This window comes from Onychostoma macrolepis, chromosome 21 (assembly GCF_012432095.1).
Source record: "Onychostoma macrolepis isolate SWU-2019 chromosome 21, ASM1243209v1, whole genome shotgun sequence".
Lineage (NCBI taxonomy): Eukaryota > Metazoa > Chordata > Actinopteri > Cypriniformes > Cyprinidae > Onychostoma > Onychostoma macrolepis.
This window is the reverse complement of record NC_081175.1, coordinates 24370170-24514348: the sequence shown is the minus strand read 5'-3', so window position 1 is coordinate 24514348 and position 144179 is coordinate 24370170. Positions and strand designations below refer to the sequence as shown.

General features: G+C 39.2%; 9 protein-coding genes, 2 long non-coding RNA genes and 2 pseudogenes across 20 annotated transcripts; 3 read left to right on the top strand and 10 right to left on the bottom strand.

The window, feature by feature from the left end:
* Nucleotides 1–15607: 15607 nt before the first annotated feature.
* s100z (S100 calcium binding protein Z) lies at nt 15608–33949 on the bottom strand. 5 transcript variants are annotated; one of them, XM_058759316.1, is made up of 6 exons: nt 27181–27320; nt 26505–26636; nt 26258–26390; nt 21670–21751; nt 21160–21316; nt 15608–16107 (listed from the first exon to the last, which is right to left on the bottom strand). In XM_058759316.1, the coding sequence occupies exons 3-6, from the start codon at nt 26388–26390 to the stop codon at nt 15931–15933; spliced, it is 549 nt and encodes a 182-aa protein (XP_058615299.1). In that variant the 5' UTR covers nt 26505–26636; nt 27181–27320; the 3' UTR covers nt 15608–15930. The 5 variants fall into 5 exon arrangements, with proteins under 5 accessions (XP_058615299.1, XP_058615300.1, XP_058615298.1 ...); XM_058759317.1 differs by lacking the exons at nt 26505–26636; nt 27181–27320 and adding an exon at nt 33780–33949; XM_058759315.1 differs by lacking the exons at nt 26505–26636; nt 27181–27320 and adding an exon at nt 32514–32529.
* Nucleotides 27398–31482, top strand: ch25hl2 (cholesterol 25-hydroxylase like 2). Of its 3 annotated transcripts, none has more exons than XM_058759312.1 (2): nt 27398–27538; nt 29840–31482. In XM_058759312.1, the coding sequence occupies exon 2, from the start codon at nt 30189–30191 to the stop codon at nt 31059–31061; it is 873 nt and encodes a 290-aa protein (XP_058615295.1). In that variant the 5' UTR covers nt 27398–27538; nt 29840–30188; the 3' UTR covers nt 31062–31482. The 3 variants fall into 3 exon arrangements, with proteins under 3 accessions (XP_058615295.1, XP_058615294.1, XP_058615297.1); XM_058759311.1 differs by having other exon boundaries at nt 27398–27625; XM_058759314.1 differs by lacking the exon at nt 27398–27538 and adding an exon at nt 27668–27912.
* A 5052-nt stretch (nt 33950–39001) lies between the features above and the next one.
* Nucleotides 39002–41700, bottom strand: f2rl1.2 (coagulation factor II (thrombin) receptor-like 1, tandem duplicate 2). Its single transcript, XM_058759310.1, has 2 exons — nt 41383–41700; nt 39002–41257 (listed from the first exon to the last, which is right to left on the bottom strand). Exons 1-2 carry the CDS (start codon nt 41456–41458, stop codon nt 40152–40154), a joined length of 1182 nt encoding a protein of 393 aa, XP_058615293.1. The 5' UTR covers nt 41459–41700; the 3' UTR covers nt 39002–40151.
* A 710-nt stretch (nt 41701–42410) lies between these two features.
* f2rl1.1 (coagulation factor II (thrombin) receptor-like 1, tandem duplicate 1) lies at nt 42411–48479 on the bottom strand. The gene is made up of 2 exons (XM_058759309.1): nt 48324–48479; nt 42411–44380 (listed from the first exon to the last, which is right to left on the bottom strand). Exons 1-2 carry the CDS (start codon nt 48448–48450, stop codon nt 43314–43316), a joined length of 1194 nt encoding a protein of 397 aa, XP_058615292.1. The 5' UTR covers nt 48451–48479; the 3' UTR covers nt 42411–43313.
* A 2598-nt stretch (nt 48480–51077) lies between these two features.
* On the bottom strand, nt 51078–55396 carry LOC131528382 (proteinase-activated receptor 1-like). The gene is made up of 3 exons (XM_058757470.1): nt 55198–55396; nt 54039–54824; nt 51078–51774 (listed from the first exon to the last, which is right to left on the bottom strand). Exons 1-3 carry the CDS (start codon nt 55394–55396, stop codon nt 51449–51451), a joined length of 1311 nt encoding a protein of 436 aa, XP_058613453.1. The 3' UTR covers nt 51078–51448.
* Nucleotides 55397–58072: 2676 nt separating this feature from the next.
* Nucleotides 58073–67642, bottom strand: LOC131528381 (proteinase-activated receptor 1-like; annotated as a pseudogene).
* Nucleotides 67643–74343: 6701 nt separating this feature from the next.
* LOC131528380 (proteinase-activated receptor 1-like) lies at nt 74344–76012 on the bottom strand. Its single transcript, XM_058757469.1, has 3 exons — nt 76003–76012; nt 74717–75046; nt 74344–74681 (listed from the first exon to the last, which is right to left on the bottom strand). The coding sequence occupies exons 1-3, from the start codon at nt 76010–76012 to the stop codon at nt 74344–74346; spliced, it is 678 nt and encodes a 225-aa protein (XP_058613452.1).
* Nucleotides 76013–76939: 927 nt separating this feature from the next.
* LOC131529511 (proteinase-activated receptor 1-like) lies at nt 76940–88637 on the bottom strand. 2 transcript variants are annotated; one of them, XM_058759303.1, is made up of 4 exons: nt 88511–88637; nt 85854–85952; nt 79542–79721; nt 76940–78460 (listed from the first exon to the last, which is right to left on the bottom strand). In XM_058759303.1, exons 1-4 carry the CDS (start codon nt 88572–88574, stop codon nt 77397–77399), a joined length of 1407 nt encoding a protein of 468 aa, XP_058615286.1. In that variant the 5' UTR covers nt 88575–88637; the 3' UTR covers nt 76940–77396. The 2 variants fall into 2 exon arrangements, with proteins under 2 accessions (XP_058615286.1, XP_058615287.1); XM_058759304.1 differs by having other exon boundaries at nt 85860–85952.
* Nucleotides 77749–80275, top strand: LOC131529521 (uncharacterized). The gene is made up of 4 exons (XR_009268117.1): nt 77749–77861; nt 78022–78227; nt 79685–79754; nt 80140–80275. It is a non-coding gene; the product is annotated as an uncharacterized LOC131529521 (long non-coding RNA).
* Nucleotides 88638–89365: 728 nt separating the features above from the next.
* LOC131529512 (proteinase-activated receptor 1-like) lies at nt 89366–121549 on the bottom strand. 3 transcript variants are annotated; one of them, XM_058759306.1, is made up of 6 exons: nt 121424–121549; nt 116803–116834; nt 116503–116637; nt 107145–107228; nt 93621–93695; nt 89366–93306 (listed from the first exon to the last, which is right to left on the bottom strand). In XM_058759306.1, the coding sequence occupies exons 3-6, from the start codon at nt 116510–116512 to the stop codon at nt 92228–92230; spliced, it is 1248 nt and encodes a 415-aa protein (XP_058615289.1). In that variant the 5' UTR covers nt 116513–116637; nt 116803–116834; nt 121424–121549; the 3' UTR covers nt 89366–92227. The 3 variants fall into 3 exon arrangements, with proteins under 3 accessions (XP_058615289.1, XP_058615290.1, XP_058615288.1); XM_058759307.1 differs by lacking the exon at nt 121424–121549 and adding an exon at nt 121064–121122; XM_058759305.1 differs by lacking the exons at nt 116503–116637; nt 116803–116834 and having other exon boundaries at nt 121424–121544.
* Nucleotides 121550–123479: 1930 nt separating this feature from the next.
* Nucleotides 123480–125823, bottom strand: LOC131528378 (proteinase-activated receptor 1-like; annotated as a pseudogene).
* Nucleotides 125824–129757: 3934 nt separating this feature from the next.
* On the top strand, nt 129758–137121 carry LOC131529520 (uncharacterized). Its single transcript, XR_009268116.1, has 4 exons — nt 129758–129851; nt 133565–133624; nt 133921–134089; nt 136559–137121. It is a non-coding gene; the product is annotated as an uncharacterized LOC131529520 (long non-coding RNA).
* Nucleotides 137122–138404: 1283 nt separating this feature from the next.
* LOC131528377 (proteinase-activated receptor 1-like) lies at nt 138405–141779 on the bottom strand. The gene is made up of 3 exons (XM_058757468.1): nt 141684–141779; nt 139594–139708; nt 138405–139282 (listed from the first exon to the last, which is right to left on the bottom strand). Exons 1-3 carry the CDS (start codon nt 141777–141779, stop codon nt 138405–138407), a joined length of 1089 nt encoding a protein of 362 aa, XP_058613451.1.
* Between the last annotated feature and the right edge of the window lie 2400 nt (nt 141780–144179).

Below are 144179 nucleotides of genomic sequence, written 5' to 3'. Positions count from 1 at the left end.
GTCATTTCTTTCATTCCATACTCCATAATTATAATCATCAGCCGATTTCTGTCTCAGGTACATTGTTCGTGTGCATTCTGATGACGTTTATATGGAGGCTCGTCTGCTCTTCAAATAGCATGTAAGTGAATAATCCTCATTATTTTCGGCTATAAATACCATTTCTCTCACAGCGTAATGACCCATCTGTGCAGTGTAGTGTGCGCGACAAGCCGCCGAGTGAGTTTTACCGGGCCTGCTCTTCTTTAGATAGAGCAGCGGGCCGTAACTCAGGTCTAAAACAGATTACAGATGTCCGGAAGGATGGGCGTGGGCAAGATGGATGAAACCGCCCAGCTCTCCGACATATCACTCACTTCTAATGAAGAGTCGGTGGATGGTGGGAGTGACGCAATGCCTGACGGAGGTGTGGAGGGAGTGTGTGAGGAGAGATAAGGAGGTAGTGAGGTGTCTGAAAGTCTCTTAGATAAGGCCGAATGAGGGGTGGTGATTGTGATTATCCCGCGGGAACACGCCGGAAATGGATCTCGGAGTTGAGTTTTAATAGGGCTGTGCACACACTTTTTCATGCGCCTCTCTTTTTTCCCCGTTCAAGCACACCGCGACTTCTACTCCTCCTCTTCTTTGACCCTTGTGTCTGTGGAGAACGGTGATAAATGGCAGGTTCGGTGGGAAAGAGAGCGAGAGGGGGCGTAATCGCTTCCGCTGCTCGTCCTTGTTTCGTCTAGTTTTCTCTTATCGTTGTCACTGGTAAACAGACGGAGCTTCATGGGGCTGGATTTGTCTTTGTGAAGGCCGCTGTTGACGCGAGCATCTCTCTTCTGCAGACGGCTGGAGACCGATGCAGCAGAGCAGAGGCCTAATCTCAGACACCATCACCCAGAACTCATTCGCTGATAGCGGCCTCGATGAGCAGACTGAAACAGCAACAAAACCAGTGGGATTACACCCAGAGCGAGGTGGAAGAAATAACACTTCTTTGCAGCACCGTGGGTGAAATTGAGAACCCTTTTTATCAAAACCCATATTTTGCTGTATAAAAAGAACCACAGAATTCAAATAGGTTCTTCTTTGGTTCTTCAAAGGCATAATTCATAGCTTCACACAGTATGGGACCCATAATATCCATCTGTGGTTCTTTAATGGCATTATATAGAACGTTGACCTTGTATGTTCTACCACTCTTGGTTTGTGACATTATAACTTAGAAACCACAGAAGAAAATTTTTATGACATCACAAGAACTGAAAGGGGTTGTTCATATGGAACCTAAAATGTTCTTTTATGTTAGTTTTATGATGGCACATGGATCTTGATATTCTCCTGTGGCATCCTACTTACTGAAAAAGCTTTCTCCGTGGTCCTTTAAGGGATATGGCACTTAAAAATGAGTGAAACTCAAATGTGTCCTTCATTAACATAATAGACCAATTTCGGTGTTTGCAAACCGTGATGGATTTTAATTTTTTTTGTGGGCGTCTTGCACTTCCAAGATTAGCCTATATCTCACAATTCTGATAAGAAAAATAAACTCATCATTCTCTCTTTTCTCCTCGGTTCAGAATTATGAGTTTATATCCCACACTTCTGGCTCTTTTCCTCAGAATTGACAAACTCGCAACTGTTGAGTTAAATCTCGTTATAAAGTCCGAACTAGGAGATAGAAACTAGAAAAAAGTCAGAATTGTGAGATAAAATATTATGTAGGGCTAATGCAAAATGTCCCCTATGAGCTGCATATGTGAATATTATGTGTAGACCTATTATTTAAATCAAATTTATGCTTTAAAAGTAGAGTAATCATAGCAGGTTTTATCCATAGTCTGTCCACTTAAACGTCTGCGTTTAGCTTCAAATGGCATCTTTGACGACAATATTCTAAAAAATGATTTGCATTCCATTTCTGACATCCAAAGGCACAACAATACATTTTTTCTCTTATTCCACTTGTTACCAGTATTTTTCTGCCACCACAATGCGTTCGCAGTTGCAGTTGATGTAACTGTGACGTCTATTCCAAATATGGAACCCATAATATTTATCTATGGTTCTTTAATATCATCGTATACAACTGAAAATGGTTCTTTTATGGCATTGTATGAAACTTATAAGGAACTGAAATGTTCTTCTATTACATGATAGGAACAGAAAAGGGCTCTTCTACATCACATGGAATTAAATGTTCTTTTATGACTTTATGGCATTTTTTGAAAGGTTCTTCTGTGATTCATTTATGGCATATCGAATTTAAAAACAGGAACAATTATTTTCTAGCATCATATGGAACCCATAATAATAACGATCTGACCTACAGTTGTTTTGAGTTGTTTTATGTCATTATATGTTATAAGGAACTGAAAAGTGTTCTTTACATGAAGCCTAAAATGTTCTTTTATGGTTCTTTTATCTGTGAGATCATATAGAATTGGTTGAAAACAACCCGACATGTGTTCTGTCCAATATTTACCCAGCACTGGGTTATATTTAACCCAGCATTTTTTAGAGTGTATGGAACTTATTAATGTTCTTCTGTGGCATCACAGGAATGACATTTCTATATGGTTCTACCATGACAATATCAGGTGGTTTGAAGAGTGCATCTCATAAAATACAAATTTATGTCGTTGTGCTGTTTCTCACTTTACAATTCAGCCTGCAGATTAACCAGGCCTGTGGTTTGAGAAAGCAAATGTTTTGGTAATGATTATGTTGCTGGGTTTTTGGATAAAGCTTACGTCTGTACATTTTGAACAGAACATATTAATAAACACACCTCGACGACCCCGTGTGAAATGAACTGATGGAAGAGGCTTTCTATGCATAATAGAGAATTTATATTACTATCTAAACACCAACATTAAGGCATTAACGTGCCATTTACTCAGCGAGACCTTTCACTCAGGTGTAATGGAAGATGATACAAATGGAAGGGGGATAAAAACAAGAGGCAATGATGAATTGCCAAAGAGAAAGAGACAAATAGAATTAGAGGCCATTAAGAGACAACAGATAATTATCACATCTTTGCCATCACTGTCAATCACGACTGATTTATCCACAGCAAAAGCAACCAGAGAGAGACAGAGAGAAGGTGCGCTCGTGGAGCATTTATTTATTTATTTATGGTCTGAAACGTCTCAGGTAACAGCGATCGTCCGGCTCCTGAAGGACGTTTCATAAATAGCAGCATTCTGGCAGTTTATCACAATGAAGCGCGATATTACGGGTTGTGTCTCCGCGCTCAGGTTTGCAGTCACGCTCCTCTGCCGAGATCTTCATTTGTCCTTTATAAAAATACCCGGGTTGATCGACAGCCCCTGGAAATGAGGTCGTGTATCATTCTTACATCACAAAGCATCATCGCCGACATCACAAGCTCTCCCGAGTGTGAAACATCAACTGTCCGTTAGAAGACACCTGAAGTCCACTCCAGTCAAAGAGGACGGAGGACAAACGCGCATCAAACGCAGACACTTTAACCTTCATAGCCTTTATTTGACCGAGGTGAGATCCACAAACAAGCCTCTTTTACAGGATTGTCATTATTGCAATACCAAATGCAGAGACAGTGACTTATAATGTAAATAATAGTAGCCAAAAATAAATAAGTAATAATAATAATAAAAAAAATCTGATCTTTTCTAACAACAACATAAACGTTCAGATCAAATATGGTTACAATAAATTATAATAACTAAATTATTTATTATTAATTAATAAAAATACATTTTGTTTGTAATTTTATTATTCTATAAATATTATTTTAGCATTTGTAAGGCTATGAAGTGGACATGCATTTAAGTATTTAACAAATATTTAAAAAACATTTGGGCCTATTGCTGATCTAAACAATAATAATATCTGTTTTTCATGAATAATAAAAATTTAAATAAAAACTACTAAATAACTAAATACATTTATATATAATTAATACAAAATGTATTATTTTGCATTCTATAAATAATAAAATCAATTAAAAACAAGAAAAATGGAAATATTTATTATTAAACAAAACAAATAATAAATGAAAATATTTGTTATTTTATGATTCTATAAATATTATTGTATTACTCTATTTACTTTATTATTCTAGTTTATTATTTATAAGGCTATAAACTGGGCATGCATTTAAATATTTTAAATGGAACTTAATACATGAAAAATATTATTTTAGTATTCAAAGGCTATAGAATGGAGAATGGACACACACACAGACACACACATATACATATACATATATATATATATACACATACACAGGTGCTGGTCATATAATTAGAATATCATCAAAAAGTTGATTTATTTCACTAACTCCATTCAAAAAGTGAAACTTGTATATTAAATTCATTCATTACACACAGACTGATATATTTCAAATGTTGATTTCTTTTAATTTTGATGATTATAACTGACAACTAAGGAAAATCCCAAATTCAGTATCTCAGAAAATTAGAATATTGTGAAAAGGTTCAATATTGAAGACACCTGGTGCCACACTCTAATCAGCTAATTAACTCAAAACACCTGCAAAGGCCTTTAAATGGTCTCTCAGTCTAGTTCTGTAGGCTACACAATCATGGGGAAAACTGCTGACTTGACAGTTGTCCAAAAGACGACCATTGACACGTTGCACAAGGAGGGCAAGACACAAAAGGTCATTGCAAAAGAGGCTGGCTGTTCACAGAGCTCTGTGTCCAAGCACATTAATAGAGAGGCGAAGGGAAGGAAAAGATGTGGTAGAAAAAAGTGTACAAGCAATAGGGATAACCGCACCCTGGAGAGGATTGTGAAACAAAAGCCATTCAAAAATGTGGGGGAGATTCACAAAGAGTGGACTGCAGCTGGAGTCAGTGCTTTAAGAACCACTACGCACAGACGTATACAAGACATGGGTTTCACCTGTCGCATTCCTTGTGTCAAGCCACTCTTGAACAATAGACAGCGTCAGAAGCGTCTCGCCTGGGCTAAAGACAAAAAGGACTGGACTGCTGCTGAGTGGTCCAAAGTTATGTTCTCTGATATAAGTAATTTTGCATTTCCTTTGGAAATCAGGGTCCCAGGGTCTAGAGGAAGAGAGGAGAGCCACACAATCCACGTTGCTTGAGGTCCAGTGTAAAGTTTCCACAGTCAATCAAGAGTCACCACGCTCAGACATCTTCAGGAAAAGGGCTACCAAGCCACTTCTGAAGCAGAGACAAAGTCAGAAGCGTCTTACCTGGGCTGTGGAGAAAAATAACTGGACTGTTGCCCAGTGGTCCAAAGTCCTCTTTTCAGATGAAAGTAAATTTTGCATTCATTTGGAAATCAAGGTCCCAGAGTCTGGAGGAAGAGTGGAGAGGCACAGAATCCATGTTACTTGAAGTCCAGTGTGAAGTTTCCACAGTCAGTGATGGTTTGGGGTGCCATGTCATCTGCTGGTGTTGGTCCACTGTGTTTTCTGAGGTCCAAGGTCAACGCAGCCGTATACCAGGAAGTTTTAGAGCACTTCATGCTTCCTGCTGCTGACCAACTTTATGGAGATGCAGATTTCATTTTCCAACAGGACTTGGCACATGCACACAGTGCCAAAGCAACCAGTATCTGGTTTAAGGACCATGGTATCCCTGTTCTTAATTGGCCAGCAAACTCGCCTGACCTTAACCCCATAGAAAATCTATGGAGTATTGTGAAGAGGAAGATGCGATATGCCAGACCCAACAATGCAGAAGGACACTATCAGAGCAACCTGGGCTCTCATAACACCTGAGCAGTGCCACAGACTGATCGACTCTATGCCACGCCGCATTTCTGCAGTAATTCAGGCAAAAGGAGCCCCAACTAAGTATTGAGTGCTGTACATGCTCATACTTTTCATGTTCATACTTTTCAGTTGGCCAAGATTTCTAAAAATCCTTTCTTTGTATTGGTCTTAAGTAATATTCTAATTTTCTGAGATACTGAATTTGGGATTTTCCTTAGTTGTCAGTTATAATCATCAAAATTAAAAGAAATAAACATTTGAAATATATCAGTCTGTGTGTAATGAATGAATATAACATACAAGTTTCACTTTTTGAATGGAATTAGTGAAATAAATCAACTTTTTGATGATATTCTAATTATATGACCAACACCTGTATATATACACACATATACATATATACATATACATACACATATATATATATACACACACACACACATATATATACACACACACACACACACACACACACACACACACACACACACACACATATATACACACACACACATACAGTGAGGAAAATAAGTATTTGAACACCCTGCTATTTTGCAAGTTCTCCCACTTAGAACTCATGGAGGGGTCTGAAATTGTCATCGTAGGTGCATGTCCACTGTGAGAGACAATCTAAAAAAAAAAAATCCAGAAATCACAATGTATGATTTTTTAACTATTTATTTGTATGATACAGCTGCAAATAAGTATTTGAACACCTGTCTATCAGCTAGAATTCTGACCCTCAAAGACCTGTTAGTCTGCCTTTAAAATGTCCACCTCCACTCCATTTATTATCCTAAATTAGATGCACCTGTTTGAGGTCGTTAGCTGCATAAAGACACCTGTCCACCCCATACAATCAGTAAGAATCCAACTACTAACATGGCCAAGATCAAAAAGCTGTTCAACGACACTAGAGACAAAATTGTACACCTCCACAAGGCTAGAAAGGGCTACGGGGAAATTGCCAAGCAGCTTGGTGAAAAAAGGTCCACTGTCGGAGCAATCATTAGAAAATGGAAGAAGCTAAACATGACTGTCAATCTCCCTCGGACTGGGGCTCCATGCAAGATCTCACCTCGTGGGGTCTCAATGATCCTAAGAAAGGTGAGAAATCAGCCCAGAACTACACGGGAGGAGCTGGTCAATGACCTGAAAAGAGCTGGGACCACCGTTTCCAAGGTTACTGTTGGTAATACACTAAGACGTGGTTTGAAATCATGCATGGCACGGAAGGTTCCCCTGCTTAAACCAGCACATGTCCAGGCCCGACTTAAGTTTGCCAATGACCATTTGGATGGTCCAGAGGAGTCATGGGAGAAAGTCATGTGGTCAGATGAGACCAAAATAGAACTTTTTGGTCATAATTCCACTAAACGTGTTTGGAGGAAGAAGAATGATGAGTACCATCCCAAGAACACCATCCCTACTATGAAGCATGGGGGTGGTAGCATCATGCTTTGGGGGTGTTTTTCTGCACATGGGACAGGGCGACTGCACTGTATTAAGGAGAGGATGACCGGGGCCATGTATTGCGAGATTTTGGGGAACAACCTCCTTCCCTCAGTTAGAGCATTGAAGATGGGTCGAGGCTGGGTCTTCCAACATGACAATGACCCGAAGCACACAGCCAGGATAACCAAGGAGTGGCTCTGTAAGAAGCATATCAAGGTTCTGGCGTGGCCTAGCCAGTCTCCAGACCTAAACCCAATCGAGAATCTTTGGAGGGAGCTCAAACTCCGTGTTTCTCAGCGACAGGCCAGAAACCTGACTGATCTAGAGAAGATCTGTGTTGAGGAGGGCCAAAATCCTCCTGCAGTGTGCAAACCTGGTGAAAACTACAGGAAACGTTTGACCTCTGTAATTGCAAACAAAGGCTACTGTACCAAATATTAACATTGATTTTCTCAGGTGTTCAAATACTTATTTGCAGCTGTATCATACAAATAAATAGTTAAAAATCATACATTGTGATTTCTGGATTTTTTTTTTAGATTATGTCTCTCACAGTGGACATGCACCTACGATGACAATTTCAGACCCTCCATGATTTCTAAGTGGGAGAACTTGCAAAATAGCAGGGTGTTCAAATACTTATTTTCCTCACTGTATATATATACACACACACACACACACACATTGTTGGCCTTCTGGAAAGTATGTTCATTTACTGTATATGTACTCAATACTTGGTAGGGGCTCCTTTTGCTTTAATTACTGCCTCAATTCGGCGTGGCATGGAGGTGATCAGTTTGTGGCACTGCTGAGGTTGTATGGAAGCCCAGGTTTCTTTGACAGTGGCCTTCAGCTCATCTGCATTGTTGGGTCTGGTGTCTCTCATCTTCCTTTCTATATGGGGTTCAGGTCTGGTGAGTTTGCTGGCCAGTCAAGCACACCAACACCATGGTCATTGAACCAGCTTTTGGTACCTTTGGCAGTGTGGGCAGGTGCCAAGTCCTGCTGGAAAATGAAATCAGCATCTCCACAAAGCTTGTCAGCAGAAGGAAGCATGAAGTGCTCTAAAGTTTCCTGGTAGATGGCTGTGTTGGCTGTGGACTTCAGAAAACACAGTGGACCAACACCAGCAGATGACATGGCAGCCCAAATCATCACTGACTGTGGAAACTTCACACTGGACTTCAAGCAACATGGATTCTGTGCCTCTCCACTCTTCCTCCAGACTCTGGGACCTTGATTTCCAAATGAATGCAAAATTTACTTTCATCTGAAAAGAGGACTTTGGACCACTGGGCAACAGTCCAGTTATTTTTCTCCACAGCCCAGGTAAGACGCTTCTGACTTTGTCTCTGCTTCAGAAGTGGCTTGGTAGCCCTTTTCCTGAAGATGTCTGAGCGTGGTGACTCTTGATGCACTGACTCCAGCTTCAGTTCACTCCTTGTGAAACTCTCACAAGTGTTTGAATCAGCTTTGCTTGACAGTGTTCTCAAGCTTGCAGTCATCCCTGTTGCTTGTGCACATTTTCCTACCCAAATTATTCCTTCCAGTCAACTTTGCATTTAATATGCTTTGATACAGCACTCTGTAAACAGCCAGACCTTTTAGTAATGACCCTCTGTGACTTACCCTCTTGTGGAGGGCGTCAGTGTTCATCTTCTGGATCATTGCCAAGTCAGCAGTCTTCTCCATTATTGTGGTTTCAAAGAACAAGAGATACTCTATTTATACTGTAGGGATGGTCATTTATTGACACTCAAATGTAAATATTATAATATTTTGAGATACTGATTTTTGACTTTCATGAGCTGTAAGCTCTAATCATCAAAATTAAAACAAAAAAACTTTTGAAATGTTTTACTTTACATGCAATGAATCTAAAATATATGAAAGTTTCACTTTTTGAAATAAGAAAAAATGAACTTTTTCACGACATTCTAATTTATTGAGATGCACCTGTATATATATATATATATATATATATATATATATATATACATATATATATATAACAAACACGCATATATATTAGTGGTGGGCCGTTATCGGCGTTAACGTGCTGCGTTAACGTGAGACTCTTATCGGGCGATAAAAAAAATATCGCCGTTAATCTATTCTCAAAGTTGGGTTGGGAGCTGGGTCTATACTATGCAAGCTATGATGACTTTCACCTTGATATTTTAGCGCGGATGTATACCTAGCCGAATAGCACTGTAGGGGGCGAGAACGAGTCTTCAAACCTGTGTGTATGCGTGCTAACATGGATGCAGCTATGAAGCCGCCGGGTTTGCTTCAGGGAAAATTTATTTTTAAGAAGCTTCCCAATGGAAATCGGCAAGTCATTTCTATCTCTACGTTACATGGTCACGCTCTCTGTATCGCGCGCACAGCGGAGTTCCGCCCCGGTTCGCACACACACAAACAAACGTAAGCGCACACACAAGTGAGCACACTCCCACTCCTATTTGTAAATATTAAGCCGCAAAACGTCTATTTAAATATGACTTCTGTGTGTCTCTGTGTTAATGTATGGCGCAGACGCACGGGGTGTTCACTACTCATACAGAAGACCACGTGATGCTTGCGGCGATATTAACGTCTGTCGTCTCACTAAATGAGGACATAAATACATGAACAACATCTCCAGAACTGCTCTGAGAGTCACTTCATTAGCATTCGAGCGTTTCATTTGAGAAAAACTATCCTCACGGCAACCTGTCAAAATAAAAGTTTGGTTTCACTTGAAGACATTGGGCAGAACGTAATAGGCTACTACTACTAAAACTATTAAAACCTTATCTTTAAGGAATAATCATACAATGTCTTCAATGTTATTATCAATATTAAATTCTTGATGACTGCTAGTTGTTTACTTATCTACTTGGCAGAATTCAAATGAGCCATTTTAATCTAGATTAATCTAGATTAATTCCAAGATTACAGTGAGATTAATCTAGATTAAAAAATTTATCTATGCCCACCACTAATATATATATATATATATATATATATATATATATATATATATATATATATATATATATATATATATATATACACATACACACACACACACACACATACATATATATATATATATATATATATATATATATATATATATATATACATATTTATATACATACAGTGGGGCAAAAAGTATTTAGTCAGCCACCAATTGTGCAAGTTCTCCCACTTAAAAAGATGAGAGAGGCCTGTAATTTTCATCATAGGTATACCTCAACTATGAGAGACAATGAGAAAAAAATCCAGAAAATTACATTGCAGGATTTTTAAAGAATTTATTTGCAAATTATGGTGGAAAATAAGTATTTGGTCAATAACAAAATTTCATCTCAATACTTTGTTATATACCCTTTGTTGGCAATGACAGAGGTCAAATGTTTTCTGTAAGTCTTCACACACTGTTGCTGGTATTTTGGCCCATTCCTCCATGCAGATCTCCTCTAGAGCAGTAATGTTTTGGGGCTGTCGCTGGGCAACACGGACTTTCAACTCCCTCCAAAGATTTTCCATGGGGTTGAGATCTGGAGATTGGCTAGGCCACTCCAGGACCTTGAAATGCTTCACGAAGCCACTCCTTCGTTGCCGGGCGGTGTGTTTGGGATCATTGTCATGCTGAAAGACCCAGCCACGTTTCATCTTCAATGCCCTTGCTGATGGAAGGAGGTTTTCACTCAAAATCTCACGATACATGGCTCCATTCATTCTTTCGCTTACACGGATCAGTCGTCCTGGTCCCTTTGCAGAAAACAGCCCCAAAGCATGATGTTTCCACCCCATGCTTCACAGTAGGTATGGTGTTCTTTGGATGCAACTCAGCATTCTTTGAGTTTTTACCAAAAGTTCTATTTTGGTTTCATCTGACCATATGACATTCTCCCAATCCTCTTCTGGATCATCCAAATGCTCTCTAGCAAACTTCAGACGGCCCGGACATGTACTGGCTTAAGCAGGGGGACACGTCTGGCACTGCAGGGTTTGAGTCCCTGGCGGCGCAGTGTGTTACTGATGGTAGCCTTTGTTACTTTGGTCCCAGCTCTCTGCAGGTCATTCACTAGGTCCCCCCGTGTGGTTCTGGGATTTTTGCTCACAGTTCTTGTGATCATTTTGACCCCACGGGTGAGATCTCATGTGAGCCCCAGATCGAGGGAGATTATCAGTGGTCTTGTATGTCTTCCATTTTCTAATAATTGCAGATGCCATTAATACAGGTAACGAGTGGAGGACAGAGGAGCCTCTTAAAGAAGAAGTTACAGGTCTGTGAGAGCCAGAAATCTTGCTTGTTTGTAGGTGACCAAATACTTATTTTACCGAGGAATTTACCAATTAATTCTTTAAAAATCCTACAATGTGATTTTCTGGATTTTTTCCCCTCATTTTGTCTCTCATAGTTGAGGTATACCTATGATGAAAATTACAGGCCTCTCTCATCTTTTTAAGTGGGAGAACTTGCACAATTGGTGGCTGACTAAATACTTTTTTGCCCCACTGTACATACACACACACACACACACACACACATATATATATATATATATATATATATATATATATATATATATATATATATACACACACACACACATATATATATATATATATATATATATATATATATACACACACACACATATATACATATACACACACACACACACACACACACATACATACATACATATATATATATATTATGGCATGCCATTCAGGAAAATTTGAGTATATGGAATGGAATGAAACTTGAATATATGGAATGAAACTTGAATATATGGAATGAAAATATGAATATATGGAATGAAACTTGAATATATGGAATGAAAGTTTGAATATATGGAATGAAAGTTTGAATATATGGAATGAAACTTGAATATATGGAATGAAAATATGAATATATGGAATGAAACTTGAATATATGGAATGAAAGTTTGAATATATGGAATGAAACTTGAATATATTGAATGAAAGTATGAATATATGGAATGAAACTTGAATATATGGAATGAAATTTGAATATATGAAATGAAAATCTGAATATATAGAATAAAAGTTTGAATATATGGGACAAAACTTGAATTGGGTGGATGATTGACATTAAAGAGTATGTATTTTGAAACAAGTGAATGGTATCTTACAGGTTATTAAAAAAAAAAAAAAAAAAAAGGAACACTTGCTTGTGTGAACAGTACATTTGTGTAGTTCTGTAGTAATCTGCATCGATGCTATTTTTGTCGACAAATAAAAATGAGACAAAAATTCCCAGTCAGAACTGACATCCCGTGTGATAGATGTACACTTATGAATTGTAACGTTCTGATCTAACCGCGGGAAAACTCTGCGCTGTTGCATGTTCTACAGGCTCGAACAACAGTGCTTCAAACTGATTCAGAGCGGTTTGCAATAAATTAATAGCACACATTTATGACAGGCAACTGCTTATGAACTAATGCTTATTAATTATAGCGATGTTTACTTTACAATGTTTATATGGTAATGTGTTTTAGACGGTTGTAAGAATGCATATTTTATCTCCCTCATGAACTTGAATGAACAGCCTGCGAATAAGAATTCCGGTGTATTTCGGTCTTGTTTCGGGGATTCCAGTCACAGGAAGGAAAGACTAAGGACATTATTTGACATATTATTCAATATGTTTTACTATCAGGATTATTATAGTTAACTAAAGCCATGAAAAGTATGCGTTAGGCCCTGATGAGCACAGAATTTAGCTCTATTTTGTCTTTTTGCACTTGAATTGTCCAAAAACACACACAATTATGTCAAACTGTCAGTTTAGTCATGTATTCAAGTAAGAGTTGTGTGATACTTACAGTAAATGCTTAATTAATGCATTACAGTTTAACCAAACTCAGTAGATTTTAGTCTAACAAATCTACTGTATTTTTAGTCGACTAAAACTAGACTAAAACTAAAACAATTAAAATGACTAAAATATGACTAAAACTATATGGCATTTTAGTCAAAAGACTAAAACTAAATCAAAATACTGTCTGTGTGAAATGTCTGAGATGATGGGATATCAAGATGATGGGATGTACACTCCAAACTGTTTGTATTGTTTGTTTGGAATATGATCAGCTGTTGCCAAAATATTTAGTTCAACAAAGTATTGGAAAATTTGAAGAAATTATATTTTTAAAGTATTATTCATTAAATACTGTCAAATTTGCATTTTAATTCCATACACTGCAAATTTCATTCTATATATTCAGACTTTCATTCCATATATTCAAACTTCCATTCAATATATTCAAGTTTCATTCCATATATTTATACTTTCATTTAATATATTCAAGTTTCATTCAATATATTCAATCTTCCATTCAATATATTCAAGTTTCATTCCATATATTTATACTTTCATTCAATATATTCAATCTTCATATTATAAATACCATAATTTCCTGAACGGCATGCCATACACACACACACATATATATATATATATATATATATATATATATGACCCTCTAACTCTAGTACTCTCTATTCTAGTTCTATTTTATCTATCTGTCTTCTTTTTATTTAAAACAACAACAGCAAAAAAACACACACACTTGACCCTCTATCAGTTGCATATTTATTCTCTAACTGCTAGCTGTTCTTGAAAAACTAACACTAGGTTGCTTTTTTTCTATATTCTATCTACTCGTTTTCTTTATAAAAAAATAAAAATAAAAAACCTTGCTACGTGTACTACGTTAGGCTAAACGAGACTTGTCATAGCACTTGCATAGTATAGCTTTTTTGTTGGTTTTGATTGCTTTTATTGTCCTCATTTGTAAGTCGCTTTGGATAAAAGCGTCTGCTAAATGACTAAATGTATATATCAGTATATGCATTATTAAATAAATGAATACATTTATATATAAACAATACAAACTTTTTTTTATTTCATTATTCAAATAGATTGGACATATTTCTGAACTATAATACTGTCATTTTTTTTTCATTTCTGAAGTACACCATATATACCTATGCAGTGTGTGTGTGTGTGTATATATATATATATATATATATACACACACACACACACACATACAGTATAAACTTTTAGGACCACACTAGCTTATAGATTATGCTTCAAAACTACCAGACATTGACTAAAAGACATCACATTACATCCAGTCTGAACTGGTCACTGAACTGAAAAACCGAGTATATGCACCTCAGTTGGAAATGTGCACTCATAAAAATCATTGGATAACTCTTATCCAATAATGTCATAATGCAATTACAGTATGGTGCCTGTTAATTAAAATTACATTTTACACAGTGAGCTTCATTATTAGCACACTACATTTATCACTGATACCAGGACAGAAACAGTAGATGCTCAGGAGAAAGTGCGTCATACAGTGAGCCGAGCTCTGGAGAGAATATCAAGTGCTCTATAGAGAGAAGATGAAGCGCAGTGCTGAGGGACAGACAACGGAAATGAAATGTTTCTGAAGTCGTTACTGAAGCACAGCAGTGTTTGGAGGGAAACAAGACTTCTGGTAAATAACCTGCCTTTTGTCTGATGTATTTCCCAACACAGACACTTCAGATGGACTATAAAGCACAAGAACACATGGTCATCCAGTGCATGGTTTCACTTTATAGTGCTGATAGCAGAGTGATAAAGTATTATGTGTTCCTGGATCAACATAGTCTAAATTGACAAAATTCCTGTCAAACCTCATAACTGTAAAAGTGATAGTTTAACCAAAATTGAAAATTCCGCCATAATTTACGCACACTCACGTCATTCAAAACCTGTGTGACTTTTTTCTGTGGACAACAAAAGATACATTTGGTGAAAATGAACAACAGCGCATCAACACACAAGTCATGTATCCCACAAAGCAATGCTCTTAAATTAACCTTCTATTTATAGTGTTATGAATTAAACCGATATTATTTCAGCTGTGATTTTTAACTTGTTATATGGAGTCAGTTTTTATTTGGACTCATAGAAATGAGTGTTTTGTTAAATACGTTAAAATAATAACTAGATACCAGTGCTATTTTATTATTTTATGTTATTTATTAATACTTATATATATTATTTTTTTGTTATGGGCTTTTGTTATTTTTATTAGTTTTTCACACTTCATTTTTTTTTTCAATTATATAAATAGTAATTAAAATATTACCATTTAGGTTTAAATGGTAATAATGGTAGTTTTGGTTTTAGTTCAGATTTTATTCATTCCCATTTAGTAATTTAGTGCTTCAACAAACATTTTTTCAGTTAGTTGCCAAGGAAATATTTCAAATCTATTTAGTTTTAAGTATATAATATTAGATGCCATTTTTAAAAACAGTAAGCAGTATTCAGTGCATACTGAACACTGCACTTGTGAAATGAGAGAAACATGATTCAGCTTAGGTTTTATGATTTAATGAATGAAAAAAACATATAAGGAACATAGAAGCAGACGATATAGACATCTATCAGATCCACTGTATTCTACAGATATATGATAATAAAGTCCAGCTTTCAGTTTATAAGTACATCCTTTCATTTCAGAAAAAAAACATTTGAAACAAATGAAATTCATACATCATTGTTATTTAATGGTCAGTTTTCTTTCGATACAAACCAAGGATTGACAGTAAACGGCTAACATAAGGACATGTGGTCTGGTTCATAAACGGTTTAACGCATCATAGAGCATTACACGTGCAGGTACTTTCATGCATCCGTTTCATTTGCCTTTCTTTTCATCTTTGCCTTTCTTCTTCTGTTGTTCCTGGAAGAAGTCATTGCATGCAACCGTCAGCGCCGCCACCAGCACCACAAACTCGTTAAAGTCGACCTCATTATCCTTGTTGGAGTCCAGATCATTCATGATCTTTTCCACTAGATGGGGGTCCTTCTGAGACTAAAAGGCAGAACAAACACAACAAATCAGCACAGTTTGAAACATATGAATGCCATATTGTGCATTTACACACAAATGATTCTGGTACTGGATGCTGATTGGTCAAAATTATATATATATATATATATATATGCACATTTGGCCCCATAATCATAACGCCATCATAACATTCTCCTTTTTTCTTTTTTTTTTTAATATTATTGGGCAGCACACATGAATATATTCTTTTGGTGGAATGATGACCCATCAGAAGGAACTGGTGAACAACCTGAATGGCTTAGAATTGAACAAGCCCTTTGCTCTAACTCTTCACTGCAGGCATGATGCAACAGTTCAGGAAAGGTTAGTAAGCTTATTTATAATAATAATTTTGTTATAGGTCAGTCTTTAAAAATTTGGAAACAAAATAAAATATATTAAAGCTCCTAATGTATATCTTGATAGCCCCATTTGTATGAATCACTCCTTCATTCCCGCTCTTAATGATAAAGGTTTTTCGCTTTGGAAACAGAAGGGAATACGGTGCGTTGGCTCACTTTATATGAATGGGCATTTCTTGTCTTTTAAAGAGCTCCAATCAAATTTTGGGTTTCCTTTTGGACCTTTGTTTTTTTTTTTTGCATTTAATAATTCATTTAAATAAAAACTAAGTATACAGGCATTACAACAAAAATTAACAAAATGTTCTATACAAATAGTGTGAATATTATATATATATGTACACACTTTCTTATAGATATACTTTCATATAGAAATTGCTTAATGTTGGGTATGTTTGTTTTTATATGAGCACTAACACTATGTCATTGTGTCACGATCTCTAGCTGGAGTGCCCGTGAGCTTCACTAGAGGGCACTCCACCCTAGACTTCTACAACTCCAAAAACTGAATTTCCCATAATCCTTTGCATGGCACTCACTGTTTGCACCTGTGTCTCATTTACCCTGTCTGCTCACCCTAAATAAGTCTGGTTCAGTTTTGGCACTTTTCCACTGCATGGTACGGCACGGTACGGTTCAGTACGGCTCACTTTTGGGGGGTTTTCCACTGGGTACAGTACCTGGTACTTTTTTTAATACCACCTCAGCCGAGGTTCCAAGCGAACCATACCGTTACCAAAACGTGACGTGTAAACTCTGCTGATCACTGATTGGCCGGAGAAAATCGTCACTGCCTTGACGAACTTGCAGCACGAGACACAACAGACCCGCTAGATAAAAAAACAAACAAAAAAAAAACAGACCCGCTAGATTTAAATCAGCACAGCCAGCGAAGGACCGAACGTGACTGTTTTGAATGAGCACACCTTTCTTTTAACAACCAAAAAATGGCTGTTCCTTTGTCTGTTGTGGAAGTACAGACTGTCCTCTCATTGATAGCCGAGGAGCAGATCCAGCGAGAGCATAATGGAGCGACGCAGAATTAAAAAGTTTTTCAGGAGTCACGGCAGTAGAGGTGGGACGACTAAGGACACGTGAATAATCCCGCCCACTCTAAAGCGGTACTAAACTGCAGTGGAAACGCGAACCGAGCTGAACTGAGCCATGTCGTGCCGTTCTGAACCGTGCCAAGCCGAGTCGTACCACGCAGTGGAAAAGCGCCATGTGCCATTCTTTGCGAAGTCTTGTGTGTCATTGCTGCAATTCTAAGCCTTGTTCCATGTTTCTTCTGTGTCCTGTCACTCTGCCTGTCTTTTGGATTAACCCTTTGTCTGTTTTTGCCCTGTTGTTATTGTTTGGACCGTGTGTGCCTCACATGTCCTGAAAACTGAAGCTGCAGGCTCTTTGATCGCCCTCCTGGTGGCTGGCTGCAGTACAGGTCATAAACCCCGCCCACTCCATGTAAACGAATGGGAAAATAAAATAATGTATAAATTTATTTATAAATAAATCAAAATAAAAAATAAATTACATTTCCAATACAATTTTCCGAAATATGGTTTTGGTCATTTAAGGTAGTTGTTATCACACTGATATATGTTCAATTGTTCATTTTTGTGATAAGTTTCATTTTAGCTAGTAATTTGATGCTATAAAAATGGGGCGTGTTGTTATGGTTGATTGGATCTGCTGAAGCTGGTTGCCTTAATTTTAAGTTGGCTCAACTTTTTTTTTTTTTTTTTTCTTTTTTTTTTTTTTTTACACAGTGTGCACAGACTCGGGCTCCAAATGACAATTTTCTCAAGATGGCAACGGCCACATTGAGATCCTTTGGCTTCACTTTTCTATAGTGGAAGGAAGCGGAGACACGCCGTCCATCTTTTTTTCATACAGTCTATGGTTTGGACTGATCACCTGTGTATGACCTTTGCCTGTTTGTGGATTACCCTTCATTAAATACACTGCATTTGGATCTTCTACCTTTGTCTTGGAGCAGTTCATGACACATTGATACTGTTGTAACAGTCTGTTTCCAGATCATTCAAAAAGATCATCAGATCCATCTCATAGATGTTCATCCGTCTATCCTGACATTCATTCCATGTGAGCAGTATTGGCAAAACCCAGTGGCCGTTTGTCCCAGTGGTGATGCTGGTAACTGATGAACTGTGACTTTAGAACCATCAGAGTCCATCAGCCTGTGGCTACACTGTATGATTGACTATCTGTGTGTGTGTGTGTGTGTGTGGTTAACACATGAAGCCACCAGACACAGTTTAACATCTCACTCATTACTCTTTCTGCCTCCTAACGTTACAGTACACACTCCCTGGAGAGTGTGTGTTGTGGCAAGGGAGAGGTGCGAGTCTATATCGGGCTGTGTTCCAGCCAGTAATTGATGATGCGTAAGCAACAGCCTCCTTCTGATGATGCGTACACAGCTGAGACCCACATCTCATGAAAACACGGCCATCTCATATTTCATCCCAAAAATTAAATGAAGAAAATGAGAAATTGTGTTACGTAACGTAAAAAAAGCCTGTTTTTTGAACCATTAAAATTTTGTTGCATTGAAACGTTATTTGCATGACAATTAAGCACATTTGTCCTCGTAATGCTAATGCAATCAAAACATTTTACTTTGCAGTTTTCTTTTCTTTTTTTTCCCAGTTGCATTTAACTGTATCATTAGTATAAATTAGCATAATGTCATTTAAAACAGTATGAACACATTACAACAAAAACGAACCTGTCAATATGTTCTATTCACACACGTACTTATATATATATATATATATATATATATATATATACACACACACATACACACACATATATACATTAATGATTTTTAGAATGTATTCTATCTATCTGTATTTGTCTGTATAAATTTATAGCTTTATGCCAAATGCTCTAAATTATTTATTATTAAATGTATTAAATTATTTTAAAATATAATATATATAATTTTATTCATTTATTTATTATTTTTGCATTAAAATCATGAGAACGTGAATTTTTCCATCACAATAATTAATATATAATGCAAGACTCATAATAGTCCTAAAATAGGCTTTTTCTGCAGCAATTAATTTTTAATTACTAAAAATAGTACACATTTAAAAGAAATAATAATAATTACAATAATAAAGTAAAATAAAACCATTTATTTTAATTTTGGTATGAATATCATCTAGGTGTGTTCTTTACAGGTTTATAAGATTCACTTAAAGAGGGAGGAGAGGCAACTTATTTTCCTCTCGACACACACACGCGCACACACAGCTCAAATCCCCAAAGATCTGCATGGATTCGTCAGAGAGACACACCAGGATGCTGTTTGACCCAAGCGCTGTTTTCCTGAACTTTTGTCTCATTGAGATTCAGATAAAGTTTCCTAATCATGAATGGGGTCAGTTTTATGGAACGATATTGTATCTGATGGGAAATAAATAATTAATTTAATGCATTTCCTCAGATTTCCAGCCAGCTCACCAAGTGGCCCGTCCCAGTGTGTGAGCTGAAATTACACGCCTGTACACACAGGAAATGAATTCAACGCAAACAAACACAGTAAACAACATGAAAAGTTTATTGCGAAATTAACCAAATCATTATCACTAATCAACACGCCGGAGCCAAAAACTCACTCAGATGCCCACATATTAATGCATGCAGTAAGAGCAGGGTATGTGCTGCATGTCAAGATGAGATCTCAAATCTCAATAGATGGCATTAAAGCATTATGTATGGTTGACTAAGCAGTCAGTGAGGTGATGTTATGGGCTGCTTCCTTGAAGGAAAGAGAACGCTTTGAACTCCACGGTAAGTTTCCCTCTCACTCTGGGTGTGTGTTCATATAACAGCTCTCATGTGATATGAGGTCAAAAGATTACACATGATTACACATTTAAATTCATTTCCTGATGAGAAAACCAAAATAAACCTCCATCATTTCCATAAATGCTTGCAACAAACAGGTTGCAAATGCATTCATAAATATCCATAGCGTAATGCATTTGATTTCTATACACACTGCAGAAATCCAAAATAAATCTGGATTGTAAAAAAATATTTTTCTCTTTGTCAGGTAACTTATTGCAGTAGCTTATTTTATTCATTTAAAAATGTACATTAACAAAAGTCATTTTTAAGTGTCAGGTCATATATTATATCACGTGTGTGTATTTATTTATTCATTTTTATTAATTGTTCTGTATATATAGTGTACATTATTTTTCATTAATAAATATACAAATGAATATTAATAAGAATATCTTTTAATTTAGTAAAATATTTATATATTATGTAAATTAATGAATAACAATTATTATTATTTTGTATACATTCTATTTATCAATTAAATAATTAAAAAACTAAATATATAGTATACATTATTCTTTATAAATTTATTAAAATGTATATATATTTCATAAAATAATAATAATAATAATAATAATAATAATAATGCATATATTTAATTCCATTTTATTGTATATTTTTGTAAATATACATACTTAAATGTTTTTGTATGTCTCTTTGCTTTTCCAGTTTGGATTAAGATTAGTTGTATTCATCTTACAATCAGGCCCATAACAAATGAACTCTGCTAAAAGCCAGATTCTATTTAAATGAAGCTGTGAAATTTGTTGAGAAAGTTCTGATTGCTAACCGTGAGGAAGTCGGTGAGTTCGCTGTTGAGAAGTTCCTTCAGCTCTCCTTTACTGAGTTTGTATTTGTCTCCCTCGCTCCCTGAGTAGTTGTGAAAGACGGTGATGAGCGCATCCATGGCTCCCTCCAGTTTACTGGGCATTACTGCTGCAGAGCACCTGTGGAGCAGACAGGAGACACATTCATTTCAGACCAACCCGCTGCTGGTCATGCATAACTATTTTGTGGCCATATTTTTTAACAAACACTGCAAAAGTGTCATAGCATTTATTTATTTTTTGGACATGGCAGAATGTCAGTACTAGGGCACACAATATAATAATCATTCAGTACCGTGATGTACATCAAAGTACAATAACTCTCCAATGGTACTCCCACAGCCAAATGACCAGTCTTGCGAGGTTAAAAACCATTTTAAAAGTACAAACTTCTTCATTTTAACAAATTATTGGACATCTTTGCAATATTAACTGAGGTCTAAAGTTTCCTGGCAAAGAGAAAAATGTCTTACCTCGTTGAGAGCTGAGAAGTGAAGTTCTGTGTGTTGGTGAACAAACTGTTTTCAGGAGTGGATGAAGTTGTTTTTGAATAACCTGTGCAGGAAAGACCCTCCTTTGTTGTCGTGACGATGTTTGATAGCTCAGGTGTTGTACCATAGTAACCCAGTGATCTCAATTCGCACCCTGACACACACCTGCACTGAAAACACACTCCAAATAAAAGAGCAACGGCCTCCTGAGAGCCACACACACAGCATATACAAAACTAACTTCACTTTTAGGAGCCATTTTTGCTCATTGTCTTTTAATCTACTGATGTTTTTGTTATTTTAGATGGATGTTTGAAGTCAGATGTACAAGCGTTCATCACATTAACTGAACAATGATCCATTAAAGCATTACAAACACAGTTTCCAAATATTTTTTATTTATTGTTCTTCATTCAGCGTTTTTGGAATTTTGAAACATATAACATTTGAAAGGTGCCATTTTTCTTTAAATTAAATGACCATAATCTGTTAATAATATAATTTAATGACATCTATACACTACCATTCAGAAGTTTGAAAATCATTAATAAAGAATGCACTAAATTCATCAAAAGTAACAGTAAAGACATTTAGAATGTTACAAAACATGATTATTTCAAATAAATGCTGTTCTTTTGAACTGTTCTTTCCTGAAAAAAATGATCACTGTTTCCACAAAAATATGAAGCAGCACAACTGTTTTCAACATTGATAAGAAATTTTCTCGAGCATCAAATCAGCATATTAGAATGATTTCTGAAGGATCACGTGACACTGAAGACTAGAGTAATGATGCTGAAAAATCAGTTTTGTTCACAGGAATAATGCATTTTAAAATATATTCAAATAGAAAATAGTAATAATATCTCACAATTTTGCCATTTTTGTACAGTATTTCTGATCAAATAAATGCTGCATTGCTGATCAAACCAAACTCAATCAAAACCATTAAAAGATGTTACTGATCCTAAACGTTTACTAGGCTGATTAACTAGTTTTTAGAAACTTTTGGTCAACCTGCTTCATCAGAAAGATCAACCAAACCATCTATAGCAAACAAACCATTTTTAATTCATGCTTTTAAGAGTGAACTAAAGTAAATCAGAAGCTAAAAAAAGCAAAACATTAAAAAAGAAAGGAACAAGACAATGTGATTTTAAAAAGAACTTATTTATAGGAAATGCCTTTGTGATTATGTTGATGGAGATGGCATGACATTTTGGCAACTAGAAACGGCAGAGGCCTCCTGGAGGCATCCCTGGGGCCCCACATGTGGCCTCTGTAAACTGCCTGCCCCGAGTCAAAAGGGCCCACCCCTCTGTGTCAATACAGATGGAGCCGTGGAATCTGACATCTCACATGATTTGATTTCATTCATGTCCACAGCACAAATGGTACAGGTTTAATTAAATATGATTAGGGGGAAGCTTTCCTTATCAAGTCCCTCTAAAAGCGTTTCATCAGCATCTCTGTCGTAGATGCATAAAAGAGCTCTAATTCTGGTCATTAAGTCATTGCAACTGATCAAATAACAAGGCCTATTACCTCTGCCTGGGGAATGAGAGAGTGAGCGACAGAGAAGATAAGAGACTATTATTAAGATTCTGTACTTGGCTTATCACTTGACTGGAGCTCGTTTATTTAATCATGTGATTATTAATGATTCATAGTACTAGAAGACCACACTGTAAAAAAAAAAAAGTTGGCTCAACTTTTTTTAACAGTGCAGTACTATAATCTGAATCCAGATGGAGAGAGAGATTGAGAAGGATATGCTTTAAGGTTGTTTTCTGGTTGCGTTTTCAGTTGTGATATACATAGGGTTAAATTTACACTGTAAAACATCTCTCTCTCCATCTGGATTCAGATTATAGTACTGCACTGTTAAAAAAAAAAAAAAAAAAGTTGAGCCAACTTAAAATTTTAAGCCAACAAACTTCAGCAGATTTTTGAGTTCTCAACTTCTTGTTTTAAGTTTATACAACAAAAATGAGAATCTCCTACAAAAACAAGTTGAGCAAACTCAAAAATCTGCTGAAGCTGGTAAAAAATGTTTTTTTAAGTTCGCTCAACTTTTTTTTTTTTTTTTTTTTTTAGTGTAGGATAATTGGGCCTTTTTCCCCCTCAATGGCAAAAAGCATCTCGATTTACCTGAATTCTCCCTATATGGTTGGGCATATGTGGCTTAATTCTTAAGGCCCGTTTAAACAAAGAACAATAGCTATAATCATAACTATATTAACGTCAACAGGAAGGCACGATAGCATCGCGTTTATTATACACTGTAAAAAGTGATAAGTTGACAACTTAAAATTGAGGAAACCCGTTGCCTTAAAACTTTTAAGTAATTGATAATTAGTAAAATAAGTTAACTGAATTGTGAAGTTCACAACTTTTTTTTAAAATTATTATGTACTTAATTTTAAGGCAACAGGTTTCCTCAATTTTTTAAAGTTAAGTCAACTTTCACTTTTTACAGTGAAGTATGTGCCTCAGTTTTATCATCTGCTGCTTAAAAAGTGTATTTTTGTGACTTTGAAGCCCCCTACAGTTAAGCGAGTGGAATTATATAAGTGGTTGTAAATATATCAAGTTATAATTACAGTGGATAGCTGTACACACGCATTTGTTGCGGCCGTAAAGCAATCCGCACTTTTCGGGGAACTTCGTACCTGTTCAACATTCGCCCAAAACAACTGTTTGGGAAGAGCACTGGAAATAAATAAAGTTATTTGCCATATTAGTTAGTGTACTATTCTGAAACTGCATAAAATTACTTTAGATGCTTGAGCTCTTTAAATTCTGAAGTTCTTAAATTCTTTAGATTCTGATTGGCTGCCAATGTATTTATCATTCATCAGCCGGAAAAATCGTTCTAAAAGTGATTCCAACTGTCCCTTGTGAAAATTAACATGGTTTTATTAGGCCTATAAGGAAAGTGTAGTAACCATATTTTTTTTTGGCATATGAATCACCATTTGTACAACCACAGTTTTACTTTGGTTAAACTATGGCTAGTGTAGCAAAGCTGTGGTTAATTTGTGATTACCATGGTTTAACTATGGTAACCATGTTTTATTTGTAGTAAAACTATGATTACTTTTCGTAAGGGGTGGCTATACCGTTATTATTATGTGGACTTCCCTATTGGTTATTAAAAATTTGAAAGGCCTAGGTATAGTTAACAGTGTGAACAGGATAGTTGTTATTCACAGTCAGTGTGAACGGACCGTTTTTGCTCTGTTCTTTCTGCATGATTGTCTGGTTCAGTTTGTTCAGAAAGCTTCAGTGCTTCGATTGGAAAATCCAGCAACATCCTCCAAGCAAAGGCGTTTACGTCACGACTATTATTGCTCAGAGGAACAGGACTTGATGACGTACGCAGCGTTCTTGTTTTCCTAAAACTAAGCTACTAATCCCAAGGAGTTACTCTTAGGTCTAAGAGAACTTCAAACCTAAGACTATTATTTATTCATTTATTTAATATTGCGTTCAGGACAGTTTTTCCCCCTAAAAGATAATAGTGTTTCGAGATATCTCTTTCTCTCCAAGGACGAAAAGGAGTCTATTTTTTACTCCTGATCTCACCTGAGGGAGAGCAGGGGGAGGGGGAGGGGTCAGGGGGAGGCTCAGGTGTGTTTCACCCCCATCCCTGCAAGCTAAAAGTGTTTTCCGTTCATTAAGATGATGAAACGTTTCCCTTCTAAGTACTGTGTGAATTAGAGTGAGAGAAATCTATTGAATTCACTGTGCTGGAGGGCAATGACCAATATAGTCACACACAAATCCTTAATTTTTTAATATAATGTCTCAGTGTTCATGCATTCACTGCAGTTGTCTAAACACCATTACAGTAAACAGCACAACATGGTAGTTTCTTCACATCTTGAGACGACAGGCAGCTCTTTGTGAACTGCTGTTTTAATGGCAATGTGTTTCTGACCTCTAGTGGCGTAGCTGTGGTAGTACTAGTGTTAGTTTAGTATCCTTGAGATACTCTGGAAGTTTTTATTAAAATTTTGAATTGGAAACAACTGACACTACCATTAAAAGTTTGTGGTCCGTGAGATTAAAAAAAAAAAAAAAAGTTTTTAAAAGAAGTCTCTTACACTCACCAAGGCTGCATTTATTTGATCAAATATACAAACAGTAATATTGTGAAATATAATTAGAATGTAAAATAACTGATTTCTATTTGAATATTTTGTAAAATGTAATATAGTCCTGTGATGCAAAGCTGAATTTTCAGCATAATTACTCCAGTCTTCAGTGTCACATGATCTTTCAGAAATCATTCTGATATGCTGCTTAAGAAACAAACCAGTTATCAAATGCATAAAGGCTGTTCATCTACAGAGACACTCTATTTTGTCACGTAAGAGAATTTGCTCCCATAACTAACCCATAATTCTAATTTAACAACCTAATTCTCGCAAAAGTAATCTGCACAGGTAAATAAATATTGCGACAGGTCTGCTGCAGTGTAAATACCTAAACAGCAAATGTAAAATGTCTGTATCATGCTGCATGTTATGTAAGAGCTGCAGGCTAGAATTTATCGACAACTCACTGCAACCAGATGACGATGAGCAACTTGAGCAGCTACAGAACCGGACAGCTAATCCCGGTGTTCCTGAAGGCTCTTCCCAGCAATTCAGCCAAGCTGAAACCTCCGTCAAGCTGTAGTGGCTTTGACTGTGCATCTGTGATGAGAAACAATGCCAGTTCAAGTCTCACCAGAACACAAAATACTGAAAACTTCACATTTATGCAAAAGGAATAGTTCCAAATACGACATTTGCTGACTATGTACTCACCCTCAGGTCATCCAAGATATACAAGAGTTTTTTTCTTCATTGGAACAGATTTGGAGAATTTGCATTCCATCACTTGCTCACCAATGGATCCTCTGCAGTGAATGGGTGCCGGCAGAATGAGAGTCCAAACAGCTGATAAAAACATCACAATAATCCACACCACTCCTGTCAATCAATTAAATCTTTTGAAGTGAAATGCTGCATGTTTTCAAGAAACAAATTCATCAAGACATTTTAAACTTTAAACTAAATCCTCTGTCCATCACTGATTTCTCCAGTGAAAAAGTTGTCTTGTCTGAACCAGGAGAGAAATATGCACAGATCAAGCACTGTTTACAAATGAACACATTAGTGGATTTTGATATGATTGAGGATAACAGTGGACGGCCTTTTTCACTGGGGGAAACAATTTATGGATTATAGACTCACTATTTTGGCCAGGAATGACAGTTTAGAGTTAAAAATGCCTTAAATACAGTCTTTAACAAGATGTTAATTGATGGACTGGAGCGGTGTTGTCATGGAAGTAGACTCAGGACCGATGTTAGAATTGCAATGCAAAAATCTTTATTCAACAGAATGAGTTGGAGAACAAACTGAGTGAACGGCAGGTAGGATGACCTTCTAAAATGGACTTGCAGATGAATGGAGAATTAATGGAATGGTCTTTGCTTACAGATACTTGGAATACGCTGGAGAACAGACACCTCAGTGATGGCTGTACAGGGGATGACGATGGCAGAGACAGACATGGGGGAGGCGAACAAGAGGTAAGTACAAGGAAGCTTCTCATAGATCCAGAACTTAGGAAAGCCAGGAGAGTCCACTACATTGAGACAAGACCAGACGATAAGTAAGACTGAGGTGTGTGCTTAAGTGGCTGTGGTGATTGGGATCAGGTGCAGGTGATTATTATTCAGGTGAGGGTGCTCTTTGTAATGACGTGGTGAGGAAAGACAGACAGATCTGTGACAGGTGTGGATTATTTGTGTTTTTATCAGCCGTTTGGACTCTCATTCTGACGGCATCCATTGGTGAGCAAGTTACATAATGCTCAATTTCTCTGAATCTGTTCCGATAAAGAAACAAACGCATCTATATCTTGGATGGCCTGAGGATAAGTAAATTTTCATTTTTGTGTAAACTATTCCTTTAATGCAAAAACATTGTTATGCATTATAAAGGAACAGCTGACATGGAAATTAAATGTACTCATTTCAAACATTCATACACTTTATTTTATAAAACATTAAATATATTTTATACTTTAATATGTTTTTGCTTGAATACAGTCAATGCAAATTAATCACCATAATTTATATGCACTGATATGAATAGCTTACATCATGTCAGTTAAAAGCAGTTCACCTTTAAGCATTAATGCACTGCATCTCATGTCAATCAGCCGGTAAGTGACTCATAAATGATTCATATTTTTATTCAGTGTTTGTATCCAGCCTTTCACACAGATTTCTGTGATTTTATTCATGCATCCTGTACTAATAATTAGTTTATAGATATATACACTGACAACAAATCAAACAATGCTGTTGTCCCTATCATGGAGGATGTTTTTTTTGCGTGAGAAGTGGATTGTTAATGACTCCATAGAGAGCAGCTCAATGGCTGTCTGCCCTGTCCTGCTCTCAGCTTCTTTCTGTTCGAACAAACCAACTTTATTCTGTAGAGAGATTTATGCATGACCACAGTGACACCCAACTGCAACTTCCTGGTCTGAAAAACGTCAAAATATAAACAAGGGCTTTTCATCTCCGTGAAGGCCTGACAAAAAAGCTATGATTAATGAGAGACAGAAAGAGAAAAAGCGAGAGAAACTAGGCTGCACAGGCCTACTCATCCTTGCACAGAGATTGGTTGTTGTTTATGATGCATTTACTCAAGTCTAGCCAGACAAACATAAGAATATTAATGGAAATGTTGTGTAATGTCAGTTTATGTTAATGTCATGCTAATTAATTTATATTAATAGAAGGTTTTAGAAGGAAATGAGATGATGTGGAGAAACTCCTGAAATGCTGTAATGTTGAAGTCCGTTGCTATATACGTTTCAACATCCACCCGTGACACAAATACTACTTAAAGCAGTTAAAGGAACAGTTAACCTAAAATCAAAATTGTCAATTTTCCTCACAAAATGTGAATATAACGTATAATGCATGAACAAATCTATTTTTTTTTTTTTTTTTTTCAATGACTCGTTTGATCAAGTTCACAATAAGTTCTGAATTGTTATTTAATTAAACGTTATCCTAGCTCTCATTGGTGCATTCATGACAGAAGTAAACTTTTTTTTTTTTTTGCATGTTTCTCATGCAAAACTATTGTATGCCTTTAGCTAGGACTTGAAATACGTTGCAAGTTGTATGGACCAGTTTTAGAATACATTTGTGGTGCTTCTGCATTTTAAAAAATTTTTTTTTTTTTTTATATGCTTAAACTGATTTCATTGTCTCGATTCATTGAGAATGCATAAAACAAGCAAACCCTACCTTAATAGGGACATCGCCTATTAAGGAATTCACCTTTTCCTTTTCAAAGAAGAAAGTTATATAGGTTTAAAGGAGAAAATCATTTTAAAGTGTGCTATAAGTGAACATCTCAAGATTTAATTCCAAAACAATTCATGACTCAAGTCATTTTTTACTGTTATTTTAGTATTATTATTGTATTTATTCATATTTTGAACAAGCTTTTATTTTTATTAAATTAACATTTAAATATGGTATTTATATTAAAATTATATTAAATAAATAACATTAAATTTTAAATAAAAAGTTTAACTTAAGTTTTAAATTTGTTTTTTAAATATTTTTATATAGCTTTAGTGTATTTTTCCTTAGTAATTTTAGTATTCCAACTTAAACCTATTTATTTTATAAGTATATAATTTTCATTTACATTTTCACATCTAAATTTTTTAATTATTTTTACAGCTTTATTTCAGTTAATGAAAACAAGTTTTAATCACTTTACAAATATTCTAAGGACCTATGCTGTGCAATAGATGTTTAGCAAAGTGACTCACTGCGAAATGCATAAAACCTGAAAAAACAACAACAAATTTGTTATTGTGTACATTCAAATGCATGCTACATGTCTCTTGATTGCGGTTCTTGCATAAATGCATTCACACTTCAGAACTAGTAATAACATTTAAAATCGAATTATGAAATATTGTGCATCGTTTGAACTGCAATGCATCAATGAATCAATCGCTGTCTATGGTTATTAAAACATGCAGTGCAGATGATTCAAATCAAATAGATACTTCACAGATCATTGAGACATCTCTGTTTCTTTCTTCCCATTTCTAGGTCAGAAATGAGTGGTGAAGGAGCATTTCAGCTGGTCAAATGTTGGATCATCCTCGAACTACCAATGAAAAGAGCGTTCAGACACAGACACACCATACCAAGAGAAGAGGAGCGTGGGGGGGTGAGAGAAAGAGAGAGAGAGAGAAACGCTACAGATGCAGGAGGTGGTGCTTGGACACATTTTAGAGGCGTAAAGGCCTGCCTCATTTGGCGCATATCAGATCTTTTACAAAAAGCCACATCCAGCACTCAAAACAAGAGAAAGTCGCCACCGGCCGCTGCCAGCATCCTCACCCCTCCGCAGGAGTAACAGCAGCCTGGCTGTTGCATTGACAACACGTAGCTGGACATGAATCCTGGCAGTCTGCGTGACGTGCTGGATGTCAGCAACACAACCTGGGCTCTGTCGGAGCGCTCCGTGCTGCAGCCCATGTGGGACTACCTTCAGCAGAACCACGAGAGCACCTTGCGCTCGCCGCTGTTTCCCGTCATCCTCTCGGTGTCAATGTACCTGGTTCTGGTGTTCTTCTACACCGTGCTGGACCTGCTGGCTCCCACCTGGCCCTCCATCCGACGCTACCAGATCCATCAGGACCGCACTGTCACCTGGTCCAACATCGGCGTCACTTTGGCGCTCACCACGTACAACCATCTGCTCTACATCTTCCCCGCCGCCGTAGCCCAGTGGCTCTGGCGGCCGCCTGTGCCGCTGCCCCGCGAGGCGCCCACGCTCACCGCCTTCCTGCTGGGAATCGTGGGCTGCACGGTGGTGTTCGACTTCCAGTACTACTTGTGGCACCTGCTGCATCACCGCGTCGGCTGGCTCTACCGCACCTTCCATGCGCTGCACCACCAGTATCGCCAAACCTTCAGCCTGGTTACGCAATATCTATCAGCTTGGGAGCTCTTCAGCGTGGGCTTCTGGACCACCGTGGATCCTTTGCTCCTGCAGTGCCACTGTCTCACCGCCTGGGCGTTCATGCTCTTCAACATCTGGGTGTCCACTGAGGACCACTGCGGGTACGACTTCCCTTGGGCGATGCATCGTCTAGTTCCCTTCGGCCTTTGGGGTGGAGCGCTGCGGCACGACGCTCACCATCAGCAGCCGGGCACCAACTTTGCGCCTTTCTTCGCCCACTGGGACTGGCTGGGGGGAACCGCGACCATGCCGGCTCCTGTGAAGACAAAAACGCAGAAAGAAAGGGACGAAAAGGAAGCCTGAGGCTCTGCTTTCCCTTTCACACCCTCGCTCTCATCTCTCTCTTCACTCCATCTGTCCCGCCCTGTCTCGCACGTTCCCCGTCGCTATTCATCTTCTCCCTGAACTGCAGATCAAGTGTCTTACTAACAAACCAGTAGAGAAGCAAGCAGCACATTCCCGACGAAAGCGTCCTGCTCCTTGAATGTATAAAGTGTCTTTTCTTGCAAATCTATCTATTTTTCTAAATGATAATAAAAAAAAAAACTCTTTAGCATTTGATGGCCAATTTGTGGAGTTTTGTGGCATATCTCAGGTTTGTAGTTTTGGCCTAATGTCTTTCAAAAAGATTGTGTGTTCAAAATGGCTTGTATTCCAATGCTTATTGTATTTTGACACTTTTTACTAAACTAGAGTCAATAAAATGCTGTGTTTGATAAGTTTACCTTCAGCTGTGTTGATATGCATTCAAGGATGCTTTGCAACCTTTGGATTGCTCCAAAAAAAAAAAAACGGCACACTGACCGTTATAATCGTTAGAGAAGAGGAGCATATGAAGTAACTGTGTGGCATGTTGGCTAACACAGTTGGCTCACTGTGATTGCTAGAAAGGTCTAAGACTACTTGCATCATCATCCCTGCTGCTGTTTGTGTTTGCTAATATAAATTCAAAATGTTCAAAATACAGGCAACACCAGTAATTTTGAGCATGATAATTGGGTTGACAGTCATTGTAAAGTTTAAAGGCACAATGTCACCTAATGTCATTCCAACTTTGTATTACTGTCTTTCTTTCTTGAAACACAAAATGAGATCTTTACCAGAATGTCCAAGCTGCTCTTCTAGCAAAAGTGGATAGTGATTTAGTTGTAAAAACAAGACAAAAAGCACTACATTCCATGCTTTCTTCCAAGCCATATGATGTGTGTGACAAACAGACCAAAATCTAAGCCACCAAAGCTCTGAAGATTGTATTTATTTTAAAAATGATGCAACATACCTGGTTGTTCATCATTGAGGCTATACTATCAGTTCTTGAACGTCACATGACGGATCAAATTTTTCATTTTACTGTATATAACATTTGAGAAATGCATAAGGTTTAAAGGAGCAGTTAATGCAAAAATTAGTAACATGTCATTTTACTCACTTATTCCAAATCTTTGTTCAATGAAACACAATCTGATGTTTGAGCTGCTCGTACAGCGAAAATAGATGGTGTTTTACACTGCCAAGGTAGACAAAAACTTCCATAAAATGTGAGTTCTGCACTATATTTCAAGTCTTTTAAAGCCACAAGATAGATTTGTGTGAGAAACAGACCTTTTGTTCATTTCACTTTTTGATATATCATGCCAAGTGGAATATAAGGCTGAACGATATTGGCTGACACTTGAGAACTGCATTATGCTTAAAGAGACCTAAAAATTTGATAGACCCAAAAGAGAGACAAAACTTTGATCATAATTTACTCACCTTCATGTCATTCCAACTCCATATCCTTCTTTCTTCCATGAAACACAACATGAGACATTCGGCAGAATGTCTGAGCTGTTCTTCCACTGAAACTACATGGTGATTTATACTGCCAGGCTTAAAAAAAAACAAAAAAACCCAATATAAATTGATAGTTGTGCACCATATTAAAAGACTTTCCGAAGCCATACCATAGATTTGTGTCCAAAAGAGAGCTTTTGCAATTATGGTAAATATAAAAAAAAAAGCACTTTTTGACATATTGGATGCCAATCCTATCGTTTCTTATATATCACCTGACAAATAGTTTTAAAAAAAAGTTTAAAAAAAAAGTGATGTTAAATTAAATGACATTTAATTAAAGAGACAGTTTAAAAAAAGTTTAAAAAGCCTGCATAAGGCTTAAAACTTTTGCTATTTTTCAATAAATAATATATTTTAAAGAATGCCAGGGTCCAAAACAATTGACTTATCTAATTGACTTTAAATGCAGAGACAAAAACAGACAAAACACTGTTCAAAATATTTTCTTAGAGTTTTGCAGAAGAGAGTCAGGTTTGGAACAACATGAGGGTAAGTAAATTCATTTTTATTTTTACATTTGGTCAGTTCTTCACACTAAGGTATCAAATGGCTTCAGAAGATTTGGAATATAGAGTATGAGTCGTATGGACTTCTTTTATGGGTTGAAATGACAATGAGGGAGCATAAATGAAGACAAAATTAGAAAGAAATGTGAATGTGTAAATGTGTTTACACTTTAGGATATGGATGTCCAACCGGCCTGAACATACGCCACAGCATGCATTGTTTGTTTTCAGCCATCGTTCTGTTCCATGCCACACTATGTTATTCGACAGTTTTACATAAGAGAAGCCCGTAGAGAATCTGGGCAGAGATCAGTCTACAGCCAAAGCGGAGAGGCAATGCTAATTAATCATCTTCTCTTTCAGCCTCCTACTGATCCCTCTGGCACATGGAGAATAGCTCTCCATGCTTTAAAAGAGAGTGAGAGAGAGGAGAGAGAAAGAGAAATTCAGATCAAGTTGGCTTATGACACCAGGAACTGAACAATTTCTGATAGGATTCAGATTTTTTTTTCAGTTTAAGATACCAGCGTGCAATGTCATATAACACGGATGACCTTTTGCATAGGGGGCGGTGGTGCTCTCTGCAACCTTTGACTCGCTCGGAGGAGGCCAAACAAACAAAAAAACATGAAAATCGGAGCTTCGTTGTGTTTGTGCATGCAAGGCTGAGCGGTACCTGGCTCTTATCCAGCAGCTCAGTATCTCTGAAGACCTCAGGCTGAGCTCTCTGAACAAGTAAGTTGTTATCTGCAGCTCAGCACAGGAAACACTGGAACATTTCCCATCAGGCACTGTTGTGGACGCCTCCCCCTCTGGCACTGCAACAGAGGGGTCCTTGAGGAATGTGGAAACTGGAGAAAATGTGGACTGTGTTTTAAGCAAGTAGTTATGCAGGAGAGATAAGATAATGCTTAGACAAATCAACAAGCTGTCTGTGAACATCTGAGAGCTCACAATAGAAATTATTGCAAATTCACATTTACACTGAATAAGATACATCAACAACAGTTGACAAGGACTAAACTTGCTTCTTTACTCTAAATAATATATCATAGAATAATCATCACAGCTCACCATGCTACTTGTATTATTTCTGCATTATATATATATATATATATATATATATATATATATGTATATTTTGCACAGTATGCATATTATATGTATGCAACACTGATTACATTTGCAATATACAGCCGCACAAACTATACCATATCCCACAATGTAATGCATTAGACTTGACCTTCCAATTCCGTTGTGTAGAACGAAGTAGAAGCAATATTAGTCCTCATCTCCTGCCAAATGTCATTAAAAGGCATTTTTACCCCAAATTGTATTAAAAATGCAAAATAACTTTAGAACTTAAGTTAAACACACAAAATTAATTGTGCAACAGACATGCTCAAATCTGCAGCAGACTACCTTTTGAAACTTTTATAGTTCAATATTGCATTCTATTTCACACATTACATAAAAATAGTAGGTAGTACATAGTATATACTGTGCAGTAAACAGTACACTAATACTTCATTCTGAATAGCCACTGAATAGGCTACGTGTGTGCTGCACTTACTATATCTGTACAGTAGATGCCGCTGTGTTCCATACTCTTACATCAACATTACTACTAGACTAATACAATTGTGATGATTCATAGTAAAATATACAATTGAGAAATTGAGTACAAAGCATTGTCATTCTATTTTTAACTGAAATGAATGTAAATTATTCCACATTATATTAAGGTTATAAGGCCATCTACAATGTATTTTACACAAAAAAGCAAATTAAAATTTTATTTTTATTTTTAATTTACATTTCAAATTAGTAAGTTCTTGAAAATGTCTAAAATAAATAATGACATAAGTCATGCTACAAGACTTGTTCATGAATTTTGCAGCATTGACACTGTTATTGAACTATACAGACAGACAGAGTGAGTGAGTGAGTGAGTGAGTGAGTGAGTGAGTGAGAGAGAGAGAGAGAGAGAGAGAGAGAGAAATGTGAATGCTTTGAGTGGGACAACCACTAACAAACCTGCTTCAACTAGTTTTACCAGTCATTGTATTTCTGCTAAACACAGACACAAAGAGCTTTACAGACTGGTCTTATTTTTAAAATGTAGGCCAACACACATCTGTCAAAGACTTAAGACCCCGACAGATACAGCAGTGAACAATAAATAATTGTGTCTTGAGAACTGATCCTGAATCTTAAACTGCAGGTGGCAGTGCATGGGCACATGTGTTAGAACAGACGGACGAGAGATAAGAAGACTGAGGTGTATTGTTTGCAAAAATCCACTTATATATATATAGGCTATCTGCTCAGGAAGCAATCCAAAATGTCAACACTTACTTCCTACAGTCAAACCTGACTCAATAACACTCATCTCACAGGTTATCACGTACACCTGTTACAGTATCATGTTTCTCCTACTCTGCTTTATGCATCTCTGAGGTTTGTTTATGCTTGGAAAAAAACGTAAAGCTAAAGAACAGGTTCTCAAACACATGGGGGGAGGAAAGGGGGAGTGAATAGACAAAGAAAGAGAGCAGAGGGAGGGATAGATGATAGAAAGAGAAGTAACATCTTCCTCTCTGTGCTGTCAGCGTTATGCAATAGGAGCATTTCTCCCTTTTTAACATTGCTGGTCTCTCATAAACAGAAAAGGCCAAAGTTCACAATCTTTCTATCTTTTAACAGCTAGTTGTTCGCTTCTTACCTTAAAATATCTGTACTGGAAAACTTAAAAGTGGTGTTTGCTAGGCAAGTGCCACTATTACTCATACCTCAGGTTAGAGATTTAAACAAACATCCAAGTATTAAACTTTTATGCTGTACCCCCTTTAAGCCACAGACATCAATTGTACCTTTAAATATGTTGCTTTTCAAGGAAACATCTGCTATTATATTTTCCTAACATATCTGAATTACAGATGATGAAATGGGCTAATCAATCTATTTGCACTGAAGGAGGGACTGCATTTAAAGAATATCAAAAGAAAGTGTTATTTTGAGTAGGCCTAAGTAACCACTTAGCAACATGCTAGAAGTAGCCTACCTAACAAGAACATAGTGGCAAGTTCTGCATTGCCAACTTTCTTCACAAAACGTAAAAATCTAAATTTATTTGAATTAAGGCGAGGTCACATTAACCGATGTTCAGCACAATTTTGCGAAAATCTGGCAAAATCCAGTCATTCACATAGGAATCTGCAGAGCAGGGTTGACACTGTTGCCAGAGTTTGTGGTTTTCCTGCGCAATTGGGCTACTTTAAAGGAGTCATTGGATGCCCATTTTCCACAAGTTGATATAATTCTTTAGGGTATTAATGAAAAGTCTATAACATACTTTGGTTAAAATTTCTCAATGGTAGTGTAAAACAACACCCTTTTTACCTTGTTAAAATCAGCTCTGCAGAAATCAACCCGTTTTGTTGCATGTTGCTTTAGATGCAAATGAGCTCTGCTCACCCCACCCCTCTCTTCCATGGGGTGACCAGCCGTGCTCTGAGAGACTGTTTACTTTAGCCGCAAAACTTGCTAACTAGCACATTATTAGGAAAGGCGATTGCAAAGATTGATGCAATCATTGATGAATGATTGATGAAACCCTTATACTCACTTCTTCTGGAAGTGAAGCTGGATAACGAATGATTCGCACGAACACAGACGCATTTAGGTAGATTGGGAGGTGCATTCCCTTCACAAACAAAAGTAATCCACTGTGTCTTCAGCAGCTCAGATGTCGGGAGTAAATGACGACTACTATGTTCATTATTACATCCAACAACAAAACACCGACCTCAATCACTTCTAAGGTAAGACGGCAGTGTCAATCAACTATCCTTGGAGCCGCCTGGGTCACCGACAAGAAGCTGAGAATGGCCTCATTTGAAAAAGGGGATATTATTTTTAGGGATTAAATAAAAACCACTGGTTGGATTTTTATCATTATGTGATGTGTACACTGCCAACACACATTTATGTTCAAACAACATGTAAAAGTGAATTTTGTATCCAATGACCCCTTTAACAATTGCAGCAAGTTGAAGCGAACCCAATAACGTGATATTTAGCCCCTGGAGGGCGCATTTTACCAGGGGAACCCCGTCAAAATGTATTTTACCCCTGAACGCGATTGGGTTAGGTTAGTTTTGTGTAGCAATTGGGCGGAAACCCATTTGCCAACTCAACGAAACAAAACTAGACTCAATAGCCCAGTCATGTTTTTCACTCCATTGGGGGTCTAAAATAGTATTTAAAATCGCATACCTGTAACTAAAACTAACTAAAAAGTAACCCACGGAAACAGTGTAAAAGTAGCTTAATTCCATGGATTTGGCAACATAGATCTGGAGTTTTTCATGAGGACGAAATTTCACAATGCAAATTTGGGTCGTGTTTAGGACAGGCGAATTGCCGTGCTGACCAGCAGAAAGTGCCTTGTGCTTCATACATCTCTACACTACTGATGGTGGACAATATGCATGTTTTTACACGCAAAATTTCACTAATGTCACATAACTACTTGACAATGTCACTGAGTTTACCTTCACCCACAACGTATGCTGCAAAAACCCACTTGTCAAATGCATCCTCTTATCACACAACTAATAATTATTCCAATGCCTGTGAGAAATTGCAACCTAAATGCAACTAACAAGACCAGTGCGGTATCCATAGCAACGTCAAAAGGCAAACACATAGAGAAATGGTCAGGAAGCTGTGAAGTCAAGGATAGAGAATCTGCGTGTGTGAATCATCGGAGAGTGAGACGGCGTGAGAAAAAGAGGGAGGGGGAGACAGAGAGTTTGTGTGTCTTATTTGAGACTTTGGATGGTCGCAGCCCAGCCTGGAGGCTACATATATCTGACCCCACACAATAAAGTCACCTGAGATGAGGGAAATGTAAATGAGCGGGATGAATGGACACTTTCAGATACTGATGCTACCTGAGGGGCTGGAAGATATGGAAGCCTGTTTCCACCTATGGGTAATAATAAAAGGGTGATTGTGAGATATGATTAAATACATACAGTCACGTTGGAATATATAAAGTCACAAATAGAAAAACAAAATCACATTGCAAGATATACAGTATTAAATTGTTTGGGGTCAGTAAGCATTTTTAATAAAGAAATTAATATTTTTATTCAGAAAAGACACATTAAAGTGAAAGCAGCACAGCTGTTTTCAATATTGTTAATAAGGAAATGTTTCTTGAGCAGCAAATCAGCTTATTGGAATAATTTCTGAGCAATCGTGCGACACTGAGAACAGGAGCAATGATGCTGAAAATTCAGCTTTGCATGCATCACAGGAATAAATTACATTTTAAAATATACTCATCATAATATACTAATCTTACCAACCCAAAACTTTTAAACAGTTTTTCTTTTTTCTAAGGCAGAAACAGATTTATATAAGTAGAAGTAAATTCAGGCAAGTTACTCTATTTTATTATCAGTAGCTGACATATTGCTCATAGTTAGATGTTTTCTATACATAATATTTTTTAAGTGCTGTAGAAATTAATAATTCAACTCACGTAGTTTTTTGAGCAAAAAAGTGTGCCATACTTTTCTAAGTAAATCTCACTTTGCCCTCTTCAGTAAAAAAACAAAAACAAATCTGGTGTTCAAACCTGAAGAGACTCAAAGAATCAAAGGTCTAAGCTAGTTAAACAGGTTTAGAAGGTTTCTATAGACACAGACGGTATTGTGAGTGGTACGCTAAACATTTGCTAAACTAGGGAGTGGACAGAGTCACACTCACTGATCAATAGAGAACAGTGTGAATTCACTAGAGCAGCCGTTTCAATGATAAAATCAGACAAGCCAACACAGCGAGATATTTCGATATGAAACAAGCTCTAGTAATCAAAGCAGGATAGACATTTCAAAGTGCTCTATTCATTAAAACAAAAGCAGAATCAATTTTTGTAAATCATTGTAAACGGTTTTGCATTTACATTTAGCAGATTCTTTTTTACATCCAAAGCAATTTAATCTTACACAAATTCACTCTGCTCAATTGCTCGTTTCATAATGAGGCACATTTTGTCCCCACAAATGTTCCTAAAAATGTTCAACCAAAGGAATGTTAACATTTTACAGCTGAAAGATAACATCATGAAGTGTTACGTCACAAGGTTAAGTTTCATGGTTTGTGTTGATGACTCGGTTTGTCATAGTTTCTACAAACAACATATGACTCGCTTATACAAAATGTACTGTACTCCACGTGATCCAATGAACTCAATTATTAATTAAACTAACAATTCAGCAGAAAAACAAACTTTCAAAGTAAATAAAACATTTATTCATAAGGTATTGTGCCTTTAGGGGTAAAGTGGGCTACTTGTGTTAACAGCTGCATTTCCTTGTAACAAGGCGGGAATGAAGATTCAGACACACGCTGAACTGACTGGGAATTCTCTAGATTGCCACTTTTGAGATAATGAAGTTACAGTTGAATAAAGTTACAGTTGAACTTAGAAAACAAATCTGCATGAATTTAGAAAAATATCATTCCAACACGTGCATGAAAAACAAGAATAGTGACCTAATTATGGCTATATAATACAGTGAGGTATAAAAATAAGTCATTGTGATAAACTAGCAAAAAAAAAAAAGGGGTTGCTAATCAGGTTTGATACAAAAGAAAAAAAAAATGAAAATATTAAAAACAGAACAAATTCTGGCTAAAAGATGAAGTTAAAACTTTTTACCCATTACAGGCTGGCAAATTCACATTAAATATTTCACAAAGCCCATCTGAACAATATTAAATGTAACAACAGAACGATGAGACTGCTTTGGCTTCACGACCCTGAGTTTTAGAGAAACAGACTGTTCTGTTCAAACTCTTTGTGGCACCTTCTTCAGCTTTGGGGTTTTCGAAGGTGTCTAAAGCAAAATATCTTCACTTCAATCTGCTCTCGGACAGTTTCAGTATCAACCAATGGAGAACACCGAGAATGAATATGAAGTAAAATCCACAGATAAATACATAAACTCGTGTCCATCATGTCCATCTGCTCTCAGCAGTTGCTGCTTTCCGTGTTGCCTGTGCTGGAAGTATATGTTTTGGTCCTTTGAGAGTACTTCATTGAGCTGAACGAGACCCTCATCCTCTCCACCGTACGACTGCTACGGCACAGAAACGTGTTCTTGACGTGCTCCCTGAACTCGTCTGAGACGTAATAGTAGATGAAAGGGTCCAAGCAGCTGTTGAGACTGGCCAGGCACAGTGTCGTGATGTAGAAACCGTAGCCGTTATTAGCCCAGCCGTTTCGCAGGAGAGCGTAATGCACGACCAGCATCACGTTACTTGGGATGAAGCAGACTAAGAACGTTATGAGCACCGTTACGATGAGAACCACGGCTCGTTGGCGGCTTTTTCCAGCGTTGCCCTCGATTGTGGATTTCCCAAGTGAGCGAAGGAGAAGAAGATAAGCTGCAATTATGACCAACATTGGAATGAAGAAGACAAGACCTGCCATCACCATAAAATAATAATAAGGCAGCTGAACATCCAGGAACACATTGCCCGATTTAAAGTTCTCCATGCTGACAAGATTGACGTCGTGGCAGGTGGTGATGTTGAGGTCCGAGACTTCAACGGTTTGCTGGTACAGGTACAAAGGTGTAGTACTGACCCAAATGAAGATCCAGATACACACAGATACGATGATAGCAAACTTGTTGTTTTTTCTTTGCTGGGTGAGTGGGTGAGCGCAGACCCAGTACCGCTGGATGCTCAGACAAGTGATGAAGAGGATGGAGCCGTACATGTTGCCGTAGAAGAAACCTACCAAAACTTTGCACATCCCTTCACCAAAAGTCCAGTTATTTCCTTTCAAATGGTAAGCGATCTTGAGAGGCGTCCAGATGACAAACATCAGGTCAGCCAGCGCTAGGTTGCCCATGTAAATGGCAGCAGGGTGAATTTTCTTTGATCTAAACAGCAAGACATATATAGCCATCGCGTTGGTTGGCAACCCCACAGCCAAAACAATGAAATAAATAATTGGCAGGAAGATAGTTGTGAGACCGCTCTGTAGTGTATCTGCAGTGATAGGATCAATGAAGAATTTGCCTGACTCTTCATCCTGCACGACCAGAAAACCTCGTGATTTGGCTCTAGCTGAAACAAAACAAATCGTTTGTGAATTCTAAATGACTGAATTACAAACAACAGTACATTAGAAAAACAAACAGCCAAAGCTACAAAATTGGTTAGAAAAATACAGACGAATTAAAGCTACTCACTTGGCTCCACCGATGCAAAAATCAGGCCTACACACGCGAAAAATAACAAGATCCCATAACTTGCAGGGACAGCCATAATTCGTGTTGTTCAAACTTATCGGTATTTCCCAAAGTGCAAGAAGTCCGGCTCTTGGAGCGTCGTATGAGCTCTGCTGTTCCTGTCACTGAAGTGTTGTTGGTCGATCTAAAGAAAGGAAGGACACACCTCACAGAGAGCGCGCGGTGTCTCCTTACCTGCATGACGTCACTCGCTCGACGCATTCCGGCTGGATCCTGCTGCTGCGCGTGAGTTTCGAGCCCTGACCGAAATCAACCTCGTGAGCTGAGCGTGGGAGGAGAGACCGAGATTGTATATTGATACCATTAACATTACAGTTAACAACAATAGCTACTGCTATTTAAAGAGTAGCCTTTTCATCAAGTCTTAACATGTTGCCAAATGTAGTTACTCTTTCTTTTGATTTGTCATCTTTATTTCATCAAAATGACATTACATTATCACTTCTCTGTTCTCAGACCACAACACGCAGTGTTATTGTTAACTACTTGTACTAAAACTAAAATTATTAAAAACCGCTAAAATATAACCTGATATTAAAATAAAAACCTAAAGTTGAAGTAAAATTAGACATGCTGCCTTGGCAACTAGAATGTTTAAGAATCCTAAAATTGCTTAAAATAAAAATAAAGCCTTTTGGAAATATTAAAACTTAAACTAAAATTAATAACAGCTGAAAATATAAAAACAAATCAAATCAAAATATGACTACTCCCTAATATTGTCTGAATTTTTTAATCAAAAATAATTCATTGCTACACAAACTTTTATTTTTGACCTACGTAGTCTGTCTTTTCAGTGAAGAGTCATTTAAAAAAAAGACAATGAACTGTAAATGGTGGGTGGGTGTGTGTGTGTTTCAAACAACTGCAAATCAATTTTATGACTTGGCTAGTTAAATAAAACTTGCCTTTTGGACTTTGGTCATGTTCTACTCACTGTCCGTCTCATTTAGAAAACAAGGCCACATATACACAGCAAATCATAGGCAGACATGGACGAGAGACAAATTTATTAAATTTCAGATAATTCTTAAAAAACAAAACAAAACAAAACAAATACGAAATAGACCACAGATAAAACAACATTAAAACCTACACATGTGCTTTGAAACCAAGTGAGGCATGGGAGTGCAAAAAGAAACCAGCATTTACAAGACTATGCATAAAAATGAGACTACCAATCCAGCATTTAGTGTTTGCTGGTTATACATTCACACATCTAAAATTGGTCACTGGTGTGATTCACATAACATTTCACATTCTTTTAGAGATACGTGTACATGCATTTATGTAAACCGGAATAAATGCAAAATGGTTTCTGTAACAGGTGCTTAAAATATATTACAGCATTAGTTATTCAGTCAACGTTTAGTCTACTTCCACAGAACTGGATTAAAGGTCATTTGAAAGGGGATTGAGAAATGCCACTGAACCAAACAGACCAAACAATTTTCAGGTCTTTAAACCTAAAATGAGGCAACCTGTAACTAGTGACGTAATGGCAACAACAATAACTCTTCAACATTTCCATGATTTCAAACAGGAGGCCAATTTGTAGTTCCAAGAAGTGAGAACCCTTGGATGTCCTTTTAAGGTCTTAAGTTCTTCAAATATGGATGTGATTCCCATATTTACCAAGATAAATAAAAAAGCATTTATGTGAGATTATGGAAAAAAAAAAAAAAAAAAAAAAGTGTTTAATCGTTGACTGAATTACATGTTAAATGTTGACAATAACTCAGTGCATGTTTCAGAAACTTGTTTAATAATTTAATTATTTAACTTGTTCAACATTTAATAATGAAATAACAAGAGCTTATATAGTTTTCAAGAGGTATTGTAGAGCATAGCACAGATTTGTAAAACAGTTCTTAGTAGGAACTGCTCTGCGTGTTTCCAGAGTCTGATGTGTAGGTACTGCTTTTCTTCGAATACTTCAGTGCACTGAAAGAAACCCGCATCCTCTGCGCGGTGCGTTCGCTGCGGCAACGAAACGTGTTTCTTACATGTTCTCTGAACTCATCTGAAACAAAATAATATAGGAATGGGTCGACGCAGCTGTTGAGGCTGGCCAGGCATAGCGTTGTAACATAGAAGCCATAACCACTGTCCCGTAATCCCATTGAGAGCAGGGAGTAATGCACCATAACCATGATGTTACTCGGGGTGAAACACAATAGGAACATCACCAGCACCGTAACGATGAGGATAACAGCCTTCCTTCGCTTCTGAACGATGTCAGCGTCTGTCATCGAGCTCTTCAGGGAACGTAGCATCTGCACGTATGCCACTATACATACTATGCAGGGAACTATGAATCCGACAACTCCCATAATCAGGAAGTAGATAGAAGGGTAGCGTGACTGGCTGGGGCGAGTGACGTCATGGCAGGTAACAATGTCCATGTTGGTGACCTTCACGGTCTGGTCATAAAGATAAAGAGGCACGGTAATTACCCACACAACCAGCCACACACACAGAGCAACACCAGTTGCCAATTTGTTGTTCCTTTTCTGCTGGGAAAGAGGATGTACTATAGCCCAGTACCTCTGGACACTAATACATGCAATGAAAGCAGTCGAACAATACATGTTCCCATAGAAAAAGGCAACCAGGACTTTGCACAGGGCTTCTCCGAAGATCCAGTTATTCCCATTAAAATGGTACGCGATCTTCAGGGGAATCCAGATTACGAACAGCAAGTCCGCCAGTGCGAGGTTGACCATGAATATGGATGAGGGATGTTTCTTCTTCGTCCTGAAGAGGAACACCCAGATGGCCATAGCATTGGTTGGCAAGCCCACACTGAAGACGATGATGTACACCACTGGGAAGAAGATCTGCGTGAGCTTGCTGTTCAGGACAGCAACAGCAGTGGACGTCACTGACACTCCATTCTCAGTTTCATCACCAGTAAAGCCTCTGTTCTCGTTAGAACCTATAGACAGAGAGAACGACAGAATGTAAGACCATTAGATCGATCAAAGATAAACATACAGTAAGGTAAGGTATACTTTGTCTCCACAGGGAAATTTGTCTTGGGCTCCAAATACAGCCACAGCGTCACCACATTTAAACAATACATAACACACAAATAAACAGACATCTCAATAAAACATCGATCTGTGCCACCTCAAATTTTCATTCGCTGAAGGCAGTTTGATGATTACCATTTAATTTCACCGGTCAAGAAATTATAGAGTGGTGCAGGGTACGAGATCAGAACCTGGAAGACGCTGCTGGTTCCTTCTAGATTTTCCTATGGGGTTTTATAATGGGGTTTTTCAATTTATAAGTGCAATAAAGGTTGTGGTAAACATTAACTAGACGATACAGTATTGTTTTAATCTAAAATGTAAACCGCACACACTCACACTGAAAATGTCATTTTTGAAGCAGAAACATTTATTTTCAAAAACGTACAAGATAAGATAGTTTGGATTGTGAATGTGTGCAGTTCATGTTGTAGAACAAAACATCAACGTATCTTCAAGTTATGTTTACTAAAGGCTTTATTTTACTCTACTGAAAAACCCCATTATAAAACCCCATAGGAATTAGTTTTCCAGGTTCTAACATCATATCTGCACCACTATATTTCTTTTGGCTTGCACTTAATTCACAAACGTTGAATATTAAGATAATATTAATGTTGGCTGAAAGATACAGAAGGGTAAATTCACCCTAGACCTGAAGAGTGTGTATAGACATTTCTCAATTCTTGTCTTTCTGTGGACTGAATAAAGTCCATGCTTCACATAGATAGATAGACTGCACTGTTTTTACAGCAAAACTCATCGACACCATTCTTTTTTTTTCTTGAAGCTAACATTTTGCCTGCAAGGTGATTTGATTCAGCGATTAGATGCTAGATTGTTGCCTTGAACATGAGAACATGATGGCGTGGCACTTCTCATCCGGTGTGCATCATATCTGAAGTAAGTGGTTTACCATTGGCTTTAGGTTTTCTGAACAACTTCTACTGCATGAAAGTTGAGTCACTGAATAATTTAACCTTAGACATTTTGCTTCATTACAGTTAATCAGATATGAGAGACGCACAATTATTTCAAATTTAGCACAATATACTTTTTTCTTTTTTAAAGATTTATTTTTGGCCTTTATTATGACAGATCATAACTGACAGGAAGAGAAGTGGGAGAGAGATAGGGGGCGGGATCGGGAAAGGTCCCAGAGTTGGGATTTGTATACGGGACGCCCGTAGCGCAATGCTACTGTGCTAGAAATACATGCAGTCACAGTATCGTGAGAAAAATTGGACCACATTTGCCACATTAAATTTGTGTTATGTAAATTACCACTTCTACCTCTATTCAGCACAAGCCGGATTCCAAAACCAAATCACTAAGGGTTTTTCTGAAAGTAGTGAGGGTGCTCACAATTAACGGCACCCTTTTATTCAATACTTTTTGAAACCTCCATTTGCCAGTTTAACAGCTCTAAATTTTCTCCTATAATGCCTGATGAGATTAGAGAACACCTGACAAGAGACCAGAAACAATCCAGAATCACTCCAGAGCCTTCAAATTCCCAGCTCCAAGTCGGTGCTTCTTCTCTTCAGTTCACCAGGGTTCAGGTCAGAGGACTGGAATGGCCAGCAGAAGCTTGGTTTTGTGCTCAGTGACCCATTTCTGTGTTGTTTTTGAGGTTTGTGTTTGGATTATTGTACGGTTGGAAGATCCAAACATGGCCCATTATAAGATTTCTAACAGAGTCAGTCACTTATTGATTTTTTATCTGTTGGTATCCATGATACCATGCGTTTAACCCTTGTGCGTTCTTCGGGGTCTTTTTGACCCGCAAATGAAGTTTGCTCAATTTAAAAAAAAAATGTTCTCTTTTTCCAAATGGCATGAGACTTTGTACGGTCGTCAACACTTTCTAGATCTACAAATAAAAAATAAAATTGGAATGATTTCTTGATTTTATGTTAGTGTGAAAAAAAAAGTTACACTTATGGTCTTTGGGGTCTCTAGAGAGACCCCAGGCAACAAAATGTAATTTTTTAACAAAATATATATTTTTTTAAAACAAATGTAATTTTACTCTGTTTATTAATGTTTTTACTCCACATTTGTGTAGTTTTTGGAAAACTTATGATATATTTTAAATTTATATAAATAAAAAGACATTTTTATATAGGTTTTTATACAAAAAACAGCTTTTTATGTAAAATTAACTTCATAAAAGACCCACATTTCTAACTTTCATTCATGGGGATAACATGGATCATTTCACATGGTTTAGTGTAAAGTTTTTGCCCATATTTTGGAAATCACAGTTTCAAAAGTAAAAAATTATCATTTTTACCACTAGATGGCTGCAGAGCTCCACTATTTACTATTTGCTATTTGACCAACTGAAAGATATCTTTTCACAAGTTTTCTTAAGTTGGATTCATATCTACATATTGTGAAATCACAATTATAACAAAAATGATTTTTGTCAAAGTTTTGCATTTTTAGAACTGAAAAAAAAAAAAATCAAATTTTCAATAATGTTACATTATGATTTGAATTTTTATATAAATTTAAAAAAATATCATAAATCCTCCAAAAACTACACAAATGTGGAGTAAAAACATTAATAAACAGAGTAAAATTACATTGGTTTAAAAACCCAACTATTTTGCTACAAAATTACATTTTGTTGCCTGGGGTCTCCAGAGACCCCAAAGACCATAAGTGCACAACCCAAAATGAAGACCGCACAAGGGTTAAACAAGATGTCCAGGACCTCCAGCAGAAATATAGGCCCACAACATCAAAAATACAGCAGTACATTTTATTGTACACATGGGGTACTTTTTATCCTTGTGTTCACCAAACCCATCTTGAGTGTTTGCTGCAAAAAAGCTAATTTTTTTTAGTTTCATCTGACCATAGAAGCCAGTCCCATTTGAAGTTCCAGTCGTGTCTGATAACTGAATATACTGGAGTTTGTTCTTGGATGAGCTTGGAGAATTTTCTTGAAACCCTCCAAAACAACATGTGGTGATGTAGGTGCTGTTTGACAATTTTTTTTTTTTTAAAGGTTTTCTGGCCCTGAGACTCAACTATTTTCTGCAATTCTCCAGCTGTGGTCCTAGGAGAGCCTTTGGCCACGCAAACTCTCCTTCTCACCGTGCATTAGGACGATATAGACATGTCCTCTTCCAGGCAGTTTCGTAACATTTTCTGTTGATTGGAAATTATTAATTATTGCCCTGATGGTGGAAATGGGAATTTTCACTGCTCTAGCGCTTTTCTTAAAGCCACTTCACTAATTTGTGAAGCTCAATTATCTTTTGCTGCACATCATAAATATATTCTTTGGTTTTTCTCATTGTGATGGATGATTAAGATAATTTGGGCTTTGTTTTCCCTCCTATTTATATTTCTGTGAAACGGGAAGCCATGGTTGGATAATTTCATTTTCATAATCACCCTGGAGTGCTCAAAATTGTGAATATGAATGGGAATATACTCCAGAGATATTTTACTCATAAGAATTTCTAGGGGTGCCAATAATTGTGTCCAACGTGTATTTGAGAAAAAATTATTTCATAATGATGTGTGTGCCAGAAGTGACATAGGCCTACACATTCAACAATAATTCAATAGCGGTCTAGAGCTTCATTAATATCGGTCAAATCGATTTAGGTCAGAGAAACACTAAAAGAATATAGGAAAAACGAGGTTCAATTTACAAATGATTATTTTTTTCTGACAAAAATAAAAAAGTAAACCTCAATATAACTATAATAAACATTTAGAAATCTAATTTTATAAACATTTATAATCAAATAAACGAGTTTCATATATGAAAGTCTTGAGATGAGACACTTCTCTTTAAATATAAACAAGAAAACAAATTCTTACTTTGACTAGACAGGTTGACGCTGATTAAGGTAAGCAAAGCATACATCCAGATCAATCGGTGCGCCATTATTCCTGCGAAATTAACTGGAACGACTGTACTTATCGAAACGTGGACGGTTTCTGTCATGAATACAAACAAAATCAGCTCTTTATATTCAGGTGTGGCGCTCGCCGTCAGACATGTGATCTTACCTGGGTCACGCCCTTCAGAAGAGCTGTGCCAGGTGACACATTTACATTTTATGCGGACAGTTCATGTATATTCCCTCAGTTACAGCAACACATAACTTAAGTGTAGCCTGCCTGACATATGTCAGAAAAAATGCGCTCTGTTTAGTCACTCTTCATTTTTCTTAACTAACGGGACTAGGTGCCATAGGAAGCGCTGCACGCCTCTTATTTTCTTATGAAGATATCACTCCGCTGTGACATTTGTGACACGCGTTCCGCACCAGAGTGCGATACAGTTACAAATACTAACCATCCGCGATGTCAGCTGACACTCAGCTTGTCATCTCACTCAGCAGAGAAGCTACACAGAAAGATGACAAATCCAGCGAATCAGTAGTTTGGTTACCAGATCTAGACTGCATTAAAGGCATATAGTCTGTTGGTTATGGTGCTTGGTTAGACATAGCTAAGAATAAACACTGCCACCTAAAGGACTGCTGGCTTCTGTGTGTGTTTCTTTTAAGAAATAAGTGGTAAATATTGTATATATTGTTTTACTTGGTTTGTGAAGCAAATTACAGCGTTATAATAATAAAGTTAAAATGATCAAAATAAAAATAAGCAACTTAAAATAACAGACTACGTTAAACAACAGATTTGTCTTCCATAAATTGTACTTTTTATTTACATTATATGGATAAACACCGCCACCTAGAGGATTGTTTTAAATCACAGCTATGGGCATTTAGAATAGATTCTATTTATTATCTTATTTATATAGATAGATAGATAGATAGATAGATCTGTTTACATATAAAGTATTACAACAATGACTGATTATTCTACATTTGTCTGACACAGTAGTATAGTTACACACATTCACTTATTAGAGAGTAGATGAATAAATAATCATATCTGCAGATTGAGTATTAACTAATGAAACCCCTGGGCAGAGCAAGTTGCATTTAATAAAAGTGTCTACCAAATGCAATGAATTCAAAGTGATATCTGCTTTTATTTAGGCCATTTATTTGTTTTACAGTGCATCTTAGATGAGAGGATTTTGTGTGTGTGTGATTGTGTTTGATGGTATGTTCACTCTCTTTGGCTTGCTGCCCCAAATCACAGGGCAGATCTGCTGTCTGTACTGAGACGAGCCGTTGTAGTACAGCAGAGGGTCCAGAAAAACACTTGAGCTCCATCCAGCCCATTGCTTCCCATGGCTATACAAACACAGTGGTACAACAGGAAGCCACTGGATGGTGCAAAGCACACCACAAACTCAGTAAGCACAGCAGTAGCCATAATCACAGCCCTCTTTAAGTTATCTGAGGAAGATGATGATGTTTCCGAGTGATCAAGTTTAGCACAGAGCACATAAATGATAGTAGAGTAGCTCACTAAGATGAGGACCAGCGACAGAAGAAGTCGATGCAGGGGAGGATTAAGAACACGGATAAGATCATCACTGAAGAGTCTTCCTCCAACAAGTCAAAGCAGAGTATTGTTTTTTCAGCCATATACAGGAATGGAGTGGAAGACATTGTATTAGTATTGGTAGGTAGGTCTGCAAATCATATTTCACACATATAATAAGTAATAATTAGAAGTAATAATTCTGTAATCAAAAATTTTTGTTAACAATACACAGTGAACACAATAAATAGATAAATAAATAATGGGAAATTAAGCAAAGCATTTCAGGGTCTTGCGGTCTGAAGCATAGCACATTTCTGACCATACATTGATGTATGTGGTTAGAACACAAATCTCCACAGAATGTGTAAGAGCCCAAGTGATGTTGCCTGTAATGAGCAAATCTGGAAACTCAATGCTAATGACTGTTTCTTTGAAAAGCCATTGATGTGTAGCGGGAAACTGTCATTTCTGGACATCCTTAAGTGATGGCCCATTCGCTGCATCTGTGCGCCAATACCAACACCAATACCAACACCAACACCAATACCAATACCAACACCAACACCAACACCAACACCAAGAAATTTGTCAATTTCAAGCTAAAGTTTAAATAATATTGCAGATTCATATATCTGCAATTCATTGTGACTGCGAAGAACGTAAAATAGCTGTTTTGTTAATTTGACTCAAAAATATGAAATAATTTGATATATGAAAGTATTTGAAGGGAAAATAACAGATTCATTTTAATTATTATTATATACTATTATTATTGTTATTATTATTTACCAAGTTGTATTTTATTAAATATTGAAAAAGGACTCAGTAGGCTTTAAGAAATTATGTGCAACATTATTAAGCAACTGTATTGGGTTTTCATTGACATCTGACTCTTTTTAGTGTAAAAAAAAACAATAGCCCATCATACTTTGATTGTGACACTCAGAACTATCTGCTTGGTGAAGATATAATTTATTACTGTTTATAAAAGTGAGATGAGTGAGGAACATGTGCCAGGACTCAAACTCAAGTCAAAACACAATGAACTCCTACAGCTTTATTATAATTATTGATGAATGAATCATGGTTCTGGTGAAATGCATTTCAGGAAATAGTCTAAAATGCATGACAGCATATGATTTATTATTTTTTTTTTAAGTTGGGTATACATTGATAAACACCTAGAGGATTGCTTTATCACAGCCTTTGTGTGAATGTAGAAAGAAGACATAAGTGCAATCATTGATCAAACAGCTTCAGTTAAATTGTATTACAGACAATTGCAGAAAGCAATTAAGATAAATAAGCTGTTATGAATTATGAACATTCTCCAAGACCTTCAATGACATAATAAAATAGCTACATATTGTTAATAGTGTGCAAACAGAGACAATGAAAACCTACACTTTACTCCATGTTGGTTAATACTTGCAGATAAATACATTGTGGTGAACTTGTTATGCAAACAAAGAATACAGCTCAGAATATGGCTAGTTGTTGTTTTAAGAGAGAGATATACTTTTCATTTTAATTTTTTACTGTGAAGCTGTAGTGCATTGAGATGTTTTTGTATTTGACTGTGTTTCTGCTCTCTTTTTAGCTTTATTGCGCCAAAACATAGAGCGAATTTGCTTTCTGCATTGAGACGAGCCGTAGTAGTACAGCAGGGGATCCAGAAAAACACTTGCGCTCCCCAAACACACAGCCGTCAGGTAAGCTGCATATGATGAATCACCCTCGTGGTGGCCTCCATTAGCTAAATGAACACAGTGGTACAACAGGATGCCATTGGTTGGAGCAAAGCACACCACAAACTCAATCAGCACAGCAACAGCCATAATCACAGCTCTCCTTCGATTGACTGATTGACTGATTCATCCAAGATGGCGGCGCTCAGACGCAGCGGCTTCTCCGGGTCCCAAAGATGGTGCTTTTATGTCCTTTAATGTCATCTGTTCGTCTCCAAACAATGTCAATTTACCGCTAATTCATCGGGAGATCACTCCGGGATACATCTATGTATAAATCTACACGATTTGAGATACAGAACGACACACCTGCACAGAAACTACCCACATCTCCAAACGACCAGGTACTCTGTCTCTCCCCAGCCGATGTAAGGAAGACCCTATCCAGGATTAACCCACGAAAGGCTGCGGGCCCTGACAACATACCTGGACGTGTACTGAGAGACTGTGCTGCACAGCTGACGAATGTCTTAACAGACATCTTCAACATCTCGCTGAGCCAGGCAGTCGTCCCCACGTGTCTCAAATCCACCTCCATAATCCCAGTACCAAAGAAGTCACATGTGTCCTGTCTGAATGACTATCGTCCCATAGCACTGACCCCAATCATGATGAAGTGCTTTGAGAGGTTAGTCATGCATCACATCAAGTCCAGTCTCCCAAGCACGCTGGACCCATTCCAGTTTGCATATCGTTCAAACCGTTCCACGGACGATGCAATATCCACCACTCTCCACCTAGCTCTTACTCACCTGGAACAGAAAAACTCCTATGTAAGAATGCTGTTCATCGACTTCAGCTCAGCATTCAATACAATAATCCCACAACAGCTCATCCACAAACTAAACCTGCTGGGCATTAACACCTCCCTCTGTAATTGGATCCTGGACTTTTAACTGCAAGACCTCAGTCAGTCCGTATCGGCCGCAACACCTCGAGCACTACCACACTGAGCACAGGGGCCCCACAAGGCTGTGTGCTCAGCCCGCTGCTCTTCACGCTGCTGACCCACGACTGCACTGCCAAGTCCAGCTCCAACCACATCATCAAGTTTGCTGATGACACAACTGTGGTAGGCCTCATCAGCAACAATGATGAAACGCACTACAGAGAGGAAGTGGCACAGCTGGCTGAATGGTGTGGTGCTAACAACCTGTCCCTCAATGTGGGTAAGACAAAAGAGGTTGTGATGGACTTCAGGAGAAACTCTGTTGACCACCCCCCACTGACCATCGACGGCTCAACTGTGGAGAGAGTCGGTAGCACTAAATTCCTGGGGTGCACATCACAAAGGATCTCACCTGGACCACCAACGCCACGTCACTCAACAAGAAGGGACAACAGCGCCTCTACTTTCTCCGTCGGCTGAAAAGGGCAAGTCTCCTCCACCCATCCTCACCACCTTTACAGGGCACCATTGAGAGTGTGCTGACCAGCTGCATCACTGTCCGGTATGGGAACTGCAGTGCTGCTGACCGCAAGACCCTACAACGGACAGTGAACACTGCCGCAAAGATCATCGGTGCCCCTCTTCCTCCATCCTGGACATTTTCCTTGCACGATGCTCCAGCAAGGCCTCCAGCATCGTGAAGGACCCCACCCACCCTCCCACAACCTCTTCCAGCTCCTGCCATCAGGAAAAAGGTACCGGAGTATCAAAGCTCGTTCTGTCAGATTGCTCAACAGCTTCTTTCCCCAGGCTGTGAGAGCTCTTAACTCCAATCTCCCTGTCCCGCTCTGAAACCATGAACACCTCAGCCCCCAACTATAAATAACTATTGACAAATTTCTCCTAAGTGCAATTCTGGGTGTGCTACACACAGGTGAGTGGGCTATACAAACCACCTGTAGTAACGCACTCGTCCCACTATATGCACACTAGACACTTTCTATAAACACTCCCTGCAACAAAGACTCAATAAGATAATATATGTTTACTTGAATATTGCACTACAAAATAATGTTTACTGGAGCATTGCACTACTAACTCTTTTGCACTATGCGCTGCTTCCCACAAAATCTCTCTTCTGAACAATTGAATGTAAAAAATATATATTTCCTGCACAATTTCATGTACAAACATCTCTTTAGCACTATTTCATGTACAGTATTTATGTAAAGTTCTTGTACAGTCTCAGTTTGTGTATGTGTAGTCAACTAGGTATAGTAGTTATAGTATTTATAGTATATGTATAGTCAGATGGTTAAACTGTTGTATAGCCCTATTGTGTTTTTTGTTTTTTTTCCTATATTTGCATTGCTGTATGTGTATCTCATGTCTAACTAGTATGTAGCACCGTGGTCCTGCGAGACACGACATTTCGTTCCACTATATGTCCACACATGTAGCAGAATGACAATAAAGCTCAACTTGAACTTGAAGATGATGTTAAGCGATCAGATTTTGCACTAAGTGCATATATGAGGGTGGAGTAGCTCACAAAGGTGACGACCAGAGGCAAGAAGAAACAGAGGCAGGAGAGGATGGAAAACAAGTACACATAGTACAGTACTGTTGGGTCATTTTGAAGTAGCACATCATGGCAGGTGATGCCCACATTCTCAGTCTTAACAGTTTGTCTCACTAAGAGAAGTGGCACCGTACCAGCGAGCGCCAGCAGCCAGGCTAATGTGCATATGAGTGTAGCTTTCCTTGCACTCCTCCAGGTCAGAGAGGCGATGGGAAACACCACAGCCAGCAGCCTGTCCACACTCATGCACATCATCAGCAGTATGGAGCAGTACATGTAGCAGTAGTAAGCTGCACTGAGCACACGACACGCCGCCTCACCGAACACCCAATCTGAAGCGTTCAGCTGGTAGTGGATCTTCAGAGGCAGCAGCAGGGTGAAGAGCAGGTCCACACACGCCAGGTGAGACATGTATATCACTGCTGGCTTCTTCTCTCGAATCCTACACGTGAACGCCACCAAGGCCAAAGCGTTCAGAGGCAAACTAATGAGGATGATGAAGATGTAGAACGAGGGCATGAGGCGTGTGACCATTAGGCCTTTAAGGAAGTCAGCAGATTCATCTAAGATGTTAAACGTGTCAGGGGTTGGTGCAGTTGCTGTGGCATCTGGAGTACTGCTGTGATTCGATACTAGAGGCCTCTTACGAGAGCCTAACATCCCACCTACATTTATTATAATCCAGTCAGGACCTGTAAACAACATAAAACACCATGAGTAAAGTTCTCATACTACTACATTTACATTTAAATTGAGTAATTTAGCAGATGCTTTTATCCAAAGCGACTTACAAATGATGACAATAGAAGCAATCAAAACCAACAAAAGAGCAATAATATGCAAGTGCTATAAGTCTTGGTTAGCCTAACACAGTACACATAGCAAGGTGTTTTTTTTTTTTTTTTTCAGACAAAATGTAGTGATTTTGCTTTCGCGCACATAGGGAAGCGCAATAGTGTAGTGTTGGGTACTCACATCAATGATGACGTTATGATCTTTTGGAATTTATGCATCGTATGCAGAGGCTCAGAACATTCAGGTGCCATTCTGGGAAGAGACACTAACAGTTCTGAGTCTCCCATCCAGAAAGACAATAGCAGATACACTCGTTCTGAGTCTTTGGCCTGTGTGGTGAGACAACAACAGATACACCATTCTTAGTCTCCCATCCAGAGAGACCAGCTTTTGAGGCAGCAACAGATACAACCACGTTCTGAGCCTCCAACCTGTGACGAAAGAGATACCCTGCTTTCTGAATCTTCATCCAGTGAGAAAACAACAGATACAGAATGTTCAGTTTCCATCCTAGAAAAACAAAGCGGATTGACCAAGTTCTGAGTCTCTGGCCCAGAGAGGCAGAAGACATACAGACATTTGCAACAAGGTTAAACTCTGGCAAGCAAACCTTCACTTCAAGGTACTTTCAGTTGCATGTTCCAGGCTAAGGACCTTCGGCACCTACTCCAGGGCCTTGTCTGCGTTCCAAATTTTAGGACCCCTTGGTGCTCCAGGAGATCAGAGTCCTACAGCACTTTGTGTTCAAGGCTGTTGAAACGGATTCCTGCTCCTTTTCCCACTGCATTGCTACCAGCACAACCAGTGGAAGAAATCACCGCAAACCGGACTGCTCACTCAACCACAGAAAACGTAAATATCACTTATCTTGTGTGACCTTGGCACTGTTTTAATATTATCAGTATATGATTTTCTAATTTACACTAGATGTAATATAGCTGATGTCAGTGATTTGTTTGATGCAAAATAAGGTTCTACACCTTATTAGTTTCAGTTTATCTTTTAATAAGATAACATAAGTCTGCCATAGCAAAATCCAACTTAATCACTTGCATTTTATGCATCTTGTGCATGTTATTCCTTTTTCATTCATGGTATTGATTTAGAAGTTGTTGATTATTGTTGTCTATCTTTTGTTAGTAAAATTGATTTAATTACACTCAAGTTTTTGTGTTGATAATACAACACAAGAAACAACTCCTCTTACGGGTGAGAGGTTCTACAAGTTAGATATTCCACCAATCTTTCTTATCTGATATACTTATAACTGATACTAAAGTGACTGTCACATATACAGCCGGACACAGAGGTAGGTAATAGTGCAAATGATGTTTATTGAACAGGATGCGAGTGGCTGAAGAGAGGGGGGAATCTTCAGGAGCACACTTGACCACGGAGACAGACGATCTTGCGGGAGAGGAGAGCACAAGCAGTAGAAACAGGAGGTAAGGCGTAATGGGTAAGTATTATAAGGTTTTATACTCAGCGAGATGGTTGCAGGAGTAGAGTCCACATCATGTGTACGAGATCAGACAGAGAATGAACTGTGGCGTGTGCTTTTATGCTGAGTGAGATGAGGGTGGTGATGAGGTGCAGGTGAGCATGATTAGAATTCAGGTGATGCGGATCGTTGTGATTGACGGAGGGGAGGGTCTGGCCGATCCGTGACAGTGACACATGATCCAAAAATAATGTCATCAGTGACGCGAGTACCCATCACTACACTATTTTGCCTCCCTATAGGTTGCAAAATCACTACGAATAACAAAATCAACTTTAACACGAACAGCTACATATGTTGAACGACTCTGGGAATGGTGTAGTTTGGTGATTAAGTCACTGCACCCTGAATATTACCAACCTGAAAATTTAAGTATTTCATGAGGAGGCGATTTTGTATGCATTTGTACATGTGAATTATACAAAGCACACCATTATTACAATAAAAGTAAGCTTGCACCCCTAAACAAAGCCAAACTGTCAGTGGTTAGTTATGAATTGCTATGAGATTGTTGCATATTACTTTTACGTGTTGAAAAGTTCAGATTAATGCTGTTTCTGTAGACAGATGGAGGAGGCGGAACACAGCCAGAATCTGTAATCAGCACAAAAAACCATTAGTGAAAGCTCTCATGATACCTTCAGATGATAATTAAGAGGACGATACATTTGCATAAAGATGGCTTTGATGAAGAGTATGTAATATTGAAGGATTTCAAATTCAAGCTGCATAAATACGCAAATACACTTTATTTGGGATGATAGATTAAATATGATACAGCAATGGTTAAATGATACCCACACCACTGATAGAAAACAATTAACAATATAGTAATTTGTGAAATATACTTTCTTCACTGCAACACAGTCCATCAATGTTATACACTAACAACCCATAAATAGCTGCTCTCATGAATAAATACAAATTAATAATTAGATTTATATCACAATTAGATATTTAGTCCCGGTGTCCTCATATGAGGACATGTATGAAATCAACATCCTGTTTCATGACAGAAAATCATATTTTGATTTGAAACCCCATAACATTTTCCTGAGATGTTGATTTATGACACAGTTTAAAAATTAGACAGATTTAAATGATAATTACAAAATATTTTCAAGAGTGTCACTAAATTAATATCAGACATTTTTGAAGACCAAGGAGAGGGAGTGGTCTTGGTGAAACATCCAATCATTTGGTATCTCTGAAAAGCCCTGAATGTGGTCTGTACAGTACATCCAGCCTTAAAACTGTGGCATGTATAGTCTCAGAGAAATTCACTAAAATATAATGTCCTCATACGAGGTCGCAGGGTCTTAAGAGGCTAAAAAGCTTTGAAGGCTTTAAGTGAAATAAACAAAGACAATCAAAGGCTAGACATATGAATAAACACTGCCACATCGATGATTTATGTATCACAGTTTCTGTGTAAAAGCGTAAAATGGAAATTCTGTTTGCATTTACTCACCCTCATGTGGTTAAAAAATAAATAATTATATATATATATATATATATATATATATATTTTTTTTTATTCATCTTCATCTTTTAATGAAACCAGAGAGTTTTCTGTCCCGCCATTGAAAGTCCATGCAACCAAAACTTGAAAGACCCAAAAAGCTCATAAAGGCATCGTAACGGTCACAGCTGTGGTGAAATGAAGCATGCGAAGGCGGCGGCGAAGAAGGCGGCGAAGAAGGCGGCGGCGAAGAAGGCGGCGGCGAAGGCGGCGGCGGCGAAGGCGGCGGCGAAGAAGGCGGCGGCGGCGGCGGCGGCGGCGAGCGGCGGCGAGCGAGGCGGCGACGGCGAAGGCGGCGACGACGGCGAAGGCGGCGGCGACGACGGCGAAGGCGGCGGCGGCGAGCGGCGGCGAGCGAAGGCGGCGACGACGAACAATGCAAATAGTCTTTAATAATCCACAAAAGGGCAAACACAGGTCAGACAGGCAGGATCACATGTAGGGATGTAGTAGACCGGACGACAAACGGAGAACAGAACACAACTTAAATAGGAGGGCTGATGGTTATTCACACCTGAGACAAATGACAATAATCAGACATGAGGGAAAACTAGGTCACAGAGCACATGAGGGAGAAAAAAACAACAGAACAGGTCCATGAGTTTGACATTAACTAATCAATATGAATCAAGCTGTTTTAATCCAAATCTTGTGAATAGAGATATGTTTCCTGTATATGATGAACAGACATAATTTTTGTGTTCGTAATTTAGGTGTGGACTTTCACTGGAGGACAGTAACTTCTCAGGTTACAGTATGAATTTTTACTTTGTGATTAACCAAAGTCTTTTGGGTTTTGAACAACATGACAGCAAAATCACACCTCTACTTGGTGACCCTGAACCGAGTTCATCAGTCATCTGTGTTGAAGACTCGTTGTCATCAATTGGCTGATCAGTCTGTTCAAAGCTGCTTACAGAGCTTTCTGCAACCAAACAGGCCAAAACACACAAAACAGTGAAAACACACAAACTACTAAAGGAAATTGGGTCCCATTTATAGTGTAAAGCTAAATAATTTCCTGTGAGCACTATTAGCAGCCCACCTCTTAGCAGATGGATTTCTGTTAATTTCATGTGGATTGTTTAAAGCTGCAGTCCGTAAGTTTTGCCTCTTGTTGCCATCTCTGTTTGAAAACCTGCAATTGCAGTTATTTGCGCAATTATCTTCATTACATGGGTTGTACACCAGCACTGTTCCAGCGCGAATGAATCTAATGTTTTGAGGTGTATGTGAATCACAGTTTCTAGCCTGTCTTGGAATATACGACCCAAATAAGAATGTTCACCGGATGTTGTCATCTGAACAAGTAACAAGTCTGCCACGTTTGTTCTGACCAAGGATATTATAGTTCTGAATTTTTTAATTAGTTTTTATTTTAATATCGTTTTCAAATTTACTATAATTTCAGTTTAGTTTTAGTTAGTTTCATTAATGGTTTTGTTAGTTTTAGTTTAGTTTTTATTTTGTGAACACATTTCTATTTAGTTTTTATATATTTTAGTTTCAGTTTTAGTTTTAGTAATTATAGTTAATGGAACACTTCCAGTGTAGACCAAACAAGACATTTAATTTGAGCAAAGTTGAATGTTTGCAGTTTACAGTTAACTATTGTGTAAACCTCTTAATAATGAAAATAAAATAAATTCAACAAAAACCAAAAATATGCAAGTTTATTAATTCATATTCATTCATATTAAGATGTAATTTTGTTTAATATGCCAATAGTTTACAAACAACAAGCTAATCAAGGTTTTCAGAGTTACTACACAGCATCAGGCAGTTGAGTTTTTAATCAGGGTTGGAGCTAAATTCTGCAGGACAATGGCCCTCCAGTGCTGGATTTGAGGAAACATGCCCTGCATCCCAATGTGCATAGCTATCCACCCTATCTGCCCTAAATAGTGTTAAAAATGACTAATATCAGATAGAATTTAGCATGGACAGTGTGCACATTGGGACGCAGGCTTGTTCTTTGCAATCGTCATTGAAACTCTGTAAACTTTATTTTTGTCCATCTGTGTTTTCAATGCATTAATTTGTTGGATTTTTCTCTTCACTAAAGTCAGCTCATCCAAAACTTTTAATTCTGTGTCTGTTAATTCACTCTCATGTTGTTCTCGCACGTCAAGCACGCTTTTAAACGTTCGTGCGCTGTAAGGTGTGCTTTATTATTATTTCACATTTTATAGTTATTTCCCATTCCATAGTCTTGTTTTTAAATGCAAAAACGCATTCTCTATGAATAGCCGCTTAGGACGCAGCTCACGTGCATGAAGCGCCATCTATTTCCCTAAACAAACACAGGTCCGATTTTCAGGCACAGAATGAGAGCTTATTAAATCAGGAACACGATTATTTATGCTAATTGTCATTTTATTTTCGTTGTTAGTTTCGTTTCGTTTTAGTTTTTCATTTATTTAGAAATTGCAATTTTATTTCAGTTTACGAAAATGTTTTTTTGACCAATAGTTTTAGTTTCAGTTTTCGTTTAGGAAAATAACCTTGGTTCTGACCAACTGAGGAGAAAAGCATTACAATAAATCGTGCTACCAGTGGTGATTAACCCTGACAATTGGTTAATTAGCTCATAAACTATAGAAAATGGCAAGTGTAAATTATATAATTGAATTTTCATTGTCAATTTGCACTAAATGTTGTACATATGCATGGGGAAATGTAACTTCAAATTCAGAAATACATAGCCATTTTACACATTGCATTGCCATTTTGCATATTACATTTCAAAATGAATTTGGCTACCCATATGCTTCCATACACAAACACAGCCATCAGGTAGAATTTCCCCTCCTCACTGCTGCCTCCGCAAGATGCCATTTGTTGGTTCAAAGCACATTACAGACACCACAGTTCTGAAATGAAAAATGACTAAACTGAAATGAAAAATAAATAAAACTAATAAAAATCACAAACGTACATAATTACAAAAAAATTTAAATTAATGCTCAAAATACAAAACATGAATAAATACTATAATTGTCACGTGCGGGTGAAGGGATGAGAGCGAGGACTCAAAATAAAAGCACAAAATAAAAATAAAAATAAACAAAAACTACCCGGAAGGGCAGGACGTTCGACATAAGACAACGAACTCGCACGGGGCTGCAAACACAAGGAGATTATAAAGGGAGCAAATGAGGAGGGTGACGAGGTGAAACACAGGTGGGGCAAATTAACCAATAAACAGGAAACAAGGTGGGTGAGGTCAAGACAAATTGACATGAGAGCACATGGCAGACAGAAAACTAGGACAAAAGCCATGTGCTCACACAAAACAAAAACACAAGCACATGGCCAGCAATACAAATCATCAGCCATGTGCTAAACAGGACACGAACACGCAGCTAATGAGAATATTCATAAGCCGCGTGTTCACACAAGACATGACAACATGAAAGCACGCAGCCAATGAAAAACACAAGCTGCGTGCCAAACAGAACAAGACAAAAGAGAAAGCACGCGGCCGAACCCGAACCTCGTGCCGGACAAAACACAACGCATACAGACAGAGGAGCGCACGTCCCGAGCGAACTCGAGACCGCACGCTCCCATAGCAAGACAGTCCTGGAACGTGAGTGTCCGAATCCCGACACGAAAACCAGAACAGAGCCTGAACAAGCCAGCGTGCCGGGATCCGCACACCACGCTCCAACATGAAACAGAGCACGTAGACAAGAGAGCGCGCGGCTCGAGCACACTCGAAGCCGCGCGCTCACCAGAAAACAAGACAAGAAGGGAGTGTCAGAGCTCTGTCACAAAACCACGAAAAAACTAGACCGAAGTGACAGAACCCTGACAATAATAGCATATAAATAATTCTAAAATAACACTTCACTTCACATCAAATAAGCAAGACATAACTGAAAAAAATATTGGCATTCAGAAGTTTTAGATTATTTTTAAATAGTTCATGGTTGAACTGAAGGATTTACCATTGCCTGCAGTACATGCGTGCAGAACTATAATTAAAAGCAACACCGTTTTCACTCCCATGATTACTGATCAGCTGGCAATTTCTAACACTATAACATGTATATTAGAACAACTTAAAATTTGCAAAGACGGAGGCACAGCCGCTCAGTGTTGTTCTTGAGTTCTGAGTGTGAAAATGATATCATCACTGGAAACTTCAACCTCAATCCAGGTGGATGCTGCACACTGGTGGAGGATGAGGAGACCCCAACCCACAATGTAAAGCGCTTTGAGTGCCTTGAAAAGCGCTATATAAATGTAAGGAATTATTATTATTATAATCGAATACATTTATTAAGAGATACATTATTAATGATGATGGTTGTTTTTTTTTTCATCCGGATGTTGCATCTCCATGAAAAAAGGGTGCAAAATTGCTCAGTCTGTGTTTGTGAGAGTATTGTTTTTTTTTTCAGACATATATTGATTCAGTTGATTGTTTTACCATGTTTTAACATGGGTTTACAGATGTAACATAACAGCATTCAAATAGAAGTTAGAATCAACCATGGCAGTACTCATTGGTTCCTCAGGAAAAAAAGATGGAGAGGACTGCTTTATCGCAGTATCTGTGCGAATGTAAAACAAAGATATGAGTACAATCGATGAACAAATGGCTTCCGTCAAATGGTATTACAGGTTTTATTTATTATTAATGTATTTTTTTTTTAACATAGAGTGATATAGAAGATGACATGAATTAATGTCTTTAATAATATATAAATAACATGCATGAATTCTCCAACAACCTTCATTGACACAACACAATAGCTAGTGTTAATATAAGTGTGCATACAGAAAAAAAATGAACACCTACACTTTGGGAATGGGGGCCTTTTTCCCTTAGCATAGATGAAATGGTGAAGTAAACTCTCGTATATTCTGTTTGAAAATAATATTTAAAAATATGCACACATGCATGTCGAAGACGCTAAATGTTTCTTGCCTCGTGACATTCAGTTAGGAATTAAATGAATCATGTAGCGATAGCCTACATTCAATTAAATTCAAAACAGCTATATTTGAGAAAAAATGTGAGTAGTTCGCATTGCTATTTATTAGCTACTGTCGGTCATCGAAATTTAACATGAAATTTATATTTTGCTTCCGTAAACCCCGCCTTGATTGGCCATCTTTAAACATTCTGACATTGACGAGTATTGTTGGACCGCTGTGGCAGACCAGCCTAAAAATCTAACATGTAAATATTTTTGTCCTCCATTTTTAATTACTTGGGGGACTTGCAGTGAACTTGTTAAGCAAACAGAGATACAGCTCAACTTTTGATATTTATTTTATTTTATTTTATTTTTTTTTTACTGTGCAGCTGTAGTGCAGTGAAAGGATTTCATGCATTTGACAAGCTTTTTTTTTTTTTTTTTTGCTATCTTGCACCAAAACTCAGAGCAGATTTGCTTTCTGCATTGAGACGAACCGTAATAGTAGCCTACAGCAGAGGGTCCAGAAAAATACTTGCGCTCCCCAAACACACAGCCAACAGGTAAGCCGCATATGAGGAATCTCCTTCGCGGTGGCCTCCATTAGCTAAATGAACACAGTGGTACAACAGGATGCCATTGGTTGGAGCAAAGTACACCATAAACTCAATCAGCACAGCAACAGCCATAATCACAGATCTCTTTCGCTGGTCTAAAGATGAAGATGATGATGTTAAGCGATCAGATTTTACACTGAGTGGATATATGATGGTGGAGTAGTTCACTAAAGTTACAATCAGTACAGTACTGTTATATGGGTCATATTGGCGTAGTAGCACACTGCGGCAGGTGATGCCCACATTCTCAATCTTAACTGTTGTCTCATTGAGAAAAGTGGCACCGTATCAGCTAGCACAAGCAGCCAGACCAGCAAACATACGCAAAGAGTTTAGGGGGAAACTAATGAGTATGATGAAGATGTTGAACGAGCCAAGAGGCGTGTGACCAGCATGCCTTTGAGGAAGTCAACATACTCGTCTATGTTGAATTTCTCAGGGATTGGTGCCGTTTGGATTACTGCCACTGCATCTGATGTGTTGCTCTTATTCACTGCTTGATACTTCTGATCATAGCCTAATTTTATATCAGTTTTTATCCTCACAGAGTAAGTGAGAAACCCGCCAGAGTTCTTTTAGAACAAGACGTAAAGTAGTTCTTCAACAGTTCGAAGTCATCCAGCAAGACAGCTGAGAATCAATGTAACAGTAAAGACATCAGTATGTCAATACATTCTATTAAAGTCAAAGAATTGCTTACATTCCCTGTGAAGACTACTCATATTTTTAAAAGTATGGTGTTACTCTGCAGTCAGCATATTCTTTTTGTTCATGCACATTCACCACGGTCTGCCAAAATGACATAGATATGCAAAATTAAATGATTGTTTCTACACCATCTAATACACAATTTGATCAATTTTATACCACCTTCAAAATGTGTAAGAATCTTCTGAATAAAATTAAAGATGCCACAGTTTGGTTTATTTTGATAAGTAGCATTTTGTGTTTGTTTGACTAAATAAGTGGTAAATATGATATTGTTTTGCTAGGTCTGTAAATTAAGTTGCTAAAATAATAAAGTTAAAATGATCAAATGAAAAATAAACAAATTAAAATAAAAGATTAAATTACAACAGATTTTGTCTCCCATAAGTTTATTGACGTTGGGTAGACATATGGATAAACACTGGCACCTAGAGAATTGTTTTAAATCACAGCTATGTGAATGTATAACCAGGGCTGCGCTCAGCCCAGACAAAACGGTGCAAAACGTTTATTAAATGGAAACGAAAGTTGCAACTATGGCAGCTGAGAAGGCCATTCTTTGTGTTCTTTTTGAATAATTAAAAAAAAAAAAAGCTGCAGCGGACACATATTAAATAACTTCACTTGGACCCATTGTGCAAGCTGTCTCTTTAATGCGCGTGGTTTATATATATGCTGATTGGGCTGACATTTTGACACACCCACCAAACAAGAGAAAACGGCTGCATCTGAAAACTGAAAAATGCTGTCTTCGGAGGCAGCATTCCAAGGTAGGAAGGCATCAAGGCACGTCCGAATCCAAAATTAGCTTCGCTTCCTGTCTCCTGAGATGCCTTCAGCTGATCGATTTTTGAAGGCAGCATAGATGTATCCTTTGCTGCCTTTGATATCCCACAATCCTGTGCGTACCATTCCGAGACGGTTGAGCTAAAAAATAAAGATGGCAGCTGGAAGTTGCGTTTGGTGGTTAGTTTGTGTGTAAATGTATATTTCTGATTAACTTTTTGCACTTTTGATGTTATTTCTAGCGAGAAATGAGTATTATAGTAATTAAATATTCGTTTAGTTATCATATTGTAGATCGTTAAACCATTACGCTGCCTCAGAAGCCTGTCCGAAATCATTTTCGTGAGGTGCCTTCGTGCAAAAATGCTGCCTGGAAAAACTACACAGGAACAAGTGACTAATGCACTATTAACACTGTAGTAACTCCTATTAGCCTATTTGGATCAGTATTCTAAAGTGAAGATCACGGTAACACACTAGTAATGATTAATGTAGCAAAATTAATTACTAACCAAATCCTTACAAAAACCTCAAAAGCTTACAATGACTTCAGTAATTACTAAGTAGTTATCACGATCTTCACTTTAGAATATTGATCCAAAAAATGAGTAATTCCTCTAGAAGGATGTAGTATACCTGAATAGTTACTATCCAACACTTTACAAAACTCAAAAGCTTACAATAATTTTAAGTCGTTACTAGGGAGTTATCATGATCTTCACTTTAGAATACTGATCCAAATAATTAGTAATTCCTTCTGAAGAATCTGGTAATACTTGAGTCATTTAGTGGGTTACCATGACCTTCACTTTAGAATTAATTATACATTGCGTATTGTTCATATTAATTATGAACCTGTATACAGTAGTTCTTAGTAGTTCTTAGGGAGGTATGAAAAACTAATAGTTACTGATTAGCTAACAGAACTACCACATTCAACTAAGCACTATTACTTACTAATTCATTAATCAGAGTTTCTTGTTAGTTACTAGTAGTTACTAGAGTGATAATATTGCATTACTCATGTGTTCTTGTGTAGTTATTCATTAATGATGGAACAGTATTCTAAAGTGTTACCCCGGTTTTTGTTATTTATTTATTAATAGAGAGACAAAAATATGATAGATAGATAGATAGATAGATGTGTTTACATATAAATTATTACAACAATGACTGATTACTCTACATTTGTCTAGTAACACAGTAGTATAGTTACAATCTCTCTTTCACACGTTCACTTATTAGAGAGTAGATGAATAAATAATCATATCTGCAGATTGAGTATTAACTAATGAAACCTCTGAAGGCAGTGCAAGTTGCATTTAATAAAAGTGTCTACAAAATCCAATAAATTTAAAGTGATATCTGCTTTTTATTTAGGCCATTTATTTGTTTTACAGTGCATCTTAGATGAGAGGATTTTGTGTGTGTGTGATTGTGTTTGATGGTATGTTCACTCTCTTTGGCTTGCTGCCCCAAATCACAGGGCAGATCTGCTGTCTGTACTGAGACGAGCCATTGTAGTACAGCAGAGGGTCCAGAAAAACACTTGAGCTCCATCCAGCCCATTGCTTCCCATGGCTATACAAACACAGTGGTGCAACAGGAACCCATTGGATGGTGCAAAGCACACCACAAACTCAGTAAGCACAGCAGTAGCCATAATCACAGCCCTCTTTAAGTTATCTGAGGAAGATGATGATGTTTCCGAGTGATCAAGTTTAGCACAGAGCACATAAATGATAGTAGAGTAGCTCACTAAGATGAGGACCAGCGACAGGAAGAAGTCGATGCAGGGGAGGATTAAGAACATGGATAAGATCATCACTGAAGAGTCTTCCTCCAACAATTCAAAGCAGGTGACTCCCAGATTCTGGAAACTGAATGTTTTTCTCAATGTGAGAAGTGGCACTGTACAGTGTAAAAAAAAGAAAAAGAAAAAGTTGATACAACTTAAAATTTTAAGGCAACCAGCTTTATCAGATTTTTAAGTTTTCTCAACTTGTCGTTTTAAGTTTATACAACAAAAATGTGAGAATCTTCCACAAAAATAAGTTGAGCAAACTCAAAAATCTACTGAAGCTGGTTGCCTTAAAATCTTAAGTTGGCTCAACTTTTCTTTTTTTTTTTTTTTTTACAGTGTACCAGCGAGCGCCAGCAGCCAGGCTAATGTGCATATGAATGTGGCTTTCCTTGCACTCCTCCAGGTCAGAGAGGTGATGGGAAACACCACAGCCAGCAGCCTGTCCACACTCATGCACATCATCAGCAGTATGGAGCAGTACATGTAGCAGTAGTAAGCTGCACTGAGCACACGACACGCCGCCTCACCGAACACCCAATCTGAAGCGTTCAGCTGGTAGTGGATCTTCAGAGGCAGCAGCAGGGTGAAGAGCAGGTCCACACACGCCAGGTGAGACATGTAGATCACTGCTGGTTTCTTCTCTCGAATCCTACACGCGAACGTCACCATCGCCAAACCATTCAGGGGTAAACTAAGGAGGACGACGAAGATGTATATCGAAGGTATGACGCGTGTGACCATCAAGCCTTTAAAGAGGAGAACGACCTCATGCGGGACGATCAGTGGCCCAGAGGATGGTATGGTTTGGTTATTGTAATTCACTGCACTATTATTTCTTTTCAACATTGTTAAAAACGTCTGATTTGTCTGGTTAAGAAAGCCAAATGGAAAATACTTCATGAGGCCAGAATCTGTAACAAAACACATCAGTCAATCCTTTAATTTACTGGTCTATGTGTAAAACAAAACCCATCTGACAATAGATCTCACTTACTGTAACAACCACAGATCACCAAAATTATAAATACTTGTTGCACTCTTTTACCTAATAAGCTATTAAAATTCATTTTCAGCACATCAGCAAGTCACAAACGAAAATCTTGTCACTCGTGAGATCGCTAATGTACTTACCATTGAATGCATGATCTGTAAATGAAGAAAAGTCCACCATGACTTCCAATTAACTGTCAGTTTTAAGTATTTCACAACTTAAAATGATCAAACTTTAGAATCTCTAGACAGACATATATGGCCATACAGTATTGTGCTAAAGAAAGTGATTGCTAATGTGCGAAGATTGAAGGATGCACTTTGAAATGTGGTGACGTGCATCACTGAAGCCTTCAGTGAGTGAGATGGGAAGATAAACAGATGTTGATTGGTTTGGGTGTGACGTGCTACCAGTATTTCATTTCAGGGTCTTGTGGTCTGAAGCATTGCACTCTCCTGACCATACATTGATGTATGTGGTTAGGACACAGATCTCCACAGAATGTGTAAGAGCCCAAGTGATGTTGCCTGTAATGAGCAGATCTAGAAATTTGATGCTAATGACATTTCTTTGAGAAGCAATTGATGTGTAGTGGGAAATTGTCATTTTTGGACATCCTGAAGTGATTTGCCCACTCGCTGCATGTGCAGAAATTAATTTCAATCAAAATTTTAATAATATTACAGATTTGTAGTATCTGCATTTCATAGTCACGGAGAGGAATGTAAAGTAGCTACTTTGTTATTATGTGACAAAAAAATATGAAATAATTTGATATATGAAAGCATCTGAAGGAAAAATAAGATTCATTTTGATTATTTGTCACGTCTGGACTGAGGGACAAACACAGGATAAGTGGTAACAATCCTCTTTAATAATTCCAAACTGAAATAGCACTCCCACAAAGGGTTCAAAACGACCATATAACACAAGCTCTTCAAACTGAGGAATAATCAATCTTATCTTGGTCCTCCTTTAAGTGATCTTGGCAGGAGGTATGAGGCAGAGTGTTCCAGCAATCCAGAAGGTAGGTAGTGGTGCGAGTAAGGCGTGTAACCTCGAGACCAACCGAAGTGGGATTGAGGTGAGTGTCTAGATATAGTGCTCTGGTAAGTGGAATCAGGTGGTAATCAGTAATCAGGTGACTGTGAGCGGGTGTAGGTGGTTGGTGTGGATGATGTGGTGGGTGGATCTGTGACAGTACCCCCTCCCCCACAGGCGTCTCCTGGCACCCGGGACCAACGGCGAGGACGACCACGTCCTCTGGGAGCAGGGCGATCGGGGTGTGACAGATGAAAGTCGGAGAGAAGGGACGGATCCAGAACATCCTCTGTCCACCCATGACCTTTCCTCAGGGCCAAACCCCTCCCAATCTATCAAATATTGGAGTCGGCTGACCCGCCGTCGGGAGTCTAGGATCTCTTTGACTCTGTAGATGGTCTCGTTGGCATCGGCTTCGGGAGGAGGTGGTACCTCGGGCTCTGTGGAAGGAGGGATAATGGGATTAGTGAACGGTTTTAATAGGGACACATGGAAAGTTGGTGAGATACGGTAGGTGTCTGGAAGCTGCAGTTCGTAAGTGACTTCATTGATTCTCCTTGTTACCGGGAATGGACCTACGTAATGGGGACTCAGCTTCCTGCAGAGCAGACTGAGACGAATATCCCGAGTGGAGAGCCAGACTCGGTCACCTGGTTGGTACACGGGTGTGGTGGTACGATGGGCATCAGCATAGTCTTGGTCTCCGTACTGCCCGCTGGAGATGGACATGTGCCGAGTCCCACACCCTCTCGCTCTCACGGAACCAGTGGTCAACCGCCGGGACTTCTGAAGGCTCTCCAGTCCAGGGAAAGAGTGGCGGTTGAAACCAGAGTACGCACTGAAATGGTGTAAGCCCGGTTGTTTCCTGTCGTAGCGAGTTCTGTGCGTACTCGGCCCAGGGCAGATACTGGCTGCAGCTGTCTTGGTGTCGGTGGCAGCAAGCGCGGAGATAACTCCCGATCTCCTGGATTTTGCGTTCAGTCTGGCCGTTGGTTTGAGGGTGATAACCTGAGGAAAGGCTGACAGACACTCCTAGCAGGTGGAAGAAGCCACGCCAGACCCGGGAGATGAATTGAGGCCCTCGATCCGAAACGATATCTTCGGGGAGACCAAAGTTTCGAAAGACCTGTTGGAAGAGGGCTTCGGCGGTCCCTAAGGTAGTGGGTAACCCGCGTAGAGGGATTAGTTTGCAGGCCTTCGAGAATCTATCCATGACGACCAGTATGGTAGTGAATCCATTAGAAGGTGGGAGATCCGTGACGAAATCTACTCCGATATGGGACCAGGGACGGCGTGGAATTGGTAGGGGAACCAGCTTGCCCTCCGGTAAGCGGCGTGGAGTGGATGTGATGGCACAGACTGAACAGCCCTTGACGTAACTCCGGAACAGATACTGGTGGCCCAGCATGGCCCAAGATGTCGCCCGTTACGTGAAGCTGGACATCTTGGGCCATGCTGGGCCACCAGTATCTGTTCCGGAGAAGCGAGAGGGTTCGTTGGCTGCCTGGGTGACCTGATCCCGGAGACGTGTGGATGGAGTCCAGCAGGGTGAGATGTAAGGTGGTAGGTACGTACTGCTTCCCTTCTGGACCTCCCAGCGGAGCAGGTTCTGTCAGAGTGGCGGCACGGATTTGATCATTCACCTTCCATACAATAGGACATGCGAACACAGTGGGTGAGAGAATGGGTTCAGGGTTCTCAGGTGATGGATCAGGTTGGTGAAGGCGGGATAGGGCATCTGCTTTGAGATTTCTGTGGCCAGGGCGGTAAGTGACAGTGAAGTGGAAGCGCGTGAAGAACAGGGCCCATCGGGCTTGTCGTGGGTTTAGGCGCTTGGCTTCATGAAGGTATTGAAGATTGTTATGGTCGGTTATTACCTCGAAGGGATGTTGAGCGCCCTCCAACCAGTGCCGCCACTCTTCTAGTGCAAGTTTGATGGCCAACAACTCGCGGTTTCCGATGTCGTAGTTTTGCTCCACCGGGGACATCTTTTGGAGAAGTATGCGCATGGATGGAGTACAGGGGGTTCACCCTTCCATTGGGACAACACAGCCCCGACCCCTACAGTGGAGGCATCCACTTCTACCACGAAACTGCAGCTCGGATCCGGATGGGTCAAGGTAGGAGCGGTGCAGAAGGAGGAATTCAGTTGTTGGAAGGCTTGTGTGGCTTGGGGTGTCCAGGTGAGAGTTTTTGGCTTACATTGGAGGAGAGAGGTCAGGGGAGCCGAAAAGTGACTGTAATGGGCGATGAAGTGCCGATAGAAGTTCGCAAACCCCAGAAATCTTTGTAGCTCTTTAATGGTGGTTGGAAGCGGCCAATTTCTTACGGCGTCCACTTTGGTAGGATCCATCTGCACTCCCTCAGCGTCTATGATGTAACCCAGAAAGTGAATTGTGGTCTGGTGAAACTCGCATTTCTCAAGTTTGAGATACAGGTGATGTTGACAGAGGCGCTGGAGTATCTGGGAGACATGTCTTTGATGTTCTTCAAGATTGGGTGAGTAAATGAGGATGTCATCCATGTAGAGGAGTACAAATCGATTAAGCATGTCCCGGAAGATTTCATTCATGAAGTTTTGGAAGATGGATGGTGAGTTTGAAAGGCCATACGGCATAACCCGGTATTCATAGTGCCCGGTGGGTGTTATAAAGGCCATCTTCCATTCATCTCCCTTACGAATGCGGATCAAAAAATAGGCGCTGCGGAGATCGAGTTTAGTGAAGAGCCGGGCTCCACGGAGTTCTTCTAAGGAAGCAGGTACTAGTGGGAGTGGATAGGCGAACTTGACGGTTTGGGAGTAGAGCGCTCTGTAGTCAATATATGGACGCAGGCCACCATCCTTCTTAGCCACAAAGAAGAAACTGGATGCCGCGGGTGAAGTTGAGGGATGGATGAACCCCTGTTGTAACGCCTCCTTGACGTACTCCATGGCAGCGCGCTCCGGGATCGAAAGGGGATAGACACGTCCCTTCGGTAGTTTGGCCCCAGGCAGCAGGTCAATCGCGCAGTCCCATGGTCGATGAGGTGGAAGATGGGTCGCTGCGACCTTGCTGAATACGTCCAGGTAGGTTAGGTAAGCTGAGGGAATCTGGACGGACTTATGGGATACGGGACTCAAGATAGTCGTGGAGCAGAGCGTGATGGAGGAAATGGTCCGGTTAGGAACCGGGAGGCCTGTGAGGCACTTCTTGAGACAAGAACTACTCCACCGAAGGATCTCTCCAGAGTTCCAGTGCAGGTCTGGATGGTGTTTGGCGAGCCAGGGCCGTCCTAGGACCACGTCCACAATGGCCTCCTCCAGAATCAGGAAAGAGATTTGCTCCTCGTGGTAGTTGCCAATGCGGAGAGTGACCTCCGTAGTGTGGTGACGCACTAACCCCTTCCTCAGCGGTTTGCCTTGAATCGTGGAAATTTGATACGAGGTGTTGCCACGGAGTCGAGGGAGCTGGATTTGGTGGAGACTGATAGAGGAGATGAAGTTTCCCGAGGCACCGGAGTCAATTAGGATTTTGACTGGAAAAGATCGGTTTAGGTATATTAGAGCATTACCATGAGGGATATCAGAGACATCAGGGTGGAGATGGACCGTACTCACCGCTGAGCGTGTGGGGCGAGCCGGGCAGGAAGGCAAAGAGTGATCCTTGGACCCACAGTACATGCAGAGGTCTTGGGAGATTCGGTGAGCACATTCCTCCGACGACATATGATAACGACCCAGTTGCATAGGTTCGGGTGTTGGTGGAGTATTTCCCGGTGAGGCAGTGGCAGAGGTATTTTCGGTGCGGCAAGCATTGAGATGTTGGAAAATGTGCAGTGACTTCTGTAGGAAACTTTCTAGTCCCACAGTATCATCTATTATCGACATCTGTTGTCGGATGGATGGCTCGAGACCCCGTCGGAATGCTGCTAATAGAGCAGTTTCGTGCCATCCACTGCTCGCTGCCAGAGTGCGGAATCGGACGGTGTAATCGTGAACGGACATATCGGCTTGCCGTAGCTGGAAGAGCTCATCGTGCACTGAGATGGCAGAAGTAGAGTGACGAAAAACCTCACAGAAGTGGTCGATAAAAGCATCCAGGGATCGGGCTGTGCGAATTCCAGAGAGCTTCAGCCCACTGCAACGCTCTTCCAGACAGCAGTGACATGATGAAGGCGATCTTCGCTCGATCGTTCACAAACTGGTGAGGCTGGAACTCAAAATACAAGGAACACTGGAGCAGAAAGCCACTGCAGGCGGCTGCCTCACCGGAGTAGATCGCAGGTTTGGCCATGGTACATACGGAGGTAGAGGGTATGACAGGAGGTGGTTGAAGAGATTTGCAGAGGGTACGAACCAGTTCAGCGAACGGATCCGGTGGAGTGGGATCTTGAGCCTCCATGATAGTTTTGCTCTGTTTGACAATTTCCTCTTTTTTTTTTTTTTTTTGAGGGTTGGTCTTCTGTCACGTCTGGACTGAGGGACAAACACAGGATAAGTGGTAACAATCCTCTTTAATAATTCCAAACTGAAATAGCACTCCCACAAAGGGTTCAAAACGACCATATAACACAAGCTCTTCAAACTGAGGAATAATCAATCTTATCTTGGTCCTCTTTTAGGTGATCTTGGCAGGAGGTATGAGGCAGAGTGTTCCAGCAATCCAGAAGGTAGGTAATGGTGTGAGTAAGGCGTGTAACCTTGAGACCAACCGAAGAGGGATTGAGGTGAGTGTCTAGATATAGTGCTCAGGTAAGTGGAATCAGGTGGTAATCAGTAATCAGGTGACTGTGAGCGGGTGTAGGTGGTTGGTGTGGATGATGTGGTGGGTGGATCTGTGACATTATTATTATATGCTATTATTATTTTTACACATACTGTAAATAATTAAGATCTCTGCTACCCCAAACATGTTAAATGAATAACAACATAACTCTTCACCAAGGTGTCTAATTAAATATTGGAAAATTACTCACAGTAGATTTTAAGAAATGATGAGCCAAATCAATAAGTAATGTAGTATTGAGTTGTTATTGACAACTGACTTTTTCAAAGTAAAAAAAAAATAATAAAAAAGAGAGAGAGAGAACACAACAATAGCCTGTCATGCTTTGACTGTGACACTAAGAAATAACTGCTTGGTGAAGATATAATTTATTACTGTTTATCAAAGTGGGATGAGGAACATGTGCCAGGACTCAAACTCGTGTTGAAACATGATGAACTCTTTACAGCTTTATTATAATTAATGATGAGTGAATCATTGATAAGACATAAGTACAACCAATGATCAAACAGTTTCAGTCAAATGCTATTACAGGTTTTATTAATTATTACTTTATTAATTAAGATAAATAATGTCATACATATTGTTACTAGTGTGCATACAGAGACAACGAACACCTACACTTTATTCCATGTTGGTTAAAACAGGCAGATAATGACATTGTGGTGAACTTGTAAAGCAAACAAAGGAAACAGCTAAGAATATGGCTAGTTGTTTTAAGAGAGAGATATACTTTTCATTTTTATTTTTTACTGTGCACCTGTAGTGCACGGAGAGGTTTTTGTGTTTGACTGTGTTTTTGCTCTCTTTTTTGCTTTCTCACACCAAAACACAGAGCGAATCTGCTTTCTGCATTGAGACGAGCCGTAGTAGTACGGTAGAGGGTCCAGAAAAACACTTGCGCTCCCCAAACACACAGCCGTCAGGTAAGCCGCATATGATGAATCTCCCTTGTGGTGGTCTCCATTAGCTAAATGAACACAGTGGTACAACAGGATGCCATTGGTTGCAGCAAAGCACACCACAAACTCAATCAGCACAGCAACAGCCACAGCTCTCCTTCGATTGTCTGAAGATGAAGATGTTGCTAAGTGATCGGATTTTACATACTGTAGTGCATACTGTATATGAGGGTGGAGTAGCTCACAAAGGTGACGACCAGAAGCAAGAAGAAATAGAGGCAGGAGAGGATGGAGAACAAGTACACATAGTACAGTACTGTAGGGTCATTTTGGCGTAGTACGTCATGGCAGGTGATGCCCACATCCTTTATCTTGAATGTTTGTCTCACTAAGAGAAGTGGCACTGTACCAGCGAGCGCCAGCAGCCAGACCAGCACACACACACATGTAGCTTTGCTTGCATTCCTCCAGGTCAGAGAGGCGATGGGAAACACCACGGCCAGCAGCCTGTCCACACTCATGCACATCATCAGCAGTATGGAAACATGCACTGTTGTTTGTATGCGTAATATGTCAAAGACGCAAAACGTTTCTTGTATCCTAAGATTCAATTAGAAAATAGCCTACATGAATTATGTATAGATATTTTCAATTCAATTCAAAACAGTCATTTTTGTGAAAAAAAGTTGAGTAGTTTGTATTGCTGGATATTACTATTGGTCATGTTTTAAGGGTTAGTTCACCCAAAAATGAAAATTCTGTCATTAATTACTCACTCTCATGTCGATCCAAACCCGTAAGACCTTCGTTCATCTTCGGAACACAAACTAAGATATTTTTGATAAAATCCGAGAGCTTTCTGACTTTCTGGTTCAACTGTAATTTTACAAACAAAAATAACGTATTTATTCAACAATTTCTTATCTTCCGGGACAGTCCTCCACCTCCGACACATGCGCTAAATGAACACAGTGGTACAACAAGATGCCATTGGTTGGAGCAAAGCACACTACAATCTCAATCAGCACAGCAATAGTCATAATCATAGCCAGATTAATGTGCATATTAATGTGGCTTTTCCTGCACTTCTCCAGGCCAAATCATTCAAGGGCAAACTAAGGAGGATGAGGATGATGTAGAATGAGGGCATGATGTGTGTGACCACCAGGCCTTTGAGGAAGAGGACAACATCATCTGAGATAACATATGTAGTTCATTGAATATATCTACATTCAGATGAGTGATGTTGGCAGGCTTGACAAAAATTGGTATTTGTTTATACATTGCTATGTCAGTAGAAGAGCTGTGTATTACAAAAACCTGTAACAATAACAGAAAACCATCAGTAAAAGTTCTTGTGAGGCACATTGTATAAAAAGCTTTGACGAAGGCTATAAGTGAAATAAACAACAAAGACTATCAAAGGCTAGACTGAATAAACACTGCCACATAGAGGATTTATGTATCACAAAGTGTAAAATGGAAATTCTGTCTGCATTTACTCACCCTCCACCATCCTTATACTTATTGTGGTTTGTACTATCAAGTTTTCTACAACAGACATTTCTGACTGTAAAGGTAATAATGAAACACTCTTCTTCACAAGATTTGACGCATTTCCCCTCACTATTTGACATTTTCCCCTCAAATGCTGAAACATGCGGTGTTTCTGTGACTGCCCAAAGCACGTGATTATGAGGCACGTGATTGGGTGTTGCCAAGCATCTATTAACTTGGTATCATTTCACACTGTACAAATCTGACAATGTTAACACTGCAGAATCACTGCTATATATTTATGCCATGATGTGATACAAGCAATTTTCAACTATTCAGCGAAAAGAGGTACCTCACAAAAATTTGAGGACCACCCTTAGGAGTTCTATGAGGTTTACCATTCCTGTTTAAATTAGTAGTTCTCAGAACAATTCAATAATATAAAAAAATGTGTTGTTTGCTTTAACCGTGTCTCCTCTTGTGGTCTATATGATCAACTGTATTTGAAATGACTCAAAAATCTGATTTTGCACAATTGCCATGATTGGACATTGAACATCCATTAAACAAAAGTAGAAAATGCCTCTGTGCATGTGATTTAATGAGTGTTCTACAGTATATGCTCAGCCATCCATCCTCAACTATTCCAGAATCCCCTGCCCAGTTTCTGTTAATGAATAAAAAAACCCAAACAATTAATATAGTCCCAATGCAATTTGAAAAAGTAAACTTATGTTTTATGAATGTGAATGTATTGCGTGCAATGACATACGTACTTGCCAAAATGTTTAAAGGCAAGGGTAGGTGCTTTGGTTCAAAAACATTTGTTGTTATGATAGTTGAAAGTCTCCTCCCATCCCGATAGCAACCACTAAGTTAAGTGATCTAAATGTATTTATATCGTAGGTGAAAGGCGTAGGACTATAAAATGTTCATCCAATCATATCCCTTGGTAAGTAATTATTACACAACATTCAGTGCATTTTTGTTGACTGTGTTCTAATATATGATGTTTATGGAAAGAGAATTTACATGTTTTGTTTTAATTTTTAACTCTTTTGTCTTCACATTTATACATATTTTAAGTACAGCAGATTATAAATGGGGAAGTTACACTTATCAGCATTGTTACAGAATGCACATTTCAACAAAAATCATGACTGATTGCTATGCTAATTTTACAGACACCTTCATTTTTGAGATACGAACTAAATGCATTTTAATTGTTGTGTTAAAAAACCCCAATGTTTTGAAGCTTTAGGGGCGCAATATGATTGTATACATGCTATATGTTATATATGGGTCTATGTACATGCAAAGACCAACATTGTTCCAGTCATTTAAAACTAGCACAGACTATGAATTTATAAATTAATCTTTAGTACAAAAAAATCATCATCAATTCACACCTGAATGTGAGCCGGGGTGTACTCGCAGCTCAGGTTAGATGATTTTGTTTGACTGTTTGTGTTTGACGGTGTGGTTGTGCTTTTTGTCTTCCTCCACCAGATCACAGACCGAATCTGCTGTCTGCATTGAGATGAGCCATAGTAGTACAACAGAGGGTCCAAAAAAACACTTGCACTCCCCAAACACGCAGCCATCAGGTAGTATTTCCCCTCCTCGCTGCTACCTCCGGTGGCTAAACGAATACAGTGGTACAACAAGATGCCATTTGTTGGTGCAAAGCACATTACAAACTCCATCAGCACAGCTATAGCCATAATCACAGCTCTCCTTCGCTTGTTTGAGTATGATGTTTCCAAGTGATCATTCTTGGTAGTGAGCACATATATGATGGTAGAGTAACTCACTATGGTGATGACCAGAGGCAAGAAGAAGTAGAGGCAGGAGAGGATGATAAACAGGTATGCATACAGCTGTGTGTGATACAGCACGTCATGGCAGGTGACGCCCACATTCTTTATCTTAAATGTTTGTGTTATGGAGAGAAGTGGCACTGTACCAGCGAGCGCCAGCAGCCAGACTAATGTGCATATGAATGTAGCTTTCCTTGCACTCCTCCAGGTCAGAGAGGCGATGGGAAACACCACAGCCAGCAGCCTGTCCACACTCATGCACATCATCAGCAGTATGGAGCAGTACATGTAGCAGTAGTAAGCTGCACTGAGCACACGACACGCCGCCTCACCGAACACCCAATCTGAAGCGTTCAGCTGGTAGTGGATCTTCAGAGGCAGCAGCAGGGTGAAGAGCAGGTCCACACACGCCAGGTGAGACATGTATATCACAGCTGGCTTCTTCGCTCGAATCCTACATGTGAATGTCACCAAGGCCAAAGCGTTCAGAGGCAAACTAATGAGGATGATGATGATGTAGAATGAGGGCATGACACGTGTGACCAGCAGGCCTTTGAGGAAGTCAACAGACTGATCTGAGATGTTGTATGTGTCCTGTGTAGTCTTGTTGCATGGCATGGCTTCAATAATATGGATAATGATTGGATCTGTAAACAAACATGCAGAAATAAATAAATAAATAAAAAAACAACAACAACAACCATGAAACTTCTCATCACCACCAGACAAATAGTTTAGAACAGATGACTTTTCACACTTGAAATAGTTAACACTTAGTCATTCTAAACCCCGGATAAACGGAATCCTGGCTTACCTTGCTTCTAGTTTCACACTGCTCATAATTTAGCCAGTGTTAACAATTAATGCAGACTATTCATATGTGGACGTTTCACACTGTACATTCCTAAACACTGGGTTAATGTTTTAATGTTCATATTTGTGGTGTTAGTGTCATTGAATAGATGGCCAATGACATTGTGCATCCTCATATTATATAATGCCGATTGTACTACCAAGTTTTCCTGAATAGATATTTTGCACTGTAAAAGTAAGAACGAAATGCTCTCTTCTTCACTCAAATTCAATCACCATTTGACATTTCCCCCTCAGATGCTGAAACTGTTAGCACACTGTGTTTCTGTGACTGTCCAAAGCACGTGATTATGAGGCACGCGATAGTGTATGTTTTTAACTATCTACCCATAAGATTATAACATTGCATAATTTCACACTGTACAAATTTAAGACCGCAAAATCAATGCTAACTCCACTCTGGGCAAAGTTTTATAACCCTAGGTAAAAAGCGCGGCCCACCTCACTTTTATGTTATAAGTGTAAAATGTTCCTTTACCCAGAGTTAAAAGCAGGGTTTAGGACAACAATAACCCCAGGTTAAGAAAATCTGTGTGAAAAGCTTTTAGGGTGATGGTGTTGATCTAAACAATTCATCCTAGAACAAACATTTTGTTTACAGTAAAAATACTGAATCGGAACCTATGTTTTCTGTGTGACTGCTAGAGTTGTTTGCTTCACCTGTGATTACAGAATGTTTAAAATATCCCCAAATCCTCTAAAGACTAAAACACTGGCCAGTCATTTACTGTACAATATGCATAGCACTTCCTTTTGGAGTAAAAATTTGATTATGAACTGTAGTGATAATTTCACATCACATATCACATGAAGAGCTCAGATGTTAAATTGTTTCTGGAGGTCTGGAAACTTTACCTGCAAACACTGGTATGGAATCGATTATGAATGAGATTGAAAAGTTTGTGGGATGTTTTAAAGGATAGCCTCCAAAATTGTCTCTGGAATAATTTGCATACAGCATCCCATCTGAAAAGGAATCATTTTCTCTTGTCTCATAGGTCTCTGTCATAACAGAGAAGTTGCGTCCAGAACCAGCTGTAACAAAACAAACAAAACGTTAAAGGCAGGGTAAGGTGATTTGGTTCAAAAACATTTTTGTTATGCTGGTTGAAAATCTCTTCACATCCCAATAGCAATCACTATGTATAAATGTATTTATATGTATTTGTATCGTCTGTGGAAGACGTAGGACCATAAATGTTCAGTCTGAACATTATGATAGGCTGTCCTGCCTGCCTGTCAAATATGTATTTGAACCCAAATATGTATTTGCGCACCCTGTTTGTGCAGAAATGATACGTCATCGGCGCTTTGTACTGTAATGTTTTCTCACTGGTGAATGAGACATGAGGTAATCGGACAGTGTTGCATTCAACCCTCCACCAATGCCATTTCTTCTTCTTTTTTTTATATATTTTTTAGTTATTTTTATCTGCTTTTTATGCATTTTTAGAGGACAGTAGAGAGACGACAGGAAATTACTGGGAGGAGAGAGTGGAGCAGGATCAGCAAAGGACCTTGAGACGGGAATCGAATTTGGGTCGCCGTGAGCGCAGTTGCGCTGTGACACGTTTACTATAATGAATAAGGGATTTATATAGCGCTTTGTGTATTGCTGTACATCCAAAGTACTTCACAGTTTACAGTCTGGTGGGGGGAATCTCTCCTCAACCAACACCAGGATGCAGCATCCACAGATGACCTACTCTTTACGAGAAGTGCCATAGAATTTTTAGTCAGGACCTTGGTTTAACTTCTCATAAGAGGCCTTGAAGAACATGTTTATCTTAACTCCATTCAAAACACAGGGCCATCTACTGTAAACAGTACTGCTGGAGTAACTTATGTTTTACACTTGTGAATTGACATTGCCACCCCAAATTATATTTATATATATATATATATATATATATATATATATATATATATATGTATATTCTTTTAGACACCAGTTTCTTGTTACATTCAAATTGGTTGTCATAGTAACGACACTGATTTGTGGAGATAGAGTTCCACAAATCTGAATGCATTATTTGTAAATTGACATAAGATTAACATTTTGCACAATTTATTATCTGTAATATCATTGTGTTGCCACTAGATGTCTATATAGCCCTATGTAACAATCCCTAGTAGCTAAGACATTGCACATAATTTACACATAAATCACACATAAATTAATTTTATTACATTTGGATTTGGATACATGTTTAGATACTATAAATGGCTACATTTTGTCTTTATCTGTTTTTTGCTCAATTGTTTTGTTGTTGTTGCTTGAAACATTGATTTAAAGTGTCAGTTATTGCATTATTATTTCAGTCAAACCTATAAAACCCTTTGTTGCCCCAAACTACATATAAAAGCCTGATCAGTGGCATAAAAGTAATCAATGCAGCTACTTAACCCTTTGCTACTCATTTATGCGTGAACTTCCCCTTTACATAACGTGACGCTCTGCCCTCTATGTGTATGACGCATCTCCCATTAAGTGCTGTGTTAGAATTGAATGAATTGATCAGCATTTCAACACCTCCATAAGGATGTATTAAGCTCCACAAAGCGGTTTAATAAAGAATGTATTGATCTTGTGAATTGGTGAATTTTACTATACCAATATTTTTTAATTGGCTGTTAAATATGGGAATATTACATGACACGCTGATCCTTGCGCATTGGCAAAATGCACACCTTTTGGACAAAGCTCGCAACCCGATTCATCAACTGCCACAAATACTGCCTAAACAAAATACTGATTTTGTGCACTTTATTTACTGTACCAATATTTTAAATTGGCCTTTAAACTTAGCTTTATTGCATGGCGAAAAAAGAAGCGTTACCTTGCCAAAGCACTAACAGAGCCCATTGATCTAATGGCGTTGATGAGCGCTCCAATTGCAAGCATGCAACAATCAGGCAACAACTGAGAGCGCTCTGATCCAATGGCATACAGGCATCGTCAGATTGACAGTACTCTAGCCCAATGATGTTGGGGATCCAGTGGGGGCGGCAGTCATATTCCACTCTTTATCACAACCCTGCTAAAATGTAGTGCCAGTACGTGCGCTCATTGGCGCCCCTTCAGCTGGCGGCGCCTTAGGCGACCGCCTAGCTCGCCTATGCCTAGAAACGGTACTGGACATTGCCAAAATGTTTAAGAATGGTTGTGCTTTGTGTTTATCATCAACAGCTTAGAACAGTCAGAATTTATCAAATTTGAACAAAGTATACCAACAGGATTAATTTATTACAGCTTCTGTGCATCATGTAAAAAATAGACATAATAATAATAATGATGATGATGATAATAAAATTAATTTTAAATAAGCAATAATAGGTTGACATTTGAGGACATGCATTTAATATATATTTACAAACAATATTTTTTTTACTCTTTTGGCAAATATTTAATTTTTTCCCCCCTCCACAAAGTAATGTTTACATGGACTCTTGCTATTTCACACTACAATGTGGAAAAAAATCAAGACCTCACTTCTTTAAAAACCAGCTGGTCTTCCCTCATTTCACATGCTTTTCAATATTCAGCAGTGTTACTGAAGATTAACATTGTGAACTACAATCACAGAGTCAAGTCAAGTCAAGTCAAGTTGAGCTTTATTGTCATTCCGCTACATGTGGGGGCATACAGTGGAACGAAATGTCGTGCCTCACAGGACCACGGTGCTACATAAATACAGGCATACAGCAATGAAGTAAAACAATATAAACCTATACACGACTATCCTACTGATAGATTTGACTATAAATATACTATATAAAAAAAATGTTTTACCTATACATAAACTAAAAAAACAAGCAATACAAACTATACGAGTGCTTCAGATAAATACTGTACATGTGCGAAGAGAAACATTGTGAGTAAGCAGCTGGCTGGGGAAAAGTGCAGGATGATTTGTAGTGCATGAGCATGTAAACATACATATATTACTGAGTCTTTTTGTGGGATATGTATACACACAGCAGTGTGTGTGAAAAGTGTCAAGTGCGCATAGAGGAGGAGAGTGTGCTACTACAGGTGGTTTGTACAGGCTCACTCACCTGTGTGTAGCACACTTCAATTGCACAAAAAAAGTTCCATAAGTTTCAGATGGTCCATGTTTCAGGAGGTAGGGGGTTTGTATGGGGTTTCAGAGAGGGGCGGGGTGATTTGAGTTCAGGGCTCTCACAGCCTGGGGAAAAGCTATTGAGCAGTCTGGCAGAGCGGGCTCTGATGCTCCGGTACCGTCTTCCTGATGGTAGGAGCTGGAAGAGACTGTGGGAGGGATGTGAGGAGTCCTTCACGATACTGTTGGCTTTGCTGGAGCATCGTGTGAGGAAAATGTCCAGGATGGAGGGGAGAGGGGCACCGATGATCTTTGCAGCTGTGTTCACTGTCCGCTGGAGGGTCTTGCGGTCTGCTGCGGTACAGTTCCCGTACCAGACAGTGATGCAGCTGGTCAGCACACTCTCAATGGTGCCCCTGTAGAAAGTGGTGAGGATGGGTGGAGGGAGACTTGCTCTTTTCAGCCGGCGGAGAAAGTGTAGGCGCTGTTGTGCCTTCTTGGAGAGTGACATGGTGTTGGTGGTCCAGGTGAGATCCTCTGTGATGTGCACCCCCAGGAATTTAGTGCTGCTGACTCTCTCCACAGGCGAGCTGTCGATGGTCAGTGGGGGGTGGTCAACAGAGTTCCTTCTGAAGTCCATCACAACCTCCTTTGTCTTACTCACATTGAGGGACAGGTTGTTAGTGCCACACCATTTCGCCAGCTGTGCCACTTCCTCTCTGTAGTGCGTTTCATCGTTGTTGCTGATGAGACCTACCACTGTTGTGTCATCAGTGAACTTGATGATGTGGTTGGAGCTGGACTTGGCAGTGCAGTCATGGGTCAGCAGCGTGAAGAGCAGCGGGCTGAGCACACAGCCTTGTGGGGCACCTGTGCTCAGTGTGGTAGTGCTCGAGGTGTTGTGGCCGACACGGACTGACTGAGGTCTTCCGGTTAGAAAGTCCAGAATCCAATTACAGAGGGAATTGTTAAGGCCCAGCAGGTTTAGTTTGTTGATGAGCTGTTGTGGGATTATTGTGTTGAATGCTGAGCTGAAGTCAATGAACAGCATTCTAACGTAAGAGTCTTTGTTTTCTAGGTGGAGGAGATTGCATCGTCTGTAGAGCGGTTTGGACGGTATGCAAACTGGAGCGGGTCGAGTGTGTTGGGGAGGCTGGTTTTGATGTTGTGCATGACTAACCTCTCAAAGCACTTCATTATGATTGGAGTCAGTGCTATGGGACAGTAGTCATTTAGACAGGACACAAGTGATTTCTTTGGTACCATAATGATTGTTGTGGATTTGAAACACGTGGGGACGACTGCCTGGCTCAGCGAGGTGTTGAAGATATCTGTTAGGACATCTGTCAGCTGTTCAGCACAGTCTTTCAGTACACGGCCAGGTATGTTGTCGGGACCCGCAGCCTTGCTTGTTTGTTTGTTGTTCGCTGATGACGCTGTACAGTTCACGAAGCGCGTCCTTAGCGTTTGCACACGGGGGAATGTAAACCGCGACAATAACAATGGCCGTGAACTCCCGCGGCAGATAGAACGTTCGACACTTCACAAACATAAACTCCACCAGCGACGAACAGTGTTTTGATACTAACGCAGCATTGTTACACCATTCTTTGTTGATATACACACACAAGCCACCGCCGCGAGTCTTACCAGACAGTGATGAATCTCTGTCCGCTCGGTAGCAGGTTAGCCCGTGCAGCTGAATGGCGGAGTCCGGGATGTTGTCGTTTAGCCATGTTTCAGTGTAAACAGACACACAACAATCCCTTGCCTCATGCTGTGTAGAGTTGAATTAAGTCCAGTTTGTTTTCCAGAGAGCGAACGTTTGAGAGCACGAGTGTTGGAAGAGCCGGTCTTGTGGGGTTAGCCCTTAGCCTGGCTCGTATACCTCCGCGCTTACCGCGCTTCCGTCCTCTCTCACACCGCTTGCGATGCCGCCTTGTGCGGGTAGCGTCAGTAGGCGAGGCCGCGGTCTCAAGGTCCGGCTCCAGCAGTAAACAAAGGCCTCGTAGCTTCTCAGTAGCCGCCGGCGAGAGTTTGTGTTTGTATGTGTTGTCGATATCCAAAAGGCTTTGGCGATCATAGATGTATCCCGGAGTGATCTCCCAATGAATTTGCGGTAAATTGACATTGTTTGGAGATGAACAGACGACATTAAAAGACATAAAAGCACCGTCTTTGGGACCCGGAGAAGCCGCTGCGTCTGAGCGCGCCACCATCTTGGAAGTATCTTGGAAGTATGAGTCCAGACATTTACATGCAGAAGTCTAAACCATATCACACCAAAAACAACCTTCTGAATTCTATGAGTCAAAGAGAGTGTGAAAAATATGACATATGACTTTAATTGTTTCAATTACCCGCTGGAGTGCCCTTGAGTGCCCTTGTCACCAGAGGGCACTCTAGCCCAGAATCTTGCCATTCTACCCCAGACTCAATTTCCCATAACCTTCTGTCTAGGAACCAATTATAGGACTCCATCTGTTGCCAGTCAGGAGGACTATAAAGGTTGCACTCACACACTCTCACATTGCTGAGTATTGTGTGTTAGCCTGTAGTGTATTCCTAATTTTCCTGTTTTCCCGTGTTTCCTTGGCTGTGTTTTGCCTTGGACTGTCTATCTGGTTTTTAATTGTTTGCTGCCTGCCCTGACTATTGCCTGTTGTTTGGATTATTCTGTTGCCTTGCCTTGCCTCTGCCGATGACGCTTGCTGATGTTACATGTTACATGTTACACTCAACAAACAGTGGCATTTTAACAACTGATGCAATATATAAACTTCATCTTTTGATGAAACCTGAGAGGTTTCAGTCCATCCACTGAAAGTCTACACAACCAGCACTTGGAAGATTAAAAAATGCATCGTAAAATGAATCCCTATGAACTGAACCATTTAATCTGGTTTAATTAAGTCTTGCGAAGAGATACGTTCCCCGTATGTGATGTACACACTTAATTTTTGTGTTCGTAGTTTACGTGTGGACATTCGTTGGAGGGAGCGGAACTTCTCAGGTTACAATATCATTTTTTACTTTGTGTTTCACAAATTAACCAAAGTTTGGGTTTGGAACAACGTGAAAGCAAAATTGTGGTAAACCCCACCTCTACCTGGTAACCCTGAACTGAGTTCATCAGACATCTGGGTTGAAGACTTGTCATCAATAGGCTCATTGGTCTGTTCAAAGCTGCTTTCAGAGCTCTCTGCAACCAAACAGACCAAAACACCATCAGTGAAAACACACAAGCTACTTAAGGGAATTGGGTCCCATTTACAATGTTAAGCTAAATCACTTCCTGTGAGCACTGTTAGCAGCCCACCTCTTAGCAGTTGCTTCAGAAGCCCTTAGCTCTGGGTCCATATGCAAAAATCATATGTATGGGCCCCTCCAAATGTTATAGGCTAATGTGGGCTCCAATGCACCTTATTGTTGACTTTTCTGAAGTAAATGATATTACATGACTATTCACAAGCTGTTTTATTGATGGTATAACTGCTTGGAAATAATATTTGATGTTCTTCATTTGTAGCGCACCAGCCACCCAATAATTGCAAGCAAATGTTTTTTTTTTTTTTTACTTTTAATATAGGGCATGAAACGTTATAGGGCATGTCACTTTTAATATAACACAAATCAATTAAATTCTGTCAATTTTGTCATGGAATACAAACAATAAATGTGTTTTTCTGCTCTTTAATGTAGCGTGAGATCACTGTATTCAGTTCAAGTTGCATGTGAATCAATCATCTTTTCCTCTTTTCTACAACATGAAATAAACATGAATGAATATCAGAAGACATGTTGAAAAAAATCTGAACAACTTAATAAAAATGAATGCCTTATGTAGGCTAATCGATCAATCAAAGTTCCGAAAATCGTCAATAAAACAGTTTGTGAATAGTCAAAACAGTCATAGCATAACATTTACCTCAGAAACGCCAACAATATAACTTTGCCAGCATTGTTTTATTATTTTCATAAATCAGCCAGTTAACCACCACAGCCTTTTTTTGTTTTTGGGAGTAGGTTGAATTTTCACATTGATTAACTTTATTCATGCAATATAACAACTTCGTAAGTTTGACTTTACTTTCTAAAAATATTATGGCACTAAATGCTGCCATATTTACTAAATTACTTAATGCAAACACAGACAGAAAGAAAAAAACTACTCACTACTCACATTTGTGTTGCAATTTATTTAATTAAATTAAATTTAATTCTCTGGGCCTTTCTTACTGCAAATTCATCCACAATGTCCTTGTGTGTTTAATTTAAGTCTTTGTGTATTCTCAATGGAAAGAATGGCTACTTTTGATAGTCTTTCGCTAAAAGAGAATTAAAATGAAAGAAAGAGAATTAAAATGGTGCAGATGTCGCTGAAGCTAGATGTGATACAGTTTATTTCAACTACCTCGCTATCAACCTCACACTATTTTTTTATTTTATTTTTTTAATTATTAGCTATTATTTTATTTGGCTGTGGCAATGCAATGTTTGCAAGTAGGCTAATGATGCAGTTCTACAGCAGTCCTTTGGGAATTTACTGGCTCTTATGTAGGTGTAATTCATTCTGGTTATATTAAATGGGCAGTCTTTGGTCTGATTAATCTATTGCTACTTCCAAAGTAAAAGTTCTACAGCATATTTATTGTTTGTGGCCAATAATTAAGAATATGTCAGTGTGTTGTAAATAATTCATATGAACTTCTAGCATACATAAAAAGTTAAAATAGCATGCAATATTAGTCAATGGTGGGACATTCAATTTGATAGTTCACCCAAAAATATCTTGAGATATTTTTAAGAATGTTGGTAATCAAACAGTTTTGGCTAAAATTGACTTCTACAGACAAAAATTATGATATTTCTCAAAATATCTTCTTTTATTTTTCACAGGATAAAGAAAGTCATACATGTTTGGAACGACAATAAGGTTGAGAAAATTATGAAAGAAATTTTATATTTTGTTAAATTACACTTTTAAGTGCAGTTTAACCTTGTTGTTCCAAGACATACACCACCTTACTGAATTTAAACTTCTGTTTAAATTTATTGTTTACACTTGTTTTTGCAGAAACACACATATATTTGTCACGGTGCACACAGCAGGAAGGAACGAGGAACACAGAGACGAGGAGTAACTTCAAAATAATAGTCTTTATCGTAGACAAAGCAGGGCTGACACACAGGAACACCAGGGAGTAACAAGTAGACCAGACAAACACTAACTGAACAGACAGGACTATAAATACACAGGATAATCATAGATAATTACTAAAACACAGCTGGACAAGAATTAACTGATAATCACACTTAACAAGGACAGGAACATGACCAAATAAGGACACAAGAGGCGGGAAACAAAAGACACACGACAGAGGACTGACAATATTAACCTGTGTCCTTAGAAAACATATTACTATGTTTTTTTGTACCATGGTAATATGGTATTTGAAGTTAATATGGTAATTGGAGTACCATAAAAATACCATAGTATATGAAAATTAAGCCAGTTTAAAGTAAAATAAATACCATAGTAAATAAAAACGATACCATAGTATATGAAAATGAAGTCAATTTAAAGTAAAACATCTTTCTTTAAGATATCACACAATTTAAACCAACAATACACAAAACAAGCTTCCTTACACACATAATATGATGCAGTCAAAGTTTCATCTACATTGTTAAACACTATCAAAAGACTGCAATTAAAAATCAAACTTCTGTCATGCACAACTGCACTGATCTACTTACCGTTAAAGGTGGCAGTGCATGCATGCAGAAGTATAATGGAAAACAAGATTGTTTTGACCCCCATGAGTACTGATCAGAGGTCACTTCCTAACTGTAGATGAATCTCTGCACAGACACTGCTTCTTCACTCTCTGAGTGCTCAGTCTCTTCTGGGAGGAGAGGCTTGGATTTATATACTGTGACATCACTGGGTCCCCTACTCTCCACTGAACCCAAATTCATTTATTGCTATAACCCACAGAGCAAATGAGAAATCAAGCTGTAATTAACAGACATCACAGCTCCGAATGAGAGACAGATGAATGATGGTTTATTTGGGCATTTTGCCTAAAGCGCCAACTTGATTTTATTATAATAAATAAATCATACAGCATTCAGTATTTTTAGTTTATTTGGCTGCCAGGATAACTTTGTCATTTTTGTAGTTTATATGATCATTATTTTTTAATCCAGTTTTGTTGTTCATTAGTCCATTATCATTCCTTAATGTTAGTCCAGCACACAGTCGTTCACAGGCAGCATACACACATCTTCATAAGCCTTCTTAGAGAGCCTGACTGTACTCGCAGCTCAGGATTGAGGATTTTGTTTGACTGTTTGTGTTTGATGGTGTGGTTGTGCTTTTGTCTTCCTCCACCAGATCAGAGAGCGAATCTGCTGTCTGCATTGAGATGAGCCGTAGTAGTACAACAGAGGGTCCAGAAAAACACTTGCACTCCCCAAACACACAGCCATCAATGAATATTAGATCACTGTTCATTGTAAAGGTCTTTGTATTAATAGGATGAACAATATATTTTGTTTATGTTGTTTTCACTTATGAGGTTGTTTAATTTCCAAGAATAAGGGTGCAAATTTGCTGAATACATGTGTTTGTGAGAGTATTGTCTTTTCAGCCATATACAAGAATGGAGTGGAACACATTGTATTACTACAAGTAGGTCTGCAAAACATATAACAAGCAGCATAGTAATAATTCATGGACATGCTGTAAACAATATCATTTATATTAAACAATACACACTGAACACAATAAATAAATCAAAAGACAAGGAATGGGAAATTGCACAATGCATTTCAGGTTCTTGTGGTCTGAAGCATTGCACTCTTCTGACCATACATTGATGTATGTGGTTAGGACACAAATCTCCACAGAATGTGTAAGAGCCTAAGTGATGTTGCCTGTAATGAGCAGATCTGGAAACTTGCAAAAACAACTACAGCTCACCTCACAAATCCACCCATAAATAGCCGTTACTCTCATAATATGAAGGAATTAAAATTAATAAAAAGATTTTTTCCATCCATCTGTATTATGCTGCACAGTACTGTTATTGGTAAGTAACAATCAAATTAAAACTATTAAAATCTCTTTCAATATAGAAATAATGCTGAAATAATATATGAATATTAAATGAAAATGTGAACTTATAAACTATCAACTAACTGAAATTTAAGTTGAAATACTACAATGACTAAACTGAAATGAAAAATAAACTATAGCAATATTGAAAACTAAAACCAACGAAAAACACAAAATTACATAATATAAAATTAAAATAATACTGACAATACAAAATATTAAGGAATATAATAGCATATAAATGATTCTAAAACAACACTTCACATCACATCAGCAAGACATAACTGGCAAAATCTTGACATTTAGAAATCTGAGATTATTTGAAAGAAAATGAAAATTAGCCCATGATTTACTCACACTCAAGGCATCCTATAGGTGTATATGACTTTTCGTCTTTCAGACGAATCCAATCGGAGTTATATTAAAGAGAACCTATTATGCAAATTCACTTTTACATGCTGTTTGGACATACATGTAAATGTGTTTTGGCATTGTGTGAACACAACCGCCTTACAATGATAAAAATCCACCCACTCCTCGTTTTTTAATCCCTTATAAACCAACTCAGTCTCACTAGGCCTGCCGTTTTGATTCTCTATGCAATGTGATGGGTCACGGGGGTTGATTGACAGCACAGCACTCGCTGTCCTCTATTTTCTCCAAGCTCGTGCAGCTGTAACATCAACAATGTCTCGTAAGAAATCCCCGTGTTCTGTGTTTGGATAGCTTGCATGTACAATAGTTAGCGGAACTTAGAGAAAAGCGTTTATAACGATGGATATTTTTCTTACAAAAATGCATTGGATCACTACAGAGGCCTTCATTCACCCCTGCAGTGTGTGGCACTGTTTATTATGGATGTATGCGCTTTATTGCACTTCTTTAAATCATAGGCTAGTTTTCTTGGGTGAACTAACCCTTTAAATGGTTCATGGTTGAACTAAAGTACTTATCATTGCCTATAAACTATAAGTAAAAGCAATCACTCTCATGATTACAGATCAGCTGGCAGTTTCTATCTCTATTAAATGTACATTAGAACAACTTAAAATGGTAATATTTGAGAACCCTAGATGGAGGCACAGCCGCTAAGTGTTCTTGATTTTTGAGTATTAAAATGATATCACTGGAGCCTTCAGCCTCAATCGATTGCAGTTATTAAGAGATAAATTATGAATGATGGTGGTTGTTTGGGTGTGACTCCTGAAAACCTCTATGTGCTATATTCATTTTTTCATCCGGATGTTGCATCTCATCGAAAAAAGGATGCAAATTTGCTCAGTATGTGTTTGTAAGGGTATTGTATTTTCAGACATATATTAATTAATTCAATTAATTGTTATACCCTGTTTTAACACAGGTTTGTATGAATATGAAATGCAACAGCATCCAAACTGAAGTTAGAATCCACCATGGCAATCTCTGTACAAATGTAGAACGAAGGCATGAGTACTATTAATGATCAAATAGCTTCAGTCAAATGGTATTACAAGTTTTATTTATAAGGTTTTATTTATTATAAATGTATTTTTTAACAGTGATATGGATGGCATGCATTAATGTCTATGATAATATATAAATAATATGCATTATGAACAATATTCTCCAACTCCAACAACCTTCATTGACACAACACAACAGCTACATAGTGTTAATATAAGTGAGCATACAGAGACGATGAACACCAACACTTTGGGAACAGGGGGCCTTTTTTAACTTAAAGCATAGATAAAACAGTGAAGTAAATTCTTGTATATTCTGTTTGCAAATAATATTTTAAAATATGCACAAACACAATTTTTATGTATGCCTAATATGTCGAAGACGCAAAACGTTTCTTATCTCATATCAATCAGGAATTACATAAATTGTAGAGATACTTACAATTCAATTCAAAATGGCCATATTTGAAAAAGAAAAAATCAGTAGTTTGCATCACTGGATATTACTATCAGTCGTCATTAACATTTCTATCATAAAACAACTGTCAAATACTATTAAATATTTTTGCTATTTACATCTAGCTCTGTTTTAACATTAATGCTGATGCTTTGCGCTGAAATTTACACTCTGCTTCTGTGAGCCGCGCCTACTTTGATTTGATTGGCCATCTCTAAACATTTTGACATTGACAACTGTTGTTGGACTGCTGAGACAGACCAGCCTAAAAATGTTACTAATAAACATTTTTGTCCTCCATTTTTAATTATTTGGGGGACTTGGAGTGAACTTGTCAAGCAAACAGAGAAGCAGCTCAGAATATGTGGCTAGTTGTTGTTTTAAGAGAGATCAACATTTTTTTTTTTTTTACTGTGCAGCTGTAGTGCAGTGAGAGGATTTCATGTGTTTGACACCTATGTTCTTTTTTTTGCTTTCTTGCACCAAAATACAGAGCGGATCTGCTGTCTGCATTGAGACGAGCCGTAGTAGTACAGCAGAGGATCCAGAAAAACACTTGCGCTCCCCAAACACACAGCCAACAGGTAAGCCGCATATGATGAATCTCCCTCGTGGTGGCCTCCATTAGCTAAATGAACACAGTGGTACAACAGGATGCCATTGGTTGGAGCAAAGCACACCACAAACTCAATCAGCACAGCAACAGCCATAATCACGGCTCTCCTTCGATTGTCTGAAGATGATGTTGTTAAGCGATTAGATTTTGCACTAAGTGCATATATGAGGGTGGAGTAGCTCACAAAGGTGACGACTAGAGGCAAGAAGAAACAGAGGCAGGAGAGGATGGAAAACAAGTACACATAATACACTACTGTAGGGTCATTTTGGCGTAGCACATCATGGCAGGTGACGCCCACATTTTCAGTCTTAACTGTTTGACTCATTGAGAGAAGCGGCACCGTACCAGCGAGCGCCAGCAGCCAGGCTAATGTGCATATGAGTGTAGCTTTCCTTGCACTCCTCCAGGTCAGAGAGGCGATGGGAAACACCACAGCCAGCAGCCTGTCAACACTCATGCACATCATCAGCAGTATGGAGCAGTACATGTAGCAGTAGTAAGCTGCACTGAGCACACGACACGCCGCCTCACCGAACACCCAATCTGAAGCGTTCAGCTGGTAGTGGATCTTCAGAGGCAGCAGCAGGGTGAAGAGCAGGTCCACACACGCCAGGTGAGACATGTAGATCACTGCTGGTTTCTTCGCTCGAATCCTACACGTGAACGCCACCAAGGCCAAAGCGTTCAGAGGCAAACTAATGAGGATGATGATGATATAGAACGAGGGCATGAGGCGTGTGACCAGCAGGCCTTTGAGGAAGTCAACAGCCTCTTCTGAGATGTTAAATGTGTCAGGGGTTGGTGCAGCTTTGTGATTATATGCCACTGCATTTGAAGTTCTTCTGTTATTCGATGTTAGAGGCTTCTTACGAATGGCTATAAACCCACCTGGACCAGGTGAAAGGTAGTCAGGAACTGTAAACAACACAAAACACCATGAGTAAAGTTCTCATACTACAGCCAGATAATAACAAAATCAATTTTAACACACAAACAGCTACAGTACATATGTTGAATGACTCAGGGAATGGTGTAGTTTGAAGATTAAGTCACTGCACCCTGAATATTACCAACCTGAAAATGTAAGTATTCTATGAGTAGGCGCTTTTGTATGCATTTCTACAATATAAATCATACAAAAACATACCATTATTACAAAAAAAGTAATAGTGGTCCCCTAAACATATAGCCTAACTGTCAGTGGTTATAGTTATGAATTGCCATATTACTGTTATGTGTTGATGAAAAGTTCCAATTAATGTTGTTTCCGTTGAAAGATGGAGGAGGTGGAACACCGCCAGAATCTGTAATCAACACAAAAGACCATTAGTTGAAGCTCTCATGATACAATCAGACAATAATTAAGAGGACGACACATTTGCAAAACGGGTTTGATGGAGATTATGTAATATTAAAGTGCCCCTATTATGGATTTTTGAAAATTACCTTTCATGCAGTGTGTAACACAGTTTTAAGTGAATGAAAACATCCTGCAAAGTTTTAAATCTGAAAGTACACCGTGTTTCTCAAAAGAAAGAGTTGACTCAGAATCACTTAAACCAGTCGTTTTTAAAACGAAACCCAAGCCGTTTCATGTTGACGTCAGCATGAAACATTAGCATATTGCTGCCAACTTGTTGCGCTTGCAGACCTGGAAAACTTGATTTTCGCGTTGGTCTGACTGAAAATGCAAATTCATCCTTTGCCACTAGCGCCGTTTCTCAATATGTGTTCTTGTCTGTACTTGTGTTCTTGTGGACTTGTGAAACGTCGCCCAAGTACTGTTCCAATTCAAAGTTCACATCTAGCTGTCATGAATTCGGTCTATGAACTTCCGTTCACTGACCACCAGAGGTCACTCGCTCACCACATTGACTCTCACACCATACATCACACTGGACTGCATTTCCCATCATCCATTGCACTGATGACACATACACAGCTGATTACACTAATTGCACACACAGCTGATTGCACTGATCACACACCCTACATAAGCCATGGACTTTCTCTCCCTCACTGCCGAGTATTGTATGCGCTTATCGCTCCCCTAGCTTTAGCTACTCTACAGAGCCCTTGATAGTTTTTCTAGTCTTGCCTTGCCTGTTTTGGATTGTTTTCCCCTGCCTGGACTTTTGCTTACGTTTTTAGATTTCCTCTCTCGTCAAGCCCGTTTGGATATTGTTTGCTGTCTACTGACCCATGCCCGTTTTTGATGACTCTTTGCCTAGCCTGTGATATTCCTGTTTGCCACTGTTGGACCCTTGCTTGTTTCCTGACCACACCTCTGTAATAAAGCTCACACATGGATCCGCATGTCTCTCGTCTCGTTGGCTCCGTTACACTAGCCAAGTACAGTTCAAATCCCCGGATGTGTTCTTGCACCGCCCCTTTTATCAAGGATGCATCCAGAGGTGACTTGTGCGAACTTGGAACTTGAGGCACCCAGGTATCCCAGAATGCATTTCGCACCAATCAGCGAGCGTTATGGCGGAAGGGGAAAACCTTAAAAACAAAATTTTAAAAATATTACTGTTATTGTGTCAAATGCCAAGTATTTCAGGCGAGAATAGTTGTTTAAAACTCAAATCTGCGGTTTATTTATAAAGAGGGCGCCTATTTGAATATTTGTTTTGCCGATTTCGGAGACGTGAGCTCTAAGCGATCAGCGGGCGCTCAGTGCTCATGTATCCGCCAAGAGCAGCCTCACAGCGGCTAGTTCTTCTGACATTTGCCGCTGGCTCTGATGTCTCTGTAGTGGTTAAACATGAGGTAAAATTCGTTTTGGGTATATCTAACAGGCAATCTTTGGTCTCATGAATCTATTATTTCTTCCAGCTCATATCGTTTTGGCTGAGCACAAAGTTATTTTTCATAAATTATTTATTTATTAATCGTAATACAGCGCTTACTTTGTTAACATGACTGAATTGTTTGCTTTTGTATTTATTTCCTATTACATAAGTCTCTTATACTTTATGCTTTTATAATGGCTATTATTGTTCATTAAAATTGACATTTAACAAAAAAGGCAGAGTTGTGCTTGTCATATTTTATTTTATTATGCATACAGTGAATCAGAGTATGTGTGCACATATTACCTAAACCACATATTAATGTTTTATATGTAAGGGATAATCAAAGGCTAGCTGTGCATTAAACGATTTGAATGCACGACGTGGAGGCGAAGAACCGCCCGATGCGCAGCGGAGGGTGGTTGCCTCCGCGAAGTGCATTCAAATCGTTTAATGCACAGCTAGCCTTTGATTATCCCGTTTAGGCCTATGCCATGGTCATTTCCCAGCATTCACATATTAAAGATGTTAACAATATTTGTGCTGAAATATTTGACCAGAACGATAAAAATTACAGTTATTTTCGTCTGTATTACTATTCATCTAGTAACCGTATGTTACTATGGTTACCAATGTTTATAGGAAGTACATTAATATAGAATGTGATTAAACTAACCTGGAACTACCCGTGCAGTTCAACATCTGCCAGTCAATCAGAATCGAGTATTCAGACAGACCATGGCATAGTTTCATGTTCATGTTTACATGAAAAGAAAAAGAGGCAGTGGTGTTTGATATCGTATTTGGTCGAATACAGTGTGGATAACTAAGGCAAGCTGACTGACGTTATCAAGCACTCTGCTGTTCCATTTGCAGAATTACCGGACTTATTGTGAAGTCCGAACTACCGAGGACGCAAGTCCGAACTTTGCATCTACTTGGTATTGATAAATGGCCTAGGTGCAGCTTTTGGAGTATTAAAAATAGCTGTTTCCCCGGTAACAGCTGTACACACTGCTTTAATGAAATCGACCAATTGGACCACCGCAGATTTGCACGTAAAGGAGGGATTTGGCAAAAAAGGAATCGTTTAGCAAATCGTTTGGGAGTCGTTGAGCAAATAAGGTAAAAATAAATGCATATTATAAGAAAATGAAAGTGTTTTTTTTTTTTACCTTGCATGCATGTCAACCTGTTGTTGAGGACTCCCAAAACCAAAATATGAACCTTTCATAGCCCATAATAAGGGCACTTTAAGGAATTCAGATTCAAGCTTCGGGATATTTATAGGGCATAAATATATTTTATGGTGCTTGTGAGGAATGATAGATGAAGATTTTGGCAATGTTAATGAAACTGACAGACATCACTGATAGAAACCAACTAAGAATACAGTGCTTTATTGTGAAACATACTTCCTTCACTGCAAAAAAAAAAAATCCACCAATGAAAAACTGATGTTATACACCAGGGGTCTTCAACTAAAACGGCTTGAGGTCCAGTAATGAACCCTCCCCACCAGCCGAGGTCCGGACAATTATATATAAAAAAACAATTGATGGTTTTTGCCAGGCCAGGGTATCTGCAGGATATTTAAGCTTAAATTCAAGACTTTTAAAGACCTTTTTTAAGACCTGCACAAAAAAAAAAAAAAAAAGTAAATAAATAAATAAAACATTTAATTACTGTAAAAAGCATGATTTACAGTTCAGATGCAGGTTTACACAAAAACAATCATGTATTATATTAAATTAAATAACATATAAATATATTTTACTGCCTTAATTGTTTACATTTTATAACACATTATCTTCTTGTCGGTCCACCAGTTCACATTTACAACTCTGCGTGTTTGCTGCTTAAAAACATGGGTTGATTTTCACATTGGCCTTTGACAACAGCAGATGTATGGGCTGATTGAAAATGGAAAATCATTCTCTTCCAGCAGGTGGCGCTTTCGGAATGGCAGTACACAAAGCCCAAGAGACAGACTCCACAAAGCAGCAAAGCAGATCACTTTGAAACGTGCAGCGCTCATATTTATACAATGAATAGCCTTTTTAAGTTTAATCGCAATTCTTGTCTTTCAGTCCCCACATTTAAGACCTCCTGAAATCATAATTAACCTTCTGTTTTGACTGTAGGTCTGGGTTCATATGGGACGGCTTCTGGGTCCGGACCCGAATCGTGGTCCGCCTGTTAGTGACTGTTAGTATGTTATACACCAACAACCCATAAATAGCTGTTTCAAGTAGAACACACTGAACACACTCACTGTCTGGTTCACTGCCAATTATTGGTCTGCAGAATATTTATGACGCCATTGGATTAGAGTGCTGTCAATTTTACAGCTCAAACAGGAGAAGAGGGATTTCGCAGGCAGCAGACCACGTCTCTGTTCATTGCAAGTAGGCCTATTAAAATACAATTATAGGCATTAAATAATTATAAAATATAAAATAGAAATAGTTATGTTACGTTTCTTCCTGTTGTTTCAAAGATTAAAGGCACAAATCACTTTCCCAAATAGTCTGCAGTAATGTGCACTGTAAAAAAAATCATGTGAAATCTACAGTAATTTACTGTTTGTGCACAGGAAATTAATGTATACTAGTTCACAGTAGAATACCATAGTTTCAGTCAAAATTGAAGTAATGTAAGAAGTACTGTGAGTGTCACAGTAACCAGCAATGTCTTGTAGAAAATCACAGTAACTTCCAATGTACTGTAGAAAACGCAATAAGCAATTATGTACTGTAGAAAATTACAGTTACTAACAATGTGCTGTAAAAAAAAAAAAAAATTACCAGAAGGTCATCAAGATTTTATTGTTTTCAACACCTCTAGTAATAAGTGAAGAATGATTAATGAAGCCTGTTATAATAATGAGCGGTTAACTGTGAATATTTATATTTAAATCATGCAACATGTATTATTTATTTCATTTTTTTTTTTTTTATTATTATTTATTTGGGATGAATCAATATAACTAAACAGCAATGGAACCTGTTGGTACCTATAGTCTAATGGTTAACACACTGATATATTGTTGCGAGCAATCATCAGACAAATCGGGATCCATTTGCAGCTTCTTTATTAGAATGGTCAAACAGAACAGGGTAATAGGCCAGCAACGGGAACAGAGTAGGCTAGGCAGAGACGTAGTCGGGAGAACAGGCAGAATAGTCAAGGCAGGCGGCTTACGATCAGAGTCCAGGGAAACAGTCCAAATCAGGGCAACCAGAGAGGGATCACAGAGTCGAGAATCAAGGCCGGGATAACAACAGGAAAGTAAACACGGGTATGGAAACGCTCAGAATGACAGCCGGGGCAAATCAAGACTTCGCAATGAGTGTCAGGAAGTGTGCTGCTTATGTATGGGTGTGTGAATGAGGTGCAGGTGTGGCAAGGTGATTAGGCCCAGGTATGAGGGGTGATGGGAAACTGAGTCCGAATGGGAGTTAATATTCAGGGGATGGCTCCCTCTGGTGGCGGAGAGGGTGTTGTGCGGGAGCTCCGATCGTAACAGAGCCCTCCCCCTGCGAGCGGCTCCTGACGCGAGGAGGCAGACGACGCCGGGGTCTTCCGCGAGGTCGAGGGCCGGCTTCTCCGGATGCAATCGGTGGAACTCCTCCGTGAGAGTGGGGTCTAGGATGTCACCTGCGTTAACCCATGATCGCTCCTCCGGACCGAACCCCTCCCAGTCGACTAGATACTGTAGGGCACTGCCCCGGCGTCTGGAGTCTAGCAGTTCATGCACTCGATACGCCTCCTCGCCGTCGACCAGAATGGGCGGGGGAGTCTGCGGCTCAGCTCCCTCCTCTGACACCCCTCTCGGACCACCAGCGGGTTTCAGCAGAGATACATGAAAAGTGGGAGAGATGCGGTAATTAGAGGGCAGTTCTAGCCGAAATGATACAGGGGTAATTTGTCTGGAAATTTTGAAGGGTCCAACATACCTGGGACTGAGTTTCTTGCATGGAAGTCGGAGGCGAAGATCCCGGGACCTGATCGTCGATGTCGGTTGGCCTGAAGTTCCTGGCGCCTGACAGCCCGTAGCAGATGGGTGTGAGCTCGGTCCCAAACCTCCTCACTACGTTGAAGCCATTCAGTGACCGAGGGCAACTCGGTGGGTTCTCCTGACCAGGGGAACATTGGTGGTTGGAATCCGAGAATACATTTGAAAGGGGTCATGCCGGTGGCTGGTTTGGTCAGGGAGTTTTGAGCGTACTCCGCCCACATCAAGTATCGACTCCACTCTGTCTGCTGCTGTTGGCAGTAGGAGCGAAGGCGAATGACCTCCTGGTTGAGACGCTCAGTTTGGCCGTTAGATTGTGGGTGGTAGCCTGACGTGAGACTGATATTGACATTAAGACTCCTAAAGAAACTCGACCATACCCTTGAGGTAAATTGAGGGCCCCGATCGGAGACGATGTCATCGGGCAGACCGTAGTAGCGGAACACCTGGTTGCACAGTAATTCCGCTGTCTCAAGGGATGTTGGCAGTTTGGGTAATGGTATAAGGCGGCAGGCTTTGGAAAATCGATCCACAATGGTGAGAATGGTGGTGTTACCGTGAGAGTTGGGTAGATCCGTGATGAAGTCAATGGCGATATGAGACCAGGGACGCTGAGGCGTGGGTAATGGTTGTAACAGGCCGGCTGGAAGTTGTCTGGGTGATTTAGTGGTGTTGCAGATGTCGCAGTTGTGAATGTAATTGGCTGTATCGGTCAAAAGCGTGGACCACCAGAAGCGATTCCGCAGGAGTTGTTCCGTAGCCGAGATCCCAGGGTGGCCCGAACTGGGGTTTGTGTGGACCTGAGCGAGCAGTTGCTGACGGAAGGGTTCTGGAACGAATATACGGTCGGCAGGGCACTCTGGAGGAGGTTGACTCTGTTGATTAGCATGGCTGATCTCAGTCATAATGTCCCACTGAACGGGAGCTAGTAGAATTTTCCCGGGAATGATATTCTCGAGGGGGCCTGAGAGATCTGCACCTTCAGCTTGACGGGAGAGGCGTCTGCTTTAGTGTTCTTGGTGCCAGGTCGATAGGTTACAGTGAAGTGGAACGTGTGAAGAACAGCGCCCATCTGGCCTGTCTGGGGTTTAGACGTTTGGCTGAGCGCAGGTATTCGAGATTTTGTGATCAGTGAGAACGAGAAATGGAAGTGTAGTCCCCTCCAGCCAATGCCGCCACTCCTCCAACGCTAGTTTCATGGCCAGCAGTTCGCGATTGCCCACATCGTAATTCCGCTCAGCAGGAGAGAGTTTGTGGGAAAAGAAGGCACACGGGTATAATTTCGCGGGCTCCCCATGGCGTTGGGATAGTACGGCTCCCACCCCCGTACTTGAAGCGTCGACCTCGACAGTGAATTGGCGTTCTGGGTCAGGGTGCCGAAGGATGGGTGCGGAGGTAAAGCGAGTCTTTAGTTCCTTAAATGATTGGAGAGCCTCGGGTGTCCATACTAGGCGCGAGGTGTTGCGTTTGGTCATGGTGGTGAGCGGAGAAGCGATGGAGCTGAAGTTTCTGATGAAACGTCGATAGAAGTTAGCAAACCCCAGGAAGCGTTGCAATTCCTTTACCGTTTGAGGCTGTGGCCAGTCGAGTACTGCCTGGACCTTTTTGTCATCCATAGCGACTCCGTCTTGACTGATTACGTAACCGAGGAAAGAGGTGCTGGTCTGGTGGAACTCACATTTCTCTGCCTTTACGTAAAGCTGGTGTTGTAGCAATCGCTTGAGAACTGATCGGACGTGTTGTACGTGTTCCTCTTGAGTATCTGAGAAAATCAGTATATCGTCTATATATACGATTACCCATTTTCCTAACATGTCACGGAAGACGTCATTCATGAAAGCTTGGAAGACTGAAGGACTGTTAGCGAGCCCGAAGGGCATAACCAAGTACTCATAGTGCCCACTAGTGGTTGAGAAGGCGGTTTTCCACTCATCCCCTTCACGGATGCGAATCAGATTGTAGGCATTCCGCAGGTCGAGTTTGGTGTAGTATTTTGCCTGCCGTAGTTGTTCGAGGGCTGAAGGGACAAGTGGTAGTGGGTAACGGAATTTCACAGAGATCTCATTCAAACCTCGATAGTCGATGCATGGTCTGAGGCCCCCGTCCTTCTTCTTCACAAAGAAGAACCCGGCGGATGCCGGAGAGGTGGACGGTCTGATGAATCCCTTGGTTAATTCCTCCTGTATGTAGGTCTTCATAGACTCTGACTCTGGCTGGGACAGAGGGAAAATCCTTCCTTTGGGTGGAATAGTACCCGGCAGGAGATCGATTGCGCAATCGACTGAGCGGTGAGCGGGAAGCTGGGAGGCCCTCCTCTTGCTGAAGACTTCTATGAGATCTGCATATTCAGAGGGTAAGTTGAGAGTGTCGGTGAGGGGAGTAGTGGTTGTGTTGGGTAGTCTGGTGAGTTTGGACAGACAATGTTCTCGACACGCTGGCCCCCATTCTGTAATCTGTCCTTGCCTCCAGGATACTTGCGGATCGTGGGTTCGAAGCCAGGGAAGGCCGAGAATCAACGGATGGTTGGGTGACTGTATGACGTAGAATTGAATCTGTTCGGAGTGCAGGGTTCCAATGTGCAGTGTGAGGGGTTCGGTGATGCGGAGAATCATTCCTTTGCCCAGAGGGCGACCATCTAGCGCCTCCACTGCCAGGGAGGAAGTACAGGGTTTTAGTTTCAAGTGATGCTGACTGACAAACACACTGTCTATGAAGTTTCCAGCTGCTCCTGAGTCTAGAAGGGCCGTTGTCTGAATTACTTGGTTCAGGGAAATAAGTTCAACAGGTAGCATAATACTAGAGGCTGAATAGATAGAGCGAGTAATGTCACTCACCGAGCGCTGATCTGATGATGGCCGAACGGGACAGGTGTTCTTCATATGGCCTGCTTGACCGCAGTACAGACAGAGTTGATTTCGTGGCGGCGTTCCCTCTCCTCGGGAGTGAGGTGACTGAACCCTAGTTGCATGGGCTCGACAGCATTGTGAGGTTTAGGTGGTGAGCGAGGCGCAGATCGTGCAGGCGTCGAACGAATCAGATTGTCTATGTGGATGGAAAGCTCAATGAATTGACTCAGGGTCCTCCCTTCGTCTCGACACGCCAGCTCAGATTGCAATTCCGTGTTCAGACCCCTCCGAAACAGCAGTTTCAGGGTATCCTCTACCCATGTGGTTTGCGCTGCCAAAGTGCGAAATGACAGGGCATACTCAGCCGCCGTTCTCCTACCCTGTGAAATTGTGAGAAGCTGCTCACCCGCTTCTCCTTTCTCAGCTGGATGTTGAAACACCTCCTTGAAGTGCTGGAGGAATGAGTCGAAGGTAGGGAAGGTTGAACCATCGGTCCTCCATACCGCAGTAGCCCAGTCCAGAGCTTTGCCGGTGAGTAATGAACACACAAATGCGATGCGACTGGATTCAGTGGGGTAAAGTGACGGTTGTTGGCTGACGAAGAGCGAGCATTGTAACAGGAAGCCCTTACATTTAGAGGTGTCACCGTCAAATTTCTCAGGCAGAGCGAGTCGTGGGTTGACAGAGGAGCTTGCATGACCGGAGGGTTGTTAGGAACGGGTGGCGGGTTGGCAGTGGCTTGTGCTTGAGCCACGCGCAGACCTTGCAACGCTGCGAGAAGTTCGTCGGTGAGTGTGGTAAGCCGATGCAACTGATGTTGGTGCAGAGCAAGTTGCGAGGCTTGAGCCGTGAGCTCAGTGGTCAGCTGAGTCAATGCTGCTGGATCGCTGTTTGGCGAAGTCTTCTGTTGCGAGCAATCATCAGACAAATCGGGATCCATTTGCAGCTTCTTTATTAGAATGGTCAAACAGAACAGGGTAATAGGCCAGCAACGGGAACAGAGTAGGCTAGGCAGAGACGTAGTCGGGAGAACAGGCAGAATAGTCAAGGCAGGCGGCTTACGATCAGAGTCCAGGGAAACAGTCCAAATCAGGGCAACCAGAGAGGGATCACAGAGTCGAGAATCAAGGCCGGGATAACAACAGGAAAGTAAACACGGGTATGGAAACGCTCAGAATGACAGCCGGGGCAAATCAAGACTTCGCAATGAGTGTCAGGAAGTGTGCTGCTTATGTATGGGTGTGTGAATGAGGTGCAGGTGTGGCAAGGTGATTAGGCCCAGGTATGAGGGGTGATGGGAAACTGAGTCCGAATGGGAGTTAATATTCAGGGGATGGCTCCCTCTGGTGGCGGAGAGGGTGTTGTGCGGGAGCTCCGATCGTAACATATATAGTGCAACTGTGTCTGTGGTGACCCGTTTTGATTTAAAAATTAATCTATATTTAATTTATACAGTGAAGACTATGCAATGCTATTTTATATTTGATTATTCAGTTTCTGTACCTGGACACCTAAATTTGAAAAACGTAAACATTGTGTAAATAGCACAAATAAATATATAGAACAAACATATATTAAACTATTTCAAACAGGGCCCACAGGTACAACCTGCAAACCCCAGCTACGGCCCGGGGAGCAGTGACAGATCAGTCAACTTTCCCAAGCACCTTTCACACAATCAACAGTATGTTGACTTTCTCAGGCAAACATAATAACTTCAGTAACATTAGTGTACGGTTCAATGAACGCAGAATGATATAAAATAACACAGATATGTGTGTGTTTGTGTACAGCAGTTAAACTGAATAGGCTACAATGTTTGTATCTCCTTGTTTCAGATGATGAGAGAGATGAGAACTCCTGGCCAGCCTTGTGGACTGAAGGTTAGGCTAGGGAATTTAAAAACAGGCACTCTTAAATGTGCATTAAAAATTGCCAGCTGATAAAACCTGTACTCCAGGGACCATAATCAGGAAAAATATAGCTCTTAACATGTTGAGTTAGATGATTAACACAGTAGAAAATCCTTGGCTGTCTTGTGTTGCAAATAAATTGACAAGTTGATATCGCATAAGCAGTCTTTCAGAATGCTGTCAGTTACATGTAGATGCATACTGTACACATTAGTGAGTGGTGCTTATGAGGTGTCGCTTTGGGATGGGTGAGGGAGGGAAAAATCACAGTATGCTCACTACAAAAAAACTATACTACACCACGGATGTGTTTTAGGAGGCGAAAACACAGAAAATTGAACCTGATCCAAATTTTTTTATGATGGACGAAAGTTTCGGAGGCAGTGTGTAAACGTGATTGTCACAACGTGAGGTCGTATTTATTTTTTAACGTGCGGAAATTTCGGACGAAAATTTCAGACTCATGGGGAATGGCCTTAAGGCTCGCAGTTTGAAGCCTGACTTAACAGACTCCCTAAAGGGTGCGGGTGAGTTTGGTGTGGGGGTATCTGAGAATGAATGGGGGAAAGTCACGTGAGAGGAGGCATGCTTCCATCACGATATGATATGACTGGTTATGGTCCGCTGTGATTAGTTCATGCTCAGGGGTGTGCCTACATGGTGGCCAGGGGTGGCACCGGCCCCCCCACTGAAATCTGGCTGGCCACCCTACCAGATGTCTTGCGATTGGCTTGTATTTATTACATTTCTAACTGCATCTGGCAGTTGCAGATCCTGGTATGGGAAATATAGGCAGCTGCCGGCGGCTTTCTTCTCTTCTATATACTTAATTCACATCCATGTGAAGCGCGAACACAAATCTCTCCAATCGCAAGCAAATTTCCTTTGCTCTCACACAAAACTGAACATGCGCTTTTAAATATATTGTGTTCTCTTATGAATTGGCTCTGCTCTCTCAGATATTGCGTGTGCAATAAACTTTCTCAGACTTTGTTCTTGCATCATTGAAGACCAGAAGAGGTTTTGTAATTCAGGTGACGAGTAAGCTTATCCCACTCAATGGAAGCAAGCTGATTATAGTCAGCCTTCTCTAGTTATTTATTTTATTATTTAATACTTCTTTGAGTTAAGTGCTTATTGTAAATATATATTTATTAAATATTTTCTTTTTAGTGCATTTGTATTATTATTATTATTTTTTAATAGTTCTACAATAAACGTGTATCAACCAGGCCCAGTTCCAGAAATAAATTACTGAGGGTGCTCTAGTCTTAATGCACATTTTCACATATTTTGTCCCATCTATTGCTATAGTTATGTCAATCACTGCTATTTTGAGAGTGAATCCAGTATAATATGCAGATATCATTCCCGAAACTTTGCAATGTGTGTGTGGCCAAATAACAAAAGTTCTACATTTTGAATGGATTATACCCTATAGCAGTGGTTCTCAAACCTGTCCTGGAGTACCCCCAGCCCTGCACATTTTGTATGTCTCCCTCATCTATCACACCTGATTCGACTCATCAGCTCATTAGTGGAGACTACAAGACCTGAAGTGGGTGTGTCAGATATAGAGATACATACAAAATGTGCAGTTCTGGGGGTACTTCATGGAGAGGTTTGAGAACCACTGCCCTATAGAAAGCTCGTAAAGAGCGCTCCCTTTAAAATCACTAAAAAGCTGTCACTCTTTGTTCATCGCTATCTCACAAAGTTCTGTTATAATCAACAAATCTCTCTACACTGCGTGATCAATCTATTATTAACATCGTGTATACTCTATGTATGTTATAATGAGAGGATTCAACTTCATAACTCAGCACAGAACAAAAACTGGTGTGTGTTGCAGCCTTTATGAGACAAAACCAGCATGTAGCCTACCGTCATGAGGATGATGAAAATGTTTTCATTTGAGTAAAGCCTTTAAGTCCCTTCAGGTGTTTTCTTCATTGAATATGTACAATTTCTCAGGTGGTAACATCTTATTTATTTGATTTTATTCAAACCAAAAATATTTAAGGGTTAGATCAGATAGAAATAGCTCCCGAAGATAATATTTACTGGGTAGCACTTGAATAGTGTACCATATAGATTCTAATTTTCATTTTGGTCATTTTGCAGCCACCCCAGTGCCCCAGCCTAACCCCCCAATGCCCACCCCCCCATGCGATAAATCCCGCCTCTTGTATTTGTGTGCGTGCTGTGTTTGCGAACCAGTCTGAATTAAAAAATATAATGGCATTAATGGGAAAACTAATAAAGAAGTAAACAATTCACACATGCACATGAATAAACACTGCTACGTAGAGGATTTATGTATCACAGTTTCTGTATAAAAGTGTGAAATGGAAATTCTGTCTGCATTTACTCGCCCTCTTTTAATTCAGCTTCATATTTTAATCAGTCCTGAGAGTTTTCTGTCCCTCCATTAAAAGTCCACGCAACCGAAAATGAGAAGATCCAAAAAGCTCAAAAAGAGCTGAGTCTTGTGAAGAGGTACGTTCGACGACAACTCAATATTTGTGTTTGTAATTTAGGTGTGGACTTTAATTGGAGGGACAGAAACTTCTCAGGTTACAGTATAATTTTTTTACTTTGTGTTTAACAGATTAACCAAAGTCTTTTGGGTTTGGAACAACATGACCACCTCTACCTGGTGACCCCAAAACAAGTTGAAGACTTCTTGTCTTGCAAAAACACATAAAATAACACTTAATTTTAACGTTTACTCTCCTTTAACAGTCAGAAGCAAAGCATGCAGGGAATTATAAATCTGCTGTAACTCATTCAGTGAATGTGTATATATATATATATTTTATATATATTTATATGGGAGAATCTATGTGCAATATATACTCAATAAAGGATCAAACAATGAATATTTATTTCTTAATTTCTAAATATATTTGTATGTATCAATATATAGCCATATATTGTCAATGCATATATTGCTGTATATTGAAAAAGATAAGCACTAGTTTCCAATATATGGAAATGTATTATGTAATATATCGCATTATATGTTGCAGTATATTCCCATATATTTTTGTTTCGTAAGGGATCAGTCTGTTCAAAGCTGTTTACAGAGCTCTCTGCAATTAAACAGGCCAAAACACACAAAACAGTGAAAACACACAAACTACTAAAGGGAGTCGGATCCCATTTGCAACACCTCTACCTGGTGATCCTGAACCCAGTTCATCAGACATCGCTGAAGACTCGTTGTCATCAATTGGCTCATTACTCTGTTCAAAGCTGCTCTCTGCAACCAAACAAACGAAAACATCATCAGTGAAAACACACAAACTATACTAAAGGGAATTGGGTCCCATTTGCAAAGAGGCCTTGATTACAATCAGTACGTTTACATGGACATCAATACTCCGATTTTAATACAATTAAGGCAATACTCTGATTAAGAGTCTACCATGTAAACAGAGATTTTTGATTGCCTTAAAGTCATAATCGAAGTAAACACAAATCGAATTAAGACATGTGGAATATTCCTATTTTAGTCACATTATTGAAGGGCAGTCCAGACATGTAAACACCTTAATCACACTATTACCGTTGTGTAGGACTTTTCGCCGTATTTTGCGACAGGATACACACACGGCAGCGGTCAACCGTCAACCGGAAAATAAAAGTATCGGTATCGGGCGAGTACTGGAAAAAGTGGTATCGGTGCATCCCTAACCACAAACAGTTCTTCATCATGGTCCTTCATCCGGTAAGAAATGTATTTTAGACATGCTGAGATTGTTAGACAAGCAGCTATCGTTAGATCATCAGGATGGAATGAGAGGTAGAGTTGAGTGTTATCAGCATAGCAGTGATATGAAAAGCCAAAAAATAAAAAATAAATAAAAAAACACTCTTAAGTGTGCTGGGTTAAAAAATAACCCAACCTTAACCCAGCTGCTGGGTAACTATGGGACAGAACACGCACTGGGTTGTTTTGACCCAAGTGCTGGGTTTAACCATTTAACCCAGAATTCTGGGTTGTTTATTTAACCCAACTAGTGGGTCAGATTAACTGTGTTGCTGGGTTAAATATTACCTAAACATTGGGTTATTTATTGTCTTATTGCCTTGCTACCTTTATATTTACCAATATTACCAACAATAATACATAAAGATCGCAAAGGAATGTAAAATTATTTTTTTTTTGTAATACAATTACACAACACAAAAAAATGCAACTGTAAATATCAATTTAATGCATTTTCCCATTTATTTTTAAAACTATTTTTGGTCCCACTTTATACTAAGTGGCCTTAACAACTATGTACTTACATTTAAATTAATCATTTAGTACAATGCACTTATTGTGTACATGTTTTTACATTGTTCTTACATTTTAAAAATACCTGCATGTAATTACATCTGTAATTAATTTCTGTAATTACATTTATTATTACACTGTTGACCCATCCCTTACACCTTAACCTACCCTTAAACCTACCCATACCACCAAACCTGTCCCTAACCTTACCCGTATCCCACCTCAATAGCAGCAATTGTGTTTTGGGTAACACTTTATTTTAAGGTGTCATAATACAGAGTAATTACCTAATTAAGTACTTAGTAGTAGCCATTGTACTTACATGAAATACATGGTAAGTACATTTTAACTAAGTTATGGAACAGCCTGTACTTGCAGTTTGTAATTACAGGTGCTGGTCATATAATTAGAATATCATCAAAAAGTTGATTTATTTAACTAATTCCATTCAAAAAGTGAAACTTGTATATTATATTCATTCATTACACTCAGACTGATATATTTCAAATATTTATTTCTTTTAATTTTGATGATTAGAGCTTACAGCTCATGAAAGTCAAAAATCAGTATCTCAAAATATGAGAATATTTACTTTTGAGTTTGAATAAATGACCATCCCTACAGTATAAATTATGGGTATCTCTTGTTCTTTGAAACCACAATAATGGGGAAGACTGCTGACTTGGCAATGATCCAGAAGACGGACATTGACACCCTCCACAAAGAGGGTAAGTCACAGAAGGTCATTACTGAAAGGTGTGGCTGTTTACAGAGTGCTGTATCAAAGCATATTAAATGCAAAGTTGACTGGAAGGAAGAATTTGGGTAGGAAAAGGTGCACAAGCAACAGGGATGACCGCAAGCTTGAGAATACAGTCAAGCAAAGCCGATTCAAACACTTGTGAGAGTTTCACAAGGAGAGAACTGAAGCTGGAGTCAGTGCATCAAGAGTCACCACGCTCAGACGTCTTCAGGAAAAGGGCTACCAAGCCACTTCTGAACCAGAGACAACGTCAGAAGCATCTTACCTGGGCTGTGGAGAAAAGAACTGGACTGTTGCTCAGTGGTCCAAAGTCCTCTTTTCAGATGAAAGTAAATTTTACATTTCATTTGGAAATCAAGGTCCCAGAGTCTGGAGGAAGAGTGGAGAGGCACAGAATCCATGTTGCTTGAAGTCCAGTGTGAAGTTTCCACAGTCAGTGATGATTTGGGGTGCCATGTCATCTGCTGGTGTTGGTCCACTGTGTTTTCTGATGTCCACAGTCAACGCAGCCATCTACCAGGAAATTTTAGAGCACTTCATGCTTCCTTCTGTTGACAAGCTTTATGGAGATGCTGATTTCATTTTCCAGCAGGACTTGGCACCTGCCCACACTGCCAAAGGTACCAAAAGCTGGTTCAATGACCATAGTGTTACTGTGCTTGATTGGCCAGCAAACTCGCCTGACCTGAACCCCATAGAGAATCTATGGGGTATTGTCAAGAGGAAGATGAGAGACACCAGACCCAACAATGCAGATGAGCTGAAGGCCACTATCAGAGCAACCTGGGCTCTCATAACACCTGAGCAGTGCCACAGACTGATCGACTCCATGCCACGCCGCATTGCTGCAGTAATTCAGGCAAAAGGAGCCCCAATTAAGTATTGAGTGCTGTACATGCTCATACTTTTCATTTTCATACTTTTCAGTTGACCAAGATTTCTAAAAATCCTTTCTTTGTATTGGTCTTAAGTAATATTCTAATATTTTGAGATACTGATTTTTGACTTTCATGAGCTGTAAGCTCTAATCATCAAAATTAAAAGAAATAAACATTTGAAATATATCAGTCTGTGTGTAATGAATGAATATAATATACAAGTTTCACTTTTTGAATGGAATTAGTGAAATCAACTTGTTGATGATATTCTAATTATATGACCAGCATCTGTATGTACATGTAATAGGCAGTTACAGTTACACATATGTAACAGACCGAGTCTGTTACACAGCTACTTGTATACTTAAGTACAATCTTGATACACTTTATTTTAAGTAGCATATATGCCTGTGTAATATTCTGTAATTTTAATGTAATTAGAAAGTTATTACATGTATTTGACCTGTGCACTGGTGGGTTAAATCAAACTAAGGTGCAGCTGGATAGGGTGTACAGTATAGATACACATGAAGTACACTTAAGTACAATCTTGATACACTTTATTTTAAGTAGCTTATGTGTCACGAATCCGGTCTGTGGCCTTCCGCCCGATAGCCACCAGAGGTCGCCCTTCCATCGAATTGACTCTTGCACTACACTACTGTTGCACATCACCCACCGACTACAATACCCATCATCCATTGCACTGACGAGACACACACACACACACAGCTGATTGCACTGATCACACAATTTACTTAAGCCATGGATTTCCTTAGTCAGATCGCCAAGTATTGTCTGCATTTATCTCTCTCCTAGTGATAGCAACCTTACGGAGCCATTCCGTGTTTTCTGAAGTTAAGTCTAGCCTAACCTTGTTTATAGTCTGTTTCATCTGTGTCCTGATCCTTGCCTGGTTTATCTCGTCTCGTCTGTCAGCCGCATGCCCTGGATCTATTGTCTGTTTGGATTAACCCTTGTCTTGCCGTTTCGGACTCTGTTCGCGCCTTGCCTGGATTATTGCTCACGTTTTGGATTACCTCTCTTGTCTAGCCCTCTGGATACTGTTTGCTGTTGTTCGACCCTGCCTGTATTTTGACCATGTTTTACAAATAAAGCTTGCACTTGGATCCGCACGTCTCACGTCATGTCTGCCTCGTTACATTATGCCTGTGTACTTACATTTATAATTACGTTGTATAAAGTCTGCAACACATGTAACAATCTTTTGGTTACATAAGTAGCTGTGTAACAGACTCGGTCTGTTACATATGTGTAAGAGTAGCTGCCTATTACATGTACATAATAACAAACTGTAATTACAGGCTGTTCCATAACTTAATTACATGGTAAGTACATTTTATTTCAGTACAACGGCTACTACTAAGTACTTAATTAGGTGATTACTCTGTATTATGGACACCTTAAAATAAAGTGTTACAATATGAACACAGTAAGTACAATGTACTTATTTTTTAATGTTAGTACATAGTCGTTAAGGCCACTTAAGTGGGACCCAATTTTTGAATGGGTGCTGCAACACATTTCATCCATCTCTTACAGACACAAATAAAACAACAGTTTTTGTAGATCAGTTTCTTTAAAACACAAAACTGTGTAAACTAGGCACTGTAGATTCCTATTTTTTAAAAACTTCACACATGAAGAATCATTTCCATCAATATGATGTACTGCATGCTGGAGAAATTCTCAGGTAGAAACACACTGCTTAGTGTAGGTAATAAAAAGCACAAAAAAAGGACTTGAAAAAGATCAACAGAAAAAAGACTTGAAACAAAGATCAACAGCCTCAAGTAACGAGTGCATTTAAATGGCATGGCCTGAAACAATGGCGAAGGTCCGGGATGTCATTGTCTTGGTCTCTGCATTTTGCAATATTCCACCATGTTGGTCCCCTCCTGTTAATTACACAACACTTAGTCTTGCAACATAACAAGTTAATTGTATTTTATGGACATCATATATAAACATATACAGTCAAGCGTTTTCAGAATACCCCTTTCAGAATCTGCAAAATGTTAATTATTAAATGTTAAAATGTACTGACCTGAATAAGATATTTCACGTAAAAGATGTTTACATATAGTCCACAAGAGAAAATAATAGTTGAATTTATAAAAATGACCCCATTCAAAAGTTTGCATCCTCTTGATTCTTAATACCGTGTTGTTACCTGAATGATCCACAGCTGTGTTTTTTGTTTAGTGATAGTTGTTCATGAGTCCCTTGTTTGTCCTGAACAGTTAAACGGCCTGCTATCCATGCATTAAGAGCCGGGGGGTGAAAACGTTTTGAATTTGAAGATCAGGGTAAATTTAACTATTACTATTTTGTCTTCTGGAAAATGTAAGTATCTCCTGTAGCTTCTAAAGGGCAGTACTAAATGAAAAAATATGATATTTAGGCAAAATAAGAAAATACACATCTCCATTCTGTTCAAAAGTTTTCACCCCCGGCTCTTAATGCACGGTTGCATGCCAGTTCCTCATTTGTCCTCAGTGTGAAAAGATGGATCTCAAAATCATACAGTCATTGTTGGAAAAGGTTCAAATACACAAAAATGCTGGAAAACCAAAGAATTTGTGGAACCTGAAGGATTTTTCTGAAGAACAGCAATCAGTTTAACGGTTCAGAACAAACAAGGGACTCATGAACAACTATCACTAAACAAAAAACACAGCTGTGGCAGTCGCGTAGCTACGGGTGGGCACTTTCATCTGTGACCCACCCAATAAGAAGTTTGTAATTTTCCAAATGGATGTAATTTATTAAATGATACTAATAAACGTATTTCACTGTAACTTATTTTTTATTTATTTATTAACAATATTAAACGCTTGTTTTCATGTTCAATTGCAGGTCATTTTCCCTCTTCCAATAGATGCATCATACCCTTGAAAGAAATACATAAACTTTGTGCTAGATCCTGGTCACCACAACAAACTGCATAATTTGCAGCTGCGCACATTTCTGCAGTCCTCGATGCGCCTTAACTGACAGAGACGTTTGATTATGAAATCATCAGCGAAGCCCCGTTGTTTCAGACTGAGGTAATGCTTTTTAATAAACTTCCTTTAGTTAACGTTAGTTAATGCATTAACTAGGGTTAACTAACATACTAATGCATTAACTAACATTAGCAATACGTTTGTTACCATGTTTATTCATCTTTGTTAACCAGCTCAGGCAAATGTTAACAGATACAACTTTTAATTTTAATAATGTCCTATTAGTAAATTTTGAAATGAACATTAAAATAACAAATTACTAATGTTAATGCATGCTTTAGAAGTACTGTGTAATGAACCTTGGTGCATGCAGTTTTCATATACACACCTGGCCCACCCAGTTTTATGTAGGCCCACCCACTTAAACATTTCTGGCTATGCTAGTGAGCTGTGGATAATTCAGGTAACAGCACAATATTAAGAATCAAGGTGATGTAAACTTTTGAACAGGGTAAATTTTTTATAAATTAACTATTATTTTCTCTTGTGGACTATATGTAAACATTTTATGTGAAATATCTTATTCAGATCAGTACTAAACAAACAATAACGCGCATTTTGTATGATCCTTCTTATTTTGGTAAAATAATTAACATTTTGCAGATTCTGAAAGGGGTAAGATTTTTTTTAAATGTTTTTTAAAGAAGCCTCTTTTGCTCACATGAGACGTGAGACGTGTGGATCCAATTGCAAAGCTTTATTTCTGAACATAGACAGAGACGAGGTAATAACAGGCAGGGTCAAACAATGGCAAACAGGTATATAGAGGGCAAGGCAAGAGAAGTATCCAAAACAGGCGTGTTCGATCGTGGGCTAACAATATCCAGAGGGCTAAGACAAAAGAGGTAATCAGTAAACAAAGCAATGGTCCGGGCTGGGGCAAACAGTATCCAAATGGCAGGGCAAGGGTTAATCCAGGGAACACGGGCTAGAATAAGAATACAGGAATACAGGAATACAGGCAAGGCAAGGCAAGGCAAGGCAAACTAACAAGGGCTCTGTAGAGTAGCTAAAGCTAGGGGAGCGATAAGCGCATACAATACTCGGCAGTGAGGGAGAGAAAGTCCATGGCTTAAGTAGAGTGTGTGATTGGTGATAGTTGTGTGATCAGTGCCTTCAGCTGTGTATGTGCAGTCAGTGTAATCAGCTGTGTATGTGTCATCAGTGCAATGGATGATGGTTAATGTAGTCCGTGGGTGCCGTGCAACAGTAGTGTAGTGCAACAGTCAATGTGGTGAGCGAGTGACCTCTGGTGGTGGGTGAACGGAAGTTCATAGGCCGGATTCGTGACACACCAAGCCTACATTTATTTGATCCAAAATACAGTAATATTGTGAAATACTTATACTATTTAAAATAACAGCTTTCTATTAGAATGTATTTTAAAATGTAATGTATTCCTGTGATCGAAGCTAAATTTTCAGCATCATTACTCCAGTCTTCAGTGTCAAAAGATGCTTCAGAAATCATTCCAATATGCTGATTTTCTGCTCAAGAAACATTTTTTATTATTGTTATTATTAATATTTAAAACAGTTGAGTACATTTTTTTTCAGGATTCTTTAATGAATAGAAAGATCCAAAGATCAGCATTTATCTGAAATAAAAAGCTTTTGTAACATTATACAGTATACCATTCAAAAGCTTGGAGTCAGTATAAATTGTTTTTTATAGAAATTAATACTTTTATATAGCAAGGATGCTTTAAATTGATCAAAAGAGATGATAAAGACATGTATAGTGTTACAAAAGATTCTATTTCAGATAAAAACTGTCCTTCTGAACTTTCTGAAAAATCTACTCAGCTGTTTTCAACATAATAATAGTAATAATAATAAATGTTTTGTGAGTTTTTGTGGCTATATATATATATATATATATATAATATTAGAATGGTTTCTGAAGGACCATGGGAGTAATGATGCTAAAAATTCAGCTTTGACATCACAAGAATAAATTACATTTTAAAATATACTCAAATAGAAAACAATTGTGGTATTTTAAATATTAAAAATATTTCAAAATGTCATTGTTTTTGCTGTTCTTTGGATCAAATAAATGCAGGCTTGGTGAGCAGAAGAGACTTATTTAAAAAAACATTAAAAATCTGGTAGTGTGTATATATATCCACCTCTATTAGAGTAGAAAAAGTAAGACCTGACGACCTCTCTGCCTTTCTTGTATATTGATGGGGGAAGCAGAGTGAGTAGGACTTTGAAAGCACTCTCCCCTTTAGCATCTAAACCATAAGAATAATACAGTGCAAACTATGAAACTGATCTCATAATCAAAATGACACATTGAAACACTTTTTCCTGTGAAAATGTCTTCATTCCTTTAAATAGCTTGGATGTAACTACACCTGTGTGCCTGTACATGCATTGTTGTGAATATGCAAATTAGTCCACACCCCCATTCAACCACTGCAGGCCCACCACCCCATGCTTATGTGATAAGTTACATTTATGTGATGCTGGGAAACAAAGGCAGGGTTTTTGAAACTGTAAATAGTTCACTGGAATTTGAAGGACAAAATACTGCTGACTGATGAATTTGCACATGGAATATTTTTATAGCTACTTTATGGAGGGCCTAAATGCTTCAGGCTGGTAAGCAACAGCCCAACATTAGTGAAAAGTTTCTCAATGATAAGGTAAACAACAAAGCTGCATTGGTAACACTTTAGTATGGGGAATACATATTCACTATTAACTATGACTTTTGTGTTTTAACGTTGTTGCAGTGCAGTGTTTCCCACAGGATTTTGTGACGTATGAAGTCACATATTAATTTGCATATTCATAACGTAATTGTGTCAAGTTTGCGTTCAGATAAGTTTTGGCACTTCAGATCTGTTCAACTCTATGAACTGTCACATACTGTAATACAACTGAATGCCCAATAAAGCTGTTCACATTATATTGTCTGTTGTCATACATAAAACAAGTATAAATTGTAAACACGACCCATTAATACTACATGTTAACCATGAATCACTCTCACTATACTCCTTAAATCCTGATTCATAATAGCAAAATGGTCCAATAAAATCAATATGCATCTAACTTACACTAAAAAGTGACTATACGCGGTGGTTTTGGCTATATTGCTGTTTTGTCTCATTCAGCGCACAATAGTAACAAACTATGAGCATATTAACAGACAAATTATGTTCATATTTAAAAGTCCAAACAGTCAATAAGCAACAGGTGCTTGGAAACACTGTTTTGTAAATGATTTATTGCCGATCACTGCACAGAACAGACGCCGAGAGAGGCGACACTGCGCCGGGAGAGTCAGACCTCGGCAGACGGAGCACTGGAGACATCTTGTGGCACCACAAATAAATCAACGTATGGGAAACACTGTAGTGATTAAATTTAGGTATGGGGTAGGATTCAGGGATGCAGAATATGCTCATGCAGAATTAACAGCCAATATACAAGCTAATAAGCAACTAGTTAAATGTGAGAATTGGTTCCTATACTAAAATGTTACGATTGTATTAACCAGTTGATATTTGTCAAATACAGTTGAATTTTGTTTTATAGATTATAGGCATATTGTAAGAAATAGCTTACCTGGAGTCATGTCAGCCAGCTCTAAATGCACCTTTCCATCTCGCTGGGCATCGGCAAGAATTTGGTCTGCAATTGTAGCCCAGTCTTCAAAAAGTTTCTGTCTGCCTCTGATAGCTTACTAAAGTCTCATGAAATCTGATGAAATTTGAAAACAAAAAAAACAAATGTAACCAAAATCCATAATGTTTAAGATATCACATGGGCTTGAGAGTAAGCATGTGTTAGGAAAGAAAACAAGAGAGGCTCATGTTAGATATAACCTTTAATAAAGGTGTCAGCCAGGGTGTCAAGCTGCCTTACCTTGTCCATCTGCACCAGCAAGAATCTCATACCTAGAATGAAATTTCAGATTAAGAAAGCATGTCAATATGTTTTTGCATGCAACTGTTTTAAAATGTACCGCTGCTTTGATGTCTTGATTATGACCAGTGTTGGGCACCTTACTTTAAAAAAGTAATTAGTTGTAGTTACTAGTTACTTCTCACAAATAGTAACTGAGTTAGTAACTGAGTTACATCATTATAAAAGTAACTAATTACCAGGGAAAGTAACTATTGTGTTACTTTAAAAAAAAAATTCAAATGTCAAATAACTTTGGATGGCCCCAATATTAAATGTTAAATTAATGAAATGGACACTAAAAATAATAAATTATTATTATAAAACATTGTACATTAATCTACACTATTTATCTACTGACACTTAGTATCAGTCAGTCAAGCATTATAATGTAATATTATGATAATTTAATATTATATGATAATAGAACTTTAGTAATTAGAATAACCAAGTATGAATGCATATTTGTCATCAATATAAAACGCACTAAGGATTAATGAGCTGCTGGGTTCATGAATATTAATCACGTTGTCTGCGTTCGCTCGAATTGATTTGCTGAAATCAAAACAGGGACTATAGTAGGTGAGCGCCAGCCAATAAGATTGTTGTTTGCACATTAGCTCCGCCCACTACGAGAAAGCGGCAGTTCTTAAAAGCTGAAGAATTCCAAAGGAACTCCGTTATTTTGACAGGAAAATACAACAAAGAATATCGTTTACATGTAGCGCGTCAATTCTGCATGTTATGAAAGACTCTCTTGCTCTGTATCTTTCTTTGCGTGCGTGTTTGTGAGAGAAAGCGACGGCGAGTCGTGCACCTTCACACTAGAGTTTATGGTACGTCAAATGCTACACTGCGCATCCATTCAGATAGACTGAAAAATTAAATTCTAATAATATAATATAGTAATGCCACATTTTATTGTCAGTAATGGTAACGGCGTTGTAACAGGGGAAAAAGTAATTCGTTTGATTACTCGTTACTGAAAAAAATAACGCCGTTAGTAACGCCCTTTATTTATAACGCCGTTATTCCCATCACTGATTATGACACGATTCCATATTATACAGAAGGGTTGGCACAGGCAACCTAGCTAGCCATCTCACCACTGAACTGCGTTTATGTCAATCTAGTCTCCAATCTGGAGGGCAGAATCGACACTTAAAAAATAAAATCAGAGTGCATTCCCATTTAATTTTTATACTGGTCTCCTAGTTGTAAAGCAATACACGCATTCACTAAAATAGAGGAAGAAGGACCTCATACACCACTAATTTATAATGTAGCTAAAACAACATTACATTTCAGTAACAAATAATATTACATCTCACCAAGATTGGTTTTCTGCGTATTTTTAAAATTCATAAAAGTATAAAATCAAATTATTTTCTGCAAACTCTACCAGATTCTTGTTCTGCATCTCCCCATGTACCACTGTAATGATTGTCATGTTGTTTTACTGTATAATTTTTTAATAATTGCATACCAAAGTCAAGAAAAATGCTATTTATTACCTCACTGTATAACATATTTTAAAAATTCATAAACGTATAAAATCAAATTGTTTTCTACAAACTCCACCAGATTCTTGTTCTGCATCTCCTCAAGTATCACTGTGATGATTTTCATGTCGTTTTACTGTATAATTGTTTAATAATTGCATATCAAAGTCATGACAAATGCAATTTACATTGCTGTATGGACATATTTTAAAATTTCATAAAATTATGAAATCAAATTGTTTGCTGTAAACTCCACCAGATTCTCGTTCTGCATCTCCCCACGTACCACTGTAATGATTGTCATGTTGTTTTACTGTATAATTTTTTAATAATTGCATACCAAAGTCAAGAAAAATGCTATTTATTACCTCACTGTATAACAAATTTTAAAAATTCATAAAAGTATAAAATCAAATTGTTTTCTACAAACTCCACCAGATTCTTGTTCTGCATCTCCTCAAGTATCACTGTGATGACTTTCATGTTGTTATACGGTATCATGTTTTAATAATTGCATACCCAAGTCAAGAAAAATGCTATTTATTACCTCACTGTATCAGATATTTTAAAAATTCAGAAAAGTATAAAATCAAATTGTTTTCTACAAACTCCACCAGATTCTTGTTCTGCATCTCCCCAAGTATCACTGTGGTATCACCAAGTATCACTGTATCACATGTTGCTTTACAGTATCATTTTTTAATAATTGCATATTGGTGGAAAACTATTTGATTTTATCCTTTTATTCCTTTTTAAAATATGTCTTTACAGTGAGGTAGTAAATAGCATCATGAGTTTGGTAGGCCTATGCAGTTATTAAAAAATGAAGCAACATGAAAATCACGACAGTAGTACTTGGGGAGATGAAGAATAAGAATCTGGTGGAGTTTGTAGAAAACAATTTGATTTTATATTTTTATGAATTTTTAAAATATGTCTATATAGCAATACAAATAGTATTTGTCATGAATTTGGTATGCAATTATTAAAAAATGATACAGTAAAACAACATGAAAATCATCACAGTGGTACTTGAGGAGATGCAGAACACAAATCTGGTGGAGTTTGTAGAAAACAATTTGATTTTATACTTTTATGAATTTTTTAAATATGTGATACAGTGAGGTAACAAATAGCATTTTTCTTGACTTTGGTATGCAATTATTAAAACATTATACAGTAAAACAACATGAAAATCATCACAGTTATACTTGGGGAGATGCAGAACAAGAATCTGGTGTAGTTTGTAGAAAACAATTTGATTTTATAATTTTATGAATTTTTAAAATATGTGATATAATGAGGTAATAAATAGCATTTGTCATGACTTTGGTATGCAATTATTAAAAAATGATATAGTAAAACAACATGAAAATCATCACAGTGGTACTTGAGGAGATGCAGAACAATAACCTGGTGGAGTTTGCAGAAAACAATTTGATTTTATATTTTTATGAATTTTTAAAATATGTCTATATAGCAATACAAATAGCATTTGTCATGACTTTGGTATGCGATTAAAAAAAATGATACAGTAAAACAACATGAAAAGCATCACAGTGGTACTTGAGGAGATGCAGAACAAGAATCTGGTGGAGTTTGCAGAAAACAATTTGATTTTATACTTTTATGAATTTTTAAAATATGTGATACAATGAGGTAATAAATAGCATTTGTCATGACTTCGGTATGCAATTATTAAAAAATTATATAGTAAAACAACATGAAAATCATCACAGTGGTACTTGAGGAGATGCAGAACAATAACCTGGTGGAGTTTGCAGAAAACAATTTGATTTTATATTTTTATGAATTTTTAAAATATGTCTATATAGCAATACAAATAGCATTTGTCATGACTTTGGTATGCGATTAAAAAAAATGATACAGTAAAACAACATGAAAAGCATCACAGTGATACTTGAGGAGATGCAGAACAAGAATCTGGTGGAGTTTGCAGAAAACAATTTGATTTTATACTTTTATGAATTTTTAAAATATGTGATACAATGAGGTAATAAATAGCATTTGTCATGACTTGGTATGCAATTATTAAAAATTATATAGTAAAACAACATGAAAATCATCACAGTGGTACTTGAGGAGATGCAGAACAATAACCTGGTGGAGTTTGCAGAAAACAATTTGATTTTATATTTTTATGAATTTTTAAAATATGTCTATATAGCAATACAAATAGCATTTGTCATGACTTTGGTATGCGATTAAAAAAAATGATACAGTAAAACAACATGAAAATCATCACAGTGGTACTTGAGGAGATGCAGAACAATAATCTGGTGGAGTTTGCAGAAAACAATATGATTTTATATTTTTATGAATTTTTAAAATATGTCTATATAGCAATGTAAATAGCATTTGCCATGACTTTACCATTAAATAAGCCATTAAATAAGAAGTGCCTGTATAATGTGTTTTTAATCAGCTTATTATTATCCAGACTGGGCTTCAGTTTGATACGTGATCTAAACACTCTTTAAAAAAAAAAATGCAACGCCAGGTTGACGCGCAACAAAATTTTCGGCGAAGCGCAGATGGCGTGACTGCAGTTCGGATTCGGCATGTCGCTGACATTTACTTGAAAAAAAATATGCCCTTAAAAGGTCAATTTTAGTATGAAACGATCTTGCAAAACATTCCAAAGCCATACAGTAACAGTTACACAGACAGTAACTGAACATGCCATCATATTAACTTACCTTATAATCTTTCTTGATGCAATATGCGTGACTGTCTGACTACGAGACGAGTGAAGAATCCAGAAAGTTTGATGAAGAGGAAAAATAAATAAACCGGTTGGGTCAAAATAACCAACCCAGCGGTTCAGTGGTGAAAGAACCCCTTACAGTCGATTTGACCCAGCACAAACAACTCAGTTGTGTGTTTACATTACCTCAAACAACCCAGAATTATGACCCAGCACAAATAACCCAAGAATGTGTTTACAGAAATAACCCAGCACCTTTTAGAGTGTACAGTCAGGGTTTCATCTGCATAGTTAAACACATCAAAAGACTACAATTAAAAGCCAAACTTTTGTCATGCACTGATCTACTTACCATTAAAGGTGGCAGTGCATGCATGCAGAAGTATAATGGAAAACAAAATAGCTTTGACCCCCATGAGTACTGATCAGGGGTCACTTCCTCACTGTAGATGAATCTCTGCACAGACACTGCTTCTTCACTCTCTGAGTGCTCGGTCTCTTCTCAGTCCATTTATATAAGGTGACATCACTGGAACCACCCTCCACTGAGCCCAGATTCATTCATGCTACAACCTACAGAGCGAATGAGAAATCGAGCTGTAATTGACAGACATCACAGCTCCGAATGAGATATATATGAATGATGATTTATTTGGGTGTCTTCCCTAAAGCTCCAACATGATTTCATTATAATGCCTTGATGTGCCCAAAGACCTGCCTTCATACAGTATTCAGTATTTTCACTTTACTTGGCTGCCAGGACAACATTGGCAAACACAATGAAGAGATATATAATATATAATATTTAATATTTTAGTTACATGGGATATCTACGACAGTAAAAGAACCAAAACCCCAGAAGACATTGAGCAAATAAATATAACAAACAATAGGGTAAAAATGACAAATTATTTCCATGTCTTCCACCTTTTTAGTCAGCTGCAAATATGGCTTGACCCCAAAAAATTCTAACAAAAGGCTTCTCAGTGGTTTACAGTAGTATCAGATGTACTTAAAAACATACTAAAAGTTTACCAAAGTTTGACTCCAAGAAAGGTTCCATTTTCAAAATGATCATTACTCCTTAGTATTCCTCCTAGACCAAGAATACTATTCGTATTTTTTTCCATATATACAGCCGCCTAGTACGGAAATCATGCTTTCTTTCTCCCGCTCGCTCTCACAGACGCACTCATAGTACAGAAACGCACTCGCTCACACACGCAGAGACGCGGACAGAAACTTGTTGTCAGAGCTGCGGCTGACCCGCGACTTTATCAATGAAAAAGTTTTGCAGCTGAAAAGCTACATGACATTTCTCAGTAGCGAGGTTCTTGAAGCAGTTCAACTTAAAGATTTGCTAGTACACGCTGCTGCTGCTGAATGCTGCTGAGAGACGCACAGATGCAGGTATTCACACGCGCTTAATATCTCTCTCTCCCTCTCTCTCTTTCTAATAACTGCATTTTAGCTTACATATCAATGGTTTAAGCCTCTGTTATTAGCTCCAAAATGACGTTTTGGAATTTGCAATGGAAGGTTTGGGATGAGGTGTGTAAAAAATTAGCTAGTTCAACACACACGAGATTTCAGGATGCAAACATGACAAATGTCTTGAAACAAATCATCTGAACAATTGATGTGTGATTGGGACTCCAGGCCGTTAACATTATTAGAGAAATAATGCACTCCCGAAGTGGTTGTGGGCGCCGCGCCTATTAATGGAATGTTTTTTCTCAGTTCTCAAACTAATTAAGAACTACATTCAATTTTTATTGACTGACCGCAAGTGCTTATTGCGATAGAAAACTCTGTAACGGTTTCCACTGATTAAGAAATATTTTTGTTTGCTTGGGTGGTAATATTAGGCCTATTATATTACTAGGGAAGGGGGGCCCAAAAATTAGTTTCGCCTATGTCATGAAAAGAGGTAAATCCGGCCATGCGCTCCCCACACAGCCATCTGGTAGTATTTCACCCTCCTCATCACTGTTTCTGGTGGCTAAACGAACACAATGGTACAACAAGATGCCATTTGTTGGTGCAAAGCATTACAAACTCCATCAGCATAGCTATAGCCTTAATCACAGCTCTCCTTCGCTTGTCTGAGTATGATGTTTCCAAGTGATCATTCTTGGTAGTGAGCACATACAGTATATAGAGTAACTCACTAAGGTCAGGGGTCGAGAACCTTTTTTGACCAAAGAGCCATTTTTTAAATTTTTGGTTAATGCATTTTTCCAAAAGAGCCAAAGTAAAATAAATTTAAAAAAAAAAAAATAATAATAATAGGCATATATATATAATATTTGTGTGTGTGTGTTTCAATAACGTTTTAATAATAGTAACTTTAGGACCATATAAAATACACAAATAAGCAACAAATCGTCAAAAATTGTGCAGGGCTTTTACTGTGAGGTTGATTTACAACATGAGAGGGATGAATTCTCTTCAGAGTTCTCTCTCTCTGCGTCGTGGCAGGTGACACTCACATCCTTTATCTTAAATGTTTGCATTATGGAGAGAAGTGGCACCAGCAGCCAGAACAGCACACATATGCATGTGGCTTTCCTTGCGCTCCTCCAGGTCAGAGAGGTGATGGGAAACACCACCCTACCAGCAGCCTGTCCACACTCATGCACATCATCAGCAGTATGAAGCAATACATGTAGCAGTAGTAAGCTTCACTGAGCACACGACACGCCGCCTCACCGAACACCCAATCTGAAGCGTTCAGCTGGTAGTGGATCTTCAGAGGCAGCAGCAGGGTGAAGAGCAGGTCCACACACGCCAGGTGAGACATGTAGATCACTGCTGGTTGTTTCTCTTGAATCCTAGAGGTGAATGTTACCAAGGCCAAAGCATTCAGAGGCAAACTAATGAGGATGATGATGATGTAGAATGAGGGCAGCAGGCCTTTGAGGAAGTCAACAGACTCATCTGAGATGATGTATGTGTCCTGTGTAGTCTTGTTGCAATCCACTGCATTCAGATCAGTGTTGTTACGTGGCTGTCTAAATTGAATAATTTCTTTAAGAACTTTGAAAATACGAGTAAACTAACTGAATCTTGAATCTGTAAACAAACATGCAAAAAGAAAGAAATAAATAATAAATAAAAACAACAGCAACTGTGAAACTTCTCATCACCACCAGACAAATATAGGTCAACAGAGGGCTTTTCACACTTGAAATCGTTAACACTTAAGCCCTATTCGGACGGTATTAGTTTTACATGGAGAGGTGGGCTAAAGTAATTTTTACCAGAGCTTCTCAGTGATTTTAGTCCCGTCCGAATGTGCCATCTCAGTAATCATTACGGACGATGTCAGTAAAGATTACGGTGACTTTTACTTTCTGTAAAAAGGTCCGGAAGAATTACCTCAGGTAATACTAATCCTGTGCGAATAGACCAGCTGTAAATATGTACGTAAATATTCCGTAATTTCCTATTTAAAAGTAGTTTTCCACGTTTTTTCCACGCTTGAAGAAACATTCAGTTGCGTTCTAGGTGGTGGGACAAGTCTGCGACAAACCTCGAATGTTTTCTGAATATGACAATGCTTACCATTCAGATCAAAAAGAAGGTCGAAACTAACGACTCGAAAGCACTTGTTAGAGGCATGAAACTTCTGTTAGCTTTAGGTAAGTGTCTATTGCAAACAGAATCCAATCATAATTTAATTAATTTAACTAATAAATCGATGGATGCAGCACGCACATGACGATAGGGAGGTGACGGCGGTGCGTAAATCGAGTTACTCCTCCCACTTCTGGTAGTTTTACTGAGATTTCTTATCCCATGCGAATTGGCCATTAATATTACAGATGTCCTGTGGTAAATTACTCCATCTACCCTTGTAAAACTAATCCAGTCCGAATAGGGCTTTAGTCATTCTAAACCCTGGGTAAATGGAATCCTGGGTTACCTTGCTTCAAGTTTCACACTGCTCATAATTTACCCAGTGTTAACAAATTAATGCTGGCTATTCATAAACTGACGTTTAACAGTGTCTATTCCTAAACCTGGAATAGTTGAAGAGGTGCTATGGAGGCCAGCAGGGGGTGCTCACCCTGTGGTCTGTGTTAGTCCTAGCACCCCACACTGTTAGACATTTCAAAGGGTTTTTACAGTAACTTACTGGCAACACAGTTGCCAGTAAGTTACTGTAATTAAGATTACAGTAGCAAACTGCATTTGATTTAGTTTGCTACTGTACCAGAACCAGTTAATTACTGTAAAAAACAATCCAATTCATCAGTATACTACTGTAATTCATTCATTTTAATATAGATTTCATTAGATTTGATTATTTTTATATAGAATTCATTTTATTATTACTCTACATAGGTACTACTGGCATTCAGTTAAAACAGACACAATAATTACAAAATATCAAATTCTTTATTTAAAACATTGTACAGTATGTATAACACTTAAAAATACAGTCTTCCAATGCTGGAACAGTGCTTCTTCACCATTTCTCCTGTCTTAGGATGTTTTGCAGTGCATTATGTTGTGTCCTCTGTATTTATCCTCACAAAGAATCTTTAGGCAACAGAAACATAATGGGGAAAAAAGACAAACATCTGCAAAACCCAGGTGCTGCTCCAAAACGTGGCCACCACCTTTGCTCACCATCCACTTTGTTAGTGACAGAAATGTCTTCTCTGAAAAACAAGAAGTAGAAATGGCACACTTTTAAAAGGCAAACTCCATATACAGTAGAATACACAAACCTCTCAAAAACATAGTTGGCTAACATTAACTACTAACACCTGAACAAAACTTCACATTCGTTAACCTAATGTAAATATAAGATAAGCACTTGAAAAAAAAAAAAAAATCATCTGCGCCGCTAAGTGGTTTTCTATTATCTATCATATAATTGTGTGGGGAATTGGCAAATTGGCGCCCCTGCTTGCTGGGAAGCTGTGTGAGAAGTGGAAAGGGGAGGGGGGCACGGGTGTTGCTCGCGGGACAGTTCACCTCTCCCAAATGGAGCGGACAGGTGGGGGTGGGGGGATCCACTTAGTGGTTAGTTGTTGTTCTCTGGTCTTGTTACATTCTGATTGTACATATTTTTGCCACTTTTATGTATATAGAGTATATTTATTTAAGTGCTGATAACTTATACTGTTTTGTGCAGAATTGTGTTTTTCAAATGTTCTGTTGAAGGATTTGTGCAATTGAGAAATATAAGCTTGTCTTACACTTATATTGTTATAGTAAAACATGGCTGTTTGTGCAAAATTTTGTGTTTTTTTTTCTCGGATGGGGGTCTCAGAGGGGGTATCGCCCGGAGAGTAATTCACCGATTACCGACCTGCAAATGTAACTATTTTATGAGGAGGCGATTTTGAAAGAATTTATACAATATATGAATCAAAATACATACAATTATTACAAAAAAGTAAGCATGCAACCCTAAACAACTGTCAGTGGTTATAGTTAGGAATTTTCTGTAGTAAGATGGAGGAGGTGGAACACAGCCAGAATCTGTAATCAACACAAAAGACCATTAGTGAAAACTCTCATGATACCATCAGACAATAAACGAGTACTGTGTTGATAGCTGTGCTATGTCGCTGCACGACTCAGTGTCATCGCTTCAGTCGAATTAACCTGAGGATCCTATGCCAGAATGCCCAATTATATAGCCAGATGACCCTGTCCATTTCGGTGGATCTGGCAGGCTTCAAGGCTAAAGGCTCGTGCAGCTTTTCTGCATCGCAATTGGCTCATTTTTTCTTAACTGCATGAATCAATGGCCGTGCAGTTTCAGTGCGTTACGAAAAAGGCTTCAGTAATCAGAAAAAAAGGAATTTTTCCCATTGCGTCTACTGATGCAGTACTCGTTCCCATATCTCAGGGAACCGAGGTTATGTTAGTAACCGAGTATGTTCCCTATCGATACTTCATACTGCGTTGCTAGACACGATGGGGAACCAGTACAATCACACCATGCTATGATAGAGGAATGACTGATATGTGAACTTGCCTTAAGCCAATGGACCAAGTATAGCAGAGTAAGCCCTACAGGAGGTAAAGCGGGCTAAACTCGCAGAGGTCAAGCCAGGCCTTGGACAATCGTTCCAAGAAAAACTCTGTACAGCCTAGGCACTTAAGGAGGGCCAAGACGACCTGGATCTAATCGGTGTTGTAGGAAATTTTGGTGATCAGGATCTCAGGACTGATCCTGCCTGGTGGCAGGTGCATGCTCCTCAGAACTGTAGACAGGTCCCATGTAGGGACAGTAAGGGGGCGAGGCGGATTCAGCCTCCTAGACCCCTTCAAAAAGCGAACAACCAAGTTGTTCCTGCCCACCGACTGGCAGCCTACAGGAGTGTGAGAAGCTGCTATAGCTGCTACATAGACCTTGAGAGTGTGGGGAAAAAGAACCTTATCCAACAACTCTTGGAAGAAGGACAATATCAAAGATATGTCGCATGAGGTTGGGTCTTCACTGTGCACCAAGCAGAGAAGACCGACCATTTAAGGGCATAGAGACATCTCATAGATGGGGCTCTAGCCTGTGAAATAGTATTTAAGATGCTCTTGGGAAGGTCTGTAGGCTCCCATCGAGAGGCCAAAGGTACAGAGCCCACATCTCAGGCTGGGGCTACCAGATCATTCTGTTTGCCTGAGAGAGGATGTCCCGTCTCAGGGGAATGGGCCATGGGGCTGCTATGAGCAGCTGAGACAGCTCCGAGAACCAATGCTGGTACCTCCAGAGCGGGGCCACTAGGAGAACCTTGTGTTTGTGCTCCCTGATTCACCTGACTACCTGTGGGATCAGGGCGATCGGGGGAAAAGCGTAAAGGAGAAGGTTGGGCCAGTCGTGGGTCAACACATCCCTGTCCTTCGATAAATATGTTGGGCAATGAGAGTTGTCTTTTGAGGCGAAGAGGTTGACCTCTGCCCTTTCGTAGATCTCCCAAATTCTCTGAACCGTTTGCAGATGGAGCATCCACTCCTCTGAGGGGATATTGCTCCGGGACAGCATGTCTGCTCCCTGGTTCAATATGCCCGGCACATGCGTTGCCCTCAGTGAATGCAAGTTGAGGTGTGCCAATTCCAAGAGGTGTTCTACCAAACCAAAGAGGCACTTCGAAGTGAGCGCACCTTGGCGATTTATATAAGACACCACTGTCATGCTGTCAGAACGGACTAGAACATGGCGTCCCCTTAGGTCTGGCAGGAAGGTCTGAAGGGCTCGACAAACTGTCAGCATTTTCAGGCAGTTGATGTGTAGCCGACCTTCCTCGTCCGACCAAGAGCTGAAAGTTGGTCTGCCTGTGCACAGAGCTCCCCAAACTGAGTTGGATGCATCTGTTGAGACGACCTTCTTTCTGCAGACCATTCCCAGAGCCACGCTTCATTCTAACCAATAAGGGCTCTTCCAAGGGGCCAGGGCTGGCACGCAGGCCTGGTCCACCTTGGTATGTAAGCATCTGTGATGCCAGGCATGGGGCGGAAGGCAGCTGCGAGCTGCTCTATGGCCAGGACGCGCTCTGGGGAGTCGAAAACTGCTCCCAGGAATGAAATCCATTGGCTGGGAGACAGTGAGCTCTTGGCAAAATTGACCCTGAGCCCCACACACTCCAAGTGGCTGAGGAGTAGGGACCTCTGGGATGCTAGCTTGGCCTCTGACTTGGCTAAAATGAGCCAGTCGTCAAGGTAGGGTTAGGTACCAAGGTAGTCTCAGGGGGAAAGAGCCGCATCCATGCACTTCGTGAATGTATGAGGAGCTTGAGACAGTCGAAGGGACTTGCCACTCCCTCGAAGGGAGGACCTGACACTTATGATAAGTGGAAGAGGAACAATGCTTTCTTTCTGAGTATGTTTGTGTTTTTTTTGTCCACTATCACAGCGGTTAGTTGCATGGGTGCTCGAACAGGCCCAATGCTTACAACAAACACATTGTCGGCACTTGGAACTAGTGTTTGGAGGCATAAACAAGGCTCTATGGCGGTTGGTCTGGCTGTAGCAAGACTTAGCCCCTTCTTCTTCCTGTCTGGTAGATCAGGATGAAGCCTGAGGCACAGGATTCAGTGCTATCTTGGGCCGGGGTCTATGACGCTTCGGGAAGAGGTAGCGCTTTGCAGAGCGGGAGCGCTGTCAAGGCTCAGCCTTTGGAGTAGGCTGAGCAGTTGAAGGCAGAGGCTTCGAGGGCTGCTGAGTCGGCGCAAGCCCGGGGTGACTGTATGTACATTAACAAAAATAACTCCAAAGTTAAGTTTAGGTTTAACTATAGTTAGGTTTATAGTCAAATTGAGAAAAATGAAAACAATTTGGGAAGAAATCTGGCATAAGAGAAATAATTCAATTCTATCAACAAGTGTTGTCCATTTTTACCCTGGAAATGCAAAACAAAAACAAACACTATGACAAGAAAAAGCAAACAATGACACATTTTCATGTCTTTATGTCACATACGTAAATATTCACAATGTGAGATGGAAAAAGTATGTGCATCCCTAAATTACTGATTTCTATCCTGCAGACACTGAGATGAGATTAGAGGTGTTTGTCAGAGATGTGCTGCACTAGAACAAAAACACAAATAAATTTTTTTGAGTTTGTTATTCAGAAGAACTACTTTCTGAAACATGCAAGAACACTCGAGGCTTTGTCTGAATGCTTTAAAGCTTCACTGATCTTTTTGTCTTTCTATACCTCAATACAGATGAGAATTGCTTCCTGTAGTGAGATGATCCATAGTAGTACAGCAGAGTGTCCATGAAAACACTTGAGCTTCCTACACACACAGCCAACAGGTAAGCAGTGTATAAAGAATTTTCCTCCCCATTGTGTCATGACCCTTAAGCCAGCTGTTTGAAGTGGCTCAAAGAGAGGGCCCTTGAGGGTCCCGAGGACTATAGATAAGTCCCAGGTTGGTACAGTCTTAGGGCGAGGAGTATTTAACTGCTGAGCACTTCTAAGCAACTTAACAACCAACTCATTTCTGCCAATAGTCTGGCCAGCTTCAAAAGAGTGATTTGCAGCGATAGCTGCCATATAGACCTTGAGCGTGGAAGGGGTGCGCCTCTTGTCCAGCAGCTCTTGTAGAAAGATTAGCACGTGGGACACGTCACATGAAATCAGAACCTGATTACGCGCTGAAGACTAGTCGCTGAAGACTGACCACTTAAGGGCATAGAGGCGCCGTGTGGACTGAGCTCTAACCTCTAAAATGGTATTAGTGTCTCTCGTTGGGAGTCGATCAGACTCCCGTCGAGCGGCCAGACATGAAGGCTCCACAGTTCCGGCTGGGGATGCCAAATCTTGCCCTGCGCTTGCGAGAGAAGATCTCTCCTCAGTGGTATTGACCACGGTGCTGCAGACAGCAACTGGATCATCTCTGGGAACCAACCTTGGTTCCTCCAGAGGGGGGCCACAAGGAGGAGAGAACATTTTGTTTCTCTGATTCGCCTGATAACCTGGGGTAGCAGGGCGATCGGAGGGAATGCATACAGATGTGCGTTGGGCCAGTCGTGGGCCAGAGCATCCCGCTGCTTTGAGAAATAGGTTGGGCAGTGACAGCTGTCTTCGGAGGCGAAGAGGTCGACCTCTGCCTTGCCGAAAATTGCCCAAATCATCTGAACTGTCTGGGGATGTAGTCTCCATTCCCCCAGAGCTACATTGTCTCTTGACAACATATCCGCTCCTTGGTTCAGTCTGCCCGGCACATGAACCGCTCATAATGCTGTGCCCAAAGTAGGAGACATCGAGTCATCCTGTGAAGGGGACGTGACCTGAGGAGTGCGGGGGGTTAGGGACAGTCCAAACGGAAGGACTGTGTATTGATAGGCCATTCCCTTGAACGCGAATCTCAAGAACGGTCTGTGACGGGGCGCTATTTGGATGTGAAAGTAAGCATCTTTCAAATCCACAGACAGGAACCAGTCCTCGGGCTAAATTTGCGCGAGGATCTGCTTCAATGTTAACATTCTGAACGGCCGTCGTATGAAGGCTCGATTCAGAAGTCTGAGATCAAAAATCGGTCTGAGCCCATCGTCTTTTTTGGGAACGAGGAAGTAGCGGCTGTAAAAGCCTGACTCGCTGTCTGCTAAGGGGACCGTTTCCATGGCACCCTTTGCAAGCAGTGTGTGCACTTCGGCTCGGAGAACATGAGATTCGTTGTCCTGCATGAAGGTCTGCACCACGCCTCTGAATGGAGGGTGGCCTGCGAGCGAACTGGAGCGACTAACCTCGTTCTATGGTTTTTAGAACCCAACTCGACACACCTGGGATGGCTTTCCAAGCTGGCAGCCGGGAGGCGAGAGGTTCTATTTTTATCAATGACGTTTGTGAACATCTTCATCGAGGGCAGCTCACCCGTGCAGGGAACTGGCCTTCGTGAGTGTCTTTGTCTTTAGTAATGACTGCTCGCTGCCCGAAGGGGGAGAACAGACATGTACGACAGGCTTTACTGATGACAGTTCGCCGCCCACAGGCGGAGAACTGACATGTGTGAGTGTAGGGAGAGGAAATTTGATCTTTATTGTATGTGGGTCTGCTATCACAGCAGTAGTTTGGGGCACACACTGAATTGACAGGACGTGCTCTGTTAAAACACCTCCACCACTTAGAGGAATTCGAAGGGGTGGGGAATAACTGCGAGCTGTCTTTGAGGGAATTCAGCTTCCTGCTGAAGCCCTGGCTTTTGCGAGAGCTGAGGCTGCGCTGGTTTTGCAGGCTGCTGAGTGGATGCTCCAGCACTACCAGGTTGGTCATGGCCTTGTCCACCGCCTGCGTCGTTGCCTTGGTAGCGCGCAGAGCCAAATCCGTGGCCGTTTGGAGCTCCGAGAATGCGGTGTGATCTCGGCCAGACTCGTCCAAGTCACGGAGAAGTTTGGCCTGAAACACTTGGAGCACGGACATAGTATGCAGGGCTGAACTGGCCTGACCAGCCGCTGCATAGGCTCTGTTGGCGAGAACAGTCTTCAGTCCACGGCTCGTCGGCGGAAGCAGGTGTGCAGCCACCGCCTCCTCGAGAGGGGGGAGCTTGGAATACCCGTTTTCCTCAGCGCCGTCAACAGTGGTGAGAGCTGCTGCAGTAGAGGGGTTCACACACGCCGAGTAAGGAGCTAGCCAGGTTTTAGTGAGCTCCTCGTGGACCTCTGGCATGAACGGAGCAGGTCGCTGTCGTGAGGAAGGCTGACAATGATTCTTGAGGAACCACTCGTCGAGGAGGCCGGGGCTCTTCCGGGGCCGACCATGCCAGGCCTAGTTCCTCCACAGCACGCGTGAGAACACAGATCAGCTCCAAGTCCATGCTGGGCCGCACAGACTGAGATAGAGGGGGAGCTTCGGGCTCTTCGCCGGAACACGCCCACTCGTCAGCATCAGATGCTGTCAAAGACACAGTCTCGTCCTCAGACGCGCCGAGGGAAACCAGGCCACTCACGTCCAATGAGGGCGCACGTCCAATGAAGCACACCGGCGGCGTGAGGCGCTGCAGGGAGAGCGGAGTGTGCGGGCGCTGGGCACCGCTCATACCGGAGAGAGAACCCCCGCAGTTCCGCTGCTTCTTCCTCCGAGGAGACGTGGGAACGGAGCGGGGAGGATCACCTTCTTGAAAAATGCCGATCCGCGAGCGAAGGCAAGCAAGGTTCATGTCCTCGCAGTGAGGACACAAAGCCTCAGCGAGTGCAGCCTCTGCGTGGGCGACATTTGAAACAATGTGCTTGGAAATTTGCTCAGGAATTTGCTCTTTTTTCCTCGTCGGTTGGCCGCAGAGGAAATCGTCCATTGCCGGGGCTGTATTCGACGATGGGAGTAGTGAAGAGCAGCGTAGAGCAGGTAAGCTTCTTTTCTTCGGCTTCTTGCAGAGTCAGCGAAGAGATGGTGTCCTCGAAGAAGGATAATATTCTGATTAAATGGCGCTCTGGGCCGACTTATATAGCAAGTCGGAAAAATGAAATAAACATATACAAATATTCACGGGGTTACACTTATTTGACCATTTTCCCTAAAGCTCCAACATGATTTCATTATATAACGCCTTGATGTGCCCAAAGACCTGCCTTCATACAGTATTCAGTATTTTCCGTTTATTTGGCTGCCTGCACAACTTTGTCATTTTTGTAGTTTATATGATCATCAGTATATTGAAATACATTTTTAATCCAAATTTGTTGTTCATTACTCCATTATCATCTCTTAATGTTGCTCCAGCGCACAGTCGTTGACAGGCTGCATGCGCACATCTTGATAAACCAGTGGTTTTCAAACTTGGTCCTGGGGACCCACAGCTCTGCACATTTTGCATTATGCAGGACATTTAAGGTGAGATCTACATTCGCATCACATGTATCACGGAGTCATAAAATGTGCTCTGTAAACCAATCAATAGAGCCTGCTATGGCCTATCCCAAAGAGGGAACAGAATACCTTCTAATTGAAGCTGATGTCAGTAATATCATTTTGATTTTTAATGCCTTAAAAGTTTAACTGATAATGCAAAATATTTTAATTTATTTTTTAGGTAGCAGCAACTGCAGCTGACATGGAAAGAGATGGATTACCGGATTCACCCGCATCCAAGGTAACGTGCCTTACTTTATGTCTCTATTATACACACTGTTCTTTGCTTTCTATTTCTATTTTTGCCACATCTGTTCCTGTATTCTATTTCACAGTTCTATTCTCACTCCTATATTCCTTCCATTTGTTATTGTCTCTGAACCACCCTCTCTCTCTCCTTATTGGTAACCATAGTCTTCATTATCTTTTAGTTTATAGTATTATAGTATCATTGTCTTTATTAGTTAACATGAACTACCCATGAACCATGCTTTTACAACACTAATTAATCTATGTCCTTCCGTATTTCTTTTACAGGTGAATCCATGACCCCAAGCAAGTGGATGTTGTCAGTCGAAAGGGAAGTTGTCCTTGGCCCATGTTCGGAGGCATTTGTTGAAGGCCTGGCAGCATTGTTTGCGACCTATTGCAACTTAAACCTTGCTTAACAGGATGAAGCTGCATGCACCCTCGAATTTATTCAGAGGTATGTCAGAGTTTAAACTCCTAATGAATATTTATTGTAGACATTCAAATTTCCTTTACTTTTTTAGGTTTACAGGTTTGGATAGCTTATCAGGATTAGATGGTTTTTTTGGGGAAAAGTTTTCAAACAAAAAAATTGCTAACTGCACACTGAATTGAGTACATACAACCAAAGTCCAGCAAAAATATTTAAAAAATCTATTACAAAATATGCAAACAAATTTAAAACTACAAACAATGCAGAACCATATATTTATATATATACATACAGGTACACAGGTGCTGGTCATATAATTAGAATATCATCAAAAAGTTGATTTATTTCACTGATTCCATTTAAAAAGTGAAACTTGTATATTATATTCATTCATTACACACAGACTGATATATTTCAAATGTTTATTTCTTTTGATTTTGATGATTATAACTGACAACTAAGGAAAATCCCAAATTCAGTATCTCAGAAAATTAGAATATTACTTAAGACCAATACAAAGAAAGGATTTTTAGAAATCTTGGCCAACTGAAAAGTATGAACATGTTCAGCACTCAATACTTAGTTGGGGCTCCTTTTGCCTGAATTACTGCAGCAACGCGGCGTGGCATGGAGTCGATCAGTCTGTGGGACTGCTCCGGTGTTATGAGAGCCCAGGTTGCTCTGGTAGTGGCCTTCAGCTCTTCTGCATTGTTGGGTCTGGCATAAATCGCATCTTCCTCTTCACAATACCCCATAGATTTTCTATGGGGTTAAGGTCAGGCGAGTTTGCTGGCCAATTAAGAACAGGGATACCATGGTCCTTAAACCACATACTGGTTGCTTTGGCACTGTGTGCAGGTGCCAAGTCCTGTTGGAAAATGAAATCTGCATCTCCATAAAGTTGGTCAGCAGCAGGAAGCATGAAGTGCTCTAAAACATCCTGGTATACGTTGACCTTGGACCTCAGAAAAAACAGTGGACCAACACCAGCAGATGACATGGCACCCCAAACCATCACTGACTGTGGAAACTTTACACTGGACCTCAAGCAACGTGGATTGTGTGCCTCTCCACTCTTCCTCCAGACTCTGGGACCCTGATTTCCAAAGGAAATGCAAAATTAACTTTCATCAGAGAACATAACTTTGGACCACTCAGCAGCAGTCCAGTCCTTTTTGTCTTTAGCCCAGGCGAGATGCTTCTGACGCTGTCTGTTGTTCAAGAGTGGCTTGACACAAGGAATGCGACAGCTGAAACCCATGTCTTGCATACGTCTGTGCGTAGTGGTTCTTGAAGCACGGACTCCAGCTGCAGTCCACTCTTTGTGAATCTCCCCCACATTTTTGAATGGCTTTTGTTTCACAATCCTCTCCAGGGTGCGGTTATCCCTATTGCTTGTACACTTTTTTTTCTACCACATCTTTTCCTTCCCTTCGCCTCTCTATTAATGTGCTTGGACACAGAGCTCTGTGAACAGCCAGCCTCTTTTGCAATGACCTTTTGTGTCTTGCCCTCCTTGTGCAACGTGTCAATGGTCGTCTTTTGGACAACTGTCAAGTCAGCAGTCTTCCCCATGATTGTGTAGCCTACAGAACTAGACTGAGAGATCATTTAAAGGCCTTTGCAGGTGTTTTGAGTTAATTAGCTGATTAGAGTGTGGCACCAGGTGTCTTCAATATTGAACCTTTTCACAATATTCTAATTTTCTGAGATACTGAATTTGGGATTTTCCTTAGTTGTCAGTTATAATCATCAAAATTAAAAGTAATAAACATTTGAAATGTATCAGTCTGTGTGTAATGAATGAATATAATATACAAGTTTCACTTTTTGAATGGAATTAGTGAAATAAATCAACTTTTTGATGATATTCTAATTATATGACCAGCACCTGTATATACGAGTGGTGTGAAAGTGTTTGCCCCCTTCCTGATTTTTTTATTTTTTTGCATGTTTGTCACACTTTAATGTTTCAGATCATCAAACAAATTTAAATAGTAATCAAAGATAACACAAGTAAACACAACATGCAGTTTTTAAATGAAGTTTTTTTATAATGAAGGGAAAACAAAGAGCTCTGTGTGGGCAAATACTTTTTCACACCACTGTATATATATATGTGTGTATGTGTAATTATTAGAAAAAAAATATGAAAATAACAGGAAAAAAGGGCATATATAACAGAAATAAAAAGTAAATATAATGTAAATAAAAGAAATAATAATTATTATTTTATAAAAAAATATATTTCTCACCTTTGTGGAGCATGTTGCAGCCATCAAAATCAAAATTTATTTTCAAAATACAATTAACTTGCTCAGTAAAACCATTGGAAATATTTTCTTTGGCCCGGACTCTTCAATAAATGAAATGTTAATTAAGGAAAATGTGATTTTCAAAATAACACTTACATTTATTTTATTCTTTGAGTATATGCTGTTTTTTAAAAAAAAATAATTGATGTGTGTTTTTTTTGTTGTTTTTTTTTCACAGAGGAATTGTGGGCATTAACCCGGAAACTGGATCAAAAGTTGCTGGAAAGAGAGACAACAAAATGAAAGGAATGAACCCACATGTATGTACACTGCTACGGAAGTTAATGGACTTTGAATGGCTTGCCATTAAAAAAAAAAAAAAAAGTGTTCCAATGAAATTGAAGTGAGAGACTCTGAACTGATTGTCAAGTGCATTGTTGATGTTCAAGTTAATAATGTACACAATGTTAATGTGTCTTGCCCCTTCATGGATTTGGCAATTTAAAGGTAGGCACAGTTCAGACCCTTTCTTTTGTATTTATTTAAACTTTGAGTTTATGAATGAAGGTCAGTCACACTGTAGAAATGGGGGTTTTTTTTGGTTTGTTTTTTTTCCCCAAGGCTAAAGCCTTTGTTCTAATGTGCAATCTCCATTTTTTTTTTCTCCAAATATGTTTTGGAAAATGGTGCATATGTTAAATTAACATTATTGTACAATAAATTGTTACATTTATGAAAACCTGTTATTTTGAAAGGTTTATTCTTCACATTACACATTAAAATGACAGACTACTGAAAATTGCAGGGAAAAGTAGGTTTACATTATCACAGCAGTGAAAAATCTCAACTATTAATTTAGTGAACTGAATTTCACAACAAATGCATGTATAGCAGTACAAGTTAACAGTTGCTCTAGTAATTTCAGTCACATTCGTAAACATTGCTAATGTAATTTTACAGGAATTGCTGTAAAAAAAACACCATAAATTTACAGCACATATACAGCAGTGCTGTATTTTTACTGTATTTTGTAATTATTGATTTACAGTACTCTTGTAAATTTTAGTCTTACTGGCAACCAAAATTGCCAGTAAGTTACTGTAAATTTTACAGTAAATTTTTTACAGTGTCCTTAAGACCTTTTTATGATTCTGTGGTATCATCTGTGTTATTGTACGCTGTCACTTGCTGAGGAGGGGGATTGTTGGAAAGAGAAAAGAACAAATTAAACAAGCTCATAAAAAAGGCAGGCTCTGTTGTGGGGAGCGTGTTACCCTGCATTGAAAAGACACAAGATTAATTCAACCCCACTGTTTTAGGGGGGGCTTTTTTTACCAGCTGCTATTAGACTGTAAAATCAGTGTAACGTAAGATGATTGCATTATTAGTGTCAATTTGTTTGTAATACTCATAATGCCTTGTGGAACTATAGAGTTGTGAATGTTTTGATATTTTTTATGTATTTATTATTTTGTGTGGTGTGCGCTGCTGTGACATATAAATTTCCCTTCGAAGATTAATAAAGTTTATTATTATTCTTATCCTTAAACCTTCTTCATCGCTGGCAACCGATATGATGTGTTGGCTGTAAGTAAATATTACACTATTCAGTGCACTTTTGTTGACTTTGTTGATCTTTGTTTTATTTTTTAAACTCTTTTGTCTTTACATTTATACATATTGTAAGTACAGTAGATTATAAATGGGAAAGTTACACATAGCATTTCTACAGAATGCATATTACAATAAAAATCACGACTATACAAATGTTACAGACACCTTCATATTTTTTGAAAATTTTTTGGATAAAAATAATATGGCATGTTGCATACATTCTATATGTTATATATGTATATAACAAAGCAAAGACAACATAAAAACAATACATCATTCCAGTTATTTAAAACCAGCAACTGAATACAGTGGAGTGAACCTCTAAAACAGCAATTGTCTGTGCAATACAAACTATGCATTTATGAATTCATCTTTAGTACAAAACAAAAATCACCATCAATTCACACCGTAATGTGAGCCGGGGTGTACTCGCAGCTCAGGTTAGAGGATTTTATTTGACTCTTTGTGTTTTATGGTATGGTTGTGCTTTTTGTCTTCCTCCAACAGATCAGAGAGTGGATCTGCTCTCTGCATTGAGACGAGCCGTAGTAGTACAGCAGAGGGTCCAGAAACGCACTTGCGCTCCCCAAACACACAGCCGGCAAGTAGTATTTCCCCTCCTCACTGCTGCCTCCGGTGGCTAAATGAACACAGTGGTACAACAAGATGCCATTGGTTGGTGCAAAGCACATTACAAACTCACTCAGCACACCGATAGCCATAATCACAGCTCTCCTTCGCTTGTCTGAATATGAGGTTTCCAAGTGATCATTCTTGGTAGTGAGCACATATATGATGGTAGAGTAACTCACTATGGTGATGACCAGAGGCAAGAAGAAGTAGAGGCAGGAGAGGATGATAAACAGGTATGCATACAGCTGTGTGTGATACAGCACAGGTGACGCCCCCACATCCTTTATCTTGAATGTTTGTGTTATGGAGAGAAGCGGCACTGTACCAGCGAGCGCCAGCAGCCAGACCAGCACACACACACATGTGGCTTTCCTTGTGCTCCTCCAGGTCAGAGAGGTGATGGGAAACACCACAGCCAGCAGCCTGTCCACACTCATGCACATCATCAGCAGTATGGAGCAGTACATGTAGCAGTAGTAAGCTGCACTGAGCACACGACACGCCGCCTCACCGAACACCCAATCTGAAGCGTTCAGCTGGTAGTGGATCTTCAGAGGCAGCAGCAGGGTGAAGAGCAGGTCCACACACGCCAGGTGAGACATGTAGATCACAGCTGGTTGTTTCTCTTGAATCCTAGAGGTGAATGTTACCAAGGCCAAAGCGTTCAGAGGCAAACTAATGAGGATGATGATGATGTAGAATGAGGGCAGCAGGCCTTTGAGGAAGTCAACAGACTCTTCTGAGATGTTGTACGTGTCCTGTGTAGTCTTGTTGCAATTCACTGCATCCAGATTGGTGCTGTTACATGCCTGTCTAAGTGGAATAATTTTGTCAATGACGCTGTCAATATCGAAAATGTTTGAATCTGTAAACAAACATGCAATAAATAATAAATAAATAACAACAACTTAAAACTTCTCAACACCACCAGACAAATAAAGGTGAACAGAGGGCTTTTCACACTTGAAATAGTTAGGCCTAACTAAACTAGAAGGATGATAAAGATGTAGAACGAGGGCATGATGCGTGTGACCAGCAGGCCTTTGAGGATGTCAACAGCTTTGTCTGAGATACCAAATGTGTTCAAGACATATGTAGTTTCATTGTATATTTCTACATTCAGATGAGTGATGTTGGCAGTCTTGGCAAAATGTTTTTATTTTTTCACACACAATTACATAAGTAGAATAGTTGTGTGTAACAAAACCTGTAACAATAACAGAAAACCATCAGTGAAAGATCTCGTGAGGCACCTTATATAAAAAGATTTGATGAATGCGTTAAGTGAAATAAACAACAAGGCCAAAGGCTAGACATATGAATAAACACTGCTACATAGAGGATTTATGCATCACAGATTCTGTGTTAAAGTGTAAAATGGAAATTCTGTCTGCATTTACTCATGTAGTAAAAAAACATAAGTCTTTTATTCATCTTTCATCTTTGAATGAAACCTAAGAGTTTTCTGTAACTCCATTAAAGATCCATGCAAATAAAACTAGGAAGATCCAAAAAGCTCATGAAGGCATCGTAAAACTTATCCATGTGAATAGAGTGGTTTAATCCAAGTCTTCTGAAGAGATATGTTCCCTGTAAATGATTAACAATTTTGGTGTTCGTAATTTAGGTGTGGCCTTTCATTGAGGGCACGGAAATTTCTCAGGTTACAGTATGGATTTTTACTGTTTCACAGATTAACCAAAGTCATTTGTGTTTGGAACAACATGACAGGAAAATCACGGTGGGCCTCACCTCTTCCTAACCCTGAACCGAGTTCATCTGATGTCTGCATTGAAGACTTATTGTTATCAATTGGCTCATCAGTCTGTTCAAAGCTTACAGAGCTTTCTGCAACCAAACAGCCCAAAACACCATCAGTGAAAACACACAAGCTACTAAAGGAAATTGAATCTAATTGGACTTGATTAAGATGTTAAGCTATATAATTTCCTGTGAGCACTAATAGCAGCCCACCTCTTAGCAACTGGATCTTTGTTAAAATCATGCAGATTCTTTAACTATTCTAGGGGGAAACAGAAAACAAACTCTTAAGACATGCAGACTCATAGAAATTACTAAGAGTCCAGTGTTCACAGGAAATGACCATATAATGTGGAGGGAATAAATGCAGTAATTGGCCCTAAATGCAATGAAGGCTCTTAATGTAAAACATGTCATAAAAGATCTAAATGGCATAACAGCAACACGTCACATTCATTTGTGGATATCAGTGCATTGTAAATAACTTTTAACATGCATAAAAAGTCAAAATACAATGCAATGCTTGTCAGTGGTGAGCATTCAGAGGGATAGTTTACCCAAAAATGAAAAATCAGAAGATTTTTTAGAATGTTGGTAACCAAACAGTTTTGGATATCATTGATGTCCATTCTATGGACAAAAAAAATGAAAATAAAATAAAAAGCCCTGAAACATTTCTCAAAATGTCTTCTTTTATGTTGAACAAAGTCATACATGTTTGGAACAACATGAGGGTGAGCAAATTATGAAATGCATTTCATTTTTTGGTAAACTATCCTTTAAGTGCAGTTTAACCTTGTTGTTTCAAGACATACAACAACTCACTGTATTTAAATTTCTGTTTAAATTTGTTGTTTACACTTGTTTTTGCAGAACCACACCTATATTAACCTGTGTACATAGAAATCATTACTAAAAATTATTACTATGTTGTTTGTACCATGGTAATATGGTATTTAAAGTTAATTTGGTAATTGGGTTACCATAAAAATACCATAGTGTAGGAAAATGATTGAGTACCATGGTAGCGACTACTTTTTTGCAGCAAGAAGCAATTTAGATTAAAGGCAAATATCTTACTTTAAGCTATCACACGATTTAAGCAATCTGTACAAACCAAGCTTCCTTACACACATAATTTGATACAATCAAGGTTTCAGTCACTCAGACGCATAGTTAAACACCATCGAAAGACTACAATTAAAAGTCAAACTTTTCATGCACAACTGCATTGGTGTACTTACCGTTAAAGGTGGCAGTGCATGCATGCAGAAGTATTAAGGAAAACAAGATAGTTTTGACCCCCATGAGTACTGATCAGGGGTCACTTCCTAACTGAAGATGAATCTCTTTACACTCTCTGAGTGCTCAGTCTCTTCTGTGAGGAGAGGCTTGGATTTATATATGGTGACATCACTGGATCTTCCACCCTCCATTGAGCCCAGATCCATTCCTAATTCATTGCTTCAACCCACAGAGTGAATGAGAAATCGAGCTGTATTTGACAGACATCGCAGCTCCGAATGAGAGACAGACGTATGAAGGCTTATTTAGCCATTTTCCCTAAAGCTATTCCATATATAATGCCTTGACATACCCAAAGACCTGCCTTCATATAGTATTCAGTATTTTCAGTTTATTTGGCTGCCAGGACAACTTTGTCATTTTTGAAGTTTATATTGTATATATTGAAATTAATTTTTAATCCAGATTTGTTGTTTATTACTCCATTATCATTTCTTAATGTTGCTCCAACACACAGTCGTTGCATGCTCCCAAGATGGTGGCGTACATGTGGCAGCCTGTCACAACAGCTCTGAATGTTTTTAACTATTTTGACTTTTTATCAATGTCTGGGGAGTATGCTTATGTGGAGTTTTAAGTTTGAGAGTATCAAGAAGCATTGGATTATGATTGAAACTACTGATTCTTCAGGATACAGAAATGTCATTTGTACCAAGAATGGATATTCATGTGGAACTGCGGAGGAGGAGAAGTGGGTGTAGAGCTGGAGTAAAGTGTCGACTAAAGAAAAGACAATTCTAACCATCTTTATGAGATCTTTATGGAAAATGTTCGGTTGCTGGGGAACAAGGTGGTGGTGTTAATGGCACTAACAAGGACGCAATGGGAGTACCATGACTGCAGTTTTATGTGCTCTACTGAGATTTGGTTGAGTGAGAGAACACCGGACTCAGTAAAGGAGGAGGACTGACACTGTTTATTAATGAGTACTGGTGTAATCCAGGTCATATTAAGGTTAAAGGAAAACCTGTGTAACAAGGACATTAAATTACTTGCTGTGGGAATGAGACTGTATTATTGCTAAGAGCATTTTCATTTGTGATAGTGATAATTGTGTATATCCCTTCATCAGACAATGTGATTAATGCTTGTGAGCACATCAATACTATCACAGCCAGGATGCAATCAAAATATCCTCAATTGCTCATTATTATCTCAGGCGATTTTAACCAAGCATCTCTTCATAATACTCTTCACATGTTTACTCAGTATGTGGACTGTGACACAAGGGCAACCTGGTCTCATGGCATTTACGTACCTGGGTGCACTTTTTAGCTTGCCATGAAATACGTACCAATAAGTACATATCACTGCAGTTTCCAAAATAAATCATTTTCAAACAAATTTACAGAGTTGCGATTAATAAAGCGTAATTTTGGCACAATTACTTGAAGAATATCATGCTATGACTTCAAAACAATATTAATATGCCGGGAGATTTGAAAAGTGATGCTTTCGAACGTTAACATCACACATATCCAGCTTCATATCTATGGGTTTTCATCGCTGATAAATTTGTTCGGTAGCTCACGGAGACGGACTTAGGCAACGAGAAGCACCGGTTCGAATCCCGTGAAACTACGGTACCACAAAGCAGTTAAAATCTGCGTAAAAGGAAGTTCAAATGACACAGTTGCATCAATTAATATGTTTTTATATCAGTTTTGCATTTGTTAACACTATCGGGTAGGTTTAGGGCTGGATTTGGTGTAGGGCGTGTTTAAAATATGCCCTACACCAAATCCAGCCCTAAACCTACCCGATAGTTCCCAGATATTTGAATTCTGAACCGCCACAATACGTATCTAAAGCAACATAATAAAAAACAGCAATACGTACCAATATCTACGTAATAAAAACGTGCCAGGGTTCACATATTGAACCTGTGTTTTAGCGCCACTCAGTGGACATTTCTATTTCAAACTGCGGCGAAACGTGCAGCGAGGTACGTAAAACGGTGTCGCACAAAAAGTGCGCAGAGGTACGTATTTCTATGAGACCAGGTTGCACAAGGGACAATAAAACCTTGGACTTGTTATATGTAAATGTCACAGAAGCTTATAGATCTTCACCACTTCTTCCATTGGATCGATCGGATCAAAATCTTGTTTATATTAGGTAATTTCATGTACCGGTTTTGATGAAGCGACCGCTAGTAATAAGAACTGTTGAGAAATGGTCTGAATTGGTCTATGAAGCATTAATAAACAACTTGTTTGGGAGGCAAAGATAGCACCTTTAGAATTAAGTTCTTTGATTTCTCTCGTGCATTTGATACAATTCAGCCTTTACTGCTGAGAAGTAAGATGGAAAATGCTGGAGTACATCAGAGTATGGCCAATTGGTTAACTGACTATCTGTCAAACAGACCATAATATGTGAGGATGCAGGACTGTGTGTCATGGTAAAGTGCAGTATTGGAGTTCCCCAAAGAATGGTTTTAGCTCCTTTTTTGTTCACTTTTTATTTTTGTTCACTGGTGTGACATAAACATTCTCAGGCTAAATGCCAGTAAGACTAAGGAAATTGTGTTTGATTTCAGTAAA

What these genes read in the sequence shown, in the direction of transcription:
- ch25hl2 (XM_058759312.1), top strand. Translation starts at nt 30,189, where the DNA reads ATGAATCCTGGCAGTCTGCGTGACGTGCTGGATGTCAGCAACACAACC.
- s100z (XM_058759315.1), bottom strand. An exon ending in CTCATCGTCATCTGGTTGCA is followed by an intron (nt 21,752 to 26,257) that starts GTGAGTTGTCGA and finishes TTTCCTGCACAG; the next exon opens with GTTATTCAAAAACAACTTCA. An exon ending in ACTTCTCAGCTCTCAACGAG is followed by an intron (nt 21,317 to 21,669) that starts GTAAGACATTTT and finishes TCTGCTCCACAG; the next exon opens with GTGCTCTGCAGCAGTAATGC.
- f2rl1.2 (XM_058759310.1), bottom strand. Translation starts at nt 41,458, where the DNA reads ATGGCTGTCCCTGCAAGTTATGGGATCTTGTTATTTTTCGCGTGTGTA. An exon ending in TTTTGCATCGGTGGAGCCAA is followed by an intron (nt 41,258 to 41,382) that starts GTGAGTAGCTTT and finishes GTTTTGTTTCAG; the next exon opens with CTAGAGCCAAATCACGAGGT.
- f2rl1.1 (XM_058759309.1), bottom strand. Translation starts at nt 48,450, where the DNA reads ATGACAGAAACCGTCCACGTTTCGATAAGTACAGTCGTTCCAGTTAAT. An exon ending in CGTCAACCTGTCTAGTCAAA is followed by an intron (nt 44,381 to 48,323) that starts GTAAGAATTTGT and finishes CTCTGTCTATAG; the next exon opens with GTTCTAACGAGAACAGAGGC.
- LOC131528382 (XM_058757470.1), bottom strand. Translation starts at nt 55,396, where the DNA reads ATGAAGATTCAGAAAGCAGGGTATCTCTTTCGTCACAGGTTGGAGGCT. An exon ending in TGGATGGGAGACTCAGAACT is followed by an intron (nt 54,825 to 55,197) that starts GTTAGTGTCTCT and finishes TGTTGTTTACAG; the next exon opens with GTCCTGACTGGATTATAATA. An exon ending in TCGCTTAACATCATCTTCAA is followed by an intron (nt 51,775 to 54,038) that starts GTTCAAGTTGAG and finishes TCAGTCAATCAG; the next exon opens with TCAATCGAAGGAGAGCTGTG.
- LOC131528380 (XM_058757469.1), bottom strand. An exon ending in CTACTCCACCCTCATATACA is followed by an intron (nt 74,682 to 74,716) that starts GTATGCACTACA and finishes CCGATCACTTAG; the next exon opens with CAACATCTTCATCTTCAGAC.
- LOC131529511 (XM_058759303.1), bottom strand. Translation starts at nt 88,574, where the DNA reads ATGGGGGTCAAAACAATCTTGTTTTCCATTATACTTCTGCATGCATGC. An exon ending in ATGCACTGCCACCTTTAACG is followed by an intron (nt 85,953 to 88,510) that starts GTAAGTAGATCA and finishes GTTTGGTTGCAG; the next exon opens with AGAGCTCTGAAAGCAGCTTT. An exon ending in TTCCATACCAGTGTTTGCAG is followed by an intron (nt 78,461 to 79,541) that starts GTAAAGTTTCCA and finishes GTTTGTTTACAG; the next exon opens with ATCCAATCATTATCCATATT.
- LOC131529512 (XM_058759305.1), bottom strand. Translation starts at nt 121,487, where the DNA reads ATGGGGGTCAAAGCTATTTTGTTTTCCATTATACTTCTGCATGCATGC. An exon ending in ACTGGGTTCAGGATCACCAG is followed by an intron (nt 93,696 to 107,144) that starts GTAGAGGTGTTG and finishes TGTTGATTACAG; the next exon opens with ATTCTGGCGGTGTTCCACCT. An exon ending in CTTTTCATCAACACATAACA is followed by an intron (nt 93,307 to 93,620) that starts GTAATATGGCAA and finishes TGTTGTTTACAG; the next exon opens with TTCCTGACTACCTTTCACCT.
- LOC131528377 (XM_058757468.1), bottom strand. Translation starts at nt 141,779, where the DNA reads ATGGATCTGGGCTCAATGGAGGGTGGAAGATCCAGTGATGTCACCATA. An exon ending in AGACTGAGCACTCAGAGAGT is followed by an intron (nt 139,709 to 141,683) that starts GTAAAGAGATTC and finishes CATTTTGCCAAG; the next exon opens with ACTGCCAACATCACTCATCT. An exon ending in CAAAGGCCTGCTGGTCACAC is followed by an intron (nt 139,283 to 139,593) that starts GCATCATGCCCT and finishes ACTTCCTCAAAG; the next exon opens with GCCTGCTGCCCTCATTCTAC.